Genomic DNA, 144,179 nt, shown 5'->3' on the forward strand with positions numbered 1-144,179 from the left:
TGTAAATCAGGCCCTAATACTTTCTTGCAACATATCCTGCTATATAACTGGCAATTCTTTTCTTACACTCAATGGAATACATATAAGGCTTTACATTACATCAATATTGCCTTTTTTGCTTGATTTGATGATTGAACCCTTTCATACATCCTAGTTTGTTGTATAACAAAATGCTTTTAATTCATTCTAAACTAGAAATGCAATAAATTTGATCAGCAGCTCTGGACCACAAGTTCATACCCAGATTTCCTTGATGATGACCCCCCAAAAACTGTTGTCCTTTCGTAGCAACATCAATTTTGCCTGAAAAATTTCTACATCTGAATTGAAAGGAATTTTTTCTAAAATCCTACAGTGTCGAGGGTGTTGCCACCATATGAAAATGTTTTAACATCAGCCTCCTCTAATGATTTGTTACGCCAATTCGCCCCAAACAATGCATCAGAAATCATTGTAAAGGGTGAATCAAAATAAACTAAGAGCTTGGTGCCACTGCCATTGAAAATAATGCTGCATTCCGCCAGTACTAATGGTTCTTCCTCAGTGCTGTATGACACTTGATTATCAATCACTCTTATTGATTGATGACTTCAACTGTATAGAAAAATCTTCACCTAAAGTTTGTTGTCTATTTCCTTTGCAGATCGTATGGAAAGCTCATCAATCTTGACAATGTCAAGGGTTTCTTTGAGAGAAGGATTTCTATGCTTTAAAAGTTGTTCCTTGCTTTTCCAATTCTGATAATGGACCTCTACCTGGTCTCTAATGTTTAGATTCGATGGGGCCATCAAATTCACATCGGGAGGCTCAAATTTTCAAAGCCCCAACCAACCACTCAATAGCTTCACTGGGAAGTTGAAATCTGGAATCTAATTAGTGCCTTTTTATTACTCTTTGTTGAACATCTTTAAAATACATCTTAGGAAACTGCTTTAATAAAACATTGTAATCCCCTGCCGAGGTGCCTATAACAGGAGAACATCACAGAAGGTCAATGAAAATATTCTGCACATGCAGGCCAAGAAAGTTCAGTGGCAAACCTTTTTCCTTTCTATAGTATGTGAATTGCTGTGCACTGAATTTAGTAATCGTTGAATAGATTAAATCATATCTCCAGTGTCATACGTGATTTTCCTAGAATCTCCAGGAATTGTGCTGGTTGATTACAGGGCTGCACAATGGCTCAGTGGAAAATAGGAAGGAAGGAAGAATGAATAGGACAGTGGTATAGAGCTGCAGAGTAATGGAGGCACTGAATGGAAGTACTTCAAAAGATAGGGCCCGATTCACAGAACTAATTTAAGACAAAATCCTAAACTTACTACCATTTTTTGTATTCGCAGAAGGCACCTACTTTTTTTGGTATTCACTGAAAGCACTTACTCATTTTGGTATTCACAGAAGGCACTTACTCATTGATGAGTAAGTGCCTTCTTACTCATTGATGAGTAAGTGCCTTCTGTGAATACCAAAATGAGTAAGTGCACTTACTCATTTCTTACTCATTTTGGTATTCACAGAAGGCACTTACTCATTTTGGTATTCACAGAAGGCACTTACTCATTGATGAGTAAGTGCCTTCTGTGAATACAAAATGAGTAGGTGCCTTCTGTTAATACCAAAATGAGTAAATGATAGTAAGTTTAGGATTTTGTCTTAAGTTAGTTCTGTGAATCGGGCCAAACGTTTCTAAGATGAAACTTTATTTGATGACTAAAGCAAATAAAACAATACGCATATTAACACTATCAGATGGTGCAGAAGAAGATAGTGTGAGGCCTTTATTGACGTTTATTCAGGGGAGCACACAGGCTTGTTTCACCAGCAGTTTGGGCAGGTTGAATGAATAAGTGGTTATGATTCTGAAACTGAAGTCATTCAAGTTTATTTTTCAAATTGGCGGGATACATGGATGGAAGCTAGCTAATTCCTGCAGTAAAGTAGATGTGCAATGGCACCGGGCTTGTGTGATTAGAGCTTCTGTGACAGTGGGTTGTGTGCAGAATCTGGGGCAGTGCCCAGCTCATCAAGCCACATCTAGGGGAATGGTTCAGCTCAGGGGCTCTCTCGGCAGACGGCACAGGAAGAAATGATGCGCTCATCAAAGTGATTGCCACAGTTAGAGGTGTACCCTTCAAGAATTGTCCAGGATGTAGATGCAGCTGACCAGTCTTGGCGTGGGTCCTTAAACAATATTATCAATGCTTCAGTGCTGGAGTGCAGAGCACACCAATAACAAACAATTATTGAAAGTTTAATAAACACGACATATTCCACCTAAATTGGGGTAATTTTAACCATGTAAAATAAATGTACATCCCAAAAAACGTTTGTGAACTGCTATCACAAAAGTGATTTGAATGTGTACTTTGAAACTGCTTTGTGTTAAAATAAAATGTTGCATTTGTAGTCTAGCATTCACAAAATCATAGTCTTTGCAACAGCGATAATAAGCTGCCACCTCTGACCCTTTGATTGACATGTGCTGAATTAAAACAAAAAAAGTAGCATTTTTTTTTAATGTGAATGCCACGGTGAAGGCCTGCAGTTCTTCGCAGGCCTTAACCGCTGCATTCACTGCCCTTTTCAGTGGGATTTGCCTAAAGTATCCTGTCTCATTAATAATAAAGGGTCCGGATTCTGCAAATCCTACTGATTTGCCATTTCACAGTGCATCAGATTTGCACATCTATCATGGCGTATGAGGACGGTTAAGCCACAAAGGGGCATATTATCAAGCACGGCGTTAAAATTATCGCCGCTTTAGCGGCAGAAAACTGCCGCTAAAGCGGCGATAATGGGCTTGATAAGATGCCCGTGAGAATTCCCATAGAAGCCCATGTTGACACCAAAACATGGGCTTCTATTGGAATTCTCAAAGGCATATTATCAAGCCCATTATCGCCGCTTTAGCGGCAGTTTTCTGCAGCTAAACCGGCGATAATTTTAACGCCGTCCTTGATAATATGCCCCTTAATGCGTCTTTAGTGCCCATGTTCCATCTGTCCTAACCCTAGTTCCAGTAGCACAGGCAGAGGCCTGTCTAAGAAAAAAGTGTGGACTTACGACTGGGTCAGATGTGACTCCTTAGTACCGACTACTCAACTGTTGTGCTTTTGGGCAGTAAATGTTGACTTTTTCTAGCTATGGCTTAGAAAACCTCATATATGAATGGGGAAAGATAGTACTACCTTCTCGATCAGCTTTTCTGGTGATTCTCTTGATTGCATTGAAGTATTTTGTGACATCAAAAAGCTGACTTGTTGCATTTTACTGCATTTGGTATTTAAAAAACAATTATTGTGTTTCAGGTCTTTTATTTTTGATATAACCCAAAAAGGGGAAGATAAGAGGAAATTCCCAAAGGGGCGGGGGGCGTCTTCCTTATTACCTATATGGCGGAAAAATGGGAGCCCTACTCCATACTCAGTGCCTCATATATGAGCTTTTGGCTCAGGCAGTGCCGCAAGGAATCTTGCTGTGCAGCCCTGCGTCAAAAGAATAGTGCAGGAAGCGCTATATCTATGAGATACGGTGCATCCCTGCCTTTTTCTCCTGCGCTGGCACACAATGGGCTGCCATGTGCCAACGCAGGCACCCTTGCGATGTGCTTCAAGGGTGCTTGCGTTGTAGGGGTGATTGTTTTTGTGCAGGAAGGCACAACTTCCTGCACAAAAACAATCACAAGAGATGTTTTCCTCTCTCTATGTGTGCTGCAGAATGCATTATAAATCTGGCCTTAAATGTTTACATTCCAGAAGCAGGAGTTCATTGAAGAGGACAATCAGAGGCAATAATAGGCGGTACATAACAATTAAGTTTAGCATTTATGGATTTTAGAATTTTGTATCTGCCACTACAGAGAATCCTCTCACGAAATAATGTGTGATTAAATTAGGTCACTCATGCGATCGCTATACTTAAAGTAAAGGTATTCAGCTAATAACATGCTTGGTAGCATAAGTAGAACAACAATCATTTCTTTTTCTGATTTCAATCAATCAATCACGCATTTGTAGAGTGCACTACTCACCCGCGAGGGTTTCAAGGCGCTAAGGGGGGTGGGGAAGCTGCTACTGTTCGAACAGCCAGCTCTTGAGAAGTCTCCTGAAGGTCAGCAGGTCCTGGGTCTGTTGCAGGTGGATGGGGAGGGTGCTCCAGGTCTTGGCGGCAAGGTGGGAGCATGATCTGCCACCGGTGGTCATTCGGTGGATGCGTGGAATGGTGGCGAGGGCGAGGTCGGCGGATCGAAGCTGGCGGTTGGGAGTGTAGAAGGTGAGGCGTTTGTTGAGGTATTTTGGTCCGGCGTCGTGGAGTGCTTTGTGAGCATGGGTGAGGAGCTTGAAGGGGATCCTCTTGTTGACGGGGAGCCAGTTGATGGAGCAAGGACTCGTATAAAAGAGACTTGCTCAGAAGCAATTCTCTCAAATAACTTATAATACCGTAATAATTGTGTTTGTAAGCACTGATCTGCACCAGAAAATCCGTACACTGAATCTAGGGGAAGCTTGCCTATGTGTATTACTAACAAGTAACCCGTGTGTCTTTAAAATGGCTGCTAAACGCGGGATTCTTAATTGCGCATGCGTCTACTGCATCTACATAGTATGACGTACTATCGCTTGAAGGGAAATCTTTGCAGCTGCGCAGTTGCTCTTAAAATGGCCGATTGGAACTCACATGATAATGCGCATGCTTTGCTGAAACTAAACCATGTAAGTTTACTAAAATGCTAATGGGGAAGATTTATATAAGTAAATGGGAATAGAGTAGAGATAAGTGGTATACAGTGAAATCATTTATTTTTGATTTTAATACTCTTTTTCTTTGACCTCTCTATTAGTTCGTATTTAAGCCTTCACGCGGGACTGAAGCTTGTGCATCATGTGACCATTTCACATGCGCAGTTGTAACGACCCAGGAGCAGCGATGCAAAGACTTGAATGTCATCCAAAAGAAAACAGTATCATACCATGGGAACCTGCCTAATGTCCAGAGAACGGAAAGGATTTTAAATAAAATTGCATACATTGTATTGATTAACTTGTGAATACGGTCGGGAAATAAAGCATGGGAAAGTAAATTAAGGGGAGGGAACATAGAACAATGAGTTTAAAGAAAAGTATTGAACTTAGCATGGTGTGATGATCATCTCCCCTTTCCTTGTCCAATCAGAGTTAGGAATTTCATAAATTTGAAACATTTAGGGGTGATACATGCCATTAGAAAGGTATAATAGAGTTAGTTTAGTTAGATTAGTTTACCACAGAGAGACGGAGAATGTTGAGAGACCAAGATGCTGTTCGAAATTTAAGAAAATATTGAAGAAGATCCAATTCCAGATTTAGAATTTTTGAGCCAATTAATTAGAAGAACATCGCGGAAGAATCTAGGAGGCACATAATAGAAGAAGATCGCAGACGAATCGAGGAGGAAGATAGTGTCAGAGAGGAGTGCGGCGCCGGCGTCGTGTCTAGAAGAGGTCATCTATCCTGTCCTGAATACTGTCCAGAGCCTTTGTCACCTGATCTGTCCCAGGGGACCCTTTCCAATTCCTTGGCCAAGGGGTTGGTTTCCACACCATACTAGGTAAATATAATTCTGTGTAGTATGTCAATGTACTGCTCTCTCTCTTTTGTTTTCCTCCCTATTCAGGTTCTGTCATCGTAATAACTTTGTTTAACGATTATTCTGATTGAAATACTTTTTCTTCCTCTCCTTGTCGAAGATGGTATTCTAACTGTATTTTGGTTCTTGGCCCACATGAATTTATTAAATAAACAATTTAAACTCTCCCGAGTCTGTGGTTCTTTAATGAAGGTTTATGATATGTACATTTTCATCTATTTAGTTAACTAAAAGGTTCATTGACTATAGGAAAATACATTGGATCAAGAGGTTTGGTAAGATAATATTAGATAAAATTTGTTTTACAGGTATTCGCACAATAAATTTACCCCAATGGTATTTACTAGCCTATTATAAATGAGTGTGTGTTTATGGGCCCAAGTGAGGATATTGTAAGAATCTGAGGTTGGTAACCCACTGGATCAGTTTTTCTGGTAACAGAGCTATGGTTTAATTTATTAACTAGTTAGGTGAAAAACTTTGAATTGGAATTATTGGTTATGTATTAACTAACCCGTTTGTACTTGTTTCATATTGTCTGGAAATTACCGGGTATATTGATTAGCGGGTGGTGAATGGAAACCACACTGCAGTGAGGTTACTCGTTTGCTAAAGGTAGCGCTGAATGGCTATGCAAGGCTGACAGTGCTGAATTAGGGATTATTTTGTATAAAAGTGAGAGTGATTGATAGCAAAGAGTTCGCTGGTGAAACTTTGGTCCTATATCACCTAGAAAGGGTAGTACTGAAGAGTAGCAGGTTCATCAGTGCTTGAGTGAAGAGTAAGTGGAAGGGTTTTACTCGTAGTGTGTGAGCAGAGTAAGTGGAATGGTTTACTCACAGTAAAAGAAAAATGACTTTCTGATTTTAGCAGAGCAAACAGAGTAGTGAATGTTTCTATGTTGTAATTTAATGAATTTGTATGTAAATTGAAAGAGAAATACGTTTTCGTGTTACCTTGCAAAGGAGGGGTCAGTTGCAGGTGCTGCACTGACGTCACAGAGGGCCGCGCTGGGAGTGGTTGGAACAGCGGGTGTGTCACTGACGCGAAATTGTAAAGGAGGGGTCAGTAGTAAGGAGTGATACTGACATCACGGAAAAGCCATGCAAGTATTGGCTAAGCGCATAGTGTGAAATAGAATTTATTTGGTCGAAAGAATAGAATCCGCGCTGGTATTAGTCAAACATTAGAGTAAAACCGAACCGTTGATTTGGCTAGCAAAATACACTAATAGTTGACAGTTTGTTTTTTTTGTATGTGGAGACACGATCCAACATTAATAGGGAATCGACCAGGCAGAAGGTATTTAGGTTTTGCCAGAGAACAATATATAAAAGGATCGACACCTAAAATGTACGGAGAAAAAAGAAAGATGACATTTATGAAGAAAATTAAAAATTATTTTACAAAGGATAAACCCGTTAAGACTAGAGAGGGAATTCTTATCCCTCCCCTGAAAACGCCTGCATCATACATGATGATGGAGAGAGGCTATCATACTTGTGTATGGTTGGAGAATTGGCTACAATATACAAAAGGTGATGGAGTGCTAGCTTTTCCAGAACACGGTACATTTAATGGGAGAATCCTGCATGATCTGAGATTAAGAATTAATTATTAAAGCCCAGAACTAGATTAACTCAGTATGAGGCATTAGAAGAATGGGAAACTGAAGCATTTGAGTGCGATAGATCCAGAAGTAGCAGAAACCTTAGTTGATTTTATCCCAGACTAAAGCGTGAAACTCAAGATAGTCAGATGAAACAATGGAGACAGGCAATGGTGGCTGAGGGATTATATCCTGTACTAATGGCTGAGGAACAGTCAGGAGGCAAGTACACAGAGAAGACCAAACATTTAACAATGACAGGTAGTGGGGAATCGGAAGATGATTTTTTGGAGGACATTTTAATGAAAAACCATCCACCTTACCAAGAGGGACTGAGCTGAACTACTCCTAGTGCTCCGGTCTTGGGAACACCATTAGTTCCCCAAGTTATGCATCATCCAACAAATGGAAGGGTACTTCAGGAAAAAGAAAGAGAGGCAATAAACAAGAATAGAGAGGAATTGATACAGAAAATAACCCAATTGAGTACTCACCCTGAAGCACTAACTATGCCAGTGACTATAGGTCAGGTGGTTCAATTATATGGAGATAAGACAATCACTCACAAACCCCCAGTCATGTCCACACCTACAATTGAACCCAGAAAAGAGAATTTAATCATTGATGATCAAGGCAGTGAATGTGAATCGTTGAGATCATTAATGGATTTACCGATAAGGTCAGATAAATGAAACCCCAAGAAGAGTTACACCTAGTTGTTCAAATGAAGTGCAAATAGAAACAGCTACAGGAGTTAAGAGTGCCACAATAGTATCCCCAGAAGAAATAGAAAGATGGGCACAGGGAATTGACAAGCCAAAACAGCCAATGAAAATCCTGAATATCTACAAATTGAAAGTGGAACGGGAAGAAATGAGAGCTGGGAATGTGGGATTAGACAGGTTAAATACTTACAATGAAGAAGAGTTATTGTTTATCTGCAGAAGTATCCCTAGAAATACAAAGATATTCCATGAGAAATTAACAGACTTAGCTTCTGAAATGGGAGTTGAAATAGGGAAATCCAAAGTATTACAGAAACCCTACAGAGCATAATTCAGTGATAAGGACCTGGAACATATGAATGTGTCTGGAAGAAAATTACAGGTTAAAGAATTAATGACCATTTTACAAAAATGGGGTGACTTGGACAAATGGAAAGCTAGATGGACGCGGAAAAGGGATGAAGCACATGCTAATCGAACTACTCCTGAATTTGTGATGAAAGAAACAGGAAAGGTAGAAAGATTATGTCATATGAGGGAGGTACCAGGAGGAGGATATGTACATGTTCCATGGACCAGACAGGATATTTGATCATTTACAAATGATTTCCCGAGGTTAAGAGAAAAGCCAGTTGGGTGGTATCGCCAAGTTGAAAGATTTGTGAAAGTTTCTAAAGTGTTGTTAAAGGATTTGGATGGTTTGTATGACATTGTGGTACCTGCTGATTTATGGACAGAATGTAAAATTACTGTTGATTGGCCGAGGGATGAATACCTGAGAGATGAGAAAACAGGAGCCCCTTCTGAAGAGGCAATGAAGAAATATCACCAGGTGATCACTTTCCAGATAGGTAAAATTCCTCCAACGGAAACAGATTGTGTAAAGATAGATAGGACGACTCCGGATAGAAATGAATCCATACATACTTATTATGAACGCTTGCTGCAGGTATTTAAGCAGTATAGTGGATTTGAGAACTTTGGAGATAAAGATATGAGACATTTTGTGTATCGATTTCTGACAGATTTAAAACCAGAAATTGGAGACATTATTCGTCAACACATGTTGTGTTGGCAAGCGAGGCCCATAGACGATATTCTCAAATACGCAAAGTATTGCAGAGATGAGATTAACAATCAACGAAAGAAATTAGAGGAAAAAGCAATGTGGGCACAAGTAAAATTAGCAGAACAGCAGCAATTCCAATTAAACAGCCAGACAGGAAATCAAGGAAAGGGGCAAGGCCAAAATGAAAATAATGGGGGAAAACAAAAGGGACGAATGAGTAGAGAGGAGGCAAAGAAAAAGTTTCCTTGTCATGGTTGCGGACAATTGGGGCATTGGAAAAACAAGTGTAAAATTATACAGAACAATAATGGCCCAAATCAAAATTTAAATCCACAGACGCAAAATGAGGTGATAACGAATCAACCGCAGCAGGTTGTAAATCTTCAGAGTCAGTTGCCACCTACCCCTATGCCAAATTTTGTGAACCAGGCCAAGTACAGTGCAGACACCGGATTTCAAGGGGGAAGTGGTAAGAAAAATTCTGCAACCTTGCAATTTCTTTTACAGGACTCTTATTTCGATGACAGTGACCAATGAAGGTGCCTGAGGGGAGAGGAAAAGGAGTGCGTACTTGGCGTAGCCTTACCGGTAGATCAGTCAGGTCCATATGTTGATGCTAAAGTAGAAGGAAAAGATATTACCTTCTTATTAGACACTGGTGCTACCCGTTCTACTTTGAGAACAGCAGACATTCCAAATCTACCCCTCTCAGGAGAGGCGATACAAGTAGTGGGCATTTCCAATAAACAGATTAGAACCCATATTACAGAACCCATGGAGGTGCGCATTAGCAATTTTAGGGAAATGCACAAATTCGTAGTGTGTGACTCCAGTCCTGTAAATTTATTGGAAGAAATCTACTGTGCCAAATGAATTGCACAATATTTTGCACACCGGACGGTGTTGCAATTCAAACCCCAGATGAAGATGGAGTCTACAAAATCATGTTAGCTAAACAAGGCACACAGATAGACGAGATGTATTCCATGATGACAAAAGATGACTTACCAGACGAGGTCAAAACAACAGTAAATTCAGATGTGTGGGATTTTACAGGAAAAGATGTAGGGTTAATGGCAAATGTAGACCCAGTAAAAGTATTCGTAAAGGAAGGTGCAGTTTACCCAAACACTTGACAATGCAAGATGAGTCCTGAAGTTAAAGCTGGTGTTGCAGCAGAAATTGATCAAATGATTGAACAAGACATTCTAAAAGAAATAATGAGGAGTCCCTGTAATTCACCTATAATTGGCAAAATGAAACCTAACGGAAAATATAGGATAGTTCAGGACCTGAGAAAAATTAATAAAATTGTTGTACCTTGTTGCCCTGTAGTGCCCAACCCAGCCGTGATTCTGTACCAGATACCATGGAAGGCAGGATAGTTTACCGTAATCGATCCATGCCATGCTTTTTTTTCTATTCCATTACACCCAGACAGCCAATATCTTTTCTCCTTTAAATTTGAGGATCGTATTTGAGTATGGAATCGCGTTCCTCAAGGGTACACTGAAAGTCCTTCAATTTTCAATCAGATACTGAAAAAGTGCCTAGAAACCTTAGTGTTGCCCAGAGAGTCGGTATTGGTGCAGTATATTGATGACTTACTAGTCGCATCCAAAACAAGAGATGACTGTGTTACTGATTTGATTGCCTTGTTGAACCATTTGGCTGAAGGTGGACATAAAGTGTCCCCAGAAAAATTACACTTTTGCCAAACCGGAGTCAAATATCTTGGACACCAAATAGTATGTGCAGTGAGGAGAGTGACTGCCGAGAGAATAGAAATAATGAGACAGATGAAATTGCCCGAAACCCAGAGAGAAATCAGAATGTTCCTTGAGGTTGTTGGATACTGTAGGCAGTGGATTGTAGGGTTTTTCTTGCTGGCTAAACCCTTAATACAAATGACCAAGAAACGAGCAAAAGATCCAATAGAATGGGATGATGAAAGTATGGAAGCAATTGTAAAATTACGAAAATGTCTGTGTGAAGCTCCTGCCTTAGGTATTTCAGATTACTTGAAAGAATTTACACTATTTTGTAGTGAAAGAAAAAGTTGTGCACGTTCAGTCCTAACTCAGAGACATGGCTTGAGGCGACGACCAGTGGCATATTTTTCTGCTACTTTGGACCCTGTAGCCTCAGCTTTATCTGGCTGTTTAAAATCAGTAGCCACAACCTGTACTAGTCTAGAACAAAGTGAATCAATTGTGATGCGACATCCGGTAAAAGTGCATGTTCCTCATTTAGTTGAGATTCTGTTGACAAGAACTCAAACTCAGTATCCTACCCCTAGTCGGATGACTAAATATGAAAGAATCATATTAGGTGCTGAGAATGTGACAATAGTCAGGTGTACCGTTTTAAACCCAGCTACCTTGTTGCCTGATCTATATATGGAGAAGAAGTGAGAGATGAGGTTGAGCACGATTGTCTGGACGTGACCGAACTCAGCACCAAACCCCATCCAGACATACAAGAAGAACCACTGAAGAATGCTGAACATGAGCTGTTTGTAGACGGCTCGTGTATACGTCATGAGGAGGGAGGATTAAGTGCTGCTTACGCTGTATGTACATTGGCTGGAATAGTCGAAGCATCCTATTTGCCAGGAGTCAAATCTGCACAAGTAGCCGAATTGGTGGCTTTGATAAAAGCATATAAAATTGGGAAAAATTGGAAAGTAACCATTTTTACTGATAGCCAGTATGGTTACGGGGTTGTGCATGATTTTGTCCAACTCTTGGTGCAGAGGGATTTCTTGACTTCTTCAGGATCCCCAATTAAAAATGGAAATTTTGTAAAATAATGGCTTGAAGCAATACAATTGCCAAAAGAATTGGCAGTGGTCAAGTGTGCTGCACATCAGTCAGCAAATGACTATGTGACAGCTCGTAAAAGGTATGCTGACCAGGTTGCCCAACATTGTGCCAAATATAAAATGGCAGTGAACAAGAAAATTGAAGCAAATGGAATCAGCTGCCAACTTATGCTACTCTGAGGATTAGAAACATGGGAAGAAGTAAGACAACTGCACGATGAGGCAGTGATGAAAGAAAAGGAAGAATGGGTGAAAGTAGGATGCCAAAAGAGGTCAGAAAATGATGTATGGGTTTTACCCAGATGGCAGGCCAGTAATGCCAGACTGTATGCTTTCAAAAATGGCTAGGATGTATCACAGAGACACCCACATAGGCAGGGATGACATGATAAGACTCTTTAGACAGGATTGGTTTAATACAAAGTTCAGGAGTGTGGCAGAGAGTCTATTCCAGAGATGCTTAACTTGTCAGCAGCTAAATCCAGGAAGGAAAACAGTGGTCTGTATGGGGAAAATTGGAAAAGTCGAAGGTCCATTTATAAGGTTACAGTTAGATTTTATCCAATTACCACCTTGTAGAGGAGTGAAATACATACTCGTAATAGTCTGTTTGTTTTCACGGTGGGTGGAGACATACCCTACTAGAAGAAATGACAGTATAACAGTTGCCAAACTTTTGTTGAGAGAACTGATTCAGTGGTTCGGTTTTCCAGTAACCTTGGAATCAGATAGAGGGTCCCATTTTAATAATGAAGTAATTCGACTAATCTGTGAAGCATTTAAAATTGAACAAAAACTGCACTGTGCATACCGCCCAGAGGCTTCTGGAGTGGTAAAACAACTGAATGGCACTATAAAAGCAAGACTTGGAAAGGTATGTGTATCCACCCCACTGGACTGGCCTGATGCTTTACCTCTTGTTCTGATGGGGCTCTGAAGCATTCCTGATAGGAATACAGGGTTGAGTCCCCATGAAATACTAATGGGAAGAGCAATGAGGCAGGCATGTATACCAGGACACAAACTGTTGAATATATCTGATGACTTGGTATTGTAATATTGCAAAGAACTGGCTGACCTAGTGCGTTCTATCTCTCACCAGGTTAAAGAAGACACAGTTGCCAGGCGGGCGCAATCAAGCACATGATCTGAATCCTAGTGATTGGGTGGTGGTGAAGGAACACACTCGAGAGCCGTGTCTCGCACCCAGGTGGGTAAAACCACAACAAGTTATATTGGTTACAACTACAGCAGTGAAATGTGCAGGCTTGCCTAATTGGATTCACGCAAGCCATACCAAGAGAGTACCAGCACCTGACATGGAAGGTTCCCAACTGACACAAGCGGTTGAGGCTGCAGAAGGTGGTGCAGCTGAAGGATCTAGAATATCGGATCCTGAAATAGCTGATCAAGGACAACCGAGCACAAGTCAGGATGACTGAATACCAGTGGTTGACTTACCTGAAGTAATTGTGAGAACAAGAAGTCAAACAAAGTTAGAAAGGCAGGACATTAGTGAGGACTAGATAGGTATAGAAGAACAAGCACAGGAAAGGGAAAATACAATTATTGGAGAACCTGAGCAGGACCAGATAAGGATAGAAAAATCTACTCAGACGGAAGTGGATGAAAAGTTTCACGAGTCTGGGGAGGGACAGATAGGTCGAGAAGAACACGTTCGGGCTGCAGAAACCCAAAGTGCAATAAGACCTAAGCAGGACCAGACAGAAAAAGAAGAACAGGTTCAGGTAGAAGAAGAAGAAGAAGAAAAAAATGAAATAAAACCTGAACAGGGTCAGGACAGGGAAGAAGAACGCGTCCAGGCAGAAAAAGACATTGCAAAGACAAGCCCTGGACAGGGTCAGACAGAGAGGAATTCTGAAAATGAAGATAACCAAATAGTGCCACAACTAATTGAGAATAAAAGAACACTTGAAGACAGTGACAGTGCAGTACAAGCAAAAAGGGTCAGAAGGGGTGACAACTGGCCTGGTGTTGTAAAAAGGTTAAAGTATCATTTCAAAACAGATAATCAAGAACCTGACCAAGTAAACAAAATTTCTAATCAGTCTGGGACATCTGCTGAACAGCCCAGACGACAAAGTCAAAGATTAAGAGTATTGAACAATACATTCAAAGGTCCTAAATGGACCTATGTAATTCTTGAAAAATTCAAGAATTTAGATTTAAATGAAGAAATTGATGAAGAGAATATTACAGAACAGATTGTCGAAGAAGTGAGACCAACCTGAAAATTTCCCAAAGAAATTTAGAATTTCAAAAGTAAATCGAAAGTAGCGAAGAGAAATCTTCTTAACTCAAAATGGCTGATGATAGGGCTGCTGGAAAACCAAAACGGAATTCTGTACAAAAATGTTGTAGAGTATGCATATGTAGTATATTTTTAGTACTCATAGTTTGGTTAGTACTAACAGTAGCCTCTCCTTATTTGATGGTTACAAAAGAAAGGAATAACACAGAAGCAAATGAGAAAGTTTCTAACATTAACCGAAATAGGGTAGCATTAGAAGCACCACATGAGAATAAGACCAAAGGAGACAAAGTAGATTTAGAAGCACCAGATGAGTTAGATGTACACCACACTGTGACAAATAATGACACTGCTTTAAATGTATTTACAAAGTTGCTAGTGCAGTACATGGACACTATGAAAGTTAGTGATTGTTATGTGTGTATGAAATTACCTGCATCAGTAGCAGAAGGTGTAACATATCATCATATTTCATTAACATATGGTATTTCTTGTAGTGTTTTAGCAAGTTTGTTTTATAGAACAGGGAAATTACAATAATAATATTCTAATGTAGATGTGATTTTTTCCGAGGTTCCTATGCGAAAGAGAGTTAATCCAGTTCTTAGTACTAAAGCCGCACAGTTTATGGGAGAATATTTTCTAACCATGAAAACAATAGATATAGCCGAAGCACACAAGCACAATTTAACATGTAAATTACACGAAGAAGAAAAGATATTTCTGAATTTAGTTGAGCAAAGGAGACAGGAATTCCAAAGAAGGGCTTCTGAACCGAAACCACAGATACCTCAATCGGCTGAGAAATATGAAATTTATAAAACTGGCAAGACTCATGCTGCTATGTCCTTGGACTTTGAAATGAAAGGGAAGATCTGCCTCCATAGATTAAACACTGCATATAACAATGTATTGATTGGTTCCAGTGAATACAAATATAATTTCCTAGTTATTGGGGGATGGGGTCTAAAAGGTGGAAAAGATCCAGTATTTCCTGGAATGTATTACGTGTGTGGCAATAAAGCCTATTTCAGGTTACCTGATCATTGGTATGGGAGTTGCTATTTTGGAATAGTATTCCCAAAGGTGTACCATGTGAAAAGAAATACTGGAAGCGATGAAGACGCAAAGAAACTAACACATATAAAAAGAGCTCATTTTTCTGAAATAGTAGGTGACATTTTTAGCGCATTGATACCTTCAGTGGGAGTAATTCTGAATTCACGAAAAATTTGTCAGCTATCTACAGTAGTAGATCGGTTATCTACTGACACTGCTGGAGGATTCTTGATGATCAATACTGAAATGGTTGCGATCAGATATATGGTTTTGCAAAATCGACTTGCTCTTGATATAATATTGGCAAAAGAGGGCAGAGTCTGTAAAATGCTGAAGGCGCAACATTATTGCACCTACATACCTGATAAAAGTGTTGAAATTGGAAGATATATTAAAAACATTATGATACTGGAAGAAGATTTGAAACCACTGGAAGTTGACAGTGTATAGAAGAAATTAACAAATAGTATTACTACAATAGGGGCTGGTTTTCTAACATAGGTAAGAGCATAATAGGCCAAATAATAATGCCAATCTTAGGGATAACATTATTAGTCTTAGCAGTATTGACATGGTTCAAATGTTGCAAGAAAAGAAAAAGGTATGAATTAAAGGAAAAGAGAAAGTAAAGAAAGTATGAAGAGATACAACTTGAAGAAATGAAAGGAAATATATATAAAAGAATGAAGTGTTTACAGTAAAGAAATGAAAAGAAAGGGAATGAAAAGGTTGAAGAGGAAATTGAGATGTGCTAAAGTTGGCATCTGATTTGGTGATGGCATAAAATGCCATCAGAGTGGGTATAAAAGATACTTGCTCGGAAGCAATTCTCTTAAATAACTTATAATACCGTTATAATTGTGTTTGTAAGTACTGATCTGCACCAGAAAATCCATACACTGAATCTAGGGGAAGCTTGTTTATGTGTATTACTAACAAGTAAACCGTGTATCTCTAAAATGGCTGCTAAACGCGGGATTCTGCATTGCGCATGCGTCTACTGCACCTACATAGTATGACGTACTATCTCTTGGAGGGAAATCTTTGCAGCTGCGCTCTTGTTCTTAAAATGGCCGATTGAAACTCACATGATAATGCGCATGCTTTGCTGAAACTAAGCCATGTTACTTTACTAAAGTGCTAATGCGAAAGATTTATATAAGTAAATGGGAATAGAGTAGAGATAAGTGGTATATAGTGAAATTGTTTATTTTTTATTTTAAGACTCTTTTTCTTTGACCGCTCTATTAGTTCATATTTGGGCCTCCGTGTGGGACTGAAGCTTGTGCATCGATTCATGTGACCATTTCACATGCACAGTTGTAACGAACCAGGAGCCGCGATGCAAAGCCTTGAATGTCATCCAAAAGAAAACAGTAACATATCCTGGGAACCAGCATGATGTCCCGAGAATGAAAAGGATTTTAAATAAAATTGCATTCATTGTATTGATTAACTTGTGAATACGGGTGGGAAATGAAGCATGGGAAAGTAAATTAAGGGGAGGGATCATAGACAATGAGTTTAAAGAAAAGTATTAAACTTAGCATGGTGTGATGACCATCTCCCCTTTCTTTGTCCAATCAGAGTTAGGAGTTTCGTAAATTCAGAACATTTAGGGATGGTACATGCGATTAGAAAGGTATAATAGAGGTAGTTTAGTTAGACTAGTTTACCACAGAGGGACGGAGAATTCTGAGAGACCGAGATGCTGTCCGAAATGTAAGAAAATACTGAAGAAGATCCAATTCCAGACGTAGAATTTTTGAGCCAATTAATTAGAAGAACATCGCGGAAGAATCGAGGAGGCACCTAATAGAAGAAGATCACGGAAGATTCGAGGAGGAAGATAGTGCCAGAGAGGGGTGCGGCACAGGTGTCATATCTAGAAGAGGTCATCTATCCTGTCCTGAATCCTGTCCTGAGCCTTTGTCACCTGATCTGTCCGAGGGGACCCTTTCCAATTCTTTGGCCAAGGTGTTGGTTTCCACACCATACTAGGTAAATATAATTCTGTGTAGTATGTCAATGTACTGCTCTCTCTCTTTTGTTTTCCTCCCTATTCAGGTTCTGTCATCATAAAAACTTTGTTTAACGATGATTCTGATTTAATTACTTTCTCTTCCTCTCCTTGTTCTAACTGTATTTTGGTTCTTGGCTCACATTAGATAAACAATTTAAACTCTCCCGAGTCTGTAGTTCTTTAATGAAGGTTTATGATATGTAAGTTTTCATCTATTTAGTTAACTAAAAGGTCAATTGACTAGAGGAAAATACATTGTATCAAGAGGTTTGGTAAGATAATAATAGATAAAATTCATTTTACAGGTATTAGCGCAATAAATTGACCCCAACGGTATTTACTAGCCTATTATGAATGAGTGTGTGTTTATGGGCCCAAGTGAGTATATTGTAAGTGAGTATCTGAGGTTGGTAACCCGCTGGATAACAGTGCAGGTCTCTCAGGTGGGCAGTGATGTGGCTGTGGCGGGGATGTTGAGGACAAGGCATGCAGAGGCGTTCTGTATGCGTTGAAGTCTTTTCTGGAGTTTGGCCGTGGTTTCCGCGTAGAGGGCGTTGCTGTAGTCCAGCCTGCTGGTGACGAGGGCTTGGGTGACCGTCCTTCTGGTTCCAGTGGGGATCCATATGTAGATCTTGCGAAGCATGCTGAGGGTGCTGAAGCAGGAGGAGGAGACGGCGTTGACTTGCTAGGTCATTGACAGTGATGAGTCCAGGATGAACCCCAGGTTGCGTGCGTGGTCGGTGGGTGTTGGCGCAGCTCCCAGCGAGGCCGGCCACCAGGTGTCGTCCCAGGCGGAGGGGGTGGAGCTGAGGATGAGGACCTCCGTCTTGCCCGAGTTCAGTTTCAGGTGTCTGTTCTTCATCCATTCAGCGATGGCCTTCATCCTTCGTGGAAGTTGGTTTTGGTGGTGGCGAGGGAGAGGATCAGCTGGGTGTTGTCAGCGTATGAAACGATGTTGAACTCGTGCGATCGAAAGATGTTGGCGAGCGGTGTCATGTAGACGTTGCAAAGGGTCAGACTGAGGGATGATCCTTGGAGTACGCCGCAGGTGATCTTGGTGGCTTCGGATTGGAATGGAGGGAGGCGGACTCTCTGGGTTGTGTCGGTGAGGAAGGAGGTGATCCAGTGCAGGGCTTTGTCACGGATCCCTGCGTTGTGGAGGCATGTGCGTAGGGTGTGGTAGCAGACAGTGTTGAAGGCGGCCGAGAGGTCTAGGAGGATGAGGGCCACGGTATCGCTGTTGTCCAGCAGAGTCCTGATGTCATCGGTGGCGCCAATGAGGGCAGTTCCAGTGCTGTGGTTGCTGCAGAATCCGGATTGGGATGAGCCCAGGGTGTTGTTCTCTTCAAGGAAGTGGGTCAGTTTTCTGTTGACGATCTTCTCTATGACTTTCGTAGGGAACGGGAGCAGGGAGATGGGCCGGACGTTCTTGAGCTACTTTGGATCCGCCTGGGGTTTCTTGAGTAGGGCATTGATCTCGGCGCGTTTCCAGCTCCGGAGTTGGGATGGGATGATGGAGCTTGCTTTGTTGAAGATATGTTGAGGGCAGGTGTCTGATGGTGAGCCAGAGTGTATGGTGTTCATGGTTTTGATGGTGTCTTCGTCGTTGACGTGGTTCCAGGAGAGCAGGAGGCCGGTGTGACTGGGGGGCAGTGAGTCTGAGGTGTCAGTGGCTGTCGGGGGGACTGAGTATTGAAGCTGTCGTGGATGTCTATGATCTTGCGGTGAAAGCAGGTGGCAAGAGAGTCACAGAGGTCTTGTGACGGCGGGATATCGTTAGTGCTGGAGCTGGGGTTGGTGAGTTCCTTCACGATGTTGAAGAGCTCTTTGCTGTTGTGTGCGTTGTTGTCGATGCATACCTTGAAGGAGGTCCTTTTGGAGGATCAAATGAGTTGGTGGTGCCTGCCGCTGGTGTTCTTGAGGGCTGCGTAGTTGTCCAGTGTCTGTTCGTGGCGCTACTTCTTCTCGAGTCTTCGGCAGGTCTGCTTGGATGTCTGAAGGTCAGTGGTGAACCAGATGGCCCTTCTGTCGTCGCATCTGTTTGAGGGTTTCTTGATTGGGGCGAGAGCGTTGGCGCAGTCGTCGATCCATTGCCTGAGGTTGCGGGCGGCTGTGTCGGTGTGGTCGGTTGGTGGGTCTCGGGTGAGTGTGGCGATTAGCTGGTCTTCGTGACCAGCTAATCGCCTTGTTCCAGCTGCGGTGGGGGATTCGTTGCAGGTTGTTGTGTGCAGTGTTTTTCTCGAAGGAAAAGTGGATGCAGTGGTGGTCGGTCCAGTGGAGTTCGGTGGTGTGGCTGAAGGTGATGTGGCTGCTTGTGGAAAAGATGGGGTCAAGCGTGTGTCCGTCAGAGTGGGTGGGTGTCGTGATGAGCTGTTTGAGTCTGAGGTTGGCGAGGTTGTCCAGCAGGGTGGTGGAGTTAAAGTTGTTGGTGTTCTCGAGGTGGAAGTGTTGCAGCGTGGAACATCAAATTCCCCCTTCGTCACAGACCAGATACAGCAATAGCAAATTCACTCAAATACATTCATTGGTGGGGCCCATAACATCAACACTCATACTTCATTGATCTGCTTCCCTAGAGGAATACGTTTCCAAACGCTGACATAAAAGGAATATCTTTAGCTAAACCCTAAATGCATTGAATACTTTATTAACTCCAACCCTGTGATATTCCCCTCATTGGGTGATGAATCAATTTAGTTGTTTTGTAATTTAGTGATCCCATTCATTTATCTATACTCTTCTCTTATCCTAGTTTTCTTCTTCAAATATTCGACACAACACATTTATCAATTAATCAAATATTGTTTATCTAATAAAATTGCAAATTGTTAGACATCATCATCCAAACCACAGAACATCATATTTACCTAATCTGACTAATAGTCGTCCTCTAAGTCAGTCAAGTCGTGGAAAACTTTTTAAATTCATCAAAGTCAGGCCGCAATTCAGTCTCTCAATGATTCAGGAAAACAGCTGTCCAGCAGTGTCACCGTCCTCTCCGTCAGCATAACGTCAGGAAATTGAGTTCGTCAAGGAAGAGAGAGAGTTTTTTAGTTCACTTCCCTACCCACTTTTATAATGAAATTAATGTCAAAATGTATCAAGATTGGGGTTTTAGACTGTTCTCATTGGTGGACATGGGGTCAAGCGGTAAAGTTCTCACATAGTCTACAGGATTAAGTCATCGCATTTGCTGGTTTCGGTTTTAAAGACAGTCCATTGTATTATCCTTGGCGAAGCTCCCAGAGTGTCCTTGGTAAGAACATCATCTCCTGGGGTCAGGACTAGGCCATTGTTGCTGGCAGTGACGCTTGCGCACTTCACCAAGAACCTCGTGTGTCAGCAGCAGTCACGTTATACGTCTCGTTCAGCCATCTTGAAATAGGCCGAAATGGTCAACTTAAGCAAAACAAACACAAAAACGTAATTAAAACATGGAAATGGCTAATAAAATGTTAAACCCTCACTAACTCCCTTATGTGTAAGTAATTATCTAGCATAATAGCAACATTCAAAGCGTTTGTACTCACTCAATGATGCGCAACTTACAATTACATCACAAAAGCAACATTTATCATGCAATATTCTAATTTTCTACTATTAGTATGCGTACATATGTTAGTATACAATTAGTTTAGCCATGCAAAGTGCAATTCCCACTTGTAATTCTTTTGTTAATATAATTGGTAAGTCTCCACTTCAAACAAATTGATATTATTACTATTAGTTGATTATTCAGATTAATATAAACATGCAGAATGGGGGGGTATACAAAATGTTGTACTACCCGCTCCAGCAGAAGTTCAGGTCTCCGAGGAGGATGTAGTCTGTGGAGGCCAGGGTGTGCGAGCTGACGATGTCTGTGATGGAGTCGCTGAACTGTGGCCAGGGTCCGGGGGGTCTGAAGATGAGGGTTCCTCTGAGGGTGGTGTTGGGATCAATGTGGATCTGGAAGTGTAGGTGCTCTGCAGTGCTAAGGGTGTCTTCGGTTTTGGTCGAGATTCTGAGGGTATTTCTGTGGATGATGGCGATTCCTCCTCCCAGTCTGTTGGTGCGGTCCCTGCGGGTGATCTTGTAGCCATCCGGGATGGCTATCACAATGTCAGTGCTGATGAGGGGTTCATCCAGGTCTCCGTCAGGAATGCGACATTAGGAAGAGTGGAGCAGGTCCCAGAGTTTGACGGCGTGCTTGTGGACGGAGCGGGTGTTGAGTAGTATGCATCTGAGGTGGTTGTGGCCTGCCCAGGTGGGGGGGGGGGGGGGTGCAGTTCATGCTGGTGTTCGCTGGCTGGTGAAGCTGCACTTTCGGCAGGTGAAGGGTCCATGGATGCGCTTCGGGGTGGCCTGGAAGCAGGAAGATGAGCGGCCGGCATTGAGTGCGTGGAGGAGGTTGGCGTCGTAGCGGCATCGGGTGTCGTGGCACTCGCATGGGCTGGGCGTGGTCCAGGCACGGACAGGGGCAGACGGCCGTGCCTTAGGCGTGCCTTCAGCGCGCCAGCGGCATGCCCGCTGCGCGCGGCCACACAGCAGCCGCCATAAGAAGGGGAGGTGGGAGGGAGGAGCAGCTGGGAGGCGGTAGCGGGGGGCAAATGGACGAGCGAGGGGGGCCGGGCCACAGGTGACACAACGTCAGGAAGGGGAAGAAATGAGCAAAATAAGGAGGCAATAAGCAATAAGCAAGTCAGAGCAGAATACTGCAAATTACAGCAAAAGTGAAGTGGATTACAGCAAACAGAGAGAGGCTAAAAGCAATACGCAGATCAGGTCGGATTACAGCAGATTACAGCACAAGTGAAGTGTGGAGAAAAACGGCAGAGAGGCGGGAGGGGGAGAACAGAGCAGAGGACTGGCGCGAACTCCCGGCAGGAGCGAGGGCGGAAGCATGGGCACGAACTGGTGGAGCTGTGCGGCGTGAGGAGCGACCTGCCTGTGTCCAGGGGTCAAGGGTTTCAAAAAATCTGTGTGTAGTATATTTGTTTTTCTCTTCTCTTCATGCAATTCTGTAATTTTCTGATTAAATCACAAACAAGACATTGTAGATTTATCATATAATTGAGGACATTGACTTCTGTGTGATTCTGAGTAATGCACTTCATCCCAGGCATTGATAAATGCTGTATCACCACTTCACAATTTGCTTCTGCAGGTCTTCTTAAGGATAGGAAACTCTGACTGAGACCCAGGCTAGAGCTCTGGCTGTCCTGGGAGTACATTGTCCCGCTCCTGGGCTCCATTCTCTGACCTGCTGTGTCACAACATGTCTTAGATGGGGACCCCAAGCCATGGAAGCACTCTTCAACTTCCTGCGCTTCAGAAGTTGTGAAAATGCCCTTGGTCAGAGCTCCAGCTGGTCCCGGTGTACAAGCCATAGCCCTGATGTCCATTCTCCCATTCACCCAACGCACACCATGCCAGGCAGTGAGTCTCATGGGCCCAGGAAAAGCTCAACTGTTTCACTGGGATGAGAGATTTTGACCAGGCCCAGGGTCAGAAATCTGGTTGGACCCAGCTGAAAGCCCCCTGCACGGGACTCCTTTCTCCTGCCTGACATGTCGCCATGTGTCGAGGATGGGGTTGTGCAGACCTGGGGAGGGCTTCCCTACATTGCCAACGTATGATGCTCTGACTGGACTCTGAATCAGAGCTCTGGCTGGCCCGGCATGATGGTCCCAGGTACGTGGAGTCCATGCATCGGCACGCCGTGTCTCAGGGTGTCCAACATAGGATTCTGCAGGGCTGGGGAGTGCTCCCTTGCTTCACTGAGGATACAAGCTCTCACTGCACCCAATGTTAGAGCTTTGACTGACCTGGGGGTGAATGTCCTAAGCACTGGGCTCCATTCTCCATCCTGCTATGTTGCATAGTTCCACGGGTGTGGTCCTACAGGCATGATGGGTGCTCCCCTGCTTCGCTGGCTTAAGAAGCAATGACTGGATCCAATATCAGAGCTCTGGCAGGGTCTGGGGGTATAAGCCTCAGGCCCTCGGCTCCATTTACCGACCCACCATGTCTCAAAGTGCCCTGGTCTTGGTCCCACAAGCCATGTGAGGGCTTCCCTGCTTCATTGGCTTCAGAAGCTCTGACCGGGCTCCTTGTCAGATCTCTGGTGGCCACTGGGTGAGGGCCCGAGGTCCTGAGGTCCAGGTAGCCCACTGCCAAGTTTCAAAGTGCCCAGGACAGGCTTCTGCAGGACAGAGCTGTGAATTTAGTGAGAGGTGGGTAAAGCCACAGCTTGCCCGTGAGGGCTGTTCCCCACAAGACAGGGATCCAGCCACCGGATAGAGACACCTAACCTTCCTAGGGCAAGGTGGCTCCCCCCTGCATGGGTTTGCCAAGTTCCAAGACATCCACACAATAGCTTGTTGACGTCATAATCACCTTTTGTTAAAATGTCCCCAATATCGTTTTTTTCTGAAGGCTGATCAAGCCAACTCACAAGAATGTGTGTGCAAACTCAGAGTGCCACCCAGCCCTAATACTAATATGATAAGAATATGATCTTTGGCTATTGATAATGTCTCCTCAGCAGCAAAGAAATATTGAGGATTTCTTTCTCTGGCATTAAAGAAAAGTGCACATTAGATAATCGCGATGGAACACATTACGCTATTTGTAAATTGCATTGGAATGTTGCTCCTTGGACATATCTGTTTTTTAACATTTGTTTTATACCAGCTGGATTTTAACAAGTGCTAATTGCTGTAATTCCTCTCCAAATAACAAAACTATAATATCGTGATTTTAGCATTGAAATGGAATAATCTTTATGTCATACACATTTAAATGTCTGCTTTCAAGAAAATAAAAATGTTTAATAGAAAATTGAAAGTATGATATACATATTTATCTTTGTGGTTTTATATAACATGAACATGCCTTTAGGCATCAGACGCTTTACAATTACAAAAAGAAATCACACAGATACAATTATCAAGCATTATGACATAAAGTTAAATGTTAATTGAAACATACATTTTTAATTAGAAGACACTAAGATGCTAGGTATAAGAAAAAACTAAAATAGAGGATATGCACATTTACAATAGACCTTAGAAAAAAAAGCCTGGTTTCAGATAAAGTGTTCATCAACATTGCCTTATTTAACGCAGTTGCATTAGTCAAAACCTAGGAGAATTTAAGGTTGTGTGCTGGTCATTGGTTCTTATTCTGGTATGAAATGTTTAACCCCACACAAATATCTCAAATGGTGGGATTGGAGCTTTAGGCTTCTGTGGAGAGTGGGGAACGTGGTTTTATGCAACACTGATTACAGGATGACAGCCAAGAATAGTACAAGAGGCAATCCATGATTGTGTCTAGCCTTTAGTACAGAAGTAAAGGTATTTTCAATGATATAGGTGGCAGGGATAAACAAAGGTAGGTTAAAGTAAAGGTGGGGAAGTTAAGATATATGCAGGTACAAGAACTATTCGGAAATACAATCTCTAGGATTGAACTGGGGTGTTTTACTTCATAGGGGAATTAAGAGTCATTCAATTTAGTTTAAAGGTTTTATTTTCAAGTAGTGGGGAGACAACCAATCTTTCATGGTCTCAAGGGCCCCGAAAGAGACATTGGGGCATATTCACAATCCCTTGTTGCCACGGGAAGATCACATTAGTGACGTTCCTGTGGCGATATGTGCTTCTCCTTATTTACAAGGTAGCTTTACACCACTTAATGTGGCTTAACGCTGCCTTGTAAATAAGGCCTTCTTTCACACTATACTTAGCGTGAAAGGGGTGGGCAATAGGTGTTAAGGTGGGCATTCCAGCGCAACACCCATTGATTTTGACGCTGTCCCATATTTACAAGGGAGGAGTAAATATGAGGCAGCACCAAAAGTAAGGGCCAGGGAGAACCTGGTTTTAAACAGGCGCAACGAAAAGAAATGTTTAATTTCTCCTCGTTTTTGCTGTTTCCATATGTGCTGAGTTATGCAGCACACATAGAAACAGCAAAAGGCCTTTGATTGTTTATGTGAAGAAAAGTGTTACATCCTGCACATAAAGAATCAATAAGAAATGGTGTTTTGCAACTTCTATATGTGCTGCATTAAGCAGCAGACATATAAGTTGCAAAACGACATTTAGAGATTGTTTATGTGCAGGAAAGGACACCTTCCTGCACATAAACAATGTTTCCCTCAATGAACTATACTGCAAGGGTGCCTGCGTTTGTGCTAGGCTGCTAAATTTAGCGCTAGCGCAGGGGTAAACGCAGTGCACCATATTGGTGGAAATATGTTGCAGCCCTGCGTATCAGAAGTGGCAGAGCGTGGAGATAAGCCAAGGAGGCAAATGCCACACTCTGCCACTTCTCTAATGAATATGCCCCTCTATGCTTCTAAACTTCTCTAAACACCTCTTCAAGGTACGAGAATGCTGAAAACCTTCACCTGTCTTTTCCTCGCTGTAGTATCTGGATAACAATTTGCACAGCCCTAGAGTGTGTATATGCAAGACTACTCAAAGATGGTAAATTTAGCTGTAAGGCAACAGAGCGCCGTAGAGCATGAACCTCCTTTTTTGTGGTTTAGGAAGAAAGTTACTATTTGTCATAAAAAGGCATGAGAATGCAGGTGCTGCTGCTTGTGGGTGAGGTTATTCTTCGGGACTTAAACAATTAGGTTGTAGGGCGTGATTTGGCAACATACATTTTCTAAATCAAATTATATTTGATGGCATTATTCTTTACATTATTTGTTCAGACCATTTCTTGTGTAGATTCACAAGTTTATATTTGTGTTATATCTGTCTGGTCATTTTACTCTGCATGCTGTCTAATTGCTGAAAACAACCTGTATGTAAATAAATAGAGACATGGAGACGTGAAAGACATGGAAAACAAACATATTGTTATTTCTGCTTAACATAATGTGACTAATGCACACTCATTCCTAAACGTACAGATTTTTAATTGTAAATTGCTAGATTTTGGCGTAGTATTGGTCATTAAAACATCCCTTGGTTTTTCAAAGCAATTTGCTTACATACTGGTTGGCTTTGGCTGATACCAAACCCCTCGATTTCCTGAGATGAACAGATTGCAGTTTTCTCTGAATTCGTTTTCTTGAGGTGACATTATCTGTGAATCCCCAACATGTTGACTGAACAAGAGGTGACATGCCAGTGACGTTTGAAAGACATAACAATGACAGGAGACTTAAAGCTTGCTTAGATTATGTTCCCCTTGTGAAGATGCAGAGCATGCAGCATGTATTCTTGATGCCACTCAGAAATAGCTGCATACTTTCACACGTCAGCTTTTCTATAATTGCTGCTGAGTTGTATTCTGTTTTATTTAAGTATGCACATGAAAGATGAATGTAACACCACGTGACACCCTCGCAGGTAAACTGTAAATAATTAGCTTCTATTGTGACATTTTTACTGCATTGACAGTTTTTTTTTCTGGCGTTATTCTCTCTATAAGCAGTAACCAAAAGGAATTACCCAACTTAATTCAAATGAAAAACTACAATTCTAATGTATTCAATGTTTACATTCAAACTACTCTGATAGATTAGTTCCATCGTCAATCAAATATCTGTCACATTCACCCTCCTTTCATATTAAATCATGATGCTTGCACCCTTTCTGCAAGCCACTGGCAAGTCGCACATCCCAATTCATTAGATCAACTGGTTATTGCATTAATGCTTTGGCCAGAGGATGCACTCTTGACCCTCCATGGTAGACATGGAAGAATAAACAGTAGCATGACATTATATGGCAGAAAGTCTCGCAGTCCCTTGACCTCCAAAGACCCGTCTTCATTGTATGCTTTTAATGTTTCCTGGTTTACACTGCTGCCTAGTAGTTGAGAGAATAATTTTAAGGTTGTTTGCACCTTTCACAAAGTCTACAGGGACCCACTTAAGAATTTCGGATTCAGAACACACTGGATCAACCAATGAGCCTCTAAGGACTGAAACAAAGAGACAATTCCCTGGGAGCAAATAGCCCCAGTTTGTGGAGCACTTTAAACACAAATCAAAGAGAAAAAACAAACATCAAGCAGGGCACAACATATCCAAAAATGTAAGTTTCACAGCAACTGAACTCTGCACACCCTTAAAGGTGCAGACCATGAATATCAAATTACCAATATCGATGGGTCATTATATGGATGTAAGGCTGCTGTGTTTTTCAGAATATTGAGGATGGGACTGTACCGAGTAAGTATGTCCTTTATTATATGAATATTTGTGTTTTAAGTATTGTTTCCTTAAAGGTTATGGTATTTAATATTGTTTTTATAATTTTATCTTAACGTGTTTTTAAAGTTCTATTTGTATTATATATACATATATATATTTTATAAAGACGCAATTTAGGTATGTTTATTTTCTCTGATTGTTGGGGTTTATAGAGAAATTTGATGGGCCCCACAAAATATTCTAAGAATAGGTTTTTATATTATTTTTGATATATAAATGTGTTATTACATTATTTTACAACTGTGTAATTATTAGGCAATTATTAGTGTTAATTATTATTTGGATATTTTATGGGTTGGTGGGGTTTTGGGGGAATACTGTGGGTAATGTTTTAATAAATATAATATTATTTTTAAATATTTAGGTGTGTTATTACATTTTCAAATGTATATTAACATTTTAAAGTATTGTACTTATTAAATAATGTTTGTTGTTTGTAAGGGGCTGTAGGTTTTTAGAGAAAAAGTTGGGTAGTTTGATTTATAATATATGTTTTTATTATTTTAGATAAATAATGCATTTAATTTTAAAATGTTATAATTATATACCTAGTTATTACATTAATTGATTACTTTCAACTGTGGTGGTGGGTAGTGTTTTAAAAAATATATTAAACATTTTATTGGGCTAATGCTGTAAGGTTGTACTTTTTATTAGTGTTTAAAAATATTTATTTGACTAACCTTACATATTTAAAGTTAAGAATTATTATACAGAGTATTATCTTATTTATTTATTAGAAGTATATATTCCTTTATATTTACTCAAAGAGAATTAATAATATTTACACATTATTGTGTTATATTATTTGTTTTATACTATATCAATTTTAATATATTTTTACTATTTTTTATTTTTACAAGTGTTTAAGATTGTCGTTTAGAATTTTTAAATGAGATTAAGTAATTTGTGTTTTGTTTGTTTAATTTTGTTTTAATCTTTGCAATTTTTCACAGTGGGTGGGAGTTTCCAGGTTTTTAGGAACTCTGATCCTAGGATTAGGGTACATAGACACAAGAGGAAAGTAAAAATCGATAAGTTGGTGCCACCTGTAATGGGAAGACCTGAGGTCCAGGCATGACTTCTTCTGACAGGAGACGATTCTACTGGTAAGGCATCTTCTTACCAGGAGGTGCTACCTGTGCTATCTCAGAAACAGGAGAACTGGTCCAGGCAGACGCCTACCTGACACATACAGGGTGTGTCAGCCTTGAGTGCCGGTCTACTAGGGGTATGTACAGTCTCATGATATCACCTCTCAGGTGGTAAACGTGAGAGTGGAAGGAGGGTGTCTGTAGCCTGAGGGTGTATCCCCCACTCCGAGAAAATTAAGAGGCCAGTGAGACCACAAGAGCATTTGGGTTACTCCTTGTCAGTCTCCTGGCTGGAAGCAACGACTAATATCCATCATGGCAGCACCCTCTGCTCTTGTAGGTTTCTGGTGTCCCAGACATAAGTGTGTTTAGGGAAGTGTAATGTCCAGTGTTTCACAACTCCACCCAACGTGCTCTGGGAACAGCCCCTCCTTCCACTGGCTGGTGCTAAGCTTTCTACAATTGTCCCGGGGAACAAATACTTCTCTCCCGAGGTATCTCTTTACACTAAACTTTGAATGGGCAGGCCGTACCCTCATCCCTTTCAAGTTAATACAATTACTGAACCCTCTCTAGCTGCCCTTTCTGAGCTGAAGGGATCACATATCTCACACCCATGTATTCCTACCAAAAGGTCAAAACTTCCTCACTAATCATAACCTAGTGCAGGAATGCACAGAACCAAACACATCAAAGAGGCCACACTTGAGCTCATACATTCTAAGAAGGAGTTCTAAAGATAGAACCTATGATCCCTTTAGAACTGTCGGACCACCACAAGATCATATGCAACCTCATAGCTCCATCACAGAAAGGTAAAGGTCAAGGTGTCAAACCCAAACACTGGGTAAAAGATACCAGAAACGTGAACAGAGATTATCTATCTTTGCTGTGCCAGAGGAACCTCACTCTCTCAAATGAAGTGAAGGACATACATAAACTAACTGATCACTACAACAAGTCAATGGCAGACAGAATGGTGGTGATAGTCCCACTCCACCTAAAAAGACTCAAAAACAAATTGTCCTAACCCAGATACAACCAAAATCTAAATGAAGAAACGAGCAGACTCAGACTAGCAGTGGCACAATGGGGGCAAAAACATTCCATAATGCATCTAAGACATCTAGGGGAGTGAAGAAACGCTTACAAGATGATTGTATGGAATGCAAAAGCCTCATAATTTAGATTGCAACTTGATAGTGCAAGAAACCGACCAGGTAATCTCTTTGAAATTGTCAAACTACAGGCAAGCTCCAATAACACCACAATGATCAGTAACTCTTCTAAGGAGTACTGCAAAACAATCTCAACCTTTTTCAAAGAAAAAAGAAGAATTGAAAAGTCAATCTTTGTCCACACAACCATGATTCTAGAAAAAAGCTGAGATATGCACTCCACCCAATAAGAACTTCATCTTATCCCAAAATGACAAAAATGTGAACACCTGCTGCAAATTCAAAACCCTCAGCAAATATGAGGTACTAAATGTTATAGTGGGGATGGAACCAATCTCACATTTCAAAGACCCAATACCAACAACAATTTTAAAATATACCAGTCATCTTTTCGCGCCCCTCTGGACGGTGATCGTAAACTTATCACAAACCCAAAGCAAAATCCTGGACTGCTTGAAGTTCGGACAAGTGTAAACCCTACTGAAAAAATAGGTGCAACCCGACAGATCTGATTGATTCTCAACCAGTTTCAAACATCCTTTCCTACCAAAACTACTGGAGAAACATGTCCACATCTCACTCTGCCAGCACAATAGTAATTTCCTCTTGGTCAGGATGTTAAAATCTGGTTTCAGACTGATGTGGCATGGTTTGCGAAATAATGATGGACTGGGAGGTGCCAGTGGCTGAGGTTAATTCCAGCACTTTTTGTATGCTTTTCTCTTTACTAACAGCATCGCATTCATAAACAGTGATTGTGAACAATATGTATTGTGTGCAAATTGAGTTTGGAGTGTTGCATCTGCAATTCATTATGCTGTTCTGTTTTATTCAATTTGTGTAACTACATTGTGTGGATACTGGTCTTACTGCATATTTATACATTTTAGGTATCATTAAAGTGTGCTCCTTCTATACAAAATAGCAACTTTGTATGGGCACCCCATTGTTATTGTCACTGTAATAATTATATTGTACTGTACTGCACTTAGTCCTCAGTCTTCACACCACCAACTCTGGACTAGTCCTTAACTGCTCAACCAAGCTACCATAGAGAAGCAAAGAGGCTTGGCGGGTAAACTTTGAGTCGCATTCTGGGTACTCAGTGTACTGATTAGTGTGGAATACCGGCAATAATGCCTTTGATATTTTCAGTTTGGTCTTGTGGCTAAAGGATCAGAGCTCAACCCAGACACTGTTTCCAGCAGAGACCAAAGAAAATTGTGTTCAGCACATGTCAGGTCAAAGGTCAGGCCTGCAGTCCTGTGTAATGGGAACAATTACATTTTGATCCGACGTGACTCTGCAATGGCCTCAGTGAGGTTAGTGATGATGATGCCAATAGTGATGTTATATGTAATGCTACTAATGATGTCAGCAATTTTGTTGTTTGCAATGAGATCAGTGAGGTAAGGACCAGGGCAGTGGGGCAGCCGTGGTTGCTCTCTCACCATGACTGCCCAGCATTGCTGTTTTATTTAGGTTTCTGGATCGTGTGCTTTTTAACCACTAAATTGTTTTCTAATAAGCTTTGACATGGTCCTTTATTTTGCAGTGTGGTTTAGGATCCATGTCTTTTTTCATTAACAAACGACATAAATATAGATTCAGTTATATATATAGATATACCTTTAAATATGCTAATGGGTCAACAAGGAGATATCCTTCAAGCTCCTTATCCACGCACACAAGGCACTCCACAAGACCGGCCCAGCCTACCTCAACAGACGGCTCTCCTTCTACACCCCCAACCGCCAGCTGCTCTCCGCCGACCTCTTACTCGCCACCGTCCCGCGCGTCCGAACAACAACCACCGGCGGGAGATTCTTCTCCCACCTCACCGCCAAGACATGGAACACCCTCCCACTGAGCCTACGACAGACCCAAGACCTGCTGACCTTCAGGAGGCTACTGAAGACCTGGCTGTTCGATCAGTAGCGGCCCCACCTCCCTTCCCCAGCGGGTATGTAGTGTGCTTAACAAATGACTGATTGATTGATTGATTGAATGGGTAGATATAGTAGTATATAACCCTATAGATGAACAGTGTGAGACAGCTGGAGGCAGAGGTGTTTGCATTTATGTGGTTCCTGTGAGAGAAGATCTGTTTTTGGGAGCGGTCTTTGAAATGTTCATGCTTTAACCCGTTCCGTGCTCATGACGGAACCACTCCGTCATGAGCCACGGGCGCCGTGTGCTCATGACGGAGTGGTTCCGTCATGCTGCGGCCGTTGGCGGCCGCTCCGCCCACGCGGCGCTAATTCCCCACCTGTGCGGGCGATTAGCGCAGTCGTGACGGAACCACTCCGTCATGAGCACAGCTCGCCCGTGACTCATGACGGAATGGTTCCGTCAAGAGCACGGCGGCGCCGCACTACCCCCAAACCCCCCCAGCGCCGCGGCGGAATGCGTGCCGCGGCGAAGGGGTTAATGTATTTCTACAGACCGGCATTATCTCTCTTCATTGCAGTTATTTTATTTTCGTGAATATCAGCCGTGTGCGCGGATGCGCAGTGATGCAAGAATACATTGTGTAAAATACAAAATCGTTCCTGCTTATTTCCACCTACCCATTCCTTAATTTTGTAAGTTCAAACAAGGATATATGTCAGACCACATCATCATATTTTCATATCAGGCCTTCATAAGGAAGATTATGCATGGCACAAACAGTGTTGTTATTCACAGATGTGGTCTTCAAACAAACGAATCTAATATGCATTGCTAAATATTCTCTGTGAAAAAAACAAAGGCATCTAATAAAAAAATTAAAAAAACTTCATCATCATTCTTCACACTTTCTAATTAACTTCATAAGCTTCACAACACAAAATTATGTTATTTCGATGAAGGATAATCCTTTCTGCACACACTGACACGAGCAGCCATGAAGAGAAGCTTGTTTCTGTTAAGTAGCTGTAGGTGACTTACGAGACAGTTTAATGATCTTTTTGCTGTACCCATGATGCAGCTGCCAAGCCTTATAATGTGACATATATAGGATGAGTTAATCAGCTTTGCCCTGGTATTTGCTTTAAATGATTATCAATTTGCTTCAAAAGGTTTGGTTTCTCAATAATATGGCGTGGGCTTACATTACAATGTAATCTTTGCAGATGATGCAGTCATTTATTTGAATTATTGCACTGAATTCTTTCCTGCAACCTTGCAGCTGGAGCTGTCCTGAAAATGGTTGTGTAATGTCCACTCTGAATATAGTGCACCAGAAAATCACCCGACGAGAGACTGGTAAGAAATAAAGCCGCTCTAAAGCATAGATTTGTTACTGTTTATGCAATGCAGCACTGCATAAAAAATTGCAATTCTGCAGAGAAAAATTGTCCTCTGTCATATTTAGCAAGTGTTGCATCATGATGATGTTGATGTCTTTTGCTAAAATAAATCATTTAGCTTATACTAAAAAGCCTATTGCACAAATGAAACATAATATTCATATACCATAAGATTTGGTTGAAAAGCTACTACCACTGGTAATACTCCGGGGCATATGTTCAAGCCCCTATCACCACGGGAACGTCACTTTTTGTGACGTTCCCGTGGCGATAGGTGCCTTGCCATATGTACAAGGCAGCGTTAAGCCACTTAACGTGGCTTTAAGCCACTTAACGTGGCTTAATGCTGCCTTGTACATAAGGCACCCTTTCACGCTATGTTTAGCGTGAAAGGGGCATGCAGTGGGTGTTGTGGTGGGCGTTCCACCGCAACACCCATTGTATTTGACACTGCCCCTTATGTACAAGGGTGGCGTGCATAGAAGGCAGTGCCAAAATTAGGACTAGGAACATCCTGGTCTTAAGTGGGCGAAACGAGGAGAAATGCATAATTTCTCCTCGTTTTTGCTTTTTCCATGTGTGCTGCCTTGTGTAGCACACATGGAAAAAGCAAAATGCCATTGTTTGTTTATGTAGAGGAAGGCGCCCCTACCTGTTCATAAACAAACCTTTTTTAAAAATGCCGTTTTGTAACTTTCATGTGTGCTGCATGAAGCACTCTGGTGCAAGGGTGCCTGCGTTTGCGCTAAGTTGCTAAACTTAGCGCCATCGTAGGCGGAAAAGCAAGGCTGCACCACATTCTTGTAAATATGGTGCACCCTTGCGTTTCCGAAGTGGCGGAGCGTGGCGTTAAGCCCAGGAGGCTAATGCCGCGCGCTGCCACTTCATTGTACATACCTCCCTCCATTTCTCAGGGTGCAAGTCATAATTTGCCTGTATTCCTGCACTTCGAAAATACCAATCCCCACAGTGACGGCCCGTTTTACTGGGGCGGTGACGTGGCACAGAGGAGGGGCAGGGTGGGGGGTTGCAAAATAGTAAGGTAAGTTACGAAAAAAATTAATAAAACAAATTTCGTTGCGCGCGCTGCATCGCATTTGGCGATGGTCTTGGCACCCAGCTCCTCTGCCAGATAAATCAGAGGAGTCACATATATATAAAAAAGGAGAGGGCACAGAGTCGAACTCTGAGGGGCTCTGGTGGACAGAGCTTGTGGCATAGAGGAGAACAGGGGCATCCATACTTGCTGAGAGTGTTGGTCCAAAAATGAGCCAACACAGCTCAGCGCGGAACCTGTCACCCCAATGTCAGACAGGCGGGCCAGAAGCAGCGAGTGAGGGATGGTATCAAATTCTGCAGAGAGGTCTAATAAAATCAGAGCCACTCTGCCGCCAGTGTCCAAACACTCTCTGATGGCCTCAGTCATTTCAACCAAGGCAGACTCAGTGCTATAACTGGCCCTAAATCCTGATTGGGCTGGATGAAACAAGCCTTCGTCTTCCACAAAGGAGGTAAGTTGTTTATTTACCTCCTTCTCACAGACTTTGGCCACGGCTGGAAGTAGCAAGATTGGCCTGTAGCTTGTAGGGATCAGAGGATCAAGAGAAGGCTTTTTCAACAAAGGTAACAGTTTAGCTTGCTTCCATGTCAGAGGCACAGTAACTGTCCTCAAGGATAGATTAATCAGAGTGTTAACCTCTAGGTTGACTGTCTCAGCTACTGAGGCTAACAGCCTGGCCGCACAGGGATCGGATGGGGAACCAGATTTAAGTGCTTTTAAAATTGCCAAAGAATCTTGCAAAGTAATGGGGGAAAAAGGCAGAGAGAGCCGAAGATCCATGCGGTCCCCCTAATATGGCTGATGGGGCAGAGCACTCGACTGATGAAGTTGAAGTCGAGGATGTCTTAAAATTTTCCTTGATTGCCAGAATTTTGTCGATAAAAAAGCTTGATAGTTTCTCACACCAGGCAACCGACATGGGAGGAGTGGTACTTTCAGCAGTAGGTGCCAGGAAACTCTGTACAATGGAGAAGACTTCTTTAGAATTGTTTTTTGAAAGATCAATTCTCTCAGCATAGTGCAGGCTCTTGGCCTGCAATATGGCAGCATAATACAGTTTTGGAGCTTTCCTCAACAGCCCTTTTGCCAGGGGGCAATAGGTTTGATGCCAGCTCTGCTCTAGTTTTTTACATGTGCGCTTCTGTGTTTTGAGCTCCTCAGAGAACCAAGGTTTCGAAGGGGAGTCTCTGGCTCGCCTGAGGGGAAGGGAAATGGAAGTAAGCTCGACCGCCTGAGCAATCCAGCTATTAAAGTTTTCTCAAGCTTCCTCCAGATCTTAGGCTAAGTCTGGCTTGGACCAAGCCAAAGCTAATCTGAAGGCGTCTGGGTTGATTTTGGGTGCCGGTCTGTACTTGGTGGGCTTTTTAGGGGGGAGAGGATCCTTAAAAAACCTGGAGAAAGGAATAACAGCATGATCAGTCTAGGGTGCTTGAAAAGGAGGCTTAGTAAAAATCGGAAAGTTAGAACAAATAATGTCCAGGATGTGTCCTCTGCAATGGGTTGATTTAGATCTTGGTGGATCAGGTCCCACCGTCGCTTTTTTGGCAGTCTTCCTGGCCACCGTCTTGGTGGTCTGCAAGCCCGATTTAGATGTTGGCGGGTCCATAGAAGAAACACCACCACTGTCCCACCACCTCATTCAGGAATTTTGAACTGCATCGATGACAACACAGCAGAATCGGCTGGCGGCGGGACTCCAGGTAAGAGTTCTGCTGAGCTAATTACAATGTGCCTTCCCCCTGAGGCAACTGTGGCAGGAACTGTGGCAGGAATACCTTCAAATTCGAGTTGGCCCAAACGAAGGAAAAGAGCTTGAAACATACCTTATTTCCTGTTTTCCTCTTCCATTTCTGCCTTGAACCCCATTGTATAAGTTCCTTTTTTGCTGCTCTGACTCCAGCAAGATGCCAAACGACTCAGTTGTCGCCGAGATCTCAGGTAAGCAACCTGTACTATTAGCCTATGTATGGTGTATTGACGATCGCTGTAGGCTTGTGTTGTGTGCGTGACATGCAGTAACACAAAGAGACATAACACATCGGCTACATATCATAGCATGCAATGATAACATGTGTATCTATGTATATATAAGTTGTAACTACCTGTCTCCATGCCCCATGAACCTCAGTCCGTCAGGACTCTGCAGCCAAGACACCACCAGCACAATGGGATCATCAAATCAGCTCAGCGCAATTCCGCTGGCCTGATGGTGGCGGAGGGCTATGAACCAGCAGAGAAGACCGACGCTGTGGCAGTCTTTATGGCTCTATGTGCAACATCTATATATGGCTGGAGGAAAGTCGTCAGCTTGACGGCGTACTTGAGACCACAAATATCTAAATCAGGCCCTTAAGACTGGTTCTCTTTATTTTTGGCTGGGGGGAGCAGGGTGAAGGTGGAGGGCCTGTGCTAAGTGGTCTTTTACCCCCTACTGCTCTTTCGAAACGGAACCAGTTGACCCTCTTTGATGGGCCTTAGTTTGTGGGATGTTTACCCTATAAAGGTTGGACAGGATATATCTATATCACATTCCGAGGGAGTAGATGGGGGATTTTTGTTCGTGTCTGCTTGATTGTTTTCTGCTTGTTCTACCTTCTAGAAGGGTGTGTGTGTCGGGTGGGGCTGTGATGTGTGAATAGCAACTGAAGTTACGAAGGCATGGCTGGCGTGGGAGCTGTGGCTACCTGGCTTGTCCACTCCCTGTAAGGGTTATAATGTCCTGGACTGTTTAAAACGTAGAGGGGCGCAGGTTGCGATTTTGCAGGAGACACACCTGACGGAGTCTGAGGGTCAGGCCCTCTATAAATAATGGAGCAAACAACTGTATAACACTACTTATTCTGCTTTTGCATGGTGGCGTTTACCTGGATTAGGTACAGCATGCCCTTCCAACTGCATGGGGTGGTTATTGACCCTGAAGTGCCGTTATGGGTTGGTATTGGGTTGTTAACATAGTAAGGATGTTAATATGTATGCTCCGAATATAGATCATTCCTACTTCTTGACTAGCCTAGCGTTCCACCTTCCATTGATGTTGCCCTTCTTGGGGATCGTTAGAAGATATTTCAGTTGTGTGGTTGACCTCGCCTTGGATAGATCCTACCCTCGGCTGCGTTCCACACCAGCACATAAACTGGCAGACCTTTAGTTTTTAGTGACTGCCACCTCTCTCAATCTAACACGGACCTACCCACAAGGTGGGGCACACTATCGATCTGATTCAATTTCGTACTTCCATTATCATGGAGATTCCGGTAGAGGTAATCTGATCGGATCATTTCTTAATGCTGTTTGCCTGGCACTTTCCTAGGCATATGGAGAAATAATCCATAGTAAGTACTCCCTTAGTTAGATCATGGAACAAAGTGACGGTCTCCAACCTACAGGGGGTATTAGAACTCTCCAAACCCATATTATCAGAAGAAGTCAGCAACAAAACTTTGTTTATGAACCAATGTTTCTCTAACTCTGCAGATGCTGTATCCCCTGAAAAAGATAAACAGAGGCGTATTCCATCAGCCTGGCATGTTGACAAAATATCTTATAAACAAGACTTAGGCAAATATCACAACATCATTAAATTGGCACATAATATCTTCTATACGATAAGTGAAGCCAATGACAGTCCAAAAGAGATCTTTAAAATTGTGTCCCACTTTATCGACCTCAAAGGGACATTCCCCCTGACCTTCAAATCTAAATTAAGTATATGCCAGCAGCTAAGTGACTTCTTTGAAGAGAAAATTGGCAACACACAGTTGAATTTATGGTTGTCTAATCCTACACCTCCTTATGAATTATCCACCAAGATTATGGACCATCTCCTTGAATACAAGCTCCTACAGTTTGTACTGCCGGAAAGTGAGGAGTTGAAATCATGTTTTTGAACTGTTAATATGGCTCTCCGTTAGACCCATACCCAAACCCACATCTTAAGACAGATTGTTGACATTATCTGTCCAATCAATCTCAGTTTATTCAGCTCCTGCCTGCAGATGGGCATGGTTCCTGACACATTGAAAAAGGCTAGTGCCATCCATATTCAAAAAAAGCCTACAACCGACAGCACAGTCCTTTCTAACTATAGAGATTTGCCTCTTTCCTGCTGTCTCAAAAATATGAGAATCAATTGTCAACAGGCACGGGAGGTAGCAGTCCTTGGACCACGGGGAGGGGTCTGAGAGACCCCCATTTCTGTATGTGTGGCAGCATGGAGGTGATAGTCCCTGGGGATAGATGGGTCCTGCAGCCCCCATTTGTTTGTATATAGTCCCGGGAAGGTGGCGGTGTAAATGTAAATTGATAAATGTAAATTGATACTTGAATAGTGCACTACTCACCCGCAAGGGTCTCAAGGCGCTTGTACGAATACCACTGTGGAACCCATCCTGGCTTTCCCTGTGAGGTGTCCACTCCTGGGCACCCCCAAGGTGGAGGCCAGGCATCCTTAGCGTTGTGGGGGCCGTTGTGGAGATTAAGCAAGCTATTGCCCAGAGTTGCAGAGTGGGACTCCATGATTGGAATAGGCACCGAGGCGAGAATTGTCAGGTCCGTGGAATTTTGAGCCCAAGACCCGCCGAGGCGGGGAATTGAACCCTGGTCCCGGGCAAGACCTCTGCATCAGGGTCTGCCGCTCTAACTATTGAGCCACACTTCTCCGGTGTCAGGGTTACGAGGGGTCTGTGTGGCTCCCTGCATAATTTATTATTATTACCCCGGGGAGGTGGTGGTTCCCAGGGTTTTATAAACCCCTAAGCCCTATATTTTTTAAATGCCCCTGGGATTTGGTTTACGCAGGGGCTTCCTGAAAAAGACACACAGGAGACTGCACGTCTCTTTTTACAATTTTGCCCAGTTGCGTGATCCACCCTTTAATGCGTGACAAAATTGAATTAAAAGAAATGCTTTTAAGCCCCTGCAGGGTCCCTCTGGGATCCCGCCACCACCTTTAGGGGATCATGGTATTCCTACTCTGCCCCCCTTTTTTTATAGATGCATCTAAAATACTGTTTTTATGTGCAGGTTTGTAAAATAAATCAGTAAATCCGCGCATGTCATAGCATAAAACCAGCCTTGCTCGAAATTATGGACTGCATTAACATGACATTGGACTGGGGTCACAATACTGCCCTAATCCTACAACACCTATCGGTGGTGATTGACACTACTGTCTTCCATGAAATTCTGTTCCAATGTTTGGAAGATATTGGACTGAGTGGACTGGAACTGAAGTGCTCAGTTCTTTTCTGATTGCTAGAGAATAGTTGGTGTGAATGAATCCCCATTCTTCCAGTGCAAAAACTCTTAGGGATGGAATACCTCTGGGATCAGCATTAAGCCCCACACTGTTGAACATCTATATGTCCCTGCGCGCCTTCCTAGTGGAATCATATGGTATCAATATTATTTCTTACGCTGACGAAACTCAGCTACTACTCTCATATGAGATTACTTCGGATTCAGATAGATAAATCTTCTCTGCTTGTATGAGGGATGTCATCAGCTGGCTGAAAGGACATCACCTGCAATGCAATCCAGATAAAAAGGAAATTCTTCTCTTTGGTCCTAATCCATCTCCTGGTTGGTCTGGAAGTTGCCCAAGAGATGGTAACCCCCCCTTCGGTGGAAGTGTTCTTTTGGTTAATGAAGGCACCTAAAAAACTCATGACCTTTCTTCCCGGGAGGCCCAGGAAATCGTTGTTCAAGTTTCTATTCAATCAAGATTGGATTACTCAAATGCCTAATGTTTGGGTCTACTAGCTTCCCTGACTCAGCCTCTTAAGGGAGTGCAGATTACTGCAGCTCGCCTTCTTTTTAGGCGCACTCTAATACCCTCATACCTAAAACAGCATCTCTGGTTACCAGCTAATAAGAGAATCATTTTCAAGGTATTATTGTTTGCCCACTGCACCTTCTATGGCTAAGGGCCACACTATCACAATAGCAGAATCCAGAATTATTTCCCTGGAAGGGCCCTAAGTCCAGGAAAGGCTCAACAGATAGTGGTCCATCGCTTCAAAAGATCAAGATGTGGTGGTTTGTCCAATGAGACTGCTTTTCACAAACCACTGAAAACCTTTGTACTCAAACTCGAATTTCATCGTTTCAACATGTACATACTGTAGCGCTAGGACACTCTCCGAGTAGATGCACACTTTATAAGCTCTGTCATTCATTCATCATGCTGCAATGTAAATGGTTGCCTATTTGACCACACATGCACGCCACACTATGGGGCAGATTTACAAGCCCGTTGCGACACATTTACTCCGCCGTTGCGTCACTTCTGTGACGCAGCAGTGGCGTAAACCATGCGCCATGTTGCACCTTATTTACAACGTGACGCATCTAGGGAGATGCGTCACTTTGTAAAGCCCTGTGCCACATTAAACCTGCATCAGGTTTAATGTATGCAGGGTGGGCGTTCCGTTGGAAAAAGCCTCGGAAAAGTGACGCAGTGAAATCTACAAGATTTCACTGAGTCACTTTTCTGACGCCGCTGCGTCAAAACCCTGCGCCTGCTTGAAGCAGGCATAAGGCGTGATGCAGAACATTAGGTATGGGCAGCCCCTGAGCATTGCTGGAGTTGCGTCGCCCTTGTGACACGACTCCAGCAATGTGCCGCCCTTACGCCATCAAATGCGTCACGCATCTGTTTATCCTTGCGCCACGATGCGCCGCATTGTAAATGCGGCGCACCTGTGGTGGCGCAAGGGTAAACTTGCGTGACACATCTTACCTGGCGCATTCCTGCTGGTATGCAGGGATGCGCCAGTCCTCGTAAATCTGCCCCTATGTTTTTGTAGCATAGACCTGTTTGTTTTAAAAATGCAATAATTTAAAAATAACTCAGGGAATTCCAGACCCAGAAAGTACCTCTCATAATTTCCTTTAAGGGAACAGATCAAAAGCAGCTTGAAGGTCAATAAACACAATGAAGAGTGCTCACCCCCACCTACATCCACAGTCTTCCACTTGGCCATCAGAAAGCGAAGACTGTTCAAGTATATGGGTCTTAGATCCTAATGCAGCTTACAGGTGGGACAGGATCTGGTTATCATCAATTCTTTCCAATAGTTTTCCCAGGACCTGCCAACAAATGGCCTTTTGCAGGTTATCTAAGAGACTGACGGAAAGGTAATTAGTGAGAAGGCTGGGACTTACTTTTTCAAAAACTGGAATGATCTCAGACCCTTTCAATGCAACATATAAGGAAACAATTGTAGAATGTGGGAACTAATTATTACATCATGTGTTTTCAGTGAGTACATTAAATAGTCACTGGAGATATATTCAAAGGCTAAGCAAATTTATTTTAGCTTTATTATCCAGACATACAATCCTTCACTCCTGGAGGAGGTACTTGGGGTGTATAGGGAATGTGAAACATATTTAAACATTCATAAATCAAGCGAATTAAAAATATAGAAAGTGGACAATAATGGCACCGAGTTTCAAGTTAATGAACCAATACCAAATAAAAACAATAATTGTGCCAAATAGAAAATGTCTTTCTTCAGTCTTCCGGTTGTTTTAAATGGATATGGCTGTGTTCTTCGCTCTTCTTTCCATGTTACAGTCATTGCGACACCAGCCACAATTGTGTTGGAAACCACGGGGCAGATTTACAAGCCCCTTGCTCCACCTTTGCGTAATTTTTAACATGGGAAAAGTGACTCAAAAGTGGTGCAAGGGGCTTGTAAATCTGCCCCCACATTTATATAAGACACTCATGTATTTAAATCAGATCGAAAAAGATTGGATGGGATCTTATCCAAACCTGGGGCCTAATTATACTATGGTCTGCCTAGTTTGTAATTCCCTGCCTAATTTGTGACTCAATGTTGATGTCTCGGTTGCACATGAGTATATCACACAAGATGTGTCGGAGAAAACTTCAGTTCATGTTTGTTGACCAGGGGGTTCCCTGAAATCATTAGGAGGAGCAAGCTCTCTTACTCACATGTATACTCCATTATAAACTGGTTTCTATTATTGATAACATGACAAACTACACAAGCAAGTGCCAAGCGGAGCACGAGAACTGGGGAATGTCCTTTAAGAGTAAAAAAAAGTAAACAGTTTTTGCTGGAGCAAACTAATTGATAACTTAATGTCTCAAGTGACAAAACACAAAGGGGCAGATTTACAAAAAGTGACGCATCTATAGAGATGCATCACTTTCCCTGCGCCAACATGCCAAATCCTTGCGTCACCATGGATGCGCCGTATTTCCAATACGATACCAAAGGGGGTGATGGACGGAGCGTTTGAGCAAATCAAACACTCACCTCCAGTCAACTGATCTGGGTTTAATCCATCATCATTCTTTAGCTCACTCCACCACCCCAGTTCAGACATGGCCATATGCAAATCAGTCAGACCCTGTGCCTCATGGGAACAGTCCAGCCCGAACTGCCAAGCCAAATCTTCCCTGGATCGGAAACAAGCATCCTGGGACCGGTTTCGGGTTCATAACCCTCATCAGCCAGGCTATCTTGAATCCAGTGGCAAAGTGAGCAAGGGACCCACGTCTGGGCATACCCTGCCAACTTAGGGCGAACAGAGCGATACCAAAGGGGATGATGGACGGAACGTTTGAGCAAATCAAACACTCACCTCCAGTCAACTGATCTGGAATCAAGCTAGATCAAGCTATCCTGGCTGAAGAGGGGTGAAACCACGAAACCGGTCCTAGGATGCTTGGTTCCAGTCCAGGGAGGACCAGGCTTGGCAGTTCGGGCTGGACTGTTCCCATGAAGCACAGGGTGAAGACTGATTTGCATATGGCTGGGTTCAAACTGGAATGGCATGGGGAGCAAAAAAACAATGGATTTAGGCCCAGATCTCTGTACTGGGTTGAAGGGATGACATTGTTCTGCATTCTGCCCAACAATTGTTGTTTTTGCATTTGTCACCCCGAGTAGAACAGGTATGCTCAGACATGAGTCTCGTGCTCTCCATGCCACTGGAATCAAGCTATCCTGGCTGAAGAGGGGTGAAACCCCGAAACCGGTCCTAGGATGCTTGGTTCCAGTCCAGGGAGGACCTGGCTTGGCAGTTCAGGCTGGACTGTTCCCATGAGGCACAGGGTCAAGACTGATTTGCATATGGCTGGGTTCAAACTGGAATGGCATGGTGAGCAAAAAAACTATGGATTTAGGCCCAGATCTCTGTACTGGGGTGAAGGTATGACTTTGTTCTGCATTCTGTCCATCAATTGTTGTTTTTGCATTTGTCACCCCGAATGGGACGGGTATGCTCAGACGTGAGTCTCGTGCTCAACATGCCACTGGAATCAAGATAACCTGGCTGAAGAGGGGTGAAACCCCCGAAACCGGTCCTAGGATGCTTGGTTCCAGTCCAGGGAGGACCTGGCTTGGCAGTTCGGGCTGGACTGTTCCCATGAAGCACAGGGTCAAGACTGATTTGCATATGGCTGGGTTCAAACTGGAATGGCATGGTGAGCAAAAAAACGATGGATTTAGGCCCAGATCTCTGTACTGGGGTGAAGGTATGACATTGTTCTGCATTCTGTCCATCAATTGTTGTTTTTGCATTTGTCACCCCGAGTGGGACGGGTATGCTCAGACGTGAGTCCCGTGCTCTCCATGCCACTGGAATCAAGCTATCCTGGCTGAAGAGGGGTGAAACCCCGAAACCGGTCCTAGGATGCTTGGTTCCAGTCCAGCGAGGACCTGGCTTGGCATTTCGGGCTGGACTGTTCCCATGAGCACAGGGTCAAGACTGATTTGCATATGGCTGGGTTCAAACTGGAATGGCATGGTGAGCAAAAAAACAATGGATTTAGGCCCAGATCTCTGTACTGGGGTGAAGGTATGACATTGTTCTGCATTCTGTCCATCAATTGTTGTTTTTGCATTTGTCACCCCGAGTGGGACGGGTATGCTCAGACGTGAGTCCCGTGCTCAACATGCCACTGGAATCAAGCTAACCTGGCTGAAGAGGGGTGAAACCCCGAAACCGGTCCTAGGATGCTTGGTTCCAGTCCAGGGAGGACCTGGCTTGGCAGTTCGGGCTGGACTGTTCCCATGAAGCACAGGGTCAAGACTGATTTGCATATGGCTGGGTTCAAACTGGAATGGCATGGTGAGCAAAAAAACTATGGATTTAGGCCCAGATCTCTGGACTGGGGTGAAGGTATGACATTGTTCTGCATTCTGTCCATCAATTGTTGTTTTTGTATTTCCAATAAGGTGCACCATGTTGCAAAGATTGACAGATGCGTCAGAAATTCTGACGCACCTGTTCATGGAAAAGTCACGCATTGCTGGAGTCGTGCCGCCAGCACGACGCAACTCCAGCAATGCTCAGGGCCGCCTTTTGACTAACATGCTGCGTCAATTCTTACGCCTGCTTCAAGCAGGCGCAGGGTTTTGACGCAGCATTAACGCAAAAGCGACTCAGTGAAATCTTGTAGATTTCACTGCGTCACTTTTGCGGGGCTTCCTGCGACGAAACGCCCACCTTGCATACATTAAACCTGACGCAGGTTTTTTAATGTGGCGCAGGGCTTCACAACGTGACGCATCTCCCTAGATGCGTCACGTTGTAAATGGGCTGCAACTTTTACACTGCCGCTGTGTCACAAAAGTGACACAACGGCAGTGCAAAAGTGACGCAAGTGGCTTGTAAATCTGCCCCACTGAGGCTTATGTACAAGACCCTTGCGCCACTTTTGCATCATTTTTAACATGGGACAAGTGACGTACGGGTGGCGCAAGGGGCTTGTAAATAAGCCCCAATGTGTCTGATTGTCGGAAGAGGGGCTTGTCCTACTGGCAATGCTGGTATAAGTAAGAAGACAAGTCTGAAACAGGTTACAGTTATGCTAAGATAGGCAAATGTATTTAAAAGTTTCACAAAGTTGTTGTAGAGTAGTGGACATTTGCGGCTAGCAAAGTGTGTTTGTAGGAACCTGGCTCTCTATATAGTGTACCAAAAAGAAGTACAATGTTCAGAGAGTCCAATGAGTCCCCAATTGGTTTATAGAGCTCAAAGTAGATAATAGTAATGGTGGTAGTGTGGGCGAGCAGTCAGGTTTATCAGAGGGTAGTGCTAAGCATTTGTTGTTCTCACAGAGGCAATAAATGAGACACATATTCAAAGAATACATCCAAGACCAATTTAGAAAAATAACACTTCTTTTTATATACATTTCAAACTCAAGAACTTTGTTTCAAGGTAAGTGCAGTTTGTGATAATAAATGTTCACAAGTAATTAAACGTTTCAAACCTGTGCACTTTTATGCAGAATGCAATCCTATGAGAGAAAACTTCAAAGATGCACAAATGTAGTTAGAGTTGGTTTCACCTTCTGGGATCGAAGTACTAGTAGCAGTTCATTGGAAACCGCCCACGTTCTACTGGGAGCAGGGTGCTGGTGAGGGTGGTAGCTGGTGTGCTAATGAGAAGCAGGCCACCTGAAAAGAGGCTGCACAGGGGGACTTACATGGAAGTCCGAGCACTCCCAAATTAGGGCTTAGGTCGCAAGGGGCCTTAGAGCATAGGGATACAGCTGGTTCATCGTGACCCAGGCCGGAGGTCTCAAAACAGAGTGATTTGGTCGGCTGGGCTTGGCGTGCAAAGATGCACCTTGCGGTCAGGGACAAACAGCTGGCAGGGGCAACATCAAAGCAGCTGGGCCACTCTCAAAGTGGGACTCAGTGAAGCTGAGCTCTCTCAACAGCTGCTTGGTTCTGGGACAGTGAGGATCCGAACTGAACGCTCACAGTTGGTGCAGGGCATCTGGTGCCCCAGGGGTAGGTACAACTCAGCTCCGGTTGGAAGGTATGGAAAAATGTCTGTAGCTCATGCAGTTCCTTGGTAGAATAAGAGATATGTTTAAAGATGGGGAACTACTTTTTATTGCCATACAAAACGATACGTGATTGGGAGACAAAAAGCATTCTTTTTTAAAAGTAGGGTGCACATTCGTTTTGTGGAAAAGCATCTTTGTGATTGGTGAAGAAAAAGCAGTTTCAACGTGGAGTACATATCATAGGATAAAAGTTGTCAACTTAACCACACCTGCTACTTGCATTTGGAAGGCACTGATAGAACTTAAAAGAATCATGAACTTTTTTTAACCTGCACGTGCCGTTAAATTTTTGAGAAAATGTTGCAAAAAAATATGCTTAAGTTTAAAAAGATTGATGAACTTTTAACCGCAAGTGTTGTAGAATGTTCTAGAAAGTGTGTTGATAGAATACGTTGCACTTCTGACTTGTATGTGTTGTTGAATATTACAAAAAAACTATTTTTATGGAAAATTAAAAAGAAATCAAGAGAGAGAAGTTTTGAAACCTAAAAGAATCAAGGAACTATTCTAATTTGTTCTTTACATGTATTTATGTGTGGAGCAACAAAATTATGGACAGAACAGCACCAGGAAGAGGAAGAAGCAGGGAGTGGGGGGGACTGGGGGAGATGGGCAGAATGGCAGACATGCACAATTAAGTATAGCACAAGTATAGAAAAACAATGGCCAAAATGAAATACACCAACAAGGAGCACAAGTCACACAACTCACCAACATCAAACCAGTGAACGAGCATAGAAGTGAAAACCACGCTGCATTCATAGAGAATGTGTACCAAGGCGGGCCGTTGGTGTTGTGGGATGTCTGCGATCATGGTCATCATGGATGAGATGCCCAGCACGTGGCACATGGACGAGTTCACTGTCTGTTATGTTGCAAACAGCTGCTCCTCCCTTCCACGAGCTCCCACACTTTTGTATGGTGCGCTGTTGTATCTCGTGCACTCATACGGCACACCATTGTAAAGCCTATTTGCGCATGTGCTGCTGCATTCCAACTACACCATAACATTGCCGTTTGGACGTGGTGCATGCCACTTTACAACATCGACTGCTGCGGCCCTTGTGGCAGGCCACACCAGAACAAAGAGATGCACTTCCTGTACACGGAGATGTCCGAGACATCCCGTTCCCGTTGTCGGATAGGCACACCACTGCGCTGACCTATGTATTCCGGACCAGCACACGCCGGTTGTGCATGCAGGAGGATGTGTGCGTAGCTGCATGTCCAGGCTCACTGCCAACTCTGAGGTGATAGCACACTGTGATGTTGGAGGGCTGGTGCCTTTCATCCTAACACAATGACCAGAGGGACACACTTGCTCAGATGCGGGTTTGGGGGGCGTTGGCAGTCCCGGAGTTGTTCCAAAGAGTCTTGTGGCCCTCATGGGTATCCCAGTATCATGCTCATTTGTTCTATGGCACCTGTGGGTGTTCTGGTGTGGCTCTTGGCTGTCTTCTCTTTCATGGTGCAGGTAGTCGTCCTGCTTAACACCATCAGAAAGCAGGTGTATAATCCGTGGTGCTAACGTGGCTTATCGCCGGAATTTGTTTCGAATTGCAGTTGGTGTGAAAGTTGTGATGTGATTTTTTGCGCATGCAGGACAATATACGAACTGGGCAGTGTATCTCGTCGAGATCCAGCACCTGACGCCTGATTCCCAATCAATATAAATACAATGAGGTTTCGTAAATCATTTTGTGTGTACACTGTGAGTGCAGCAACTACGTCAGTGCAATTCAATACAGGATTTTAGTATTTAGAATAAATCACAAAGGTGCACTTCGTGTCTTTTTGCACGGGAACGGCTAGTCTGCATTTCATTATCTGCATTTCATTATCAGCACTTTAATGGAAGTACAGTTGAGATAAATCTAACACACTATTCAGAAGTTGGTGGAAACTGCAGACATCACCCGTATTCCCGTGATAAGTCCTCCAAAATTTAAGACCATGGTGGACTTCATCAAATAACAGTAATAAGAAAGAGTTACACAGCAGTTAAGAAAACAACCAGAAACGTAATTAATTTTTTTTCCAAACTTTTTTTTTTTATTAACATATATCAATGATAAAGTAATAAACAAAATTTATCCCCAAAAAATACAAAATAACAAGGTGGAACACTGCTGTGGGGACCATGGATGTGGATGACAGAGCCTGGAAAATAAAGCACGAAATAAGGACGTGTGTAATGCACATATCAAAGGAGAGAGAAATAGAGAAAAAGAGAAGGGAAAAAAAAGCCAGAGCGGGAAGGAAAGAAAGGGAGTGAGAAAGGGAGAAGGAAGAGAGAGAGTTAGAGAAATAGAAGGAAAAGAAGGAAGAGAGAGAGAGAGAGAGGGGGAGAGAGAGAGAGAGAGAGAGAGAGAGAGAGAGAGAGGGAGAGAGAGAGAGAGAGAGAGAGATACTGCCGCCCCTGCGCATCCGTGAGCAAATAATTACCTGGTGCCACTGGAGTGTGCAGCAGTGGGCACTCCACGTGCCCGTCAAAACTCCGCGCATCCCAGATATGTCGCTGAGTCCTGAGTCATGAATGGCGGAGACCACATTAGCTTCTCCTCGGATCTCACAGATGTCGCTGAGTCCTGAGTCATGAATGGCGGAGACCACATCATCTTCTCCACGGCCCGGCAGATCTCCCACATGTCGCTGAGTCCTGAGTCATCAATGGCAGATCTCACATCAGTTTCTCCGCGGCCCGGCAGATCTCACACATGTTGCTGAGTCCTGAGTCATCAATGGCAGGGACCACATCAGCTTTTGGGGCCACTAAGCCTGTGGAAGTTAAGTTCGTGCCACATGGTGGTAGGTCCCTGATGACCATATGAGCTTCGGGTGGCACTAACCCTGTGCATCTGAAGTCCGCGCCACGGGGGTGGTAGGCCCCTGAGGGCTATACAGATTAGGGTGCGAGTAACCTTTTGCGCAAGTTTTGAAAGACTCTTTATGGTTGAGACACGTGGAGCGTCCGGCATCTAGTCAGCACTGGCAATAAAGGATGTGACGTTGTCGAGCTATTATATTTAAGTGGTCACATGGCCTGTGACGCATGTGCAGGATGAGTGTGGTGTGTGTGCAAACCTGCTCTCAGGGAGTGGGCGGGAGATGTGGAGATCTAGACCACTGACCTGCACACCAACAGGGAGTAGGCCTGCGACAGGTAGCTATGTGGGGCCATCGTCGGAACGTAATCTGAGCGGCGTGGCGTATGATGGAACAGGGCAGGGATAGCTACAATGGCACAGACGGCTCGTAGTACTGCATCTGTGAGTGGACTGGACGGGCTGCAGCTGTTCCTCTGCGAGCCTGGGTGTGAACTGTTCATAACTCACACTACATAAGTATTGAAAAATCATTTTGTGATTCAGTCCGCCAGCTGGCATTTGTCCGAGGTATTTGTGAAAACATATCGGAGTTCTTTCTGTGTTAGATACCCCTTTGACGCTGCCTCTCCCCACATCAGCAGGTAACGCACCCTCTTCCCACATTACCATCGTACCCCCAACAACCTTCTTGGGCCCGGAAGTGTCGCTGTGCGGTTGGACAAAGAAGAGTCTTAGACATGTAGAGATTTACATATAAAAAAAATTATTTAAAGAAAAGAACAACAAATAAGACTGAAGGGAGTTAGGAGTGGTCGCTGCCACAACGTTGAGGTGACTGCAATTCAGGATTCAGGACACAGTTACACATGTGGGATCGGTTTGTGTTAAAGAGGGTTAGTGGCACGAGGTGCTGTTGACCTTGCATATGGAAATATGCCTCACTGATCAGAGGGAGTCTGGTGCTGTGGTCGCTTCCACGGACTTGGAGTGACTGCCATTCAGGACTCAGGACACAGTTACACATGTGGGATCGGCTTGTGTTATAGAGGGTTAGTGGAACTAGGTGTCGCTGGCCTTGCATATTGAAAAATGCCTCACAAATCAGAGAGAGTATGTTGTGTGGTTGCTGCCTCGGATTTGGCTCACTGCCATTCAGAACTCAGGACACAGTTACACATGTGGGATTGGTTCTGTTAAAGAGGGTTAGTGGCACCAGAAGTATTGAGAGTGTATGAGCCTGTGATGATGCTTGGTGTGGACGGGCCTCACTCGGAGCAATGTGTCTTGGCTATAGGACTGCGTCATGTGGAATCACGACTGTCTGAATTGTGAGGCCTGCTGATCGTAGTGTAGACCAGAGGTAGCGGTGAGCAAGGGCCCACAGCCATGTGCATACATTGGTGGCGTCACTAGCCTGCATAGTGCAGGTTCAGTGGCACCACTTGTCGCCAGCCTTCAGTATGAAAATACTCCTCACTAATCGAAGGGAGTGTGGTGGTGTAGTCGCTGCCATGAAGTTTTGGGTCACTGCATATGGAAATATGCCTAACTGATCAAAGAGAGTTTGCTGCTGTGGTGGCTGCCATGGACTTGTGGGATCGGCTTGTGTTGGACAGTGTTAGTTGGCACCACGTGACAAAAATTCAAATTGCGAGGTCTGCTGCCCACAGTGTAGACTGCTGTGTGTTCGTTTGTACTTGAAAGTGAATTTGGTGATTGCACTAAAGCTATAACTGATATAAAAAATGTTCAAGAAGAAAGGATACTAAAAGGATATTATGTAGATTTGAGGCCTGTAATATTTACTTGCCTAGTGGACTCTGTAGTTAATGAATGAAGAAATAATTTCCATTGGGAGCCCTAGTGAGTGCAATGTAGGCGTATGATGAAAAGATTAAATAAGTATAGAATACAATCTTGTTGTTAGAAAATTAGCATTTAAAAATGGAATTGCGAGCTGTACTGCCTGCAGTGTAGACTGCTTTTCCATTTTAGTTTTCATTTGAAGATTAATTTGGTCATTGTAGTAAAGCTATAACTGATATAAAAAAAAGTTCTTGAAGCAAGGATACTAACAGTATAATATGTAGGGTGTAGGACTGTGATACTTACTTGCCTACTGGAGTCTGTAGTTGCATATGGAAATACCCCTCACTGATCAAAGGGAGTGTGGTGGTACGGAGTTGGGGTCACTGCCATTCAGGACTCAGGACACAGTTACACATGTGGGATCGGCTTGTGTTGAACAGAGTTATTGGCACCACGTGTCGCCGCAATTGCATATGGAAATATGTCTAACTGATCAAAGAGAGTATGCTGCTGTGGTTGCTGCCACGGACTTGGGGTCACTGCCGTTCAGGACACAGTTACACATGTGGGATCGGCTTGTGTTAAAGAGGGTTAGTGGGACTACGTGTTGCTGGCCTTGCATATCGAAATATGCCTCAGTGATCGAAGGGAGTGTGGTGCTGTGGTCGCTTCCACGGACTTGGAGTGACTGCCATTCAGGACTCAGGACACAGTTACACATGTGGGATCGACTTGTGTTGAACAGGGTTAGTGGTAGTACATCTACATTCCTAGTTTGAATTTTATAATGAGTATGTCGGCAATAAATATAAACATAGTTGGGATTTTCACCAGAAACTACTTTAAACGTTGTTATTTCTTTTTGAAACTTCACAACAGTATTATCTTCCATTTGTTGATCAACACTTAGACATATACAACTGTTATTTTCGGTACAGTTCTCTTGACTAGCAAAGAAAAGCAAGTCTATATCATCACAAATTTGTTTTATGACATTTATATTAAAACTCGATTTCGTGCCGCAGGAAAACCTAGACTTATCCAGATGGTTCTGTTGACTTTGAATATAAACTTGCAGATGTCTATCGATCCGAATATTGGTAGGATCCAATTTCTCGATGTGAAAGTATCTTCAAACTGAAGCTGTACATTTTTTTCCTAAGTGTCTTCTCCTGTGAAATTTCTTCCCACATTTCTTTCAATTCTGTCTTCTGAGAGTTGGTAATATATGACGTGACAAAGTGAGAAACAGCAATTGAGTTATGTGCATCATATTGTATGTTCATATTTGCATTTCACATCTTCAAAATCTACGGATTGTAATCATTGTTGTACTTCGATGCTTCTGTTCTTTTTAAATTATAAGTATTTTTGGGTGATTTTCGAGTGATGTTATGTCTCATTGCTGACATAAAACTGTTCACTCTTCCTTTGGAAATTACTGGATGTGGAAAGGGAAATCGACAGTTTGTGTAAAATGTATCTTTTGCGCTATCTTTTCGTCAGCAATACTTTCCACATTGATGACTTCGATATGCAAATACGCCACACTAATCGAAGGGAGTCTGGTGCTGTGGTCGCTGGCAAGAAGTTGGGGTAGCTGCCATTCAGGACTCAGGACACAGTTCCACATGTGGGATCGGCTTGTGTTGAAGACGGTTAGTGGTACCATTTGTCGCCGGTCACCCACAGTGTAGGGCAGAGGTAGCGGTGTGCTAGGGTCCATAGCCACGTGCATACGTTGGTGACCCAAACAAACCTTACATAGTACCGGTTCAGTGGCACCACGTGTCGCCGGTCTTCCATGTGGAAATACCCTTCGCTGATCGAAGGGAGTCTGGTGCTGTGGTCGCTGCCATTGAGGACTCAGGCCACAGTTACACTTGTGCGATCGGCTTGTGTTGAAGACGGTTCGAGGTACCATTTGTCGCCGGTCGCCCACAGTGTAGGGCAGAGGTAGCGGTGAGCTAGGGTCCACAGCCACGTGCATACGTTGGTGACCCAAACAAACCTTGCGTAGTACAGGTTCAGTGACACCACGTGTCACCTGTCTTCCATGTGGAAATACCCTTCGGTGATCGAAGGGAGTGTGGTGCTGTGGCGCTGCCATTGAGGACTCAGGACACAGTTACACATGTGGGATCGGCTTGTTTTGAACAGGGTTAGTTGGCACATGTGTCGCCGGTCTTCCACAGTGTAGGCCAGAGGCAGCGGTCAGCAAAGGCCCACAGGCAGGTGACGTTGACTTGAGCTGCACAGATTGGGAGCATTTGGTCTTCTTAATCCATTATAGTCTCTTACACAATTTGTGTCGCTACTAATGTTGAATTGTTAACCATGTAACTTCAGTATAGGCCGGAGGCAGCGGTCAGGATGGGCGCACAGCCACATGGTGTTGAGTTGTACTGCACAGTTAGTGGCACCTGGAGTACTCAGCTTGTGCGCACCCTGCGATGAGACGTGGTCCCGGTGGGCCGCACTGGGAGCAATGTGTTTTATCTAATGAATTCTGCGTTGATAAGGCCACGTGGGGATGACTTATGGTGCAGTGAGTTAGTAGCACCTGAAGCACACAGTGTGTGTGCAGCCTACGATCATGCGTGGTCAATGCGGGCCGCACTGGGAGCAACATGTCTTGCGAACTGGACTGTGACATCTGCAATCACCACTGCATCTGAATTCTGAGCCGTGCTGTCTGTAGTGTAGATCGAAGGCAGTTGTCGGAACAGACATAAGTATGCGGTGCTGTGCCGCTGGGTTCGCAGGGGCCCTATGTCAAGGAAGCCCGCGGTTATGGCAGCTGCCACGTGCCAGGGTGAGGGCTGCCGTTCTGACAGACTCGTTGGTCTTCCCACAAGTGAACCACGCCTAGGGCCTGGTCTATATATTCATACTCCTACGCTGGAGTGGCATACGTTGGAGCAGCCCACTCCGCTTCCGCTTCCAGGGGGGGACAACACAGCTACATGCCCGAGATCTTCCCCACTGCCTGAGGTAACATGGTTGCTTCCACTGTGCACTACACTACAAGTGTATATCTCCACATGGAGAGGTTTGTGCTTTGCATAGAGAGGTCTGTGCAGCACATGAGCGTTACACTTGGCATTGTGTGCTTTATCAGTGATGGGTGACTTGCCTCCTTCATATATAGTTGGTTGCTCATCTCCCAACATTCAGGTATTGTGTGGCTGAGGGGCATGGCGTTTTGGGAAGGTCCGTTGTTCTGTTTTGTGCTGCCTCGGTGGTAGTAGGGGGAGTGGTTCGGGGGGAGGTTCTGGTGGTGGTGGGACTGGGTGTTGTGGCATTGTTGGGTGTCGGAGCTGCATGATCAGTAGCTGTATCACATGTTGGTCTATAGATGTGGCTGTGAGTAGGGTCGAAATAACGGAGTAGATAGTCGACCTCCTTACACCAGTTAAAGGTTGATGTTAATTTGTTACTGCTAACTCGGCTTATCGCCTGCTTTTTGGATAGCATTGCAGATTTGTCTGGTCATTGAAAATATGGGGAAGTGGTGTTTTCGTGGTTTTTTTGCATGGGAACGCCTACTGTGCATTACATTAGCATTAGGTGTGTCTCTTGTTTGTGGCGATTATGTTGGTGTAAGGTATTGATGGAAGAGTGGTGAGATTTGCAGTTTTCACCAAGTTGAGAATGGGATGATAATTAAAAAACACAGAAAAAAAGATAGGTTTAATGAACGTTATAAATAGAAATTAGCATTTAAAAAACCTTTGAAATTCACAGAAAAAACCATAGGTTTCAGGCACGTTATAGTTAGAAATTAGCATTTAAAAAACCTTTGAAATTCACTGAAAACACCATAGGTTTCAGGCACATTATAGTTAGAAATTAGCATTTAAAAAACCTTTGAAATTCACTGAAAAAACCATAGGTTTCAGGCACGTTATAGTTAGAAATTAGCATTTAAAAAACCTTGGAAATTCACTGAAAAAACCATAGGTTTCAGGGACGTTATAGTTAGGAAGCATTTAAAAAAAACTTAGAAATTCACTGAAAAAACCATAGGTTTCAGGGACGTTATAGTTAGCTGTACATTTGACTCATATAATACCAGAGAAATTCGCCTGTTATAGTTAGTTGAGCTAACTATAACTCGCACCCACATAATGCACTGCTGATGACGTCACATATTACATCACTCATGACATGGTCAGTGACATCTCAAATGACATCACTCATGACATCATCCACGTGAAAATCAGATGCACCTGATCAGACTCTAATATAACACTTGGTACACCCAGTCTAAAACTATAATTTTCGAAACCGTGAACACACCAATACCAGTTCGTGCATATCCACTCTAATTTGTAGGTCTACACACATCCATTCATTCACCTATACACTCACTCAGACATACAGTCAGCCATCAATATAGCATTATCATATCCAGTCACATATCTATACAGACACTCACACACTGCCTCTCATTCTTAGAGTTATTCACACACCTAGTCAGTAATGGAAATAATCAATAACACTTTCATTTACTCACCTGTACAGTTATACACATACCACGTCACTTATTTAAACATATACTAACACATACTTACACTCTAATACAATAACTAATACAAGGACACACCAATCCATACAGGCACTCCCACAATAACTCATTCTCACATATAGTCATTTATATAGTCCAACACTCCTATATACTGCCTTTCACTTATGGAGTTACTCACATGTACCACTGAGGCATCCATTCACTCACTGAGACACTCATACACACACTCACTCAGCCATACAGACCTCCACAGAGACAGACTTGAACACATATAACTAGTGAATTAGCCACTCACACATCTATGCAGAGAGTCACACCCCCCCACACGCCCACGCAGACACTCAGGTACTCATACAGGTACTCAGACAAGCAATGAATAGCTCATATATCAACTAACAAACTAAACTGTGTGAATGTCTATATCAGTCGCTAACACATACATTAAGCAAGACACAATTAATTAGTCACTTATACAGTTAGTCACACACCTACTTAATCATCCATCCTGAGTCGTATACACTCATTCATTCTTCCTTACACCTTGGCATATATATATTTATAAAACATATTTAAACTTTACAGAACCACACATTCACTGGATGATGTCATCAGTTATGTCATGAGTGATGTCATTTGAGATGTCATCAGTGATGTCATGAGTGATGTCACTGACCATGTCATGAGTGATGTAATATGTGACATCATCAGCAGTGCATTGCGGGGGTGCGAGTTATAGTTAGCTCAACTAACTATAGCAGGCGAATTTCTCTGGTTTTATATGAGTCAAATGTCCAACTAACTATAACGTCCCTGAAACCTATGGTTTTTTCAGTGAATTTCTAAGGTTTTTTAAATGCTAATTCCTAACTATAACGTCCCTGAAACCTATAGTATTTCAGTGAATTTCTAAGGTTTTTTAAATGCTAATTTCTAACTATAGCGTGCCTGAAACCTGTGTTTTTTTCAGTGAATTTCAAAGGTTTTTTTTAATGATAATTTCTAACTATAACGTGCCTGAAACCTATGTTTTTTCAGTGAATTTATATATTTACATATACTTTGCCGGTAGTTCAGGGCTTCAGACATGCAGCGGTCCTGCGCGGATACCGGTAGCCCACCTAATTTCAAACAACTAAATTTCTCTTAAAGAAATAACAGCGCAGGACACTCCAAGATGCTTAGTTGTTTTTTAATGCAAAACGAAAGCTTCCTACCGACGCATTTCGCCAATTACGGCTTGGTCACGGTGAAGCAAGCATTGTTCAACTTCCATTTAATACACATGTGATAAACATAGAAAGAGGACCGGGCTCCTGTTTACAACAATTTTGTAGGCGCCATTTTGTAATGGTTTTTCTTTACATTCATTGTTTAATACAAATCAATATTAACCTTGTGGTGATATTACTCCAAAGTATTTCTGTGTGCAAGAAATTAAATAATTGTTTGTTGCTATATTTCATACTTTCATGCTTTTAATATCAGAGCAATTAATACCTCATTAAATTATCATACCTTCACTGCTGTTTCCATATATAACGAAGACAGTCTTTCACAGTTGTATGGATACACAGATCTCATTTAGTATATGTTCCAAGCAAACTAAAGTCCAGCAGCAGCATATAAATGATAAATACATGTATGCATCATCTTTCTTTTGCTCTGGCCATTTGTCCTCATAGTATGGCACATATCAGGAATCAATTCATCCTTACATATGAGTAACATGTTCAAGTGGGCATATTCTATGTTGTTACAAAAATTAATATATACATTGAAGTCCAGCCCAGTAGGTAGTTTTAGTTAGGACCTAGTTTCCATAGGCAAAACGTTATTTTGATTTGGCAATAACTTTGGCGCCATTTGACGAATCTTTGCAAAATATTCAAAACTAATGGGGCCTTCACATCAACTGCCATCTTGAAAATTTCGGATTGATCTTTCAAGCAGGGGCTGAGAAAAAGGGAGGTCCCAAAATGCTTTTTCTCCAAATTAATTTCTATAGGAAACTGTTGACGTAATTACACCAAATTTGCGGAAAGGTAGCTCTTGGTCCAGAGAGCACTCTTTTTGTTAAATGGTGTAAATCCATTCAGTAGTTTCTGAGAAATTCTAAGATTTCTCAGATATACAACTGTGGCCATGGTGGATTCACGAACACTCCAGATCTCGTGCCTGAGTTCTGACTGGCTGCCAACACTTCAAACCGGGAAGAATTGGCAGCCATCTTATAACTCGGTTGAACCGAGTAACAGGAATAAAAGAACAAAAAGAAAAGGGGCAGGGTAGAAACACCCTGACTCCCTAGACCTATTCATGGGGTCACACAGGTACCCCCAGGGCCGAAAAAAGGCATTTTTTAAATTTTCAGTGGGATCTGAAAATCCGGTAGTAAATATTATACAAAACGAAGCGCAGGCTCTTGCGCTTTGTTTACTTTAGGCCCTTGTGGGGGCCAGATCCTGGGGGCAGTAACAGATAGAGATGCAGGGGCCCATGCGGGCCCCCCAGTCCTGGGGACCACCACCTCCCTGGTGCTAATACTTGGAAGTGCAGGAGAGCCACGCAACCCCCTCCACCATCTCACTGGGGCTCTTTTTAATTAGAAGGGGTGGAGGGGCTCCAGCTCCCCCATGCAGCCCTGGGGACCACCACCTCCCCTGGGCTATATTTACAATAATGTGTGGGGGGCTCCAGCTCCCCACGCAGCCCAATCCCGGGGCTAGGAAAGTAAAAAGCAGGGGCCCTCGCACCCCCTGCTGCCCTGGGGACCACCACCTCCCTGGGGGTATTTTAAAAATGGGAGCTGAGCCACGCGGTCCCCTCCTGGAGCCATAAATGGCCCTAGGGACCACCACCCCCATGGCTGGCTCCAGGAATGTCCCAGGGTGCCCACCCCCGGGACATTGCAGTTTGCTATGGGATGATCCCATAGCAAGCAAGTGTTCCATTTGAACAAGCAAGAGCATTTTGCTTTTTACCCCCAGGAAGCTGCATCTTAGCAGCTCACTGGGGTAAAAAGCAATGCAGACTCCTGAAGGTCCCAGCGGTCCCCAAGGAGATGCCATGCCCCAGAGGATGGGGTCCCCGGGGCTACAAATGGCTAGGGAGGGAGTCCACTCGGCCACTCTCCTTTTTTTTATGTAAAAAAGAAATTGCCGGGCCCTGGGGATGGGATTCCCAGGGCCAAAATCGGCCTGGGAGGGAGGCTGTACAGCTGAAAATGTTCCGGGAGGGGGGGCCACCCTCCATTTTTATTTTGATAAAAAAAATGGAGTCAGGCCCTGGAGATGGGGTCCCCAGGACCCAAAAGTGTCAGGTAAAGAAGGCCCACACAGACCCCCTTCATAAAATAAAAAAAACGAAGCCGGCAGCTCACCGGAGGCCCCGTCCCTTTCTCCACTACACAGCAAACGCGCCTCCTGGCGTGCTATTCCTTGGGGGATGACATCCTATTCACTGCTCAGGTTCCTTAGGTGCCAATTAGAACACCTGTTATCTCCAGTAAGTCCCACACAATGGGATTGCTGAGAGGTGGTCAGAGGCTATGCCCCTTTTTCCACCACTCTGCAAATGCGCCTCTTTACTCACTGCTGGTCGGGTGATGTGGTCCCTGTGCATGCTGAGCACCTCAGGACTAAAGTGGACTTCATCCCTCAAGCAGGAGTGCGCCAGGAGGTGACCTTTCAGATTGGTGGAGAAACATGAAATAAATTCCAAAACAAAATAAACTAAGCAAATAAAATAAAAATAAAAATTCATAACATTTACAAAACAAATGATAAAAATGTAAAAATGAATACAAATATAAATGAATACCATACAATTAGAATTATATACAAATATTAATACAAAATATAATCAATCAATATTAGGAAATGTATTAGCGTCTGGGAATAATAGATATACTATTACCAATCCAGTTTATGCAACAGTAAAGAATTTGTAGTACTTAAGAGGGGTTAAATATATTATTTGTACTCCAAACAGCGCAACAGTAGGGAAAGCGTTAGACTTCAGAGGGGTTAAATATACTATTCCCACTCCAGTCTGTGGAACAGGCGAAAAAGCGTTAGACTTTGGGAGGGTAACATTTACTATTCCCCTCTCAGTCTGTGCAACAGTAGGGACGCATTGGATTTTGGAGGTGCTAAATTTACTATTCCCACTCCAGTCTAATCAACAATAGGGAAAATGTTGGACTTCAAAGGGGTAAGATTTACTATTCCCACTCCAGTGTATGCAATAGTAGGGAAAGCGTTGGACTTTGGAGGGGTGAGATCTACTATTCCCACTGCAGTCTGTGCATCAGTAGGGAAAGTGTTGGACTCAAAGAGGTAAAATTTACTATTCCCACTCCTGTCCATGCAACAGTAGGGAATGCGTTGATCTTTGGAAGGGTTACATTTACTATTCCCACTCCAGGCTAAGCAACAGTAAAGAAAATACTTCACTTCATTTAAGTAACCCAATAATAGAAAAAATATAAAACTCTAAATATAAACATTTTACTTAACATAAAACAATGTAATAATCAATTTTCAATAAAAATAATATGGTTTTAATTATTACTAAATTACCTTTCCACCCTATACCCCTACAAGCCTAGTAATCCTAAAATATAATGAAAATAAATAAGTATAACACATTTTACATAATTGATAATCAATTACATAATTAATTAACAGTTAATTATTAATTAATTACTACTAAATTTATTCCCATCCTACAACCCTGCAAACCCAGCAGCTAACACCTAAAATATAACTAAAATATATAATTATTACACAATTTACATAATTATTAATAAATTACATATTTAATTAAGCAATTATAATAAAAAAAATTCTAATTAATTCTCACCCAATATTCCTACAAACCTAGCAACCCTCACCTAAAATATAACTTCAAAAATCAGTATTACATAATGTACATGAATATTAATCAATTTAATAATTATAGTTAATTAAGTTTTACTTAATCTAATTGCACTTTGGCTATCATGGATATTTAATAGGGTCTGACAAATGTTTACACTTTTTCCAAGAAATATGACAACCTAAATAAACCACATGCAAATAATTCAGTATCATATCGCTCCTCAACTTCCTCCTCAACATAGAATCACCATGAAAAACACTTGTAGAAACATTCACTACTAAAATCTCACTTCATTTCTGAGTATCATTTACATAAGTATCAATCCCAAAAAAGAGGAAGGAAACAAATCAGATATAGGGAATTGAGGAAGACAAGCTACAACACAGAGAGGCTTCATATTGTCATGAGGTATCCAGACATGGGCACACACGAAGGAACAATAAAAAAAATCTTTCCACCCACTAAAACCACTAACCGGTAATATGTAATTCACATCCCTCCAGTCAACTGTGAATCAGTGACTTGATAAGGCTCCTTCCTTTTGCCCCACCACAAAATAACACCTGGTCCAGGCAAAACGTCTCTAAAACTCATTTTTCAAAGACAACTCACCTAATCTACTTGCAACCACAATACCAATCATTGAGGACTTGGGGCCTATGTATGAAGCATTTTCGCCTTCAAAAATGTCCTGATTCACAAAATTGGGCTGTTTGTGACAACAAAAATGCTTTTCCAAATGTACAAACATCCAAAGATTCTCCCGAATCGCAGTTTCAGTGTAAAAATCACTATTTGGGAGAGGTGTATTTAGGGCATCCCTTCCAAATAGCGATTTCCAGTGTTATGTATCAACATTTTGTGACCGAAATGCAGTTGCAAAACTTTGATATTTTACCACCAACTCAAAGTTGATGCTAATGCATTTGCAAATTGGAAGGGGTTCCCCTTCCCCTTTGTGAATGTTGGAATAGATGTCCCATGGAGTGCTCTTCAAAAATGAAAAACGTTTCATTTTTGGCTGTTGAAATGCATCCCGTGTTCATTTAACCCTTTCAGTGCTCATGGCGGAGCGGTTCTGTCATGAGCCACGGTGTGCATGTGCTCATGACCGAACTGCTCCGTCATAGCACCCACCCATGGGGGAAGCGCTTGGGCCCCCCCCATGGGCAGCCCAACATCATGCCACAAAGGGGGATGGCAGTGGAAGAGCTTCCGCTGCCACCCCCAACCCCCCGCCCCTTGGTGATCCTATGACGTCAGCGCGCACAGTGCGCGCCAACGTCATCAGGAAGCGCTGGAACGCCTGGAAGCCATTTGCTTCCAGGCATCTCAAGGAGGAAGGGTGAGTATTTCTGCTCCGGCGGGTCAGGGGGCCAGATCCACACGCCTTGAGCCATCGGGGAAGAGGGGACAGTGTTTCCTCTCTGCTGATGTCACAATGCAGGGCATTCCTGCTGCACGATCGTGCACAGCATTGCGATCGTGCAGCAGGAATGCCCCCACTAGACACCAGTGATGTCTTTTGTCATGAAAGGAAGCAACCCCTTGACCAAGGGTCGCTTCCAAAGGGGGATATTTAATTTGAATACTTTTCTGCCCCCCCCCCCTGGGGACAGATTGCCTGATTTCTTGGCCTTTCTGGCCCCAGGGGGGGCTGAAAAGCCCACTAGAGCCAGGGATTGATTTTAATTGAATTGGAAGTGATCCCTTGGGTAAGGGTCACTTGCAGGGGCCTTATTTTGAAAAGAAAGTATATTCTGCCCGCCCTGAGGGCAGATCAGTTAGTTTATTTGGCCTTTGTGCCCTCGGGGGCAGAAAACCCCACTAGACACCACGGATTTTTATTTAATTAAATTGGAAGCGACCCCTTGGGCAAGGGTCGCTTCCTTAGAGGGATCATTTTTTTAAAGACTTTTATGCCCCCCTGGGGACAGATGGCCTGCATTTTTTGGTGTTTCTGGGCCCGGGGGTGGGGGGGGGGGTGCAGAAAAGCCCACTAGAGCCACGGATGTTTTAAAAATGTAAATGGAAACGAGCCCTTGGGCAAGGGTTGTTTTCATGGGCCATATTTTTTTTTAAGTATATGCTGCCCCCTTGGGGGCAGATCGGTCTGTTTATCTGGCCTTTCTGTCCTTGGGGGGGACAGAAAACCCCACTAGACACCAAGGAGTGTTTTAGATGTTAAATAGGAGCGGCCCCTTGGGCAAGGGTCGCTTACAGGGGACATATTTTTTTATGTGTATTCTGCTCCCTTCCCCCCCCCCCTAGTAAGAGGGCTCGCTATGGAATGAAGCTGTATATGCTGTGTGACAGTAGGACTGGGTATGTCTCTAATTTCACGGTGTACACCGGTAAGGAATCCAGGATTAACCCCCCTGGTTGTCCGTCCACTTTTGGAGTGACTGAGAAAATTGTGTGGGAACTTGGTAGAGGACTTTTTAACAAAGGTCATAATTTATATGTAGATAACTTCTACACTGGGTGCGGTTGTTCAGGTAATTGGCCAAAGTGGTCACTGTTGCTTGTGGCACAATCAGCTCTAACCGTAAAGATTTCCCTCAAGAACTAGTTTGTCAAAAGCTTGTACGGGGACAGTGCAGTTCGTTGCGAAGAACTTCTAGCTGTGAAGATTTCATACAGGACAGATGTCTACATGCTGACTACCATCCATGATGAAAGCACTTCACCTGTGACTGTCTGGGGTCAGGTTGCTTAAGTGCTCAAACCTGTGTGCATTTTAGACTATAATAGGAACATGGGTGGTGTTGACAGAGTAGATCAGAGGTTGAAACCTTACTCTGCTCTTTGTAAGGCTTACATTTGGTATAAGAAGTTGGCTATCCATCTTTTCCACTTGGCAACCTTTAATGGTTTTGTTGAATTCAAGGATTCTTGTCCTGAGTCAAAGATGACTTTTGCTAAGTTTCAGGAGTCTGTGATAGGCAGCCTTGTTTTAGTGAAACAGGCAAGTGTTCCTAGATTTGGAGTGGTGGCGGATGTGGCTAGATTGAAAGATTGCCACTTTCCTGATCACTTTCCTCCCACACCCTCAAAAGACTTTCCCCGTAGAAGATGTAGTGTATGTTGGCAAAAGAGGTACACGGAAGGAAACTCGTATGTTCTGCCCCTAGTGTACCTCTAACCCTGGGATGTGTGTGCCTGCTTGTTTTGGAATGTACCACAAGCAAAAGAATTTTGGGAGCATCCATGAGTGGTAAAGTTAACTGCCTGGTCTCTATTGTTTCATATTTTTTGTTCAGTTTCAAGGTTGACATTTGTGCAATGTATTTAGTTTCAGATTTTGTGTTAGTAGATTTGTATCTATTTGCAATTTGTTTGTGTTTTCTTTTTTTGTATAAAAAAACCTAAATGTGATGGTGGTGTGTGTAGGCTGGCACTTGGCGGGTGGTGTGCGTGGACTGGCGCTTGGCTGGCAGTGTGTTTCGACTGGTGCTTGACTGGCAGTGGGCGTGGACTGGCACTTGGCTGGCAGTTTGCGTGGACTGTTACTTGGCTGGCTATGTGCGTGAACTGGCACTTGTCTGGCAGTTTGGGTGGACTGGCGCCTGGCTGGTGGTGTGTGTGGACTGGAGCTTGGCTGGCGGTGTGCGTGGACTAGCGCTTAGCTGGCAGTGTGTGTTAAGTGGCTCTTGACTGGCGGTGTGTGTGGACTGGCACTTGACTGGCGGTGTGTGTGGACTGGCGCTTGGCTGGCGGTATGCGTGGACTGATGCTTGGCTGCCGGTGTGTGTGAACTGGTGCTTGGCTGGCGGTGTGCGTGGACTGGCACTTGGCTGGCGGTGTGGTTGGACTTGTGCTTGATTGGCAGTGTGAGTGGACTGGCGCTTGGCTGGTGGTGTACATGGACTGGCAATTGGCTGGCGGTGTGGGTGGACTTGCGCCTAGTGGGCCGTGTGAGTGGACTGGAGCTTGGCTGGTGGTGTGGGTGGACTTGCGCTTGGCTGGCAGTGTGAGTGGACTGGCGCTTGGCTGGTGGTGTGCATGGACTGGTGATTGGCTGGCAGTGTGGGTGGACTTGCACTTGGCTGGCAGAGTAAGTGGACTGGCGCTTGGCTGGCGGTGTGCGTGGACTGGCGCTTGGCTGGCGGTGTGGGTGGACTTGCGCTTGGCTGGTGGTGTGGGTGGACTGTCGCTTGGCTGCCAGCGTGTGAGTAGTGACTTGCTGCTGGTCACTACACACACAGCTAGCCAAACTCCACTCCACGCAATCCGTGAGCTGGTGTGGTTGCTGTGTCAGGAATGTGGAAATGTGAAAGTGATGGGCCCTTGATTGGCACTGTCTGCTGATGTCAGTGTTGTAATGTGCTGGGCCCGCAGCTGGCGGTGTGAATGGTTTTGTATGTGTCACATGTATGAAAGGTATATGAATGGCCTGTAAAGAGGTTGGTGCCTTGTCATGGCAATGGTTCAGTTTCTTGTCCTTTCAACTATTAACAGTGCATTTCATTTTTGTGAAATCTCTGGTTAATACAACTGTATATACTGAACCATGACCCTCGTGCCAAATCCAACCAGTATGTATGTGTGCTTGAGGAATAGGTGGTTGTGCAGAAATATTTGTCTTTTCTGTTTTTATCAAGCAGGGTGTACCTTGTCCCTTTTTGTGAATGTTGTAATGTGTTGGTTTCCTGCCTGGTGGTGTGAATGGTCTTGTGTGTATCTTGTATGAAAGGTGTGTGAATGGTCTGTAAAGCGGTTGGTGCCTTGTCGTGGCTTTACAGCTCACAAGCTGTGAGTCAATGGTTCCGTTTTTTGTCCTTTCAATTATTGACAGTGCATTTCATGTTTGTGAAATCTCTTGTTGATAAACTTTTATATACTGAACCATCACTCGCCCTCGTGCCAAATCCAACCAGTATGTGTGTGGGCTTGAGTAATAGATGGCTGTGCAGTAATCTTTGTCTTTTTTGTCTCCCTGCCAAGGTGTACATTTCATCTAAGAAAAACCTACCAACTGTAGATTTTGTCGTAAACTAAACACCCAAGGGAGTACATGGTGATGTCTCTTTTGTGGATCCCAACAAGTTATCTTACCCACAATGTCCTGCAAACCTCAAAATGTGACTGTCACATTTTCCTTGCATTATTGTGCTCAAATTTTCACGCGGCAGAAAGTACAATGGCGTAGCTTGGGGGGGGGGGGGGTGGAGAGGGTGGTCCGCCCCAGGCGGCACTATTTTGGGGTCGGACAAAGGCATTCAAATAAGGCTCGGCTTGCTTTCGTGGACATTCGGGGACGGGCAGAGAAGGAACAGGACTCGGGCAATGTCCTCTTCTTTTTTGTGCTGGCAGCTGTCCCCCCTCTCTTCCTATTCTTCCCTCTCTTTCTGTCTTGCTCCTCACTTACTGAAAACCGTAACTTGAAGAAACGGTTCACAACCTCTTTCCTTCTTTCATTTAGTTGCTTCCCTGTGAAATGGATCCAAAAAATGAAAAACACTCTTGCGGGAAATGCCCTTTTTCTGACATTTTTCTATTCCAAAGTGCAGCGGGATGGAGAGAAATAGAAGGTTTTAAATATGAAAAATGAATACATAACTAAATAAAGCAAGACAGAGTGGTTGCAAAGTTGCCAGATTGGTTTTATTCACATCCAAACACATCAGCCTCACTTTACAGACTTTGCAGTGAAGCGCTACTTTTGTTTTCTCGTCTTTCTTTGAACAGTATTGTTGTCCCCAGGTGGGGAAGTGCACCATTCCTGGAGGTACTGCAATACCTGGTTGATGGATGGATTGGAAAACAAAATGTGTACCATGGCTCTGTTTATGGATGTGGTCTTTTTAAACCATACTGCTTACGTTTATTAAGGATATAAGCAATGGACATTGAAACGGTTTCCTTCAGGGCCCTGTAGTCATGCCCTTAACTTTTCAGGTAAAACCACTCGCTGATTTCTGAATAGTGAGTGAGAGATCGTTAAGGTAACCATGTTGTTTCTGCTTACATTTCACATGCTTTACTTAATCTTGCATTCCCTATGAGTGTTTGCTTTTACTTTTTTTTTTTAGGCAGCATATTACTCTTATCAAGTGCATAATTTGAATTGAGCCACATCCAAGTGCTTATAGCGGGCACAATTAGGTTATAGCTGAAGGCAGTGCGAGTTTCTCTCAGTGGGGCAGTATGGTGTTCAGTGGGGGAGACGATGTGGCACTCTGACCAGAGCTGTCGAATTTGGAACTGGGGAACTGGGTTCAGCCTTCATGACCAGTCCACCAGACCACTCTACTGAGGGAGCATATTCCCATGCTAGACCTTATAAGGCCCCACTAGACCTTAGAAGGCTTAATGTCTTAGCACAAGCAGGTGTACCCTAGTGGTGTCAATTGTGAGTTAACCTTGGAGGCCTGTCCACCACAATCCATACTGAAGTTCATCTCCAGTCTTGCGGGCAGGCCTACGAAGCAGCACACCCTAGAGCAACAGTGATCTAGTCACTGTGACTCTGTCACTGAGGTCACATGAACCTTGAGCAGGTTAGGGCGGTGCAAACGGTGTAACCGCACTGGGTACCTATTTCGGGTGGGTGCGTAGTGTTTGCAAGTATATTACGGTTTTAAAGATCACAAAGTGCACTGCTTTAATGGGGGACCATGATGAATGGTCATTTAATGTCAGCTGTAGATTATGGATCCCTGAACAGTGTCATGTATGTGCATGTTTGCATTGTGCTGAGGGGGATTACCAAAGCAGAAACCAAAGGAAGTGATGGACGGAGTGTTGAACATTGCAAGCACTCACCCCCAGTCAACTGATCTGGGTTTAATCCATCACCGTTCTTTAGCCCACTCTGCCACCCCAGTTCAGACATGGCCATATGCAAATCAGTCTGACCCTGTGCCTCATGGGAACAGCCCAGCCCGAACTGCCAAGCCATGTCTTCCCTGGACCGGAAACAAGCTTCCTAGGACCGGTTTCTGGCATTTCAGCCGTTTTCAGCCAGGCTTGCTTGAATCCAGTGGCAAAGTGAACAAGGGACTCACGTCTGAGCATACCCTGCCAACTTATGGCGAACAAAGCGGTACAAAAGGGGGTGGTGATGGACGGAGCATCAGAACCAATCAAACACTCACACCCAGTCAACAGATCTTATGGCGAACAAAGCAAAAACCAAAGGAAATGATGGACGGAGTGTTGAACATTGCTTTTGTACCGCTTTGTTCGCCATAAGTTAAGCAATTGGTATATTGTACGGCTACCCAAAAGGGTGTCCTGGTATGACAAAGAGCAGATCAGATAAAGTGAATTTAAGCTTTCTTGAGTTAAAAAAAAATAAGTTAATTTGATTGGGAGAAGAAATCTGTTCCAGTTCATTTATTTATTTATTGATATGTATTAGCGCTGACATTACCCACAGGTGTTAGAGCACTTTACATGAGAAATATTTTGTTACATGGAAGTTACAAATAGTTTAAGATAGCCAATACAGCCATAAGTAATTGGAAAGGTTGAAAATACAGCAAAAGGTAGCTCGTTTCATAAAACAGAATGTACAAAAACAATAAAAAGATTGAGACAGAATACAGAGTGTTGAAAAGGTTTATATAGCAGTAAAAGGTTGAGGTAGTATACAGCCGTAAAACGGTTGAGGTATTATAAAGGTCTGTGCCAAGAGTTGAGCACAGTGTTTTAGCTAAAATGCCATTGGAAGAGAAGAACTTTCAGGTGCATTTTGAAAATCGTCAGTCTGACCCTGTGCCTCATGGGAACAGTCCAGCCCGAACTGCCAAGCCATGTCTTCCCTGGACCGGAAACAAGCTTCCTAGGACCGGTTTCTGGCATTTCAGCCATCTTCAGCCAGGCTTGCTTGAATCCAGTGGCAAAGTGAGCAAGGGACTCACGTCTGAGCATACCCTGCCAACTAATGGCGAACAAAGCAAAAACCAAAGGAAGTGATGGACGGAGTGTTGAACATTGCAAGCACTCACCCCCAGTCAACTGATCTGGGTTTAATCCATCACCGTTCTTTAGCCCACTCTGCCACCCCAGTTCAGACATGGCCATATGCAAATCAGTCTGACCCTGTGCCTCATGGGAACAGTCCAGCCCGAACTGCCAAGCCATGTCTTCCCTGGACCGGAAACAAGCTTCCTAGGACCGGTTTCTGGCATTTCAGCCGTCTTCAGCCAGGCTTGCTAGAATCCAGTGGCAAAGTGAGCAAGGGACTCACGTCTGAGCATACCCTGCCAACTTGTGGCGAACAAAGCAAAAACCAAGGGGTGAATGTATGACATTGTTCTGCATTCTGTCCATCAATTGTTGTTTTTGCATTTGTCGCCCCGAGTGGGAAGGGTATGCCCAGACGTGGGTCCCTTGCTCTCCATGCCACTGGAATCAAGCTATCCTGGCTGAAGAGGGGTGAAACCCCGAAACCGGCCCTAGGATGCTTGTTTCCAGTCCAGGGAGAACCTGGCTTGGCAGTTCGGGCTGGATTGATCCCATGAGGCACAGGGTCAAGACTGATATGCATATGGCTGGCTTCAAACTGGAACGGCATGGTGAGCAAAAAACGATGGATTTAGGCCCAGATCTCTGTACTGGGGTGAATGTATGACATTGTTCTGCATTCTGTCCATCAATTGTTGTTTTTGCATTTGTCGCCCCGAGTGGGAAGGGTATGCCCAGACATGGGTCCCTTGCTCTCCATGCCACTGGAATCAAGCTATCCTGGCTGAAGAGGGGTGAAACCCCGAAACCGGTCCTAGGATGCTTGTTTCCAGTCCAGGGAGAACCTGGCTTGGCAGTTCGGGCTGAACTGTTCCCATGAGGCTCAGGGTCAAGACTGATTTGCATATGGCTGGCTTCAAACTGGAACGGCATGGTGAGCAAAAAAACGATGGATTTAGGCCCAGATCTCTGTACTGGGGTGAATGTATGACATTGTTCTGCATTCTGTCCATTAATTGTTGTTTTTGCATTTGTCGCCCCGAGTGGGAAGGGTATGCCCAGACGTGGGTCCCTTGCTCTCCATGCCACTGGAATCAAGCTATCCTGGCTGAAGAGGGGTGAAACCACGAAACCGGTCCTAGGATGCTTGCTTCCAGTCCAGGGAGAACCTTGCTTGGCAGGTCGGGCTGGACTGTTCCCATGAGGCACAGGGTCAAGACTGATTTGTATATGGCTGGCTTCAAACTGGAACGGCATGGTGAGCAAAAAAACGATGGATTTAGGCCCATATCTCTGTACTGGGGTGAATGTATGACATTGTTCTGCATTCTGTCCATCAATTGTTGTTTTTGCATTTGTCGCCCCGAGTGGGAAGGGTATGCCCAGACGTGGGTCCCTTGCTCTCCATGCCACTGGAATCAAGCTATCCTGGCTGAAGAGGGGTGAAACCCCGAAACCGATCCTAGGATGCTTGTTTCCAGTCCAGGGAGAACCTGGCTTGGCAGTTCGGGCTGGACTGTTCCCATGAGGCACAGGGTCAAGACTGATTTGCATATGGCTGGCTTCAAACTGGAACGGCATGGTGAGCAAAAAAACGATGGATTTAGGCCCAGATCTCTGTACTGGGGTGAATGTATGACATTGTTCTGCATTCTGTCCATCAATTGTTGTTTTTGCATTTGTTGCCCCGAGTGGGAAGGGTATGCCAAGACGTAGGTCCCTTGCTCTCCATGCCACTGGAATCCAGCTATCCTGGCTGAAGAGGGGTGAAACCCCGAAACCGGTCCTAGGATGCTTGTTTCCAGTCCAGGGAGAACCTGGCTTTGCAGTTCGGGCTGGACTGTTCCCATGAGGCACAGGGTCAAGACTGATTTACATATGGCTGGCTTCAAACTGGAACGGCATGGTGAGCAAAAAAACAATGGATTTAGGCCCAGATCTCTGTACTGGGGTGAATGTATGACATTGTTCTGCATTCTGTCCATCAATTGTTGTTTTTGCATTTGTCGCCCCGAGTGGGAAGGTTATGCCCAGATGTGGGTCCCTTGCTCTCCATGCCACTGGAATCAAGCTATCCTGGCTGAAGAGGGGTGAAAGCCCGAAACCGGTCCTAGAATGCTTGTTTCCAGTCCAGGGAGAACCTGGCTTGGCAGTTCGGGCTGGACTGTTCCCATGAGGCACAGGGTCAAGACTGATTTGCATATGGCTGGCTTCAAACTGGAACGGCATGGTGAGCAAAAAAACGATGGATTTAGGCCCAGATCTCTGTACTGGGGTGAATGTATGACATTGTTCTGCATTCTGTTCATCAATTGTTGTTTTTGCATTTGTCGCCCCGAGTGGGAAGGGTATGCCCAGACGTGGGTCCCTTGCTCTCCATGCCACTGGAATCAAGCTATCCTGGCTGAAGAGGGGTGAAACACCGAAACCGGTCCTAGGATGCTTGTTTCCAGTCCAGGGAGAACCTGGCTTGGCAGTTCGGGCTGGACTGTTCCCATGAGGCACAGGGTCAAGACTGATTTGCATATGGCTGGCTTCAAACTGGAACGGCATGGTGAGCAAAAAAACAATGGATTTAGGCCCAGATCTCTGTACTGGGGTGAATGTATGACATTGTTCTGCATCTGTCCATCAATTGTTGTTTTTGCATTTGTCGCCCTGAGTGGGAAGGGTATGCCCAGACGTGGGTCCCTTGCTCTCCATGCCACTGGAATCAAGCTATCCTGGCTGAAGAGGGGTGAAACCCCGAAACCGGTCCTAGGATGCTTGTTTCCAGTCCAAGGAGAACCTGGCTTGGCAGTTCGGGCTGGACTGTTCCCATGAGGCACAGGGTCAAGACTGATTTGCATATGGCTGGCTTCAAACTGGAACGGCATGGTGAGCAAAAAAACGATGTATTTAGGCCCAGATCTCTGTACTGGGGTGAATGTATGACATTGTTCTGCATTCTGTCTATCAATTGTTGTTTTTGCATTTGAGGGGGATTACCAGGTAATTGTTCACACAGCCCTCTGATGGATATCACATGCAGTTTTTCTGAGTCCCCAGATAGATCATGCAGTCTGTGTGTTCTCTTTTGTACTGCCAGTCACTGCCAGTCACCGGTGTATCCAACTGTGTAGCCTTGGACCGTGTCTGGTACGTGCATGTAGCTTGCATGATCGAGGTAACTATTAGCAGCAATACTACGTGTCTCTCGGTCCTCTTTCAAGTGCTTGCCGTTCTTTTTCCCCAGCAACCCCCCCCCCCCCCCAGGGGCAGCAATCTGAGGGATAGCCCCTGGCGCCACAAGCAATATCTACGCCCCTGAGAAAGTAACAACAAATTTCCAACCCCCCAGCATTTCTCCAAGTATCCCAATAGAAATGGTACCTTACTTGTGTGGGTGGGCCAAGTACCCGCAGCAGGGAAGGGCCCAAAACCTATTGAGGCGACATCAAAATTACCTATCACAAACCAACCTGGTTTTGCAAGGGGGTCCCATGAGTTTTTGGCCCGGTGCTCGGCTACCATCTAGGGGAACCTACCAAACCCACACATTTCTGGAAACTAGACACCTGGGGGAGTCCAGTGAGGTATGGATTGCGTGGATCCCCCAACATTCTCCTACCCAGAATCCCCTGCAAACCTCAAATGTTGCTGAAAAAATCACTTTTTTCTCAAATTTCTGTGTGGGAAAGTCCTGGAATCTGCGTGGATCCACAAATTTCCTCCCACCCAGCGTTCCCGCAGGTCTCCTGATAAAAATGGTACCCCACTCGTGTGGGTGGGTCAAAGACCTGCAACAGGCAAGGTCCCAAAACCTATTGAGGCGACATCAAAATTACCTATCACAAACCGACCTGGTTTTGCAAGGGGGGTCCCATGAGTTTTTGGCCCAGGCCTCGGCGTCCGTCTGGGGAAACCTACACATTTCTGGAAACTAGACACCCGGGGGAGTCCTGCGAGGTATGGCTTGTGTGGGTCCCCCAACATTCTCCTACCCAGACTCCCCTGCAAACCTCAAATGTTGCTGACAAAAATCACTTTTTTCTCCAATTGTGTGAGAAAGTTTTAAAATCTGAGTGGATCCACAAATTTCCTCCCACCCAGCTTTCTCCCAGGTCTCCCAATAAAAATGGTACCTCACTTGTGTGGGTAGGCATAGTGGCTGCAAAAGGAAATGGCCCAAATTGTACTGTGGAGACTTCAAAATTACCTTTAACAAAACTACCTGGTTTTGTGAGGGGGGCACCTGGGGTTTTGGCCCCGGGTTCGCCGCCATCTAGGGAAACCTACTAAACACAAACATTTCTGAAAACTAGACACCCTGGGGAGTCCAGTGAGGTATGGCTTGTTTGGATCCCCCAAATTTTTCCCTACCCAGAATCCCCTGCCAACCCCAAATTTAGCTGGAAAAAACAAATGTTCCACATATGTTTGTGTGGAATCACCGTGCCGGCACAAATGTCCTACCCTACAGAGTTCTCCTTAGTGTCCAAAGTAAAATGATCCCTCACTTGCATGGGTGTCCAATGCAGAATTGGCTACAAACTTAGGGGCATATTATCAAGCATGGCGATAAAATTATCACCGCTTTAGCGGCAGAAAACTGCCGCTAAAGCGGCGATAATGGGCTTGATAATATGCCTTTGAGAATTCCAATAGAGGCCCATGTTGACACCAGAACATGGACTTCTATTGGAATCCCCAAAGGCATATTATCAAGCCCGTTATCGCCGCTTTTGCGTCAGTTTTCTGCCGCTAAAGCGGCGATAATTTTAACGCCGTTTGTTGATAATATGCCCCTTATTTTTTTTAAAATATAGCACTTAGAATTCTCAGTGCTATACCCTTCATCCCTATGTTTTGGGCTCTTCCCAGTCACAGGCCCTTGCCCCACCCAAACAAGTGAGGTATCATTTTACTCGGGAGACTGAGGGGAACGCTGTGGGGTAGGACATTTGTGCCGGCCCAGTGATTCCACCCAAAAATATGTGGAAAATGTGTTCTTTTTAGCTAAATTTGAGGTTTGCAGGGCATTCTGGGTAGGAAAACGCTAGGGGATCCACGCAAGCCATACCTCTCTAGACTCCCCCCGGTGTCTAGTTTTCAGAAATGTGTGGGTTTGGTAGTTTCCCAACATGGCCTCCATGCCCGGGGCCAAAAAAAACCCAGGTGACCCCCCTTGCAAAAACAGGTTGTTTTGTGATAGGTCATTTTGATGTCTCCTCAATACATTTTGGGCCCTTGCCTGACGCGGGTGCTGGACCCATCCACGTGAGTGAGGTACCATTATTATCCTGAAACCTGGGGGAACGCTGGTTGGGAGGAAAGTTGTGGATCCACGCAGATTCCAGAACATTCCCACACAGAAATTTGAGATTAAAGTGATTTTTTTCAGCGAAAATTGCTGTTTGCAGGGGATTCTGGGTAGGAGAGTGTTGGGGGACCCACGCAAGCCATACCTCACTGGACTCCCCCGGGTGTCTTGTTTCCAGAAATGTGTGGGTTTGGTAGGTTTCCCTAGATGGCCGCCGAGCCCCGGGCCAAAAACTCATGGGACCCCCCCTTGCAAAACCAGGTTGGTTTGTGATAGGTAATTTTGATGTCGCCTCAATAGGTTTTCGGCCCTTGCCTGTCGCGGGTCCTTGACCCACCCATGCGAGTGAGGTACAATTTTTCTCCGAAGACTTTGGGGAATGAGGGGTGGGTGGAAATTTGTGGAGCCATGCAGATTCTAAATCTTTCCACCACAGAAATATGAGGAAAATGTGTTTTTTTTGTCAATTTTTTAGGTTTGCAAGGGATTCTGAGTAACAGAACCTGGTGAGAGCCAGTCAAGTCACCCCATCCTGGATTCCCCAGGGTGTCTAGTTTTAAAAAATGTATAGGTTTGTTAGGTTTCCCTAGGGGCCGACAGAGCTAGGGTTAAAAAACTACAGCTAGGCACTTTGCAAAAATATGGTCATTTTTCACTGTGAAATTGTGGTGTGTCCACGTTGCGTTTTGTGCCGTTTCCTGTTGCGGGCACTAGGCCTAACCACACAAGTTGAGGTACCATTTTTCTCGGAAGACTTTGGGAAACGCGGGGTGGATGGAAATTTGTGGATCCACGCAGATTCCAGAACTTTCCACCACAGAAATTTGAGGAAAATGTGTTTTTTTGACATATTTTTAGGTTTCCTAGGGATTCTGGGTAACAGAACCTGGTGAGAGCCAGTCAAGTCACCCCATCCTTGATTTCCCTGGGTGTCTAGTTTTCAAAAATGTATAGGTTTGCTAGGTTTCCCTAAGTGCCGGCAGAGCTAGGGTTCAAAAGCTACAGCTAGGCACTTTGCAAAAAAAGGGTAATTTTTCACCGTGAAATTGTCGTGTGTCCACGTTGCGTTTTGTGCCGTTTCCTGTTGGAGGCACAAGGCCTACTCACACAAGTGAGGTACCATTTTTCTTGGAAGACTTTGGGGAACGCCGGGTGGGTAGAATGTTGTGGATCCACGCAGATTTCAGAACTTTCCACCACAGAAATGTGAGGAAAATTTGTTTTTTTGACAATGTTTTAGGTTCGCAAGGGATTCCGGGTAACAGAAGCTGGTGAGAGCCAGTCAAGTCTTCCCATCCTTGATTTCCCTGGGTGTCTACTTTTAAAACATGTATAGGTTTGCTAGGTTTCCCTAGGTGCCGGCAGAGCTAGGGTTCAAAAACTACAGCTAGGCACTTTGGAAAAAAAGGGTCATTTTTCATTGTGAAAATGTGGTGAGTTCACGTTGCGTTTTGAGCCGTTTCCTGTCGTGGGCACTAGGCCTACCCACGCAAGTGAGCTACCATTTTTATCGGGAGACTTAGGATAAATCAGATTTGTATAGCAACTGTTATTACCTATTGACTTTTGGTGCATTTCTGCCTTCCAAATGAAAGACAATGTGTAAAAAAGAAGTCATTTTGAAAAATGACCGATAATTCTCATGTTAGTAGGTTCAAATATCTACTGTTCCCGTTTTAGAAATACATAGGTGTCTTTCATACCGATTTTTCCATGTATGCATTTTCCCAGAATAATTGCTATATACCCGGTACATAATAAAAAACCACTGCAAGTCGCTGCTCAGTTTTTGGCTCTCGGTTCGTCGGGTTCCTAGTGAACCTACAAGTCCTATATATCCCCTCAACCAGTAAGGTCCAGTGGATGTAATGGTATATTGCTTTCAAAGAGCTGTCATAATTAGAAGAAGTTACAGGTGAAAACGTTGACACAAATGGCTGTGTTTTTTAAACTAATTTTCAAATTTTCCTATATCTAACTGTTAGTTTCTATAAAGAAACCTTGAGGGATATACAAAAATGATCCCCTGCTAAATTCAGAATGTGTCTACTTTTCTAAAATGTATAGCTCTCCAGGATCCATTATTGCTTTCATATCCATTTCTACCGTTAACTGGAAGGAGGTTGAAAGAACAAAAAATAGCAAAAATAGGCTATGTCCCAGAAAAATGCCAAAGCTGTGTAAACAATTTTGGTTTTCTGACAAACGTCTGTCATTCCCTAAAAGCTGGGAAAATGGTGATTTCAGCCCCACAAACCCTTTTTTGATACCATTTGCAGGGAAAAAGACAGACACTTTCATTTGCAGCACTTTTTTCCCATTTTCCCCCCAAAAAACAAAATTTAGCTGTATTTTGGCAAATTTCTGGGTCCCCTTCAGGGGAATCCACAAACCCTGGATACCTTTAGAATCCCCATGATGTTGGAAGAAAAGGACGCAAATTTGGCGTGGATACCGTATGTGGTCAAAAAGTTACAGGGGCCTAAGCGTGAACTACCCCGAATAGCCAAAAAAAGGCTTAGCACAGGGGAGGAAAAGGCCGAACAGCGAAGGGGTTGAGGAAAACAGGTTGCATTTTAACAACAACAAAAAATGTTCATTCAAAGGCAATCACAGACTTGGTGGTCTGCTGACCTCAGCAGGTCACCATCCCTATGATTGCAGGTATTCCCAATGGATTGCAAACTGCAACCTACCTCATTAATATTAATGAGGTTGGTCAATTTATGACCCACTAGGAAACAAAACATTTCATACATAAGGAATAGAGATTTCCAAATAATGATTTGGAGAAAATCACTATTTGGAAATTGCTATTGCTACTCTTTGTACATCTTGCCCTTGGTAAATTGCATACTAACAGCCGTCATCCCGAACCACTCATTATCAATATTCAAAAGAAAGAGTTACTTCAACATGGAGCCAGTACACCATCAGTTTGCAGACTAAGAATTGCACACAAAAAAAAAAGGCGCAAGGCCTTTTCCATGTATGCAACCAGGATCTGGTACAACATCCCTGTACCCATTAGTACCCACCGAACATTCTACCGAGATAGGAAAACACTACATCACAATGCATTATTAGTCCATAAACCACCTCCCTCTCCTATCATCCGTTGTCTTTATCCAATACTTTGACCATGTGCAGCACTCCACTGCTTTTCAGCTAGGGTTAGGCAATAGAAATATGACATACAAACACACACATACACATGATTTAAGTATCAACACTACATACACAATGAAAACTGACCTTAGTACCTATGGGCCCGATTCACAGAACTAACTTAAGACAAAATCCTAAACTTACTACCATTTTGGTATTCACAGAAGGCACTTACTCATTTTGGTATTCACAGAAGGCATATACTCACTTTGGTATTCACAGAAGTTAGGACTCCTAACTTTAGGACTCCTAAATGCCTTCTGTGAATACCAATGTCTTAAAATTAGGATTCTTCTCACTTTAGTAGTAGTAAAGTTAGGACTCCTAACTTTAGGACTCCTAAATGCCTTCTGTGAATACCTAAAGTCTTAAAATTAGGATTTTTCTCAAATTAGTAGTAGTAAAGTTAGGACTCCTAACTTTAGGACTCCTAAATGCCTTCTGTGAATACCGAAAGTCTTAAAATTAGGATGTTTCTCAGTTTAGTAGTAGTAAAGTTAGGAGTCCTAACTTTAGGACTCCTAAACTGAGAAAAATCCTAATTTTAAGACTTTTGGTATTCACAGAAGGCATTTAGGAGTCCTAAAGTTAGGACTCCTAACTTCTGTGAATACCGAAATGAGTAAGTGCCTTCTGTGAATACCAAAAGGAGTAAGTGCCTTCTGTGAATACCAAAATGGTAGTAAGTTTAGGATTTTGACTTAAGTTAGTTCTGTGAATCGGGCCCTTAGTATTTATGCCAGCGCAGTCTCCTCGAAACAGATTTGACCTATTCTGTATTGCAATAATTGAGCACTTTGGATTTCATGGTAGTAGAAATTATCTGTAAAAGGATATATCTATTATTCAGAATCAGCTATGAACAAAGCATTAAAGCACTGAGCAGCGATCAAGTGATGATCATAAAAGCGGTAAATAAAGCAGGCAATGTTATGATCCATTGTCCCAATTATTGTAATAAAGATACACACGGCCAACAATCAGATACATGTATTTGGACCATAACCAAACCACCAAATGACAATTCCAATTATCCTCAGATGGCCTACTGAACATACAATAAAAATAGGACCTTTGAAACAAGCACCAAAAAGCCCACTTTTTGCCCACTTCCTCATATTCACAATGGAGGTGTCTTACTTCCTGGATGTCATATATTTTCTGCTATAGATTCTGTTTGATAACAATAACTCTTTCCCTTTATGAAGGAATTACCATTTTGTCTACATGGCACTAAGATATTCTCGTTATTTGCAGAACAATAAATGGCAATGACTACCTACCAGCTACCATTGATGCAATTAGTTTGTGCACATTCGTCAGAATTGAATACAACATCCATGTCACTAACAACCCCTAGCAGCTACATGAGCACACATTTCACCTATTAATAACATGATCATGAACACACTAGAATTGTGCAACTCAATATTGTAGGAGAGTAGGATCTGCTTCACATGTTTACCCCCACTTTTTGCTGGTGTTTCACTGTTTTTCGACTTTAGTCTGGCTGGGACCCTGCTAATCATGGCCCCAGCCTAGCTGCTTCCTCTCTAAAATGATTCCATGTACTTTAGGTACAGTTCAGATTGGAACTGAGGTGCCCTTGTAAGTCCCTAATATATGGCATACTATGTACCCATGGCATAGGTCCCCCAGAGGCCTACCATGGGCTGAAGCATGTATTATGCCACCCCTGGAATGCCACCCAAAATTACACAACAGGTCTGCTACTGCAGCCTGGGTAAGGTGGTGCATGCACCCCTTACTGAGATATAGGTTCACTATATCCCACCATATACCCACATATAAACCTAGAAGTCACTGTTATGGCAAGCCTTATCAATCCTGAAGGCAGAGGGCTTGGTTCCTATGTGGGAGGGTGCCCCTGCATGAGCAGAGCCCCTCTGCAGCATGCGGATACCCTTCTCCAATGCGGTTTGTAGTGCAGCCTGACCATATGCTCTTAAGTGCTTTATAACCAAACGGTAAATACTAACTTTGGACTGGCTGCACAGAAACATATTGTGGTTGGTGTCAAACACCTTGGAATCATATCCCCACACCAGTAACTGGTGTGGGAGTATGATCCCACCCTTCTAGAGGGAGAGACATGACAGCACACTGGTATACCCGGTAGAAACTTAATAGAGTCCTGGCATCACAAAATGTATGCTGCAGCCACAGACACGGGTCTGGCCTCCTGCTGCTGACCGAAACTTTGGCAGGGGAGGCCTGGACAATAGGTTTCCTGTCACAGGGAGGTGTAACCACCTCCCAGACAGGCTTATGTGTATTGGGGCTGGGTGGGAGCACTCTCTGAGTGCTTTGAAGTCCTGCATTGGGGGCACATTTGGTGTCCCTGTGCATAGTCCAGCTCATACCGGTTCAGGGGCTTCCAGCCCCTGCTCTGGCACGAAACTGGGCAAAGAAAATGGGTGTGGCCACCCCTCTTTCCAAACCCTCCCATAGGTGGGTCCCCAGAGTATGTCCAACCCCCTACCTTAGTATAAGTATGGGACCCCTGTCCTTAGGACTTTAGATCACCCTGGACGAAACTCTGAAGCTGAATTCTGGACCTTCGATGCTCTGCTCAAGACCAGAGGACTGAAGAAATCTCCCTTGAGGTCAAAGGAGTGACTCCCCTGCTTGGCAGGCACCAACGAAGCAATTTGCCGGTCTGCATCATCTAAGCTCCCGCTGGACTCCGAAGTATTTGCAGCCCAGGAAGAGGATTTCCAGACATCTCAGAGGCCATCCCGAGTCCCCAGCAAAGCTGAGATCCGCAGCCCTCGTGAGTAGCGTGGAACCGGAACTCCTGGTCACCGTGTATTCTGCAAGTGCATTGACTTCTTGATATCTCTTGAAGTCGTGCTTGGGATAACTTGTAGCCCCTACCTGGAGCACTGAATCCACTGAAGATTGTTGGCCTGGTCATTCCGAGTGACCTGTGGGCCACCATTTTGTGTTTCATCTCAAGGTCCCTTTGCGATTGCTGGTCCGTCGATTGGTGGGTCCCTGAGGGGGTAACTTTGTATTTCCTTGGGCTTTTCTGGTTGCTCCAGACATGCCCTGACTCCCATCCAAGTAGTGAGTCACACAGACCTTGCTGGTCTGCACCGAAGCATCTTTCTCGTTTCTGCGTGGGTTGCTGTTGCCAAGGCTTGTTGTGTCCAATCCAGGCACCGATGCTGCAACACTCGACATCCTTTGTGGGAAAGCTCGAATCCAGCTCCTGGTTGTCCTCGACGCCTCCTAGACCTCATGGCTGAAGAGTCAATCTTCACCTCTTTCACGTGATATCACCCGACATCGGTGGGCATCTGCTCATCGCCTTCCTGGTCACTGGTAAGTGACCCAGACTCTGTCCCCTCTGCTTTCAGGTTCTTCTCATCTTTGATCCAGGCTTGGATCTCTTCGGACTCTTCGCATCTTCACGGCAGCAGCACTTCTTCGCCAACTTCCATTGAAATCGATGACGCGGCCCGACACCAAAAGACACCTATGCACCTGGCTTCCCTGGGTGAGGTAACACGAGTACTCTGGTGCTCCCGTGGGTGCTAGCCCTAGAACTTCCTAAGTCCAAAAGGGTTTAGTCCTGACTCATTTCTAAGCATCCCTAATCTTTAAAAATCTAACCCCGACTTTCCCCATAGAAGCTAACGGGAGCTCGCAGCTGTGTTCACACACTGCACACGGCCCCTGTGGGTCCCCTGTGTCTCTACCTTGGGTGGTTCCTTGGGTTCCCAGCGATTCTACAGGCTCTAGGCCTTGTGTCTAGTTAAGTTGTGGTTCTTATACCACTATTTTAGTATATGGTTTGGCTCGCCCCTAGGGCCAGACGTGTATTTGTGCTATTTTACTGTGATTATGAAGTGTAACTTATGTGTTTTGACCTCTAGTCTCATAAAGAGTGTGTTTAGTAATAAATACATATATTTTATATATATACCTGGTGTAGATATCTTTCATTTAGTGACTCAAGAGATTATAGACTGGTAAAACAAGCTGCTTTAAATTCCTTCAAGACTAAGCCTGAAGGCTGCTCTCCATAGCTACCACTAGGATAGGTTTCAATAAAGGTTGTCTTTAACCTACAACCAATAAGGGGTTGTTTGGACTGATACAAGGTGTCCACTATAACTAGTGGACAGCATATATCAGGCCAACTTCTCACAAATATTGTGACCAACTCTGAGAGTTCGCTCTCTACATAACAACTGCAAACTCCATATTGAATACTGTTAGATGCCAGCCAAACCACTGAATATCATCATTCCAAATGAATAATTCCTGAGAACCAGACATAACTACAGTAAAGATACCATATAATAGGCCTAAGTGACGGAATTTATAGACTACCAGACATATAGATTCTTTGGAACTGATTTAGAGAGTACCCTGTATGATAATCCTTTGGTCTACCTGCATCATTTAGATTGGCGGATCACCTTCCCCCATTACTTCCATTGGCGGGCTACTTCATCCGACAGCTTGACAGAATAGGGATGTCAGAGGATGGGCATTACACCATCTGCCCTATTTAGGGTGGATGGAGTAATACCTTTATTTCCTATTCATCACCACCAGGAAAAAACAGATGGTGAAGGACTGGAAAAAATAAAAAATCAATCCTACATTCTGGAGGAAAATTCCTGAGATGTGGCCGGATTATTTTTTTATTTTTCAAAAAAACTCATTTTGGGAGTCTGTTTTAGAGAAACAAAACACTTTTGAAATGTTTGACGGCTGGCCATCACAGCTGAAGGTACCATCCATCAAACGTTTCCTACATTGACAGGAAGCACCATGATAGGGGTACCTGCAAATGTAGAGAGATATCCTTGATGCTTGTGGACACAATTTGGTAAGCGGAGGTCCTTCTAGATGGCAGTGGTAATCTCCTCTGTCTTCCGGAGGAAGTAATTGCATCATCCAAACTTTAAATTGGCCTCAAAGCTAGGAATACATTGAAAACTAAACAGCTCAGGAGGTCAAACTGCTAAGCATGGCATTACTACTGGAAATTAAAGTACCATGGGCCAGATTTACAGTTTGATGGACAGGGTTCTATGTTGCTAATGCAATGGACTACTCTGTCTACTAAACATTTGGTCAATTCTCCTCATATAAAGTCTGGCAAAACCATAATTATTCCGTTAGCTGAACCCCTGTTTGCTCTGTTAATGGAATGCTTCATCCAACAGCCTGACGGACCAAAGTCTGTTGGAGGAAGGACTTTAAACTGATATAAAGTCTTTTTATTCAGTCCAGCAGTACCCGGACAAAACTTGGTGATAAGGAATAGGTATCAAAATAATATTGAGCCTCACACCCTCGGAGAAAACTTGCTGGGTGTGGGGGGCAATAATTTTTATTTATTTTTTTCAAAAAACAAATTCCCACTTTGGGTGTTTGCTTTTGAAGAAAATATACAGTTTGAAAAGTTTGATGGTCAACCATGACGAGTGACAACACCATGCATCAAACATTTCCTAGATCAACAGGAACCACCATGACCGTGTTTCCTGTCAATGTAGAAAGTTGTCCGAAGGGCTAGTGGAAAATTCTAAATTTGGTGTGTGAGCTCCCTTGGGATGGCAGAGGTATTGTAATCCGACAGCGAGACACAGTAAACTCCCACATTTTTCATGAAGGTCACCAATACATGCACAAGGCTTTAACTAAGAATGTTGGCACCTGATAAGAAGAACCCTTCACTATTACAAGTAAAAATAACTAAAATTAAAAGGGTTTCACTCACGCTAAAAACTTCCTGGACATACCTTGCCAGTCTGAATTCTTAAAGCATAGAAAAACAAGAGAGGATTTCTTCCAACAAATGCTGTGATTTTATATTTTCTACATCTGCTCCATATGTAAGATTGGGCATAACAACCAACCTCAAATACATGGGTGTACCACACTATACAATCCACTATAGGCTCAGCAGTAGCAGTGACTTTATGATCTATTTCTATACATTGGATCACATGCTAACACGATCTAGCTTATGTTGACAACACAATACCTCCCTTGAAAACCAGGGTCCAGTAACATTCCAGAAAAATGAATAAACAAGTTTCTGACCACAACTGACAGAACATTGTAAATAACATCGTCAACATAAATGCATCTTTAACTTCATTACTAATGACCATAGTGATAAAATACCATGAAGGGTCATTAGTGAACCTATCTTACATCGAAGAGAAAGTAAATATATGTTACAGTAAAGCACAGCCTCACCAAGAAGGTCAAAATGCAATACTGGCTACTGTCATTCATAAGGACTACATCATGTGCCACTCATCTCCATAGGCCAGACACATTACATGATGTTTCACTTTCAACTAGCCCTTTTCTGAGATATTTAGCTAGGATTCCCCTTTTGGTTACATTATCTTTGATAACAGTGTAGAAAGGTGAACGAATATCTTTGCATTCATAAATCTTAAGACCTATCCGAACACCTATCCTGATCAGTTCACCTTAATACCCTCGCTGATTAACTGAGTTATGCCTTTTGGCATAATTTAATGGAAAATGTCAGCATTTTTGTCTCGGTACTTATGCATCAACTTGAAAACCTTGTAATCACCAATGCTGTATGTGTAATTTATCTTTTTAAAAAACAAAAACAAATTCTAGTGTCTTTGAAGGAGCATACAATGATTGTCTCACCATCTAGTTATTAATATAAAGTCCTGTGAATATTGAACTGTGAGTACCAGTGTGATCTGAGAGAGGTAGGCACAGTTTCTATTTTTTTGTAGTTGCCTATGTACAAAGATATGCCATTGTTTTTATCTATTAATTTACTATAAAAATGTAGGTTTTTGAACTAACATACTTGGTATCACCAAGAACTGCTAATTGTTTTACTAGACATCAACAAAATATATCTGTTATCATTTAAACATTTCTGGGTTTATTAATTCACAGTATCGATTTTCAAAATGTGCTATAGTTAGACCACTTATTGTTTCTTTTATTAGAATATAAGACTCCGCATGCTTCGCAGGATCTTCAAGTGGATCCCCACCGAAACAAGAAGGACGGTCACCCAGGCCCTCGTCAGCAGTAGACTGGACTACGGAAACGCACACTACGCAGGAGCCCCAGCCAAACTCCTGAAACGGCTTCCACGCATCCAGAACGCCTCCGCATGCCTGGTCCTCGACATCCCGTGCTGCAGCCACATCACACCCCACCTGATAGACCCACACTGGCTCCCTGTCAACAAGAGAATAACCTTCAAACTCCTCACCCACGCACACAAGGCACTCCACAACACCGGACCAACGTACCTCAACAGCCGACTCAGCCTCTACACCCCCAGCCGCCAGCTCCGCACAGCAGACCGCGCCCTCGCCACCCTCCCCCGCATCCGAAGAATGACCGCCGGCGGCAGATCATTCTCCCACCTCGACGCCAAGACATGAAACACCCTCCCCATCTGCCTGCAGCAGACCGAAGACCTTCTGACCTTCAGAAGACTTCTCAAGACCTGGCTCTTCGAACAGTGGCAGCTTCCCCCCTCCCCCCCTAGCGCCTTGAGACCCTCACGGGTATGTAGTGCGCTCTACAAATGTCATGATTGATTGATTGATTGATTTGAAATTTTCAAGATGATTAACTGAGATTTCTAAAATGGTAAACTCCTTGCCACACAATCCATCTGCAAGAGACATACTGATCAATGACACTAGGTGTGAAAACCTGCACATTATGATGCATTGTTGCACCCACACTCTTTTACAAAATCTAATAAGCCACATATCAGTGTAGATTGCAGATCCTCAATATGATTGCTCCTCAAACACTGTTTTGCATTATAACTTAAGCTCCACACTATCAATCAATCAATCAGTCTTTACTTGTAAAGCATGGCTATTCACCCCTGAGGGTATCCAGGTGCTGCGATCTTGCTTGTCTCAGTCAAAAAGCCAGGTCTTGAGTCCCTTTCTGAAAGCCACAAGTGTGGTAGATGTTCGCAGGTGGAGGGGTAGGTCGGTCCAGACCTTGGCAGCGAGGTAGAGGAAGGAATGTACAACACTATGTTGAATGGCATCTTGCAAGTATAAGGCACTTTTGAAAGGTGCTAGAATATGCACCAATCCCTTGCTGACAGCGACTCACCAGAGATTTGACAGACTTCGTGAGATTCAACATCTTTTTGACTCTTGGCACTTGTAAAAGGACACCCACACATAAATTCTATTTAATTACACGCCTATTCCTCCTCCAAATCAATATTTTTTTTAATCTTCTCTGGACACACAGTACACTATGACTCAGCCACAAATACAGCAGGGATCGCAGCTACACCAGCTGCTCTTCTCTGCTTTTCGTGCTTGCCTCTCCACCTTGCAATAGTACCAATTTCAGACCTAAGAGCATGTAGGGACTCTATAGAATTTCTTCAACCTTCAGTGCTTGCTATTTTGGACAGTCCATGACAAAACAACAGAGACCACTAGTATATCCAAATCTCCTTTATTCATGTGTACAAATGGAATGGAAATGGAAGACTGACTTCCAGTGGTACTGCCCATAGTACTACCTTGACTAATTCGTAACCCACGCTTCCACATTGTTCTGGACACTTAGTTCCCTATTCTGTGTGGCACCGTGTTGTCTTAAATTACAATAGTAGGAAAGCTGCAGGCCATGCAATGTATTCTTTAGACAGCAGCATTTCTTCATCGGGCATGGCTAGGTAATGTTCCTTATTCGCTCCATGCCCAATGACTGTCCCACCTCTTAGGGATTCTGACTCTGGAACCAGGTTATCTAGGATCTGATAGCTGCTACTACGGTCCTTCCCTCAGGCTGGATGGAACTGAGGACCACCTAAAGTTTGGTCTCCCCTCATGAAGTAGTATAAAATTCAACTTGCCCATAAAGACACCTTGTACCTCCCAATTGCACGCTCCTGCTTATTCCAACATGTTCTCTTCTTTCGATACCAGATACCGGACACTATTGTTCTTGTTCTGATGATAACCTTACATTAAACAAGGTTGAAATATCATTGACAATAGACATATATAGGCTCCCAACATACTGCTAAAATAACAAAAAAAGGAGCCATATGTCTTTTTAATTGAGATGCATTTTGTTTTTATATCTTCTCTCCTCACAGCACTTTTCTTCATCACAAGCATGAGCACTGGATCTTTTACAAAATTAAATGTAATTTGATACTACTTTATGGAATACATAATATTAATCGCAAAAAACGCCTATATTGTATGCCTTAGTATTGTGTAAGGTAGATATCCTCTTGGCCTTTTACTGCGAGAAGTGAGTTCGAATTGTTTATTGTGCAGATTAAAATCCTAGCGAACAATTATTTTTTAATATAGCATACAACCCCAGGTTCTCCAAAATGATGGGTTAACCCCTGTTAAACCGTATACCTGTCGGATTTATTACAAATCTCAGAGTGTGTTGCATATAGTTGAATGTAGTATGGATGTGTATGCTTAAATGCTGATGGTTTTTATATATATGTATTCTGTATTGTCACATCTGCATGTTGCTCCGGTTAACATCTGGCGCAGTATGAAGTTCTTTTGTCACTGAACCGGTGGTGGCTTTGTCTTAGATATACGTATATTGCTCTGTACTGTGGCTGCTTCAGGTAACATGGGGCTTCCTACGATCTCCTTCTTCAGGGTGGGTGGTGGCTCTGTCAGTCTTTCCTCTCTGCTCCCACGTGCTTCAATTCTCCTGCTAACTACCTTTTCTTTTCTTCCCTGTACAGGTTATCTTTTCTACTTTCTCCAGTGCTCCTTGTTGTGACACCCACACATTGATGTGATCCTGAATTACAAATCACATGTGCCACTTAGTAGCTTGAGGCACTTTGAGAAAAGTGTTGTGGGTTAGTTTCTATTTCTGTATTTCTTATGCAAGTTGTTCTTGTTTTCCTTGCCTGTGTTGTTAGGCTATGCCCTGCATTCTATGTTGCCATAGCCTGGCAACAGAATGCTGGGGCGTTGGTAAAACTGAGTGCAGGCAGTTGAATGGTAACTGCTGTCTGGACTGGTGGTTATTATTGCTATGCTTATGAATAAACCTTTCCTATTCTTGGTTTGATCTCTGGACCTCTTACTTTTGGAATTCATCACAATTTCTACACTGGCGACAAGTTGACCCTGCTTGGGGACAGGATTCCAGGAGCACCAGTCTCCCCAAAACGAACCCATTTGATTGATTCGTGCAAATTCTAAAACACGCATCCCAACTTGATGAAGGAAGAAATCAGGCCATCTATGTGCGCATCGCGACTGGTAAGTTTATCAATTCTCTTGATTGAATCCAACAGTCGTTGATACTCTTCAGCCATCGGGTCGTAAGTTCGACAAAACATCGGTGAAACGACTGTGGCACGGTGTTTGGATGTTTTGCTACTTTGCTACTGTGTTGCGTGTAACAGTGAAATTGGAACTGTATGGGTCACATTGAAATTAGACTTAATTGGAGTTGAATGTGCCACATCGAAATTTGAAGCAAGCAGTTAACATTTTGAAAAATAACTTAGTAGAGTTCTCACCGATGCTCGAGTGCTGCGGTGTGACGCGCTGTCTCCTTCCTGGCATCGTCTTGTGATCGGCATCTACGTGCCGTGAACCACCCGGCGGACGTCCAGGGACATCGACGTAACGTGCCGCCATCTTGGATTTCACAAAGCATTGCCGATCCGTTTGCCGTGTAAGGAACATTTTCGTTGCATTTGAGCTTGAAGGAAGGACATCACTGGCTCGTGCGGAATGCGTATGTTCCGCTTATGGATACCGGATTGTGATTCACAGTGTATCAGTGATACACACACTTTCGCATCACAAAGATTCCTCGTGAAGTAAAGTTTTATTATATGTGTGGGATGAATCCTGGATTGTGTCCTACTGTGTATCAGTGATACACACACTTTTGAGGACCTCACAGGGTACAGAAACGTTATATTTGTTTTTTTTCACGCAGTTGCCATTGATGTTCATTGCTTTTGTTGACATTTACACTAGGATCTTACCTTAGGGCTGCACCACCACATTTTACTTCTTTCCTTTATTGTAACCTCTTGTCTTGTTTATTTATTTATTTATTTTTTTCTCAAATGATGGCTTCTTCAGGCATGTCTCAACCGCCACAATTTCTTACTGATGTTGGTGATCCTGCTTTGCCTTAGAAGAGGTGGAAACCTCTGTTTGATTCATATCTCCTAGCCAATGGAGGAGAAAAGTTCTCAGCAATACGGAAACAAGCCACACTTCTGCAGAATTTAGGAGTGGAGGGTAGGCATGTGTATGACAGTTTAGATGAAATTCCATTAGGGCGGGGTGAGGGTGAGCCAGAAAATATCTATGACATGTCTGTTTTGATGTTAGAAAATCATTTGGGCTCCAAAATTAATGTAGTATTGGAGCGTCATAAGTTTTTCTCCAGAATCCAGGGTAAACAAGAAAAAATTACCAGTTATGTGGCCACATTGAAAACATTGGCTCGCACCTGCGAATTTGAACAGCTTACTGATTCCCTTATAAGGGATCAGATTGTTAGATGTACTAATGACCCGAAAGTTCAGCAAAAACTTCTTGCTAAAAATCCTGATCTTAAAGATACGCTGTCTATTGTTGAAGGTATGGAAAATACTAACATGTGGGTGCATGAGATGAAGGTGGAAAAAACTCCTGATGTCAGCAATGATGATAGAGCTGTTCACGAGATAAAGAAGGATGAGATTAAAAAGGATGACTCTAAAGGTATGTTGAGAGCAAGTCTGAGTGAGAAAGATAGGAAGGATTCTGGTCCCGAACAATCTCATCTCAGATATAACATTTGGGATTTAGATACAACAAGAAGGGTTTTAAATGTTTCAGGTGTGGGAGTGAAAACCATTCACCCCACAGTCCCAGTTGTTTTGCCAGATCTGTAGTGTGCAACAAGTGTGGTAAGAGGGGTCACTATGCACGTGTATGTCGTAATGGCAGGATTCAGCCTGTACAACAGGTTGAACAAGAAAAAAGCTTCATTTGCAGCATTAGACATGATGGTACTGTTGACGGTGATGCATTAGAAATGCCTGAGTGTGAGGTGTTGATTGGTGGTCAACAGGTCTCTGTTCTTGCAGATTCGGGATCACCTTACACCATGGTTGGTGATGCTAATTGGGATGCTGTATATGGATTGGATAGAACTGAATTACTTCCCCCAGACATTAATCCCGTAGGTTATGGGGGGGTTAAAATTGATGTTTTGGGGTTTGTTATAAAGAAGGATCAGTTCAAGGATAGGGAGACATTGGGAAAAGTGTATGTAGCTAGGAGGGGAGATAATCTCCTTGGGTGGAGGCACCAGAGAGATATGGGGATCAAATTGGATCCCAATTCACCACAAAAAGTGCTACTTTTGTCCCCTAGTTTATCTTCTGATGTATGCTCACAGTTTCCGAAAGTTTTTTGTGAACAGTTAGGGTTGCTGAAGAATTTTCAACATAAGATTATCTTAAAACATAATGCTCAACCTTTTGTTAGCAAAGTCAGGAAAGTTCCGCATCTGTTGATGGAGCCTTTGGATGCAGAACTCAAGAAATTACTCTGTGCAGGTGTCATTGAAGAGATTGAGTGCTCTGAATGGTTGGCTAGCAATAGTTTTGGCATCTAAGGATGGTGGGAAGGCGATTCGCATGTGTGTGGACTTGCGTGGGTTGTATAAACACATTTGGGTTGATAGACAGCCTCTACCGAATATTGCCCAAACTCTTGCATTAATCAGGGATGCCAAGTGTTTCAGCGTCATGGATCTATCCTCCGCTTACCATCAGATTCTGTTACATCCAGATTCCAGGCATTTGACTTCATTTGTGACGCCTTTGGGAGCTTTTAGATTTATTCGTATGCCCTTTGGTTTAGCCTCTGCAGCAGCTTGTTTCCAAAGGGTCATGAACAAAGTTTTGGTTGGGTTGCCTAAAGTTTTGATTTTCCAAGATGATATTTTGGTTTATGGGAAGGATTTGCAGGATCATGATAATGTGCTATGGAAGGTTTTACAGCGTTTGGAGGATGCTGGTCTTGTGATTAAGAAGGAGAAATGCAAGTTTTGTGTATCATCAGTAGATTATTTGGGACACACTATTTCTGCAGATGGAATCAGTTCTAAACTTGATATTGTGGAAAGTATTGTGAAAGTTCCAACACCGGTCAGTAAAGATCAAGTCCGTTCGTTTTTAGGGCTAGCAGAATTTTGTTCGAAATTCATTCCTGATTTTGCTTGCGTTTCTTCTCCTCTTAGAGTTCTGCTCAAGAAGTGTACTCCATTCACGTGGTCAGACGAATGCTCTTCTGCTTTCAGTTCTATTAAGGATGTTATTAGTCAAATGCCCACTTTGGGACATTTTGACACAAAAAAAAAACAGTCTTATCCACTGATGCTAGCATGCTCGGGTTGGGAGCGGTACTATCTCAGGTAGTTGGTGGGGAGTCAAGGATTGTTGCTTTTGCCTCTCGATCACTCAGAGGTGTTGAAGAACGTTATTCAGTGATTGAGCGAGAGGCATCAGCGGTTTTCTGGGCTATTCGTCATTTTAAATTTTATCTTTGGGGTTTGCCTGTGGTAGTTAGGACTGATCATCGTCCTTTGTGTCAAATTTTCTCATGTAGAGACATTGATAATGTCTCTCCCAGAATCAAGCATTATATTGAAGGATTGTCAGAGTTCAATTTTGTTGTTGAGTATGTCCCCGGATCAATGAATGTTATTGCAGACTGTCTCTCGAGATTGCCTTTAAATCAATCTGGTGTGGAAGTGGACAATTCTCTTGTAGGTTGGGTACATGAGTCAGCAGTTGGGTTGGATGAATGGTCTTTAGCCTCTCGTGATGACAATGAATTGAACATGCTCAAGAAATTCATAGTTGAGGGATGGCCGGCTGAGAAGGTGTACATGAGAGGTTTCCTCAATGTGATAGATGATTTGTGTGTTTTTGATGAGAAGGTGTTGACGGGGAAATCGTGTCATTCCTCCGTGCAAACTTAGGGGCAAAGTTATCAACTTAGCCCATGAAGGTCATCTTGGTAGAAATATGACCAAGACCAGGGTCCGGGAGTGGTATTGGTGACCGACCATGGATAGACAAATAGAAGAGGTGGTGAAGGATTGTTGGGAATGTGCCAACAGTGACAAAAGTAAAAAAGTACGTACAGCACCACTATCACCTTTTGAAGTTCCCACTGACCCCTGGTCCAAGTTAGGATTGGATATTGCTGGACCATTTGAGTCATTTGCGTATGATGAGCGCTATGTGCTTTTGCTGGTGGACTACACTTCTAAATGGGTAGTTACAAAGTGTGTGCCTGTAGTAAACACTAGAACTGTCATGGAGTTCCTTTCAGATGAGTTTTCAAGAGAAGGAATTCCAAAGCATCTCATTACTGACAACGGTGTTCAGTTTGTCTCCCAAGAGATGAAAGGGTTTTTGAAGGAGTTTTCTATCACACATTTTAAGACAGCCTTGTATTCTCCACAAGCAAATGGTCTAGCGGAAAGGATGAACAGAATTGTCAAATCTTGTGCTCAGAGGGCATTACAAACTAGATCCTCGCTAAAAGAAATGCTTAGCGAAACGTGGTGGGCTCACCGCAATACTCCTAATTGTGTGACTTCGGTTTCGCCTTTCTCTATCTTGAGAGAAGGAAGCCACATGACAAATTAAGTCCTGCCTGGCTAAATTTAAATGTTGAAGATGTACGAATGAGTGACCAGGTTGTTTTGAAATGGAGTCAATATCAAGATAGATATAAAAAGAACTTTGATTCACGGCATTCCTCCTTCCTCAAACACTGGAGAGTGGGTGATGAAGTGTTAATCAAGAGACCTGGTCTTCTGAGGAAAGGTCAATCCCGATTTATTGCTCCATTCACTATTATGGAAGTCAGGAATAATGTAGTTGTCTTAGATTCTGGTGAGGTGTGGAGCATGTCTCGACTTGTTGAATGGGCACCAGGAACTAGTCATAGCAGTTCTTATTTTGAACCTCAAAGTAATGTTCCTACTGTTCCTAATCGTGATGGTCAACGAAGGTTGAGGTTTAAACCATCTTGGCACAAAGATTACAAAATGTTTTAGTTAAGTTATATTTATATTGTCTTAACTTATTGTGTCAGGATGTTAATTTTGTGGAGTTTTCTCATGTGTTTGGGGAGGGAGATGTGTTGTGGGTTAATTTCTATTTCTGTATTTCTTATGCAAGTTGTTCTTGTTTTCCTTGCCTGTGTTGTTAGGCTATGCCCTGCATTCTATGTTGTCATAGCCTGGCAACAGAATGCTGGGGCGTTGGTAAAACTGAGTGCAGGCAGTTGAATGGTAACTGCTGTCTGGACTGGTGGTTATTATTGCTATGCTTACGAATAAACCTTTCCTATTCTTGGTTTGACCTCTGGACCTCTTACTTTTGAAATTCATCACAATTTCTACAAAAAGACTTCCCAAAAATATGGTTGTTGTGTACCATACACATCTCCACTAATATAGTCAGCTTCTGCTCACTGAATTTGTTCTTATGCTTTCTAGAGCTTTTTTCAAGGACTGTCTTTTGGGTTGCCATTTCTAATACTCTTCAAAATTCTGTGGCAACCACCTCCTCTCCTGCGCTCCACAGTGGCCTCAGAAGAGGTATGCGTCACTTCCTGCTTGCAATGTCATCAGCTGCAGCCTGCACAATGGTTAACAATTAATCATTTGAGATTCTGTGAAATACGAAATATCTATTTGCAATTGTTATCGAATCACTAATTGGAAATCAGAAGTTAGGTTGACTTGTAAAGGCCATAGTGCAGTTTTAATGTATTGTTTTCACTAAAAGTGAGAGCTCCTTGGAAGATATGTTGAGATCAGCTACTGAATGATCTCTGCATCACTTCTGCTTAAAACTTACATTTGTGCTAACAAAAGTGTGTGCCCCTTGGGGAGTGCCAGATTGTGGTAGGTAAAATGCACCCCCCAGCAGCAGAGTAAGTCCCTATGATAGTGAGAAGCAGCAGTCCATAATCCATCCAATGGTGCCTAATGTAGAAATCATCAATGAGACAACCCGAGATGATTAGGAAAGTCACCAGCAAGCTCTACATTGTATAACTCATCACCACTGACTTGACTCCAGCCACAAAATGCTGCTGGATTTATAGATGTTTAATACACATCTCACTTTCACTAATATTCGTTGCCTTGACCCTTGCTAGGCAGTGCAAATCTTGAGCTACCAGTAAACCCTACTCAGTTCCTAACATCACCCACCCCCATTATACACCAAAAGGAACTCATCTGATTGCATGTGACAGTTATCAAAAAGACTCATTACCTTAGTAGTGGGGTACACATTTATGAATACTCACATGCCCCACATTGAATGCTACAACAGCAACCTTTCTTCTGCACTCCACTGATCACCAGATTCTAAAATTAAAACTAGACACTTCGGCTAATCAGCTGGACCATGACAGTGCCTGGATACCCTCACAGTTGACAAGAAGCGCTCTACAAATCTACTGATTGATTGACACTGCAGAGATGAAGCCCTTTTAAACATCACATAGATCCGGAAGAGTCAAATAACCCCAAATGTGGTATTACTGATTCCATCCTTTACAGATCCAAACTTCTTGATGTGTCCTGCATGGGACACAGGAAATTTGACACGGGTCCCAGGCTATTTGCACGCAGACACTGCCCAGGGCACTCTCATCAGTTATTGGTGTGCTCCCTCGAGTGGGATACTCTAGTAGTGACACCCTTTTAAACATATCCCTGTCAAAATGATGGTTCTTGTCCTAGTGGATCCTGAACACTCACAGTCCCTTGGAATCCATGAGATAGAATGCCTCACAGGCTCAGAGTAGGGAGGAACTTGTGCAAATGAAGATTCTTATCATGTGTACACCAGTGTAGGAGCCTCTCAACCCTCTCCCATATATCCTGAAGAGTTGAATAACCCCAAATGTGGTATTACTGATTCCATCCTTTACAGATCCAAACTTCTTGATGTGTCCTGCATGGGACACAGGAAATATGACACGTGTCCCAGGCTATTTGCACATAGAACACTGCCCAGGGCACTCTCATCAGTGTGCTCCCTCCCGTGGGATACTCTGGTAGTGACACCCCTTTATACATATTCCAGTCGAAATGATGTTCCTTGTCGTAGTGGATCCTGCACATTCACAATCCCTTTGAATCCATGAGATAGAATGCCTCACAGGCTCAGGGAAGAGTGGAACCTGTGCAAGTGAAGACTCTTATCATGTTTACACCAGTGTAGGGGCCTCTCAACCCTCTCACCTCAACCAAGGTTGGATAAGCCTATGTCAGGGTCGGGCAAGGTCAAACCTACTGCATTTGCAAACATGTGCTTTTTAACCATTTTCTGTTTTTCCCGAATACATTTGCTTACTACTATTTAGCTTAATGTTCTCCTTCCCTTCTCTTTTCTTCCAGAGCCACTGATTAACAAATTAAGCAGAGTTGATCCCTAGCTATAGAATTCTGCTTGAACGTTCATTGAAAATGCAGGCATTTGTTCAATATTAATGCATTCCCTAATGTCTTGTAATAGCTGGATGGGGGGGGGGGGGCACTCCCATAGTATATTACTGGGGATCCATTGTTGCTTAAGAGAGGGGGCCTGTATGAAGGCCAATCCAGTACATTAGTACAGTATGGTATGGACTGAGCCAGCAGTAATGTGAATATTTCTTCCTTGCCTTTATGTACCTTACAGTAACACACAGCCCATCCCCCCTTTGCTGACCAAAGTTCCAGTGCATCATTCAATCGTGAGAGGTCAAAGTGGAATGCATTTCTATTCTGCTTTGTACCTGACACATTAGTAGATACCATTGTATGGATCGCATTTGCTGAAGGGTTTTGAGTGTCAGCTGTGTGCTAATAATGAGTGGCATCTTTTCGCCAGTTGTGTTTTCATCTCTGCTCTAAAACAAACAATTTGGCCTATCAGTGATGTCTCCCTTAGATTGTTACTGTCCTTCATAATAAAGTCCCACGGATTGCTTTAATTCGGTCTCCACATACACTTCTGGGGGATGCAAGGCTCTCAAACTCAAATGGCCAATGTCCATCAAGGGGATTTCTAATAACCTGGAAAGCCACATAGGTGCTGCGGACACAAATGCGAAGTCACAAAAGAGGCTGAGAAATTAAAATGCAGCCTACCCATTCTAGCAATTGTCATTTCTTTCCTAATAACTTTTAAAAAGGCATTATAGAACAGGTCCTACATTTCATTGTGCCCAGCCACAGCTCCCAGAGGGTGAGCAGAGAATGAGTCCAGTCAGGCAGGAATTATAAAATGCAAAAGCTGACAGTCGCCTTTGATTGCGCCCAGAGGAGCATAGAATAAGAACAGATTTCCTGCCAATGGGCGATTGTACAGACGAATGGCAGACTTTCTCTCAAAAAGGAGCAGCATTTTCACAAAGGGACAGGAATCTGGTAATTTCCACACCTTCACTCATGCCTGAAATTAAAGAATACAAGGATTTCTTTTGTTCTGCTGTACCATATTTCTTTTATGAGTTGACTACATGTTAAATTTAAAATCCAGCTGGGTAACATAAATATTGCAGCCTGTCTAGCAGGAATGCATTATGCAAATATAACTTTGAAAGTGGACATGTGAAATTATTAGGTGATGTTGGAAGGGCTCATATCAAAGTAGGCCGCAGGCTTTCTTTCTATTGTAACTTTGGGCTTCGATGCGAGATCTTATAACTTCTGATGCAGTAATACTGCTCCTCCGTTTTCCAAGACCAAGGGCTGCAGAAATTACCAGATGCAGTTGTAATGCAATATTATGAGTGCTGGGCTTGGAATGGGGAATAGCCACATGAATTGAGTATTTATGCATGGGTTTTGACATGCTTTCACACAAGTGTGCTTAATTAGCACAAAACTCGCAATCCCATTTCGGTCTGAAACCCTATTTCCGCCCGAATCAGGATTTTCTCCTAACCTATAATGAGCATGTTACGATATAGTCGTCTATAGGTTATGAATAGAATCTGTTTAGGATTTTCCCCAGTTACCAGAAGCCTCTTGACGGAACGCAGATGCGGACAACTGCTTGTAGTAGCAGTCGAGGAAGCATGTGAACACGTTTGTGTGTTTGGAGGACGTGCAGTGGCACATATTGTGAGCTGGCTCTGTCTGTGTGTACAGGTTCTGCGTGAAACCTGAAGGGCTATAGTCTAACTATGGGAGTGCCTGGATAAAACAGGTAAAGATACAGTTTTACCCCTAAAACCTATTCTGTTTATATTTTACGGAGTATTTTTGTCTGTTAAATTTGGTTATCGGCCTGATTGACAATGATAAACTTATACTTTGCTCTAGTAACTTTACTACTTTTTAGTATTCACAAACAACTAGTGTACTACGAGTGTAATTTTACTACTAGTAGAGTGGAAAATTACTGATGGCAAACTTGCCCTCGTGGTTTCTGAACACCAAAATAGAAGTAAAATTACTATAACAAGTCTAAACTAACACAATAGTGTAAGCTTACTACTTTGTAAACTTGCATTTTGTAGTATGTTTACTACTGCTTTGTAGTCATAAACTGAGAGTGTAATTTTACTACTAGATATTTTACTAGTAGATACATTACGCTCGTTGTTTGTGAATACCAACATTTAGAAAGGTTTCTACAGCAAGTGTAAACTCACGCAAAATTGTAAGTTTACCTTTGTGAATAATGTCCTTTATATGCACATGATTGTTTCTTTTGCATTTAACTTTCTTTATGCATTAACTTTCCTTTGCACAAGTTGTTTTATTTTGTGTAATCTATGTGTGTGTTTTTTTTTCAGTTTGAACAGAAGAACAATTGTAGCAAAGATAGTCACACCACCTCCCTTCTCACTTGCAAGTGTGCCTCCACAACACTCCTCTACTTTATATGTAGAGCACACAATACAATTTTGGCTGGGCGAACAAATTAGAGGATAATATCATTTTATATTCAGTCCAGTAAGTATAGTACTCATGTTTTTTTCATCAGCTGTTGGCTTCTCACAGATTTGATCCTCTTTCTGGTGGGCCATGCATGGATTTATTGCAATAGATGTGTGAACATATTGAGCTACAGTGTTTTATTAGATGGATTAATTCAGTGCAGGAGAAGGTTCAAGAGAGCACAATAATGAATAGACGTAGAAGTAGAAAAGAGATTTGGAGGGCGGGCCTTATGTGACAATAAATTATATCACAGATGAGTGATTGATATGACAACATAGCATATGCCTGGTCTCCCTTGATTCCAAAGTATCACTGTAGTCAAGATCAGTATTTCATTCTTTTAATGTTTTTGTGTTTGGGCTCTTATGGGGGAGGGTGAAAAGAAAATAGTGGTGTAATCACGGTTACCTGTCTGCCAGCATAACTGCATTGTGGATATGAGACAGTAATAGTGGTCCTTGACACTACTCAAGGAGCAAAGGCTCAATGTTTCCCAACTGTGGCAGGACGAAGGAGCCCAGGGGTCCGGAGCAGAGCTTTGACATAAACTAGAACTCATGCTTTCATAGTAAAATATGCAGACTTATTATTATTATTAATACATTTTATAGAGCGCGTAGTCACCCGTGAGTATCCCAGTGCTAGGAACAGTAAACCTGAGGGGAGTGAGGGCAGTGAGGGGGTGTGGAAGGGATTTATGGAAATAGAAGGGTTTTCAGACGCTTTCTGAAACGTAGATAGTTGGGTTCTGATCTTGTCTCGTGGGGTAAGGCGTTCCAGAGACGTGCTGTATGAACCGAGAAGCGTCTTCCACCCGTGCGGGCCTTCTTAAATCTGGGGATGGTGATGAGATGTTCCTGATCGGAACGGAGGGATCTTGGGGCTTTGTAAAGTTTAATGAATTTGGCTAGGATCGGAGGTCCTTTATTTTGCAGCGATTTGTGGGCCAGGCAAAGGGCTTTAAACTGCACTCGCTCCCTGACCGGGAGCCAGTGGAGGAGCCTCAGAGCCGGTTTGGCTGAGGCTCTGGCAGGAGTGTTGGTGACGATCCGGGCAGCCGCATTTTGGATCCTCTGTAGCCAGTTCAGGGTGGCCTCAGGAGCGCCCAAATAGATGGAGTTACTGTAGTCGATCCTGGAGAGTATTAGGCCTTGAATCAGTATTTTTTTTGCGGTAGGAGGGAGTAGGGGCAGGATCTTTCAAATTGATTTGAGGAGCCCAAAGCATGTCCCGGCTACTTTTTTTGCCTGTGTTGCAAACGATAGGTCTTTTTCGAGCCAGACGCCTAAGCTCTTAACCTCGGGTTTAGGGTCTGGGGGCGGGCCTAAACAGGGTGGCCAGATGTTCTGTGACCAGATGTTCTGTGACAGGGAGAGTCCCTTCTGACCCAGGAGGAGGATGTCAGTCTTTGAACCGTTAAGTTTGAGATGGGATCGGTTCATCCATCCTTGTATCTGCGTCAGACAGTTGTAAAGGTCCGCAGGTTGTTGGCTTGGGTGAGATAGGGAAACAACTAATTGTGTATCGTCGGCGTAGCTGACGATGCTCACTCTGAAAGGGATGACGACCTCCTCCAGTGGGGACATATAGATGTTAAACAATGTGGGGCTCAGGGAGGAGCCCTGAGGTACGCCACATTGGAGGGGTTTTTCGGAGGAGCGGGTGTTGTTCTCCCAAATCTGAAAGGACCGATGACCCAGAAAGGACGATAGCCAGGACAGTGCTTTTCCTTCCACGCCGACACTCCTGAGACGATGAATCAGGAGTTGGTGGTTGACGGTGTCGAAGGCCGCACTGAGGTCGAGGAGGATCACTGCCACTGATCCTCCAGCGTCGAGCAGTGCTCTGGCCTCTTCCACTGCCACCAGGAGGGCGATGTCGGTACCCTGGCCTGGGCGGAATCCCGTCTGTGATCTTTTCAGCCGATCATTGGTTTCCAGAAATTGTGAGAGTTTTCTGTTTACCAGCTTTTCGGCAACCTTGCTCGATCCCGGGAGGAGGGAGATTGGCCTGTAATTGGCCAAATCCGCGGGGACAAGGGAAGGTTTCTTCAATAACGCCTTGACAACTGCTGCTTTCCAGTTGGGGGGGACGACTCCCTCTTCCAGCGAAACGTTGATGAGCTGGGTGAGGGGGGGGACAATCGTGGATGCTACTCTCTTAAGGAAGCGTAACGGTGCAGGGTCCCTGGGGGAGCCGCTTTTGATGTTATTGAGCGTGCTTTCGACCTCCTCATCGGTCACTTGTCCCCAAGAGGTGAGACAGGGGGCGATAGGAGTGTTATTGGTCTCTATTTCCTCGTGTGAGTTGGTGGTTGGAATTGAATCGAGGATTTTCTGGATCTTATCTGTGAAGAAATTAGCTAGTTTATAGCATTTTTCCTCATCAGCCTTGGGGTCTGGTGGGATTCTGGGTCTGGAGTCGGGGACTTTGAGGAGTTCTTTTAGAATAGTGTAGGATTCCTTGCTGGAGCACGCAGAATGTTCTATTCTTTTTTGGAAGAATAGACTTTTGGATTTTCGGAGCGAGGTTTTATAAGTTTGTAGAGCGGTATGGTAAGCGTCCTTTTTATCCTTAGCCTTATCCTTCCTCCAGGAACGTTCCGTTTTCGTACATTCCTGTCGTAGGGATTTAAGCTCCGGAGTGTACCAGGGAGCGGGGGTAACTCGTTTGGTATGTTTGAGAGTAGTCGTTTTGGGGAGGAGTTGATCCAGTGAGGATGTGATCCAGAAATTGAACTGGTCATCGGCGATGATAGGGTCACCGGAGAGAGTCGGTACAGAATTAGCAAGGGTGTTGGCCCATTCCTCTGGGACAAGCTTGTGCCAGCGTCGATTGGTGACTCGGGTTTTGGAGGGTTGTGGGGGGCTGTGAGTAGATGACAGAAGAAAGGGATTAGGAAATGATCTGTCCATGGGAGAGGAAGGGGGGAGCCAGTGGTAATGTCCGTGAGATTGGTCAGGACGGGGTCCAGGAGGTGTCCCTTGTCGTGGGTGGGTCCATTATTGACCAGCCGAATGTTAAATGACCACAGGTCATGCAAAAGATCGGATGCTGTGGAGTCTGTCGGATCTGTGAGATGGAGGTTAAGGTCGCCCACTAGAAGGAAGTTGGGGGCGGAAGAAGCTAGTTGTGCCACCGTCTCCGTAAGGGCGTTGATGAATTTTCCTGGTAAACCCGGCGGCCGATATATCAGCAGTCCCGTTATGGAGTGAGCTGGGGAAGTTTGGAGAATGAAGTGGCAGCTTTCGCAGTCTTCAATGTTTGCATTTCTGGTTCTGCAGACAAGGCGTTCTTTATGGATTATTGCCAGTCCCCCTCCTCTCCCTTTAGGTCTATGCAGGGTTTGGATCAGGTAGCCCGGAGGGAGAGTGTTGACGATGTCAGAGTCAGAGCTTGCAGAGAGCCAGGTTTCTGTAAGAAACAGTATGTCCAGGCTATGGTCTTGTATCAGTAAATTGGTTTCATGCGCATGCTTGGGGAGGGAACGGCAGTTAAGAAGGCCCATCTGTAGCTCGGGCCCTACCGGGGTCTGGGTGCCTGGGTTACAGCGTGCGCAGTTGATGTAGGGTTTGCCTTCTACATGAGAGTAGTGACAATCCGGCTTTTTTTCCAGGTCGAAAGCCCGAATCGTATCACTTGTATACACCAGGCGCTCAGGCGGCGAAACCGGCAGAGTTCCTGGGCCTGGGGCCGGCTGGGCCCGGACGGGCCCAGACGGGCTTGCCTTAGGCGCGCCTTCGGTGCGCAAACGGCGCTCCCGCTGCGCTCGTCCGCTGCGCTTGCGTGGGACACACATTTATGGAGAAGAGGAGGTGGGCGTGGCCTAGCGGGTGGGCGTGGCCTCGCGTTGTCAGCGATGGCGTCCGTGTAATGTTTTCCCTCCCAACAGCGCTAGGATCCGCTGTCTGTGGGTGCCTGCTTGGCGGGAAAATGCCTGCAAATAGCTCAGGGTAGGTGCAGTGATATTAAAATAACACAGATAATCACAATTACACTTGAGGCAGTGTAAGTCATGTATCTCTGCCCCCTTTCCTTCCCACACCACCTTTGACACATGTATCTTGAAGCAACCAGCCTCCTGCATGAGTGCAATGCGAAAATAATGAATACAATTAAGTGGATATTTGACTATTGAGAAAAGCGCTGAGTAAGCAGATAGAGGTGTAAACGTCTCTTTTCCAGCTGTTTAGCAAGAGCTTAGCTTTAGTTTAGTTTTAGTTTAGTTTTAGTTTTGTAGTGTCATCATGAGGACAGCATTCTAGAGACAATGTTTAGTGATAATGTATCTGATGAATTAGAGCTCTCAGTGCACCTGATCTTCTATTTAATTCCCAACCCACCATGGACTAATTAAAAAATCCATCTACTTTTTTATTGTTTTGCTGTAAAATCGACACATGAGTTGATACCCACTGGAAGACGCTGAAGTTCTATACAGCCCTGAGGTCCTCCTTCTACCAAGTACTCCCTATTGAATAGTTTCTCCAATATGAAGCTACATGAGGACTCAGCTGCAATAGACTTTGGTGCTTTATGCCACATGAATGATCTGGATCTAACAGCATGCCCGATATTTCCAACTAGGGATGAAGGTATGCTGCTGTTTGAACATGTTTAGGGAACTGACTAAGAGTAGGTGAATCTGAGCAGTTAGTGCTCCGTAGCCACAGCTCAAGAGCATGTGCTGCTTGTTCACTTTCAGTTTATTTACAGATTTAATTAACCATTCTAATAAAGAAAAACAGTTTTAAAATGATCTACTTAAATTAATCTAATACATCAAAACAATGTATTCTTCCTCATAAACATAGCACTCTTTTTAACTTTTAAATCATACATAAAACAGTAATAACATTCATCTTCAAGGTGAAAATATCCTTTTATAGAAACATTACTTATCGGAAGCTGGGTAGACTTTTTTCAGGTGGCTGAAGCAGTATGTAGTGAAAATACAGAGTGTGCTGTTCCTAAGTGAAAAGCTAGGTCTAGCATGTGGAAGGGAGTGCTCTTTTAGGAGCAAGGGCCCTCACACATCCAGAGAGGTGTCATGCTTCATCATCGGGTAGCTCCTCATTGGGACGGCACTGATTGGGGCCATTCCTGACCATATGCACGGTCTACCCCCAAGAGACGTTCCTCATGTCTGTGTAAAGTATACAAGACTGACTTTTTATGTCTTTTTTACATTCAGTTCATAGGGCACAGTGCATATAGTTCTCATTTACCCCCACCCCTGTGAAGAGTAGAATTAGGACTTTCTAGTCCTGAGGAAATGCAATGATCCACGATGAACTGTAACAGACATGAAACATGTTGACTTTTCTTACCCACCTCCTTTGTAGCTAAATAGTTCATTATATCTATTCAACGCTCAAATCAAGTTTTTATCCTTGACAAAGGGACCGTAGAATTAAAACTTTATTTTCTGCCCGGATCTCTTTAGTCATTTTAAAGACACTTCTCCTCCACCCATTCAACTCACACTTCACTCCTCACTCATGTAACATTCATCCACAAAAAAGGGAAGATCTCCGGCAAAGATCACACTCAAGGGGCCCAACAAGGAGCTGCCCGATGATGAAGCATGGCAACTCTCAGGGTGTGTGAGGGCCCTTGCTCCTAAAAGGAGCACTCCCCTTCGTCTGCTAAATCTAGCTTCTCACTTAGGACAAGCACACTCTATGTTTTCACTACTGCCGGGGCCCGTGTGCTGGACCTTACAAAAGCCCCAGTCCCTCCTCTCGTGTTTTGAAGCTGTATGTACCTATCCTTCTTTCCCACAAAGATAAGAATCAGTGAGGCTGGTGGCCCCCTGTCTTTGAGGGAAGCCCTTCAAAGTGTCAGGAATTATGTAGATCCTTACCTACACACCTTATATGGTGACTATGTTTTGAAAACTAAAACCAAGGCATTTCACAAACAAATAAATAGGAGTACAATTTTATGTCCAGTAAAGGATGGCATATTTAACAATGTTTGTCAACATATAAAACACATACAGCAATCCACTATGAATAATTCAATGAAACATTTATGCACAGTACCATCTATGATAATTAAATGACTTTCTAATGAGGGCTGCTGATTAAGTCTACATTGGATCACTTGCAAATTTGCCTTCGTCTCTTATCAGTTGACCACTCTCTAAAAACTAGGACGTGTTGAATTTTCAAACATTTGTCAAGACAGATAGTGAAAAAACAGACTGACCCAGCACATCCAGGATGCCTGGTCACTGTATCAATTTATCTCTTGAGACATGTTCAACATACCAATTCTACACACAATGACAATATTGAAAAAGAAAAAATACTAACTCCCCAAAGCAGTCCCTAACAAGTCAAATGACTTATGGCATAACTACGTTTCATTCAGACATGGAGTGGTAGCTTAAATAGAAAGCTGGAAAGAACATAGGTAAGTCAATAAGTCAATACTCTTCTTTTCAGCCAATTGCCATAAAAGGGAGGTTCAAATAAAATATTAAAAGTACAAGATGAGTGTAGCTAAGTACAGTATACAAAACAATTAAAAGAAGTGGCCCACAACTATCATTTAGATACAATAAACGTAATTAGATAAAATCAGTAAAACATTGGCCCACAGTCTATATATAAATAAAATGGACACTGCGTGTTAAAAGGAGACATTGATTTCAGAAAACTAAAACTAGATCCCTCCACTTGATGTAGGGAACCAGTGTTCTCAACAAGCTAGTGGACTGGGGCTAAAATATTGATTGAAGCATCAGCCAGGACACACTTCCCCCATGCTAGGATCTCCTGCCAGCCTTACAATACTATCCTTTCAAACAGACAGTGGTGAAACATTTTTCCTCCTAAATGCCACATAGCAAATAAAAACATGGAGACTACAAATACAATGTGCCTGCTAGTGTCAGATTGTAAGATTATACTTGCCTCCATACCGTGTGGGGTTTACTCAGTCCTAAAAATAGGGATTATCCTATTGGCTCAGGCCCTACTATACACAGGGAAATAAACAGGGCATAATAAATGGTTTCTTCCTCGTAGCCACAAGATGAACAGTCTGTCTTGGTCAGTCTATCAGAGCTCTCCCATTTTGATGGGTTTGATTGAATTGGTAATGACCCATGCCTAAATTGAACATACAGTTATCTGGCCAGATTTGGTTTGCCGTCGTCTGGGAACTCCTCAATTTTTTAAACATACTTTAACCATAAAAAGAAGTCCATCAAAGAACCCAGAGCCAGACTAGACAGTTTTGAAATCCCTAAACTGCCTCTTAAGCTCTGATTTGCTAATTCATGGACCTATCCCCCCTGATCTTCTCAGAGATTATCTAGCCCCAGACTTGACAATGTATCTCGGACATATTTGATCCAGAGAAGATTGCCAGCCCCTGGGAGGCTAAGGGGCATATTATCAAGAAACAGCTTTAAAAGTATCGCTGCTTTAGCGGCAGAAGACTGCTGCTAAAGCGGCGATAATGGGCTTGATAATATTCCCTTGAGAATTCCCATAGAAGCCCATGTTCTGGTGTCAACATGGGCTCCTATTGGAATTCTCTGCGGCATATTATCAAGCCCATTATCGCCGCTTTAGCGGCAGTTTTCTGCCGCTAAAGCGGCGATAATTTTAACGCCGTGCTTGATAATATACCCCCAAGTATCTCTTTGAGACCTCTGAGGTAGTGGTGGAGTTTGGAGGTGGCCCATAGTTTCCTCCAATACATTATTGGTCTAACCACAATTCTTTCTGAGATTGGTCTGTGCTCCAAATCGAGCCTTAGCGGGACTAGCAGAGTGCTAATCAGGAAGCTCAGGACATGCCTCAAGAAGCTATTCTTGGCTGTTTCTAGGGGTTTTGTATCCTTGTGGCCCCAGAGCTTGGTTCCATAAGGAGCTGCACTTAGTGCTTGGTAGGTGTATATTTGGATCACCAGAGATATGTAAGCTGGAAATCCCATTTGCAAGAGAATGTTTTGGGTTCTCCAATTGAAGAAATCCCACCAAGCACTACTCATCACAATTTCAGCTGTGATTTCTGGAAAATTGACTCTACAGTGCCAGATGGGTACTCAGGAAAAAAGAAGGGGACAAAGACAAATACCTCAAATTGTCTCTAACTTTAGACTCACACCAACACACTTCAAAGCTGAGTCTATGCTCTTCACTATGTCTTTATTTTGCTCCTAATTGAAAGAAACAAGCAAAGTCAATATTTACCCATCAAGGCATTGCTACGGGAAAACTCTTGCGTTCAAACCGAGAACATACGTCTTTACTGGTCTAAACAGATATGTTTAGATATATACTCACCAGTCAGCTAGGGGATGTCAACCACATTCTTTTGGCTCCATTTATGATTTTATTCATAAGGAACAATTTGCAACTAAATGAGGCGGGAAATTACAATATACTCCAAAGTCTTACCAGCATTTTTTGCCTGAATATGGCAGACTTCAACACATTGTTACAAAATGGATTCTATCAAATTGGGATGCTATCCACCTTTCCTCAAAACATTTGCTTGGCTTTCACGATTTAGCATCATCACGTATGAAAATCTTCCACTACTGGACAATGTTAGGCAGGATTCGCATAGGGATTTAAACTATGTGACCCCTATGTCATCCCTTCAACTCTCAGGCCCAAATTCCTGTCATCTGTTCACAAATATAACATTAATATGTTTATACCAAGCAGCAAATGTCAATGAGCTCATATTGGACAGCAAGAATACATTCAAACTAATTCTAATGGAAAGTGATTATTTCTGCAGATGTATCTGCAGAGATGTCATTGAATATTTGAGTATTTTTACATGCCTTCGAATGGAAATAGCTGAAAGTATGCATTTGAAAAACTATCTTTGCTTTAGTTAATGACTTTCTCCACTTATTTCTCAGTACGACATGGGCTGCATGTGACTCAGCTCAAACAGTTTGGATGTCAGGAGCCTAATAATAGCAAAAAATGAACATTCAAAAATGAAAATCTATCTCCTGTTTTGAGAACAGAATCCTGGATTAATGACATGTCACTCTTAACTAACCCTCACTGAGAGAACCATATTTAAATTTCTAGATGATACCCACATTTTTTATGGGTTTGGGGAGATTTACTCTACGACTAAACGTACCTACCTTACAGTCATTATTAGACGTTTTGTGACAATAAATTGTAATTCGACTACATTCTTCTCTTACAGAACACTGTGTACATTTACATTTGTCTTTTCTTACTTTTTTTGTATCTCTTCATATTAATAACTGTTATTTAAATTAAACGATTTTGTACCAGAAGTGGTAGAACTGTACATTTGATCTTTGAAATGGTAAAAAATGCAGTCTGGACTGGCAGACTTGCTTGCTGTTTATTGAAATATGCACATTATCATTTTAATAAACTCTTTGATGTTGAAAAAAGCATGCTAAAACCATGCATACAAATTGCACATTAATATATGGACAATGTCATATGAGTAAATGAAGCCTTTTGTCTGTCGGCTTCTGCTTATGGCTCTAGATTTGTTAAAGATCCTGAAAATCATTTCAAACAGCAACCACAGACATTTTGAAATGAAACAACACAGGAACCATTCGGGACACATAAACTTGTATAATTTTAGATTTCCAGGGATGAGTTGCAGCATTATCTGAAGGATCTGACCTATGGATCACACACAATGTGCAAGTCATAACATGTACATATCTGCATTCCCTGGCTGAATTACATAAGATAATTATCGAATGATCGGTGTAGACCAGATTTTTATTTTAAACCAGACACTATGAACACTTTACCTAGAAAAAAGCTTAAAGCCCTATGTTTATATCATTTCGAAACCCTCAGACTGGCAGCGGAAATAAATAAAAACTCTGTGATCCAGCATCAATTGAGTCTGGCCAGTAACTTTATTCAACCCTACCAAGGGGCCGATTCTGATCCTGGAAATATATTCCCCGTACGAATCGTATCTGGATTTTTTACCGTACGAATCGTACAAGTCCCGTACAAACTGGCAAGTACGATTCGTATGTGAAAAAGTTCATACGAATCGCATTGGGTAAATTCCCCGACACGTCCTCGGGTCGGAAAAGGTGTCCGACACGTCCCCGGACATTTTTACGTACGAATCTGAAAACTGAAGTCCGAGCGCGCAAGTACGATTCGTACCGTCCGTCCGATTGTACAACCGTATTGTAAAAAGACCGTCCGGTGCGAACTCCTATAGCAACCATGGCGACGTCCAAACAGGTGCCCGGTACGCGCCGAACACACCCCCCAGCCCCCCATATGTACGTGTCGTCCCCCCCCAGCCCCCCATAAGTACGCACCGTACCCCCCCAGCCCCCCGTATGTAAACACGCCGTCCCCCCCAGCCCCGTGGATGTACGTGCCCCCCCAGCCCAGTGGATGTACGCACCGTACCCCCCCCCAGCCCCGCGGTGAACGTGCTGTATGCCCCCCAGCCCCGCGGATGTACGCGCCATACCCCCCCAGCCCCACGGATGTACGCGCCGTACCCCCCCAGCCCCGTGGATGGACGCGCCGTACCCCCAGCCCCCTGCGGATGGACGCGCCGTACCCCCCGCACCCCCGTGGATGGACGCACCGTACCCCCACCCCGGTGTGTACGGTGTGGACCCCCACCCGTGTATGTATGGTGCGGACCCCCACCCGTGTATGTACGGCGCGGACCCCCATACGTGTATGTACGGCGCGGACCCCCACCCGTGTATGTACGGCGCGTACCCCCACCCCTGTAGGTACGGTGCGGACCCCCAGCCGTGTATGTACGGCGCGGACCCCCACCCGTGTATGTACGGCATGGACCCCCACCTGTGTATGTACGGCGCAGACCCTCACCCATGTATGTACGGCGCGGACCCCCACCCGTGTTTGTACGGCACGTACCCCCACCCCTGTAGGTACGGTGTGGACCCCCAGCGCTACGCGCGTCCGTCCGCGGGGGGCTGGGGGTACAGCGCGTCCATCCGCGGGGGGCTGGGGGTACGGCGCTTCCATCCGCGGGGGGGCTGGGGGTACAGCGCGTCCATCCGCGGGGGGGCTGGAGGTACCGCGCGTCCATCCGCATGGGGGCTGGGGGTACGGCGCGTCCATCCGCGGGGGGGCTGGAGGTACGGCTCGTCCATCCGCGGGGCTGGGGGGGACGTCGCGTCCCTCCGCGGGGCTGGGAGGGGGGACGGCGCATACATACGGGGGGCTGGGGGGGGATGGCACGTACCGGGCCCCCTATTCCGCTTGCATCGCGGCGTACTTCGCTTTTCCGGCACTTTTTGGGTGCCGTAAAAATATTGCCGTCCGGACTGCTGTCAGTACGAATCGTACTTGCTGGGTCGTGAAAACATGCCAAACTCCGTCCGGACGTCACGTCCGCGGTGTCCTGGATCACATTCGTATGTATTTTGCTGTCGGTCAGTGTTTTTTCCGACTCGTACGGAAATGGTGTTTCCGTGCGAATCGTACTTGCAAGTTTGTATGGTGTTTTTACCGGGTACGAGTCGGATGGAGAAAACGCTCCGACCGACGGTTGTACCCGGTTTTTCCAGGATCGGAATCGGCACCCTAGTGTGGTGCATAGGGGAATATGATAGATATATACTGACTAGGTTTAGATTTGATTGCTTTCATCGTTTGGTCTCATTCCCAGCAATAAATGACTGGTCCAGGAATCTCTGCCATTGTCCGTGCAATAATTTTGCATCACAAACTACAATGCATGTTATCCTTTTTTGTAAATTTTATGCAAAGGAACGTGCCAGATGGTTTTTGCCTTTTTTAAAGCAGGGAGCGTGGCGGCATGTCGCCCGGCTTTCCTATTTTTAAAATTATTGGATAATGTGTATTGTATTGGAATTATGTCTGGGCTTTTGAAAAGCATACTGAGGAAAAGGAGAAGTATAATCTGTTAGTTCTTATATAGTGAAATTATGTATCATTGGGCTAGCTGTATATACAAATGCACTTTTTAATGCTTATTTTAAATTAATTGTTTTTTGTATTCTCTGCTTTTATGATTTTATCATGTATTTAAAATCGAATAAAGCATTTTCTGATTCTGATAGATCTGCATAAAATCATATTTAACATTGATTTTATTCGAGTTTAGCGTGCCTCGTTCCCTCATTGATACGCCTGCACCACGATAATAGTTGAAACCTATACCATTACAGTAAATAATATGTCAATGGAACCTCTAAACGTCTTTCAGCAGCCAACATCAATATATCCCAGCATAGCTATATGAACCCCCAATTCAAAAGAGCACAACTTCATTGGATGCACCTAACGCATCACCTTTCAACAAAAGGTAGACTGTATGTGAATCCCAGTCTGCGCATCTCTCAGAACTCCCAACCACACCAGGCTATTCCTCCACAGGTCAGCAGCACACAAGCTCGGCAAAGAAACATGATGAAATGCCATGTGTAGATGGCAGACGATTGCTGCTCATAACACTAAACGTCCTCATGTAAAACAGACTTTGCAGCAGCGTGCACTGACAGCTTAGTGCTCCCCATCATACACTTGCAGATTGTGCACAATATGTACACCTATTATGATAAAATGAGTGTGGGCCACCTACCAAATACATTACAAAATCCAAATGCACCAGTGCCAATGCGAAATGAGAGGAGGATAGTGGAAAAAGAAGAACCAAATAGGTAAGGACAAATGCAGCCCACAGCCGCTGTCTATATTTAGTTATCCAGCAATGATGGGACCTACACAGAGAACCATGTTAACCAGGAGGATGCAACAGAGAGCCACAAAGAACAACAAGATGTCATATGTTGCCATGACTGAGACACAGCTCAGTATCACAAAGTAGACTCCTGCTTCAGTAGGACAATGACAACCAGTAGAAAGTGACAGCAAGCCACATAATAGCATAATATGATGGCATATGTTGCCATGACTGAGATACCATGCATTACCACAGAGTAATCCACCATCAGGTACTGGGCGGGGGATGAAAGAACCGAGAGATGCATGGCAAGAAGACTTGTTTAAAAAAATCTTACGAGAAACAATCCACCTGAAATTGATTTCCCCTGTTTGAAATGCCCTGAAATCCACGAAAAATCGTATATTGTAATACATTCAATATTTATTCGTCCAAGAATCAAACAGTATAACTGTGCTGCAGCTCAAGATCAAATACTGACAGGTGGCAACCAAGAAGTGTCTAGACTACAGAAAGGTTCGCTGGGACTGCAACCAGTCATAGCACAGATGAACAAGATGAGCATATAATGGAAGTACAAACCATGTGTGTATTTCCTTGTAAAGGAAACATTGGCATCAAGGTTTATTCACAGAAGGTGGATGAGAAAAACCCATGATGGGCCTACTGCAGACCACTCTAAATACCCGAGCATCTAATTTCCCTACTCCGGTAGGGATTGGTTCAGATACTCTGACTGTGTACCTTGTTAAAAACAGATAGCTTGTAGATGATGCCAAATATGTATTTCACTGTATCTGCAGAAAAGGAGCGATCCCTAATTTACAAAGTTACATGATTGTTAGAAGGATAATAGAGTACATGCATGGGAGTTGTGAGAAAGTGGTTTATTAGTTGGGATGGATTGGCGTCCATTGCAATTAATTAAGTTACTATTCTGTTAGGTCCAGTCAAACATTTCAATGATATAAAGCTGAGCTGAACACCTGGTAGCTATGGCACAGAGCAGACAGGCTAAGCTGAACGAATATATGTAAAGCATTTAGGAGTAGCAAAACAGTTAACGAGTTGAAAGCACAACACAATAACAATTCCAATTTATAACAATAGGGAAAAAACGAATTAGCAAAGTTACACCAACATGATAAAAATCTATTACATGGAACAGCAGATAAGAATTTGTAAACATTTAAATGAAGATAGGTTAAAAAATCTCAAATTGCCAATGGTAGTCAATGGTCATGGTAGGCCAGAATCTACACATAATTTGAGGTCGACGGTGAGGTAGCGTGTGTCAAATACAACAAGTAGATTGGCCCCTATAGGGACTGGAAGTAAGGAAGATGCAAAATATTGGTAAGTTCCACTCTGAAAAGGGACTTTGTTGCTCTTTTGGATGAAAAACTCTTCTTCTCACGGCCACACATAAAATTCAAAGCAATGGAATAGAACTGCCAATCAGATACTTTTTGCAGGTAGTCCACTTGAAGCTCTGGAACAAAAGATTTCTAAAAGTTCCCAAACGTTTTTAGTGCCCAAACAACCACAGTAGCATATTTCCAGACTTCCCAGGACCTCAGGGAAAGCAGTTTTAGGGTCTCAGGGTGTCAGCCAGAGGGCTACTGCTAAGTTCATTCCAGTTGCCAGTAAGGCAAAGAGGAACTACTGAAAAAATGGCTAGGGTTGTCCATGTCAACGTTTACCCCATTGGTGAGTGATTAGCCATGAGTCACATCTACTCAATAGGTTGTGGCAGGCATAAAAGTGGCACCCCAGAGCACCATCTTCAGAAAACCTTCTGGACCTGCAGAAGAACAAATGAGGACTAGACATGCTGTTTGTGACCTAAAAGGAGGCCTGAAGGAGTGTACATACTCCCTCTTGTACCCAGGACAAAGAAGTGAACTCCTGGGTGGCTCTTGGAACATAAAAAAGCTGAAGAGGGCATTTCTGTGAACATTTCCAGCTGACCAGTAGCAACTGGACCTGCACTCAATTATGTTGTTACCCTCTGCTTGACACCCTGAAGGTCTCGAAGTGCTCCCTCTGAGTTCCTGAAAACTTTAGAAGTGTACTGCTGTAATTGTGTGTGCACCAGAAGAAAACTTGGAAACTTTGGAAACCTTTTTCTACAGAGCAGTGGTACTTAAAAACTTTTTGGAACTTTCTGACTTCCAGATGTTCACCAGGACCAATCCCCTTGATGTATCTGACCCTCAGTTCATTGTATTATCCTAAAATTGCACTTTGGTCCCGAAATACAGAGACCATTTACTACCATTTGCACTTTACTTTTTGCTCATGCTGTTTCAACTTATAATTTATTAATATGTATTCCCAGTTCCCTTTATTGAACTCTTGTCATTTTGGTTAAGCCTGGGCAAAGTGCATAAAAAACTCTGCCGCACTACGTGGGGCTCCGCAAGCAGCGGAGTGTGTTAGATAAATGTCGTTTGCGGTGATTTTCAATGCCTTGTGCTTGTCTGCACTGTGTAATCATCGCGAACGACACCATGCACAGCGCAAGCGGGCTCTGCTTCCTTTCTGCCTCTCGAGTACATTTTTACTCGAGCAGCAGCTTTCTCAACACGAACGGATGGTTTCGCGAGCCTTCGTGACCACTCGCAATGAAAAATCTGACAACCCGCGTTGGAAATCTTGCTGGGAGGTTGATTTTCCATGCTCGCGCTTTCCAACTTGATGTAGACTATCGTGAACGAGGAAAAATCTTGCTGGGAGGTGGATTTTCCTCCTTTGCGCTCGCCAACTTGACGCTGATGCTGACGAATGTGAGTGAGGGAAAAAACTCTGCGGAGCTGAGTTTTTCAGAACTCCGCGAGACCGGAAAGGCAGTGTGCCGTATCTCCATTGGAGAAACAGCTTTCGGGCCAGTACAGGGGAAATAGGATCCAGTACCTTCTCAAACCTATAGAGATCCTTGCTTTGCAGAAACACGGAGGATAAGGACCCTTCTGCCTGGGTAGCTTGGGCCCTGGCTAATTTGTGTTCGTGGTATACATTAGCCAGGGACTTTTTGGAGATATTTGGTGCGGCATTCGCCGGCTCAGTCCATAAATCAGGGAGCCCTAATTCCATGCAAGTGGCTAGGATGTTTTTGACCCAAGGGATATTAAGCACTTTTGGGTGATTCAGAAGTTCGACCAGTTCCGCCCGATATTCTGCAAGATCATTGCTACTCCACAGCCTGCGCCAGAAGGCTATGGGTCTCAGGCTTATTTCATCAGCTAACGGTCGTAAACCCAAATCAAGCCTCAGGGGGAGGAGCGGGGTGCTGGGCGGGAGTGCGGCTATCTGTCTTATAAACTTGTTTTCCGTTAGTGACAGACTCCGGCAAGATGTGTGACCCCATAGTTCCGCCCCATACATTATCGCTCCCCTATCCTGGGCCTTATATATCTGGATTAGTGCCCCCAGTGGACGGTATGATGAACCAGTCATCGTCCGGGCGATGCCCCCAGTGGTTTGTATGAGTTTGAGGTTAGCCCTACTCTGATGAGATCCCCAAGTCATGGTTTCGTTGAGAGTCACACCAAGGTATTCAAAGGTGGCTACTCTCTCGAGCCGTACAGCTCCCAATTGCGGATTTGGCCGCAATTTTTGGCTCGGATTCAAAACCATGAATTTGGTTTTTGCCGCATTAATTTCCAGCCCCCTATCAGTACAGAAGGCCACGAAGGAATCAAGAATCCTCTGTATACCCATAGGGGTTTTGGATAGCAGCAGGGTGTCGTCCGCAAACATAATTGAGGGCACCCTGCTGCCATTTAATTTAGGGGCGTCGGTATAGTCAGTGGCATTCAGATGGGCGATTACCCCGTTGACGAAGAGGCAAAACAGGATCGGTGCCAACACACAACCCTGTCTTACCCCCCGGCCAACGGGGAATCTATCGGCCAGTTCCCCCGACCTCCCGCACCTCACTCGGGCGTAATTATTGTGGTGCAGCCTCTGTAAGATCAACAGGATGTCCGGGGGAACGCCCATCTCTGCCAGGACGCTCCAAAGTTTCCCCCTGGGCACCAAGTCGAAGGCGGCCCGTAAGTCCACAAAGATTGTGTACAGACTACCGCCCTCGAATTTTGCTGTCCTCCAATAGATTAGGTTCAATCTGAAAACCTGGTCCACTGTGGATACCCCCTTCCTAAATCCCGCCTGGTAGGGACTAAGGGCGCCCACCTCCTCCATCCAGTCCTGGAGCCTATTCAGCAAAACCCTACCAAACAGTTTCTGTGCCACGTCTATTAAACTGATTGGTCTGTAGTTGGCTGGGAGGAGAGGCGAGCCCTTTTTAAAGATGGGGACCACCTCTGCCCCCAGCCAAGTACTAGGGATTTCCATGCCACCAAGAACTCCATTGAAAAGGGCGGCAAGGTAAGGGGCCCAAACAGTGGGCTCCTGTTTAAACATATCCCCTGGTAATCCATCCAGTCCCGGCGCCTTTCCAGAAGCCAGTCCTGAGATGGCAGCGGTGACCTCGCCCAGCGTTATTGGCTCCCCTTCAAAGTCTGGCCAGCCCACCTCAACAACAGCAGGAGATTCTCCCGGCTCAGAACTGTATAGGGTCTGGAAATGAGCCTGCCACACCCCTGGGGCAATGTTAGGCTCTAGTGCCGATTGTAAATTCCCCGACCCCCCGTTCACTATCCTCCAAAACAGGCATTGGTTTTGGGTCGCTAGGGCCTTGGTGAGTTCTTCCCACTGATTTTCCTCCCATTCTGCCTTAGCATGGGCAATGAGTTTCTTGTAAGCTCGCCTACTTTGTTTAAGGCTATCCCCCCCTAAACCCTCCTTGATTAGTCTAAGGAGTTCTGTTTTTGCCCTTCTGCATACTAGGTTATACCATGATGTTTTGCCTTGCCGCCCCCCTTTTGGTTTTCGTGAACTACAGGTGAAATGAGGTGCCGCAGCTTTTATGAGGTCCTCATGAGCCTTGTACAATTTGCCCTGGGAGTCTTTGTTGTTTGCCTCGGTGTCCAAGCTCCCCACAGTTTCCAAGATGGGAGTTATTCCATCATAGAGCATGGGGAGTTTATTCTTGCTTGTAACCAAGTGCTCCCACCTGATTCTTCTCCTGCTGTTGTCAAGGAGGAGCGCAGGGTTGTTCCCTTCCGCGTTAGTCACGAGAGCTTGGGGGCCAGGGTGGACAAGGTCAAGCTCAAGTGCATTGTGGTCACTGTCGGTCCTTTCCATCACCCTGAAATCCTGGATTGTCGGCCACTTCACTATTTGGGCCAAGACATAATCCAGACGGGACTCTCTTCCCAGTCTGTTGTAGGTGGTTTTACTGGGTATGTCGGATTTCATTCGCCCATTGCAAGCTCTGATTCCGAACTTTAGGGTGAGGGCTGTAATTTGTAGTGCTAGTGGGGTCCAAGCCTTCGGAGGTGGAGCTTCCACTAGAGGCACTGCCCATCTGGCCTCTTCTTCCGATGATAACCCGTCCAGAAGGCCAGGGGGTGGCTCAAAATGAGAATTAAAATCCCCTCCCACTACATAGAATGAATCACTCGGTAGGTCAGATATAAAGTTGGAGAGTTCATCTATGGTCGGTGATTCCTTTGCAATTCCCATTGGCCTAGAATAAATGTTAATAAACACAAGTTTAGCTTGGTTGGGCCATGATAATGAAACCACAAGGATATCTTCAGAGTTAGCCGACAACCGCGTTGCCACACAACCCAGATGAGATGCGACCCAGGTCGTAAGCCCTCCTGACGGACGACCTTTGCCTTCCCACCTCGCTGGAATGAAGAATGACATATAGCCTTGGTGACCATAGTCCTCTCTGGCCCAGGTTTCCTGGAACATACATACGTCTCCAGTCTCGATATAATTTGCCCAGTCCGGATCACCCAGTTTATTAGCCAGTCCAGCAACATTCCAGCAAATTAGCCTCAAATGTTCATGGGTGTTAGTTGCCGTGCCAGAGGGGTTAGAAGAGATGGTTCCAGACTCTACTGCAATCGGGAATTCTGACGCATTACCGACAGTAGGGGCCGATGGTTCGGAAAGTCCACTGGAGCCGTTCTCCACAAGTGTTGGCTCATTCAATATTCCAGAAGCATTGTCAACATTGTGGGCAGATAGATCAGAAAGTCTGCTGGTGCCATCATCCAGGAACACTGGATCGTTCAGTGGACCAAGAGTTTTACCAACAATCGGGGTGGATGGCTTGGAAAGTCTGCAGGAGCCGCAATCTCGGGTCATTGGCGTGTGAGCGGAAAGTCAATCAACCCCATCCAAACCATTCAAACAATTGAAACGGTTGAAATAAAAATAGGGTGTGTCCGGCAATTGGAGATTTGGGCGTTGTACATAGTCCTTGTGTCTGCGTCTATGTTCCACCCTTATCCACTCATCATGCGGTGGAGCATGGTGCATGCGGATAGGGGGGAAAAAGAAGGATACTGGAAGGGTCTGAATAGTGGAATCCAGTGATCTATTTATTCCTTCATAGATATGCAGAACAGTGCCCGGATCTTTAAAAGTTACCAAGATGCAATCCCCTATTATTGTTTTTCTGGTCTTCCCCAACCAAGGGACCCTTCTAACCATAATAATCTCATTATTAAAATGAGATGGTAGGGGTCGGTTCCAATTTAGCCATTTAATGACCTTTTTCTTTAGGGATTGGTAGTCTTCATTTTCCCCTGATCTTAAATGGGGGGCACCTGCCAGGACCACCGTTAGACTATTAGCTTCTGGCGGCAGATCTGGTCTCCGTGGTCTTGGGGCTTGCCGGCCCGGGGAGAGTAGAGGGGCGCTGCCGGCTTCTTGGTGGCCGCCATTAATCCCTGTCTGGGAACTTTGAGGGGCAGAGTCTATTGGTTGTGAAGGCCTATTGGTTGAGTTACTGCGCGGTGCCTGGACTGAAATAGCCATTAATGGCTGCAGGGGGGGGGCAGTAGGCACGCTCTGAGGGGGGACTTTGTTGGCACCCTGTGGGGCTCCTAATTTAGGAGGGTTTCCTGCGGGGAGATGAGGTCCCATATTTTTGGATTGCTTACTAACTAAGGTGTTCAAGGTAGTAAGAGATGTCTCTAGTAGAGTGAGCCTAATCTCCACTTTTTTCAGGCTATCGCTAATGGGCTGCAGGAGGGAATGAAGTAAGAATTCTATACTCCCTATAGATGTGAGAGGGGGATTTATATTAGATGTATTGGCCACTGGGTCGTTATTAGTAACAGCTATATTGGAGCTGGGGGCCTTGGAGGGAAGAACAATAGGCACAGTCTCGTTGTCCTTCCCAGATTGTAGTGCGTTTATATGTTTTTTGCCAAAATCTAGATGGAATAGTTTGGCTTTCCCCCTCCCCCCCATTGACTTCCTACTACGTTTGCTTGGTGGAGGCCTATGCAGCTCCACCACAACACTTTGTTTTGGCTTACTTTTCTTAGTTGCATGCAAAGGGGGAGTGTGGGTTACCAAATTAACGGGGGTAACACAGGTCGTGGAAGGAGTTGTGTCTATGGACTTTCCAGAGACCAACCCAGGGGAACTAGGAATTTCCCGAAGTAAGAGGGGGAAGTCCTCAAGAGTCGGAGGATTTAAGCTATTGGGGGGCGTACCTTCCTCTTGGGAAATAGGATACGGGATGATCTCTGTCAAGGGTCTGCTCTTCATGGATTCAATGGAGCGCCGCCGCTCCGCCCTGCGTCTCTCCAGAGAATTTTCTTTGCCTGCGTCTCCCTTGACAGATTTGAAGTAGTTGTCCAGTGTCCCTGTGTTGCTGCCCCCCTCCCTTAATGGAGTTTCACGTGGTCCTGGCGAGGGCATCACCTTAATCAGATTTGGAAGTAAAAAGTAAGGGATATGGCCCAGCCCGGCCTCCTTTGGCCCCTGACGGCCACAGACGGTCCCGCCCTTGTCCCGGGCTTCTCCTGGCGCCCTCCCGCGCGCTCCCACGCAGCTGTGCACTCAAGCCGGAAATATGCTGGCAGGGGAGGAAGAGGCGGGGCGGTCAGGGAGAGCGGGCCAGCTGGGACGGCCTGAGCAACCCGGGACTCCTGGGAGACTGAGTCCGGGTTGCAGCTCGCAGCCCTGTCGCACACTCACCGCCCAGCAGGAAGCAGCCTGGATTGTCCTCCTCCTGCGACGCGGGACCCGCGGAGCGGGTACCGCTAGCTGTTATCAGAGGTCCGTAGGGAAGCAGAGGAACTGGCGTCCTTCAGTACAATGACTTATGACACCAATCTCCTTGACTTAAGGTGAGTATGGGGCAATTTCCAAGGCAGCACCAGTAGGTCACTTCCAGCGGCACTAGGGCAGACTGGTGCAGTGGTGCAAAACTACATCGGTGCCCAATGGAAGTTGATGGGGATCGGTCTTGGTGAGATGCTGGATTTGACTTGGAGGTCAGTCAGGCTGCGGCAACAGGGGGGCTCTGGCATCACGATGCCTGGGGATGTGGGGACACCTTTGGTCCTCTTGTCCTCAGGAAATGGGTAACAGGTGTTGAGGTGGCCTTAGGCATTGGGTCTTTGTCACCAGGAGCAGTCGCAATAGAGGGGGCTTGCTGCCAGAGGCTGCAGGGAGCATCAAAAAGTCCACAAAAAGTCCACAGCAAGGAACACCAAGGTGTGCTTTGAGTCTGGAGGGTCTGGGGACCATGTTGACACATTTGGCTCACATCAGCTCGGGCCAGGAGGCTCCGGGACAGTAGCACTTTCCACCATTAGCTGCTTGCGATCTTTTGGTACCTGCAAGGTGCAGGAAAAAAGCTATGCTGCTCCACATGAGTTCAGTGCTGGCAGGTCCCCCAGGCTTTGGAGACACAGCAGCTGCAGGACAAGTTATCTTTTGGTGCAATTGTTGAAGTCACGAGGCAGGCCGGCAGGGTTGCTGCCAAGTCAACTACTGGGTCTTCTGTTCTTGCTCTTTGCAACTCTTCACATACATTTTCTTCTTTCTGGTCAGAATGATCTGATTCTCTGGTGCCAGGGGTTCCCCAAATTACTGAATTTAGGGTGTTAGGGTTGTGTAGGGTAGTAGCCAATAGGCTGTTTACCCCTGGGGTCACTATGCCTTCTATATGACCACTTCATGTGGGAAGTAGGCATAAGCCTATCCCAGAAATCCTATGTTTGCCATCATCAAGATGGGCAACTCTAAAAAGTCGTATCTACTACAAATAGCCCACATTAGGGGTGCTACTAGCCTGGGGGTTGGCACGCCTCCCTGACTAGCTAATTTTTCCACCTGTCCAAGTGCCAAAGGGTTCTGGACAAAGAGGGTCAGCTTCTTCTCCTGTGAAGAAAGCTAGATTCACATATCAAAGGCAGTGACTTATTTGAAGCTCCTCTGCCTTGGAATGCTAATCAGCAGGTCATCCTATGGGAGGGGGTGTGAACACCCTCTACCCAAGCAGGGTTTGTTTATGACCTCCTTAGAGTGGATACCCTCACCCTTGGGAGCAGAAACTTGTCTCTGGTTGCAGGCTGGTTTACACCACTCAGTCAGCACACCTGAGACCAGTAGGATTTCAGGGGGCATTTCTAAGGTGCCATGTGGGTGTGTGTATTATTAAATCCAAACACTGGCATCAGTATGGCTTCATTAAAATTATATGTTTAATACCAAACATCCCTCTTTTCAGTGAAGCCATCCTGTAGCTGGGGAACTATTTTTCATCAGTGTCCAGCACATGTACTTAAAATGACTTCCCTGTTAACTTGTACTGGCAGCAATAGGGCTGATCAGCACGGGGTCATATCGGCTCATGCAGATATGTCATCACATGTAGCATAGGGCCCCCTGCTCTAGGGTTGTAAGGCCTACTCTAGGGGTGACTTACCTATACTGCATGCAGTGTCTGTTGGCATGGCACACAAGGGTGTGTGCCATGTTGTGTTTTCACTTTTTTCTGCACCAAGACACGCAGTCTGCAGTGACAGTCTGTATGTGCTTGGTGAGGAAGGTCCTTTAGGGTGGCACAATTCGTGCTCTTAAGGATCCTCTTTGGCCTCCTTGCCCTGGGTACCAGTGGTACAATTTACTAGGGACTTACAGGAGGTGCCAAAGGTATTGCTAATTGGGATACACTTGCACAGTTTTTTGGAGAGAACACTGGCACAGGGAACCAGGTTAGCAGGAACGGAAGTGCACTTCAGTCAAAGAAGCATCAAATATCAGTTCAAATGGGGGGGCTACTGCAACAAAAACCCAGTTTCCTACAGAGCTGTAGTACAGGCAGGCATGCAGGGCCTTTAAATTGCAGCTGACTACCCTTTCCCTTGATGACAAAAGGTTGGCCTTGGCTACTTAAAAGAAGAAGGCAGCTGCAGGCTCGGCTGCTGAGGAGAAACAAGACACAGCAGCTGTGGAACAAGAGAAGGAAAAGTTGGCCTTAGAGTAGAAGAAGGCCGTGCTGGACCTTAAGATGACTGTTCTTTGAGATGAACCATCGCAGAAGCCAATGGGTCTCTGAGTCCAGTGATGATGGTGGCAGTGATGCAGAAGTGACTAGGAGAGGGAAACAAAGAGTCCACATCCCAAAAGACCTAATGACTAGTTATGTGGTGGAGGATGACATTGATATGCCATTTTCAGTCTATGAGGTGGCCTTGCGTAGCCATAGAGTCTCAAAGGAGGACTGGGGGATTAGTCTGTGGAAGCACATGACCATTATTGAGAGGGTTACATGATTGGCCCTAGATGTAACTTAGCAGTTTAGGCATGCCGCTATGAAGGAGACCCTCATATATACAGATTTGCTTTAACTCCAGAAAACAATTGCCTGAAGTTCAGGGATGACCAGAAACAGACACACCAATCTTGGGAGAATTTTTTAGACCTGTCAATTAAGGCACTAGATGGCTGGGTGAATGGCAGGAAAGAAATGGATTATGATGAGCTATATAATCGAATTATGCAGAAACATAGCATAAGTTGAGTAATTTCTTTACAGAGTTATGCCAGCACCTGATAGAGTTGAAGCTCACACTGCCCAGAGAGCTTGGCAAAGAAGCTGACCTTTCACTCTTCACTAAAATGTCTAGGAAGGTACCTGCCAGTGACCCCAAGAAGCATGGTTTAGGTTCCCCACCGCAGAGGGAAGCAGAAGGCTAAAATAATGCAGGAAAGTTCTCCAAAGGGCAAAAAAAGAGTTTCAAGATGAAGGATTACTAGACCACTTGCAAGCTAAAGAAGGGGAGTTTTGGACGGCAGAAGCATATGGTGGGACATCACCAGGCCCTGAATTTTGATTGCCTAGAGACAGAACATTAAAAGGGGGGCTTTGTATGTACATGGAAGCCACCTACATGTGGGCACTCCAGAGGGGTGACTAGTGTAGCCCAGAGATAGATAATTGCCAGGAAAGAGTACAGAATGCCTAGTAACCCTTAGACGGGAGGAGGACCCAAAAGGTAAGCCGGTGATACCTGAGGATGGTGAATATCACTCCCAGGAAGTCACAATGAAAAGGTTCCCTGTTACTACTCTGCGGAATACCTGCTCCAGGCAGACGATTGTTATAACATGGTTGGCTTCCCCAGAACAGTATTTGCCAGGACAGGTCTGTAAGGTAACAAAGTCCCCTGGGCAAGACTATATCCTCCCTATGGCTATGCTATCCTTAGAATGGGAGGTAATAGTTGCCAGGAGGAGGGCCTTTGACAGATACCAGCTGCCCATTGATTGCACCCTTGGCAATGAGTTCCCACTGTCAAGAAAGGAGCCAGAGTGGAAAGTCACCTAGATGCCATGAAAGCCCAGATTTCTGAGGGTGCCATTACTAAATGGAGGGTATGGAGGCCCAAATGAACATAAGGGGTACGAAGTGCATGGCATAAACAGTGGAAGGATCACAGTGCCATGGGTCTTGTGCTCTGAGAGGAGAGCGTCCAAAACTGAACCTGATGGGGCTTTTTCTGACATAGAGGTGCTTGCTGCACTGTCTAAGAAACAGGAGACTTGTGCCAGGCTGACTCTTGCATGACAACGCCAGACTCACTCATGAGAGGGACTGTGTGTTAGCCCAGGAACTACTGGACTGCCAGTCATATGTTTAGTCTTGGGGTACAGACCTTGAGCTGGTGAGCCAAGGTGTCACCCATTAGACAGTGGAAGTGAGAGTGGAATGAGATTGTCTGCAATCTGCAGTTGTGAACTCCCAATTGGAAAAAACTAAAAAGGTCAAAGAAAACTCAGGAGCAAGTGGGTTACACCTTGCCAGCTGCATGGCTATTAGTGAGGCCTATCCAAGGCCCCAGATTGGAGCCTCCACCTGGCAATGGATGGCCTGGTTCAAGTAGCTGCCTTCTTCCTCAGCTGTCAGTTGCCTCTGTTGTTAGCCTTTTGGACAGAGCTTGCCCTAAGTTGGGAACAGATGTCTGACCTAGGGGACAGAATGGGCCAAATATCTTTGGCCATAGTAGTCCTGTCTGCCTAACAGGATGCATCTGTGAGCAAGCTAGGGTTTGAACACCTCACAGGTGAGGTCTGCAGATGAAGAGAATGGTTCCCCGTGTATAGGGTTAGGGGCTAGGAAAGATGTGAACAGAGGGGTACAGGTAAGTTTAGAGGGATAGGGCCCCTGCAGAAACAATAAATTGTCCACATTTGATTGCCTGAGCAGGAAAGTCCATCACAGGATTGAATAGTCTATCCTAGATCTTGGCTGGGGGAAGCCGGTATAGGAAATCCAACTTTTCTGCATGGTCACTCTGTATTTTTCACCTTTTGCTGGCCCGTATGTCTTTGCTAGATTTAGAAATCTGTGAACGTTATCCCTGCTAACCAGTAGTAAAGAGCATGTGCTCCCCCTTTTACTTTGGAAAAGTTGGCTATTCCTGATTGTCACATTTCACTTCCCTGTAATGCCCTAGTATATGGTGTAAAACATGCACTCAGGGCCTGTAAGTGAAATGCCACTTGCGGACTGCAACACCTATTGTCCCATCCACTACAGTGACAGTGCAAACAATACTACAGGTCTACCCTGTGCAGCCTGACTACTGCAGTGCAAGCTAATAAAATAAAAGTTACATGAAATAAAAGTGGGACATGTAGAATATTTATATTGCTATGCCTCTAAAGTGACAAGCCTCAAAAAGCTATTTTCACTGTGGTAGTTAAGTGTGTCCTATATAGAAAACCAGATTGCAGATTAAAAATTTAATGATGCAGGAAAGAGACTACTAACTAGAAATTCTTTTAAATCACTATTTTTAATAGGCACAAAAAATCCAAATCAATGACGAAGCAATATTATTTAGTAAATATAAAGGAAAGGTAATGTTTAGAAAGATACCTTTTTTGCTTGCCGTTTCTGGAGGCTAATTCGAATTAGCTCCCCAGCTTCTCCCAGCCTGTGTTCAGCCTTGAATAGGCGCTCCACAGAATACTTGGTTTGTGAGCATCCTGTCACACCACTCTGTCAAATCCTGCTTGATAGGTCTGTTGGGCCACATGACACACTTGGTGCACATTTGAAAGGGAGATAATAGTATGCCAAAATAATTCTTGTGTTTACCCTGTTTAATAACTGAAAGACCTTGCTTTTTTTCCTAGCAGACACCTGTCTTTCGGTTCGTTGTGGGTACAGGGCCTGCTTCAAACTAGATTTTAGTGTTAGATGTGGAGCACAGTGATAATGTTCCTTTGGCACTACCAGCCACCTCTACATAAGAGCACAAATTTAGTGTGGCTGAACACTTTCATTATCTTGAAATGCCCTGACCCTTAGAATTTTGTGCCAGTTCACGGTAACATAAACAGGTACTATAGAAAAAGAGGATAGGGTTGGTCCTTATACCTTTTATCCCAATTGGTTAGGGAGTACCCAGTCGTCACCCCACTCACTAGCTCGTACCAGGCATGTTGGAAATTGCCCTTTTTGCAGGGTTATCTCCAAACCTTTTGCTTCTTCCACATTTGTTTTTCCTGACCTGTGGTTGTTGGTTATAGGACTCTGGGCACTTTACCACTGCTGATCAGTGCTAAAGTGCATATGCTCTTTGTGTAAATTGTTATTGTGATTGGTTATCCATGATTGGCTTATTTGTTTTACCAGTAAGTCCCTAGTAAAGGACACTGAGTGTGCCAGGGTTGGTCATTCAAATGCTACTAGTGGGCCTGCAGCACTGATTGTGCCACCCACATGAGTAGCAATGTAAAGAAGTCTCAGGCCTGCCACAGCAGTGCCTGTGGGCAGTTTCCTAACTGCCATGTTGACCTGGCCAGTGTACCCACTTGCCAGGCCTTACCCTTCCCTTTTCTTACACCTAGGTCACCCCTATTGTAGGCCCAAGGTACTTCTCTGGACAGGGTGCAGTGTATGTAAAAGGTCAGACATGTACTAGTGTGGGGAATGCTTTGTAACATGTTTACTTGCATATCTTTGGTTGCACCCCCAAATCCATGGGGTGTGTCCCCCAGGCACAGGGGTGGTCCTTGTCACAGGATTCAATAACTCATATTAAGTTCAATAAAACAAATGTAATTCGTCGATGTTAATGTTGTTTAATATTGTTGTACCATCACAATATTGTTAACAAACTTCAAATCCCAGAATGCATTTTTCTTGGAAAGATTATTTAGTGGTATCCAACTTTAAGTCATACATTTTTCAAGCCCAATGCATTTCGGCCATAAGCCTTCATCTGGGGATGATCTGTAAATAGATGTGATTGACTTTAGATCTGTGCCATACTAGAAGAATGCCTAATAATTATAAGTGTCTAATAATTCTAAGTGCTCCCGGGGTATACATGTGTGACTGTTATAAATAATGGGCATGAACGTGCATCTTACGTGCGCAAAGTTATTGCATTGTAAGGTAGTGTAATAGTGAACTACTGGCATTTGTGGCCATGTGTGAGAAAGGTGCACGAGCGGATTGCTTTAAAGCACACGAAAAACTTAACGCTGATGATCGTGCCCGATTTTACGGTGTGGTCGCATTTCCATGTTGTTAAGAGGTGGCGAAGTTAACTGCGAGCTTCATGAACGCATTTTAAACATGTCAAATAGGAGGATAATGACGTGCTCCCGTATTGTTATTAGTAAACATTCGGTGACATAAGTTAAGCATAATTCCGTGATGTCGTTAATACGTTAGTGCCCATATGGGGGGTCGTGCATTACTCTTACCGTTGTGATGTATCCAAGCGAGTTAGTTCGAATGTCGCTCCTCGCGGGGAATGCGGTTAGTACGCGTCGATGACCTGGATGTGCAATTTAACGGAGCTTGTGAAAGAGATACGCATAGAAAGCGGACTATGTAAAAACAAAGCCGGTGAATGACGGTGATTAAAATTCAAATAAATGGAAAAGAAGAAATACATGGCAAATACTCTAACGTGTTCTAGTGTATGCCGCTATCAGTTGGCATATTTTTCTACTATACTGATTTACGAATCATAGCAAATGAATCATATCAAATAAAAACAATAATAACATTCGTCATCGTACAGAACCGGGACGAGAGTCCCTAGGTGTACTGTACTATGCGTGATCATGAATATGAATAACAGTGAATTGTGATTAAGGGATTGTTGGTATATACCATGGGTTGACTGTATGTGGTGTCACTTGTAAAAAGTCAAAAGACAAAAGGTACAAAATACAGGCTAATATTTCAGTCTTATAAATAGCATTGAAATTCCATGCATTCATTCATCCCGTCAGGTTTCAAAGAGTTCAAATGACTAATCCAATAGTTTTCGCGTTGCAGTAAAACGTTATGATTGTCTCTTCATTCTTGTTTTTCTGTAACTTTCAGTACACAAATTTTCAACTGGCTGATGTTATGGCCTGCTTCAATAAACTGCAGCACCACTGTCGATTTTGCTTGTTTCACTCTTATGTTGCTTTTGTGTTCATTCAAGCGTATCTTGATCTTCCGTTCGGTTTGTCCAATATAGGGTTTTCCGCACGGGCATTTTAACATATATATCACATTTGGCGTATCACATGTGGCATTCAACCTTAGTTTAATTTTATGACCTTTCATTGGGTGGGTGATATATGATCCTCTAATCAGTTTGTTACAGTTGTTACAGTTCCAACACGGAATATTGCCTTTAAATGTGGTTTGCGTTTGGGGATGATTAGTGCGTTTTTTTATTTCTCCCATGTTGTTGTTCCTCATATAAGCAAAAATAGGTTCTTCATCAAAGATATGATTAAAATCTTGTTCAAGTCTCAAGATTGACCAATGTTTTTGAATGAATTTTTTGTATGCAGCACTCATTGTCGAGTATTTTGAAACCACTGTGATGTGTTTTTTGGTTTGTTCCAGACGGGGTGCGAGTTGTTTTAAACTTCGGCTTTTGGCTTTAATTAGTACATGTTCAGGGTATCCACGTGCTTTAAATCTGAGTAACATGTTGTTAGTTTGTTCTTCTGCTGTTGTTGGATTAGTTACTATCCTCTTCACTCTTAACAATTGTGAGTACGGTAGATGTTGTTTGAGGGGCTGCGGATGAAAGCTTCCGAAGAGAAGAATGTTGTTTCTATCAGTGTCCTTTCTGTATAAATCGGTATCAAATCCAGTCGGAGTTTTAGTAATTTTCACATCCAAAAATGTGATAGTGTGTTGCTGTATTTCATGCGTGAATTGGATTCGTTGATCAATCATGTTAAGCCTATTGATTTGTTCTTCCAATATGGTTTTTGCCCCTTTCCATAATATGAATATATCATCAATAAACCTTAGAAACAACACTAAGTGCATAGTACAGTACACCTAGGGACTCTCGTCCCAGTTCTATACGATACGATGACGAATGTTATTATTGTTTTTATTTGATATGATTCATTTGCTAGAAAAATATGCCAACTGATAGCGGTATATACTAGAACACGTTAGAGTGTTTGTCATGTATTTCTTCTTTTCCATTTATTTGTATTTTAATTAAGGGTGGGCGTAGTGGGGCTACGTGAAGCAGCGCGTAGTGTGCCCAAATCTACGCACACTCACGTGCTACGCGTAGCCCCACTACACTCCACCCGCCTCCCGCCCGCCCTCCTTTTAAATCAAACCCCGCATGTAAAATAAATAAGAAGTAAAGAAACTTACCTGAAGCGCGGCGTCTCCGGGGCTCCCTCTCCCTTGTCCAACTTCCTCTGACAAATGCGCATGCGCAGACGCCCGCGCATTCGCATTTCTCGCAAGAAAAGCGCATGCGCGGGTGTCCGCGCATGCGCATTTGTCAGAAGAAGTTGGAAATGAGGAAGAGGGAGCCCCGGAGACGCCGCGCTTCAGGTAAGTTTCTTTACTTTTTATTTCATTTACATGCGGGGTTTGATTTAAAAGGAGGGCGGGCGGGAGGCGGGTGGCGGCAGCAGGCAGCTACGCTTCGCCCTGGGTGTGCGTAGCGCTAGCCTGCTTCGCCTACTTGGAAAACTGCGAAGCAGGCAACGCTACGTACACTACGTGGGCGAAGCGTAGTGTCACGCCCAGGGTTAATTTTAATCACCGTCATTCACCGGCTTTGTTTTTACATAGTCCGCTTTCTATGCGTATCTCTTTCACAAGCTCCGTTAAATTGCACATCCAGGTCATCGACGCGTACTAACCGCATTCCCCGCGAGGAGCGACATTCAAACTAACTCGCTTGGATATATCACAACGGTAAGAGTAATGCACGACCCCCCATATGGGCGCTAATGTATTAACGACATCACGGAATTATGCTTAACTTATGTCACTGAACGTTTACTAATAACAATACGGGAGCACGTCATTATCCTCCTATTTGACACATTTAAAACGCGTTCATGAAGCTCGCAGTTAACTTCGCCACCTCTTAACAACATGGAAGCGCGACCGCACCGTAAAATCGGGCACGATCATCAGCGTTAAGTTTTTCGGGTGCTTTAATGCAATCCTCTTGTGCACCTTTCTCACACATGGCCACAAATGCCGGTAGTTCACTATTACACTACCTTACAATGCAATAACTTTGCGCACGTAAGATGCACATTAATGCCTAATATTTATAACAGTCACGCATGTATACCCCCGGAGCACTTATAATGATTAGACACTTATAATTATTAGGCATTCTTCTAGTATGGCACAGATCTAAAGTCAATCACATTTATTTATAGATAATCCCCAGATGAAGGTTTATGGCCGAAATGCATTGGGCTTGAAAAATGTATGACTTAAAGTTGGATACCACTAAATAATCTTTCCGGAAACAATGCATTCTGGGATTTGAAGTTTGTTAACAATATTGTGATGGTACAACAATATTAAACAACATTAACATCGACGAATTACATTTGTTTTATTGAACTTAATATGAGTTATTGAATCCTGTGAGAAGGACCACCCCTGTGCCGGGGGACACACCCCATGGATTTGGGGGTGCAACCATTGACATTTTCACAACACCCAGTTCAGAGAGTGATACCCTGAAGCACGGAACAATGATATAACCCTTTTCATTAAATAAGGCGGTGCATAGGCTGAATCTCAATTACTTGCATATCTTCCCATAGGAGTGAGATAGAAGACTGGAGTCTGGCATCCCTGAACTCAGAATTCAATAACACATCTCTTAGGAAGGATGGTTTTTAAATTATGTGTTTGAAAATAGCGCTTTAAGAAAGTGGCTATTTTCTTGTTCAACCTTTCTCTGTGTCTCTGCCTGTTTGTGGATTGACTGTCTGGTTTGAGAGTGAGAGGGTCTGGAGTGGCTCCAGGAGTCTGGGTAAGTCAGCACTAGGCTGAATAGACCTATCTGCATTTAGAGTGGTGGGAGGAGTAGCACCAGGGCCTGAATAGGGCTGTGCCTGCCTTCCACAATGCTGGCTCCACCTCCTGTGGTACGTCTGATGACCCTGGCCCACACTGACAAAGGAAGAAGTTGTGCACTGGCAGATTGCACCCAGAACTGGTGTGGACTGGGGCCAGGATCCCTCACACATACTGAAAAAAAGTCTTTTGGGGTATAAATATGAGAGCAGAAACCCCTGAACTTTAGACTACTTTGGAATCAAGGAGGATCCTGTGCTGAGGAGAAAAGCTGAAGAGCTGAAGGAGAAGTACTGCCCTTGCTGTTTGTCTGGGTTTGGCCTGCAGTTGCTATTTCTGCCAAAGGAAGGACAAGGGACTGTGCTGCGTGATGTGTCCCCCTGCTTGACAAGGACTTTGTTGTGTGCTGTGTCCTGAAAAGAAAGTCTCCAAGGGCCTGAGAAGAGCTGGCCTCCTGTTATGGAAACACAGGGATATAAAAGTTTCCAAGACTACTTCGTGATCAAGAGGAATCCCTGCCAAATAAGTAACTGTGTGTGAGGCCTTTTTGCTGTGAGGAGCTGGAAGCACGACGCAACGAGGGAGAAGTGCGACGCCACCGCAGCAGCCGCTGTTGCATCATAGAGGAAGCATGTCGCTGATGCTCGCTGTCGCATCACCGGAGAAGCGTGTCGCAGGGCCGTCGCACCGCTGAGGAAGCGCACCGCCGCTGATCGCCGCCGCATCACCAGAGAAGTGTGTTGCCGTCACCTAGGGTGTCATCGCATCACCGGAGAAGCATGTCGCAGGGCCTGTCACGGCTCAGAAAACCACCGGGCAAGCCGCACAGCCGTCAGGCGTGCACTCAGCGCCTCCACGTTGTCGCATCGCAACAGAGACGCCATTTGGTTGCATCGCACCGGATCATCGCAACGCATCGAGGCGCCATCTTGTCGCATTGGAACTGGAGCACAGGAAGAATAAACGCATCGCCTTCTCTGCACCCCTTTTGTTTTTTTTGCGTTACACATCCCAGGTACTTTGAGACAAAAGTGTTGCATTCATCATCTACAATTTTATTTTTGCAACAACCTTTTTAAAAGCATTCTACTAAGTAACTGTATGTTGGATATTTGTCATGTTGGTCCTGTTTAGTTTAGATAAAGATATTTTATTTTTCTAAACTGGTGTGGTGTCCATTTGTGGTGTTTTCACTGTGTTACTGTGAGTGTTAGTACACATACTTTACACATTGCCTTTTTTTTAAGCCTGTCTGCTCGTGCCAAGCTACCATGGGGGTGAGCAGGGTTATCTAAAATGTGTATCCCCCTTACCCTGACTAGAAGCAAGGGTCCCTGTTTGGACAAAGGTACATACCTCTGCCATCTAGAGACCCCCATTTCTAACAAGGCATAAATGTGATACCACTGGGCACCCAAGACAGAGCACTTTTGAGATCCTCAGAAGATCAGAAGAGGACTTAGTCTGCTCTTTGTGACCTAGGAGGAGCCCTGCAGGACTGGGCCTGCTCCTTCTTGTACACAGGACAAAGAGGTTGAGTTCCCCTTTTTGAATTTTTGTTTTTCTCATGCAATTTCATTTATCACATTTTACTTTCTTTTTTGTATTTCAGTTGGGATTTTTCATCGTTTTGCATTTTTACTTTATTCCTGTTTTGGTGCTCCATACATACATTGCACATTGCCCTAAGTTAAACCTTTCTGCTCTGTGCTATAGCTACCAGCTTAGGTTATTCTAGAGACTTTAAGGATTCCCCCTGACAACAGCTGTGATTACTTTTTGAAGTGGGCAGTCTCCCACTCGAAATAATTATCCAATTTATTACTGTGTTTTATGTATATTAACTGATCAGAGTAAGACGAATAGAATCAGAATCTAAATACAGATGTTACCAACAATATGTGTGAATGATTAAAGGTATCAAATGTACACAGTCAATTGTATGAAAAGAGCACTCAACGTTTATGCACATGTGCCAAGAAATGTTCTAAAACATGTATAATCTTTCATTGTGGTTCTATTATTATTGAAAAGGTCAAAGATACTACACAAAGGAGCAGCACACACCGGTTTCCCATCTGAAGTGAGAAAATATAAGTCAACTTTATGAGTATGTGTGATATAGTGGCCTATTTAAATACTACAGCAGATATAAGAAAGATGTGAGGACTGAAGTGCATGAGGCAGTTTTAACATTCTTACAATATTGCGCTAATTATTTTTTCTGAATGGGTTCCAATAAATATTGTCTATTACTGAAAAAGCTCTCGTAAATACTCATTTAATAAACCCTTGAGTCTCCACTATTGGTGAGTCATGTAGGCACTTTTAAAGATTCCAAGAAACAAATCGTCCATTTTAGGTCTCAGCTCAAGAAAGCGCCAGCTGTCTGTAGGCAGGCACATTTATTTCCAGTATATTTAAACTGGGCTTTGCGGCAGCCCCTTGCTCATGACTGGATGGCTTTGTTGTCCATCTCATTTTTTTGCACATGATTCAATAACTTCCTTTCAGTTTATCTGTTTGTCCCATCGAGGAGCATTTTGGGCTCCACTGATCACTTGATGTAACTCTTTTCGGTCTTGCCATCCTCATGTTTTCCCAAAAATTATAATAAAAATACATAATGTGAAAGCCGTTTTGTCATCCCTCTCTATTCACTATTCTGCTAAAATGTCAATGATATTTTATGTCTGCTACATACTCCATGCTCTTCAAATGCCACAATGAATAATTTGCAAACTTTGACCGCTTGCTCAAACTTTCAAAATTTAAGAGGCCTCAGAGGTAATGTTTCCTTCTATCCATTAGAGGCTGTTGGAACCCATATTAGAAGAACATTTTGGAATCATTAAACTGTTCAACTAGCCCTGCAAACATATACTGATATATAACCCCAAACTTTATATTAATAACTCTAGCAACGCACCGGTATGTAGACAATACCCATCTTTTTCTTAAAATAGCAAAAAAGCTGAGGTTAATAATTTAAATGTTGACCTAGAAATTTTTACAAAATGGATGAGCTAATATTCTTTTTTTATTTTCTAAGTTTTTCAAACACCGAATTCCTCTCCCGCCGCTCTTGTAAACTTTCACCTCCAATCACAAAATGATTAGGAAGTCTTTCTGACCTAAATATAATTATCACTTTGGTCCCCACTGCCACATCATTTTCAGGATACCTGAAACTTACAATTTAACCAACAGCACCTCTTTCCAGCTTCATGTCAGAAAACTAAAACCTTCCATCCCACGCTCAGATTTTAGAACAATTGCTTTAGGCCTTTGTTCTCTCAAGCATATGTAGCAGAAATGGTATAGTGGTTGGTTTTCCCAAAACAATATTGGTAATTTCTGAGTCATCGTAATTGTAGCATCTTAACTTATCAAGGATGAAGACAAATTAGAACATATCAGCTTCTTATGGAAAACCTCAACTCACACTGTCTTGATGCCTGAATGCACTTTGGAGTGACATTCATCATTACTCTCAAAATCTTACAATGATGCCTCCCAAGCTATTTTCAAGACCAATGTCTCAGCATTGTAGGAAAAAGAAATGCTGGAAGTAACTCGTCTCCTAAAAGCCCCCAAACTAAAAGAATATTTTTAAAAACGTTCCAAGTGTTCTCTTGCCTTCCATTTATCAGGAGCTAACTTTTAATGCCAACCAAACGCTCCTTCTATTTGTCTGAAATTGTTTTTGTTGGGGGGCGTGGCTTGCACGCCGCTGCGAGATGGCGGTTTGTGCTTGAGCTCTGCGCTGGAGCGAGAGCCGACGGAGGTTTGCTGTCGCCTCGGATTGCCCCGGTCATTTCTGAAGATGCTCTCCTGGATATGAAGCTGCCAAGCATGTAATGAGAGACGTTTCCTGATATTTGAGGCTGCCGTTGACCATATTTCGGGCGTTTTTAGGTGGCGCTCGGTATTTTCGCGAGCGGCCGCCATTTTGTCTCTCTCAAGAGTGGGATGTTTTCTCTCCTCAGCACGACGACGTCACTGTCACGGATTTGCCAGGAATAAGGACTGACAAGAACTGGTGAAGTTGCTCACTTTTCATACATTTATATTATTTTTTTATTATTTCCTCCTGCTGCTTTGCTGCCTGTTATGACCATACTGTTTGGTTTCCTACTGTCATATTTCTAGTCAGCGCACCGCCATCGCCCTCTTAGGAGGTCTCGTTGACTGATATTTCCATACTTCGTGGCTGTTTCTGGTTGTTGGAAGGTGCCGTTTTTGATATCTGTAGGGCATGATATTTTTGTGAGGTAGCTCCTTTCTCTGCCCTGATAGACGTCATTATTATCGCTCTCTTGATGTGAGCGCGCTCTCTATTTTTGCTTGGTACCTTTTTTGCTCCTGCTGAGCTGGTGTGCTCTATGGCTGCGAATATGGGCCCGTCACCAAATGCTAAGGACGCAAAAGACTCTAAAGCGTCTCTTAAAAGGTCCAAACAGTTATCCCCTACACCTGAATCTGCGCAAAAGGACCCTAGCGCCACTCTTGAGTCTATCCTGACGCGCCTCAATGAGGTCTATGAAATTGCGCAATCTACCAAGACTAACACAGATTTACTGCAAGTAGAGGTGCTAGCCATCAGGAATGACTTCAGGGCCCTCTCTCTTCGTGTTTCGGACACAGAAGCACGTATTAGTGGCGCAGAGGACTCCATGCAAAAGCAATCTAGATCTCTCTCACAGTTAGAGCGTTCAATGGCAGCATTGCGGAAAGACCTTACTGAGCAAGAAGATCGTAACCGCAGGTCTAATCTGCGCATTTTCGGTCTTCCGGAGGATGTTGAGAAAGATGCATCTTCTATGATTGATTTCCTTTATCAATGGATTCCTTCCACACTGCAAATTTCTTTCCAAAGGGATTTTGAACTGGAACGTGCACACCGTGTTCCTACATTTCGTCCTAAGTCTGCTACGCAACCTAGAGCAATAATTTTCAAGCCACTGCGCCATCAACACACTGAGCAAATTCTGGCTCATATGCGGAAGGTTAGAGTTGTCTCTTGGAATGGCCATCGCATTTCAATTTCTCAAGACTTTGCCAGAGACACGGTCATTAGGAGAAAGGGTTTTCTTAATCTCCGGAAGCGTTTAGCCGAGATGAATGTTCCCTTCTCTTTTGCTGGCCCCTCAAAATTCCGTATTACTTTCAAAGGGCGCTCCAGAATCTTTGATGAACCTGCTGATCTGGCCTCGTTTCTGGATAATCAGTTGGAATCGCAGATGGAACTTCAAATGGGGGCCTCGCTGGTTCCTGGCTCCTCTGGCACCTGATATGACTATACATAATGCAATGAGTTTTTTTTGTCTTTGCCAGGTCTATTAGGTTTACCCTCTTTTAGATCTGCGTGGTGGTCCTAATGTCCAATCTTCTGGACGTGCTGTTGTTGTCTTATGTTTTTCATTCCTATCGTTATAGTGTAGTGGCCTTTTATTGTCGTCAGTCCTACTGTATGATCTGTCCAATTTTTCGTGGTAGTGTTTCTTGATGGTTCTATTTTCACTTATGTTCACTTGTCGTCCTTAGCTGCTTTTAGATCTGCGCAGTGGTCTTTATGTCCATTGGTCTTGACGTATTTTTGTCGTCTCTTGGTGCTCCTTTAGTATCGTTATGGTGTATTGGTCTTTAGTGTTGTTAGTCTTATTGTATAAACCTTTTAATTTCTTGTGGTAACTTCTTTTGTTGGCGTGACTTCACTTTTGTCCGCGTAGCGTCCTGTCATTCATTGCCTCCCCAGTTTGTCTTTCGACGTATTAGGTCATGGTCCTTTTCCTTTTCAGTGGTATGTCTTCGGTATGTGCGTCGATTTTTGTGGTGAATCTGGTTTATCTTATTCTTTTGTGGTCGGTTCTTTTGCTTCATGTTTGTTTTTTGTTATTTCATATTTTTTGGAGTAGGTCATTGTTTGTCCCTTTGCTAGTTATACCTAGTTCACTGTTTTTTTTTCCATTGAGTGATTTGTTTACATTGTGTTATTTGTTTTTTTCAAGTAGGCTAGTTTGTTATAGATGCTTTGTACTTGGCAGACTTATGCCTCTCTTACGTACATGTTCACTTTGTTAGGCATGCATATTTATCTTGCCAGTTTGTGTGTATATGGCTTTATTTATTCATGGCCAGCTATCTTTAAGTTTGTATATAGTTTTTACATATTTATATATAGTATTGGGTCTCTTATCTAGCTGCTATAAGGGATTCTCTGACTGTTATATTGACAAGATGCTACGTACCGTTTTTTATTATGTTTCACCTATTTTTCCCATATTGTATCATTTAGATACCTACTTTATTGATTTTTTCATTGCGTGATTTGATTACATTGTGTCATTATTTATCTTTTTCGAGTAGGTTAGTTTTTTTAGAGATGCTTTGTTCTTGATACATTTATGCCCCTCTTATCTACATGTTCACTTTTTAGGCAAGCATATTTATTCTGCCAGTTTGCGTGTATATGGCTTTATTTATTCATGCCAAGTTATCTATAAGTTTGTATATAGATTTTACATATTTATATATAGTATTAGGTCTCTTATTTAGCTGCCATAGGGATTCACTGACTGTTATATCAATAAGATGTTATATACCGTTTTTCATTATATTTCACGTATCTTTCCCATATTGTATCATATAGTATGCTTTAGATTGTATTTCTTTTTTTTCTCTTCATTATGGTCCTTTTTCTCTTGATGGAGTCCGCTTTGGTCTGGTTCTACCTATTAGTAATTGTTTCTCTTAGTTCACTTTCCACCAGCTCTTAATGACTGATCGTGCTTTCTTTTTCTCTCTTTTCTGCTCTTACCGTTCTCTATGATTTATTTTAGTTGTTATCTATACATTAATTTGGTCAAACGTGTTGCCTTTACAGTTTCTCATTTCGCTTTGTCTTCTAATAAGTGATAATTATTTCCGGTTCTTGGCTTTTAGATAGTGTTCTCTTTTAAAATGTATAATCGGCTATGCACTGCTTTGGGGCTTTTTATGCTGTTGTTGTTATTTCTCCTGTTGGCCCCTCGCTCTTTTTTCCATGTCCCCCCTTGTATGAATTTGGTCTTTTTCAGACCTGCCGGATGGGCCCTTCTCTCTCTCTTTCTTTGTATTCTCCTGCTTTCTTTTTCCTCTTCTTTCCTTTCTTCTTTCCCTTCTTTCCTTTCTTCTTTTCGGATTTCCTCTTTGGTCTCACCCTGTTTTGTGTTGGCTGTTGATGTCTGCTGGTTAGCTCTCTTGGTTGTTGCGCTTAATTTGTCACATATGGAATATCTTTTTCTCCTGATATTGGTTCTATGTCTGGACTAAATATACTTTCCCTTAATGTTAAAGGGTTAAATCATCCAGTCAAAAGGTCGAAGATTTTGGACTACTGTAAATCTCTTTCTTCGGATCTCGTCCTTTTTCAGGAGACAAAGCTCTCTGCCAAGGAGGCGTTGTTTCTGAAGAAAGAGTGGGTCTTTGATGTTGCTTGTTCAGATGCTTGTGGTAAAAGGAATGGAGTAATTACCTTAGTTTCTAAACACTCTGGGCTATCTATCGTTTCCTCTGATCAGGATACGGAGGGGCGTTGGTTACTATCTAAGTTGTCCAATGGTAATGCTGACTTATTTGTCATGAATATTTATGCCCCCAACAAGGATGACCCGGCCTTTTGGAATGCGATTACCAAAAAGCTCGAGGATACTCCTCACTCTGGTAATCTTATTGTAGGTGGTGACTTTAACTTGCCAATGGACCCGATCTTGGATAGGAATTCTGCCTTTAACTTTCGTCCCCCTAAAGCACACAAACAAATGATTAATATGTGCTCTCTTACCCATCTTCAGGATGTGTGGCGTCTTCACAATCCCACTGGTAGTGACTTCTCCTTTTTTTCTTCCCCTCATTCGTCCTTTTCGCGCATTGATTATCTTTTGGTTCACTCTTCTCTGGTTCAATTTTCTTCTTCTCCGCTTATTCACCCTATTTTAGTTTCTGACCATGCCGCAGTCACATTTACTCTTACTTCCTTTGTCCCTAGGGCACGAGCTCGTTCGTGGAGACTAAACACAGAAATTTTACATGATGAGTCCTTGGTGCGAGAGTTTTCCAATGACATTGAGACTTTTTTTATTGAAAATGTTGGGTCAGTCAGTTCCCCGGTTCTTCTCTGGGACTCTTTTAAATGTACTTTCCGTGGTCAGATCATTAAATGTATGTCAAGGAGAAACGCAGCCATTAAAAAGGAACTCACGGACTTAGCAGACGAGATCAAACGTCAGGAATCCCTTTTTCGACATTCTCAGGATAAGACCTGCCTCCAGTCTATTAAAAATCTAAAGTATTCATACAATACTATAGTCACTAAGAGAGCTCATATTGGCCTGCAGGCTCAGAAATCTAAGAGACTGCTGTTAAAAAATCGTGCAGGCAAGATTCTTGCTGCCACTTTAAAGTTCCAGGAATCTTCTTGTAACACTTTTCAAATTCCTTCTATTACTGACCAGCTTGGTAGGAAAAAATTTCAAACTGCAGAAATCCTTGAGGTGTTCCGCGATTTTTATAACAATTTATATACCCCGTCAGCTCAAGCTTCTTTTGAACAATGTCAGGAGTTCTTGAATTCGGTTCCTTTGAAAGTTGTTTCGGAGGTAGACAATCAGCCATTAAATTGCCCGATTACTTCTGATGAAATCATTTCCGCGATTAAAGCTACTCGGTCTGGTAAAGCTCCTGGTCCTGATGGATATCCTATTGCGTTTTATAAGACCTTTATTCCCGTGATTGTCCCGAAACTCCAATCCGTTTTTGATGCTTTTATTAAGGATGGTTCGGTGTCTGGTTCTGCGGCGGATGCTACTATTGTAGTTATCCCCAAAGAAGGGAAGGATCACGCAGATCCCAAAAATTTTCGTCCCATATCCCTCCTTAACATGGAAGCCAAGATCTTTGCTAAAATTTTAGCTAAACGATTAGAGTCCTTTATTCCTCATTTGGTTCATCCCTCCCAAACAGGTTTTGTAAAGGGGCGTCTTGCACGGGATAATATTCGTACTTTTTGTCATATTCTCGGTGCCGCTAAACGATCTAATCTTCCGGCGGCAGCCTTGGCCCTTGACGCTGAAAAGGCCTTTGATAAGGTCTCTTGGCCTTTTCTACGAGCGGTTCTATGTGCACATAATCTTGGAGATTCCTTTATTCGTATGGTTATGTCTCTTTACTCCCGACCTAGAGCTAATATACGGGTGAACGGTGCTACGTCTTCCTTTTTTAACCTGTGTCAGGGCACTAGACAAGGTTGTCCTTTGTCCCCTCTCCTATTTTTGTTGTCCATTGATCCTCTCCTCAGAATGATTGACTCGCATCCAGATATTAAAGGGTTCTCTTTTGGGTCTCATCAGATAAAAACAGCGGCATATGCAGATGATGTTCTCATTTTCTCTGATGATATTGCATTGGCCATCCCTGCTATCTCGGATACGATTGCTCTTTTTTCAAAAGTTTCAGGATACACTCTGAACAAAGATAAGACAGAGATGTTTCCTTTAAATGCTTACTGCTTCTCCTCTCATATGGGTTCGGCGGGCTTTAAATGGCAATCCAAACACCTAAAGTATCTGGGTATCTATTTTTGTACCACCCTATATGCTACGGCTTCTTATAATGAATCCCAAACTATTCTTAAGGTGAGACGTCTTTTAGAAAATTGGTCTCCGAAGCATATTTCTTGGTGGGGCCGTATGCAGACTCTAAAAATGATGATCACTCCTATTATTAATTTTGTTTCCTCTATGCTTCCAGTAAGGCTTTCTGATTCCTTCTTCCATGAACTTGATCTGCTCACTTCTAAATTTTTATGGAATGATAGAAGGGCTAGGATTGCTTATAAATTTTTACGGAAATCTTATGATATGGGGGGCTGTAATTTTCCTGATTGGGGGAAATATCAAACTGCTTTTCTGGCGTCCCAGGGTGCCCTTTGGTTTTCTTCCCCATCTATTCATGCTCCAGCTTGGTTGACAATAGAACAGGAACTGGCCTCCCCTCTACCGACTGCATCTTTTTTAACCACAAACACCCTTTCTATTCCATTCTCTCGCTCTATTATTTTAGACACTATTGCAGCGGTTCGTAAGGTTGATAAGAGGGTAGCAGTTCCATTACATAAAACTAGATGGTCGTCTATTTGGCGCAATTCTAAAATCAAAATTAATATTGACCCTGAGTTGATGTCTTACTGGGCTGGGAAAGGTGTTTCACTTGTTAAACATCTCTATGATTCCAACAATGATCCTTCCCCTTTTTCATCCCTTGCTCAACATTTTTCTTTATCTAATTTAGATTTTTATACTTTTCTTAAGATTAAGGTTGCACTTGCTAAAGTACACCTTCATCCTTCTTCCCCGTTGATTACGCTTTTTCAGCTTTGGATCAGGACTGGCCATGTTGCGTCTCGGATTTATAAATTTTTATCGTCCTCTACACTCCCTTCCCATACTGTCACACAACAAAAATGGTTACATCATTTTGATCATAGTGTTACTGCTCATATCTCTTCTGATACCTGGCATGATATTGGTAAATTTTCTCTTCGTAACAAAATTGCCCCCTCTCTAACGCAGTCTAAGTTTTTCTCTATTAATCTTCTTCATTGGACTCCCATTCGTCTGTACTCACTTAATCTCAAAGAAGACAATTTATGTTGGAGCTGTGGGCTTCTACCAGGAGATTTTCAACATATGTTCCTTGATTGTTCCCTTCTCCAACCCTTTTGGGATTCAGTTCACAAACACCTTATGCTCATCTTTAACATCAAATTTCAACTGTCTTTTCCATTAATTCTTTTGGGTCCGTTGGCGGCCCCAGTCCCTCTGCCTTTACATCCCATGGAGCTCCAGTTGTTGGACCTCTTGTTAACTATTGCAGTCAAAGTAATTCTCATGGAGTGGAAATCCTTTTCGTCTGTCTCTTACCATACTTGGTGGGCCTGGGTTTCCTTTCTACGAAGTGCTCATACGTCAGTGGACCATGCTCATCTTTCTCCTTCTATTTCCTCTGGTGTATGGGAAGCCCTAGATTCATACATGAAGTTGGCCGCTGAAGGGTTGGTGGAGCAATATCCCTTTGATTTGTCTGGTTAGTGTTGTCTTGTATGTTGGGTGATTCCTCTGGAAATCCTCTCCTCTTCCTTTCCTTCTCTCTGTCTCTCTTTTTCTTTCCTCTTCTCTTTCCTATTCTTTCCGTCTTTTCTTTCTTCCTTTCTTCTCTTTCCTCTTCTCCCTAATTTGCCATCTGTGGGTGATACTTTTGATATATATCTTTGCCAGACATCATTTTGGGTCTTCCCTCCTTAAGTATTTATTTATCTGATGTCTGCAGATTAATGAATGACAATGAATTGCTCTCCTACCAATTAATTTTATATTAATGTATTTATTATCTTATTGCCCGATATCAATTGTATCACTTTGGTTTATATCCTATGTGTCATATTTGCGCGTTTAAAACAATAAATTCTTTTGAAATGAAAAAAATGAAATTGTTTTTGTTGGTTCTAGGACTCTGAGCACTTTACCACTGCTAACCAGTGCTAAAGTGCATGTGCTGTCACCTCCAAACATGGTACCCAATTTCCATATTTAATTTATCTAAAAGTCCCTAGTAGAGTGCACTGCATGTGCCCAGGGCCTGTAAATTAAATGCTACCAGTGGGCCTGCAGTACTGAATGTGCCACCCACACAAGTAGCACTTCAAACATGTCTCAGGTCTGTGTGTGCAGTTTGCACTGACATACCAACTTGGCATTTAATACCATTTTGCCAAGCCTTAAAGTTCCCTTTTATTACATATAAGTCATCCCAAACATAGACCCTAGGTAGCCCATAGGACAGGGTGCTGTGTAATCAAAAGGTAGGATATGTACTTTTACATTTTGCATATCCTGGTAGTGAAAAACACCCACATTTGTTTTTCACTACTGCAAGACTTACCTCTGTCATACGTTAACATAAAAACTTCCTTATTACACTTCTAAGCTGAAATTCATAATTGAGAAGGAGTAGATCTGTCATGTTTCATATCACTAGATTGGCAATGATAAATCCTCTTTACTGATAAAGATGAACTTATCACTACCCTTTTCAAAATGCTACTTTTAGAAAGATGGTATTTTTCTGCTCTTCTCTCTGTGTGCCTGCAGCCTTTCTCCATTACATGTCTGGAGTTGGTGATAGCTGGACGTTGTGCATTCCCTCTAGACAGCCACACACAAACAGAGCTTAGGTGTGACTAAGTGGCCATCAACATCCTGATGGCCCATCCTCAGCAGTTTGGGAGGGAGGAGACGCCACTTACATCTAAATAGGTGGTGTCATGTGCCCACACAAAGGGCTGCATACCCCCCTGTAGTGAGTTTAGAGCCACAGCTAGGAGGGAGGACCTCTGTGCAGTCCAAAGCCCCTCCTTAAGGTCACCTACACTTCAAAGACACAACTGGGTACAAGTACTGGGGCTTTGACCCCACCAAATCAGACACTATTGGACCTGTGAAGAGCTCTGCCAGGAGTAAGGACTGCTGTTCTGCTACAAAGACTGCCACTCTGCTGGACTACTGCTCTGGAAGAACTGCTTTTCTGCTGTGCTACCCTGCTACCCTCTACCCTGCTGAGGAAGGACTGGACCCATCTCACTTGAACCCAGCGTGACTCCACAGGCATGCTCGCTTGCCCCCTGTATTAAGTCTCAGGTCCATAAAAGGCTTTTATCAACCTGCAACAACATTTGGACTTTGCTTGCTGCAATTCTTGCCCTGCCAAATGGTGCCAATCAGTCCTGGACCCTTAAAAGTGAGTATAAAGTGCTGCAACTGCTAAAATCCACGCATCAACGTCGGCGTGCCAATCGCAACCGGTGCCTCTCCCTCGACACTGATGCATCACTTCTAATGCTCGGACATCACTTCACCAAAAGCGCAGAGCAATATCTCCAGTTTTCAATGCATCTCCAACTTTGCACGGCTCAGCGCTGATGCATCGCCTTCGATTTAGCGGTTCGACACCGATGCATCACCTTCAATCCAACGGTTCAACACATCACCACTTTGCTTCACGTATCTCGACTTCATCGATGATGAATCCAAGGTACTTTTCAGTGGGCTAAGGCTGGTCCCTGTTTCCGACCCGCTCTCCATCATGGTCGGCCTATACCTTTGGATTTACCCCGGTCAAGCACGACCAGATGTCCCTGGTTGGCGCTTTCAGCTTTTGAGCACTATATTTTCATTTGTTCTTTAAAAATTCATAACTCCGATTATACTTACTGGATTTTTGTTGCTTTGATCTTGTTTTGTTCATAAAAATATAATCTATTTATCTAAAATAGTGTGTAATCATTTTGTGATGTTTTCACTGTGTTACTGTTTGAAGTGTTGCACAAATAAACATTGCCTCTTCAGTTAAGCCTGTTTGCTATGTGCCAAGCTACCAGAGTGTGAGCACAGACTAATTTATGGTGTGTATCTGACTTTCCCTGACTAGGATTGTGATTCCTGCTTGGACAGGAGCCTACCTCTGCCAACCAGAAACCCATTTTTTATTACTAGTCAAATGTCCCTGGGATGGGGTGTCAGAATAAAGCATGCTGCACTTTCTGCTTTTTTGTAAATATTATGACAAGCTTAGATCGAAGCTTATTGTACCACTAATGCAAACGCTTATTTTTAGTCAATGTAGATCTGCCTTTCTGCAACAATTACATACAATTTAGATTTTTATTAACCCCGGGCGTAGCACTACGCTTCGCCCACGTAGTGTACGTAGCGCTGCCTGCTTCGCACTTTCCGAAGTAGGCGAAGCAGGGCAGCGCTACGCACACGCCGAGGGCGAAGCGTAGCTGCTTGCCACCCGCCACCCACCTCCCGCCCGCCCTTCTTTTAAATAATATAAGCATTGAAAAATAAATTAAAATAAGTCGACTTACCCGTATGCGCATTTGCCAGAAGAAATTAGAAACAGAAAGAGGGAGCCCCGGAGACGCCGCGCTTACGGGTAAGTCGACTTATTTTAATTTATTTTTCAATGCTTATATTATTTAAAAGAAGGGCGGGCGGGAGGTGGGTGGCACGTAGTGGGGCTACGCGAAGCGCGTAGTGTGCGTAGATTTGGGCACACTACGTGCTGCTTCACGTAGCCCCACTACGCCCACTACGCCCACCCTTAATTTTTATAAGTGTAGCTTCATTCTTTCATCAGGCTTTATATATTAGAAAGAGTGTGGTAGAATTATATTGTTGTACCTATTTTAATCTGTTTCAGCAAGACAGTGCTTATTTTTTAGATATTTTAAGCTTTGAATTATGATGGTGGGTAACTGATTTAAATGTTTTTTAATCTCTTTTTAACATCATTGTTTGTTTACACTGTATTGTATAGATAACACTTTTATGGTTATTTTTACATAACTGAATAAAGTTTTCTATGATGATGTGGAAGCAAAATCATACCCCAAAATTTTGAGAACCCAAAAATACGAAATTTGGTTCTCCCATAGTTTACTTGAACTGAGATGGGTTTAAACCTTAGTTTCATGAGGCTGTGTATCCCTGTGTTAAGGCATCTCACCAAACATTGATTAGCCGAGTAAGTAAAGGAGGCCACTCAATAACAACCCCTTTGTTCAACTTCTAATCACAAACAATCTAGCTATCTATCATTTTGAAAAGGTGACAGAGTAGTCATCGAAGACAAATCATTTCCCTCACCCCACAAGATTCACACACACTCTCTCCCAAGCTGATATTGCCGACTACTTGCAAGCTACACACCTAATTATCCCAAAGCACTTCTACTCCCTTTTCTTCTCCCACCATCTCAACCCTAGAAAACTCCAACCAGCAGAGAATCCCAACTATCTCCCACAACCGACTCAAACGCAAGTCTTGTCCAAAGGAGACGACTACTAACAGGAACAATATCTTTGTAATAACTAAAACCCCTAACACCCCTCACATCAAATCCATTACCTCATGCTTCATAACTGTAGATATGCTATGAACCACAAACTGGAAATTTCTGACACCATCTCTTAATACAATCTTGACCTCTTAGTCCTGACTAAGACTTGGTCCAAATGACAAATCCCACACCTTTGATCTTCTACTTTCTCAAAACTACTGCATGAGCAGAAAGCACCAAGTGGGCAGAGTCGGGTCGGTATTGCAGTAATCTAAACAGATTAACTGCAATGTAAGGAGATACCAAATGGCCCCTTCTCCATGTTTTAATGCCTTACACTAGACCTACATGCTCAACACAACCTTCCCTTCAGAATAAATGCAATTTACCCCCACGAGGTAATAGCATGGCCTTTGTCAAGGAATGCACTGACCTCATAACTGACCAAACCACCCGAAGCGTCAAAGTGATCTTTCTGGGAGAATTCAGCCTTTACTGGGGCACCACAAAAGACCCTACATTGAACAACTTTGCCTCCACTCTCCTCAACAATGATTTGATCCAACATAACCTTAAGCCAAAACACACTAAAGGCTCCATACTAGACCGAAAAATCTCAAAAGAGACGACATGCTTTCAGGGACTAACCAATCCCAGTAGACTGGTCGGATCACTCCCTCATTTCCTTCACTCTAAAATTCTCTCACACTGTGGCATTGGGTCAACTGAAGCAAGCAACTACCTAGTTTTGAGACACCAGAAACATAGCCATCCCTACTATTAGCAACACTGTTGAGAACTTAATACCCTCCATTGGCCCCACCACAAATGTGAATGAAGCCACCTCCCACAGCTTTGCATGCCTCTCTGATGCACGTGATGTTGCAACCCCAGTCCAAAGTAAAAGGAAACATCCTAAACCATCAGCGCTGTGATTCAACAAAGTCCTTTATGAAGAAAGGAGGTTTAAGAATCTAAGAAAAGAGATGGAGCTGGTCGCCCTCCACCACTAAATTCACTTGCCTCAGAAAATTAAGGTCCCTATACAAACACATCGTCTGGGAGAAATCCAACCATTTGAGGTCCTTGCAAATCTTTGATCTGGTCAAAACTGCTAGCAATCCATCCATGTCCACATCCTGCAAATTAAAAAACCCACTTTCAAAAGCAGAGGGGTTTCTACAGTTCTTTGACTCCAAAGTTTAATCGCTTTCACATCATGATGTCCCCCTTACCTCTCTGTTGGTGTGCAAATCCAAAGAGCCTTGGCAACTATTTAATTCCATTACAGAGGTGGACTTACTCAAGATTATCATAAAAACTAAACCAGCAAACCACTTTCTATACCCAATCCTTGGCGACATTTGAAAAGAACTTTATAGTCACATGCTTCTCCACTAGACAAAACTGGTAAATCTCTCACTCAGCCACGGAACATTTCCC

Source organism: Triturus cristatus, chromosome 8 (genome assembly GCF_964204655.1).
Source record: "Triturus cristatus chromosome 8, aTriCri1.1, whole genome shotgun sequence".
Lineage (NCBI taxonomy): Eukaryota > Metazoa > Chordata > Amphibia > Caudata > Salamandridae > Triturus > Triturus cristatus.